Below are 144179 nucleotides of genomic sequence, written 5' to 3'. Positions count from 1 at the left end.
TCTGTGATTCCCTCTCTCTCTGACCCTCCCCTGCTCACTCTCTCTCTCTCCTAGAAATAAATAAAACATTAAAAAAAAAAAAAGAAAGCAAACTACTTGGCTGTTTCCCAATCCTATTTATTTAGAAACTCTAGGAGGAGCCTAGCAACTTCTATTTAACAAACAGGTGATTCTAATAAACATCCAAGTTGAAAACAGAAGGCAGAAGGCTATAAGGAGTTTTAAAGAGGCTGGGGCGGTGTTAGGGGAGTGGCCTTCATGTAGTTAAAGAGGGATCATGGATATAAGGATACAAAGCTTCTCAGTATAGGGCTACAAGCAATGGGTTAAAAAAAATAGACTGCTCTGGTACATGTAACTTTTAAGCAATTTTTAAGTTTTCACAAACAGCAGCAGGTCTATCCCTGATTAGAAGAGTCTCCCTTCTCTCAAAGCATTCAGAGGTGTTAAGATTACACTCTGGGAAAATCTATGAATAAAGCAATACAAGAAGAAGTTCTAAAAATAAAGCTACAAGATTTAAAAAACAACAAAATTAAGCCTTAAAAAGAAGCTTCAGCATACCACTGGTATAGAAAGAGAAGTTTATAGTTAATTTATTATCATTAATTTTTTAATATCTCAAAGCTATTACCTTTAAAAACTATCCTACTGATGGTTCATAGAGTAGATAATGGATTTTCATTTCCCAGTGTTTTATTTCATGTTCAGAAAAGAGCAGCAATTTGGCTTAGACTTTCGTAAGATTCCATATATTATTATATGAGATTATATTTATTATTTAAAAGAGATAAATCACTACCATCATCCAGAACTGGTACTGGATCAAAGATTAAAGTTAGGGTGTTATTTCCTCCTTGGTTTTGTAATGAAAACAACCACCTTTTGACAGTAATGATTCTGTTTTAGGATACAGATGAATGAACTAATATTAATGAAAATCCAGCCTACCAGTATGTAGCAGTGACTGCACACTATGCACCTGGAATTGTCCTGAGTACATCACATACACTGTCGTATTTAACACACATACCAACTTTTTTGAAATTAAGCATTGTTATCTGTATTTTATAGAGGAAGCAACTGTGCTTAGGAAGGATCAATCACATGCCCAAGGTCACAGAGCTCCCAAGTGATGGAGCCAGAATACAAACTCAGTGGTCTCCAGAGTCAGTGTTCTCCACCGGTCAAGTATAATTTTTAGTATAATCCTAAATTCTAGGAATTTGGAGGGCAGAAAGAATGTATGGTCCAGTGCAAATAATACTTATGACCAGTTAGGGCTTCTAGAAATACTCAAGAGAACCAAGCAACCACTTATTGAATGTTTAATCCATGTCAGGTACTGAATTAACGAATGTACAACTATTTCACTGAATTCTTACAACAACCAGAGAAAGTAGTTACCAGTACTGCCCTGATTTTCCATATGGGCAATTATGGTTCAAGGACTTAAGTAATAAGCCCATCTTCTTAATAAAGAATTAATTGCTCACATATTTAAATGGAAATGAAGTAAAAGAAGCACATATAGCATGGAAAAAATCACTCAGTAAATGAAGCTTCACTACCTTTATGTTTCTAGGGATAAGAATGGTGTTAGTGATAATTTATCCATTCTTTTTTATCTATTTTCTTGCTTGCTCTAGATGGCAGATATGCAAGAGGTTAGATATTTGCGTGTAGTATGCAGTCATGAAACAAAACTAAATCTACTGTCCTCTCCACATCTTTAGACACATCAAACTCCAGCTCTGTGCATCAAAGAGAGTGGCCTTCACACATATCCACTTGGAATAGTAACAATGAATTACCTTAAAAATAAGACATACCCAGGGGACCTAGGTGGCTCAGTTGGTTAAGGGTCCCACTCTTGATTTCAGCTCAGATCATGATCTCAAAGTTCATGGGTTTGAGCCCTGCACTGGGCTCTGCACTGACAGTGTGGAGCCTGCATGGGATTCTCTCCCCCCTTCCCTCTCTGCCCTTCTCCCACTTATTCTCTCTCTCTCAAAATAAATAAATTTTAAAAAAATGATATGAGACATATCCAACACCCGATGGCATGCCATGTTGATCCACCCAAAGAACCTTGTGCTAAGGATGTAGGTGGCCAACATCTTGCAGATAGAGTTAGCAACATTGAACACTTTTTCCCAAGACTGCAAAATTTCATCCAGTTGGGAGTTCAATGGAAGATGATTTAGTGTTGTAGCATCATGGGGAAAGCTGTTTCAGGGATCAGAATCTCTGCACTTTCATTTTGTCTCCACCACAAACCACCTATGTGATCATGGTTAAGGTGCTTAACTCCACTAAGTTTCAGTTTTCATATTGAGGAAATGAGATACTCATTCTCCAATTTTTCTGTGCAGGGTAAGGGCTGTCAAAGTATTTTGTAGAAATATAAAGCCCCTTCACAGGTGTAAGATGGCGTTACTATTTTATGAAACTCTTTGCCTGGCTAAAATTTGGCTACTAACCTATCAACCTCACTAAACCAAGTTAGTTTACCTACAGACTAATTTAAAAGAGGAAGAGGGACTGTTTAAACATGATAGTCATCAGCTATACCAAAGATATCTGTGGAACTGTTTGCTCAGTTGTTGTGATGGTTAAGAGGGATTCATTTCCATTGGTCTTACTTCCCTATAAGTTTAACAAATCTAAGATTTGATCTTAGATTTGATCTAAGCAGATCAGTGAAAGTCAGCATGAAATAGCCTGAGAAACCTTTCCATGAAAGCAAAAAGGATCATCACCAAACCACCATGTCACTAAACAGGACAGAGATACTCTCAGCAGCTCAAAGACAGGCTCACTATATTTTGCCAAGGATACCTTTGGGTTCCTATTTAGATTTCAAGGTGCCGACTTAATCTTCCTTGCATGCCTACATGACAGAATAGAATCTGGCTTCTATGTAGATTAGTTGGGACAGCAGTGAAAGGGGATAGTGAGAAGGACATTTTTATGGAAGGAGAAGAAAAAGGAGATTCCATCTCCAGTGACACGTGGAGAGATGAATCAAAGATAGTATGCAGCACTATTGACTATTTTTACACTCTTAGTGGGAGGATTCAACCTAGAGACGCAAGGGCAAAGAGGTAAGAATTAAGAAAACAATTTCTTTGGTGTTTTTATGTTTATCTTGGACCCTGGTTTCCCCTGAAGGTATCTGAAAGATTAAAATGGCTTTGTGATGTGACACCATCATGCTGCTTTTCCTATTATAGTTCTTCTCTTAAAATATTTTGTAGGTCAATACAAATGGGTAAAGCCAAAACAAAGATTAGGAGTGTATATTTTCCTTGGGCCCATACTTGGAAAGGGATATTTCTCCTTTCAAGTCACTAGTTGTGGGGCTGTGAAGCTGACTGATTTATTGCTTGAACTCCAGCTCTAATTCAATTTACTTACAGGACACCAAAAACAGAGGTTGTGGAGGTTGCTTAGCTCATGATCATTGGCTGGGAAGGAAACTGAAGCTTCTCAGACATAAAACATACCTACTTTGCTCTGATAAAACATACCTATACTCCATCACTAGCAACCATGTTGAAATATGCTACACTGGACCAACTGCCATCATATACAGACCTCTCTAGTAGTGTCTAGTTGTCAGAAACCCACTGATTAAACATTTAAAGACTGGTTTTGGCAAAACATGCCAGGAATTCCTTCAGGGTAACGAAAACCAACTTCTGTATCAACAAACACAGATTGTGAGATCCTTCATGTGCAGAGGAGTTGGCTCTGACCCGTAGGTTCTAGGACAATTTTTCTAAGATGGCTCTTCCATCATTGCAGTTGATTTTCACTGACTCATCCAGACTCTTTCCTAGCCCCCTTATGAAATGATTGGCTGAGGTCAGAGATACCATCTTACCTTTATTATTTCAACCCAGACACAGGACCACAGTGGCTCTGAACCTAAGGGTCACTCTCATTGCCCAAGCCCCTCCACAGAGACCTATAGGTAAGAGAACTTGAATGGAATTCTTGTTACAGAATTTGGCAGTTACCAGTCTTCATGTATAACTACTCTTCCAGAGTTCACACTGATTTTCAATTAAAGAATTATTAATTTGACTTCAAAGTAAAAGGAAGAATGCAGGTAGGTATTCCTTCCACTGATACCCACAGTCTCATTCTTTGCACCTAATAGATATTTCATGAATTGTTTTTCCACCATGACAGCTTTATTGTTTCTATTATGTAAACAATGTTTATACATATTTAACACTGTCATACATTCAAAAATATTAAGAATTAAAATTTCATCAGCCTGGGATAACCATTATTAATAATCTACTAGCCATTCTTTCCATGGAATTCTCTATGTACACACACAGAAGCTTATGGAAAAGGAATCACATTGCACATACTCCTTTTGTCATGGATGTGGCTACCTTCAATTTTGTAATAGCCTTATTTATTAATTTCTCTCCTTCCCTCATACCCAATGTTAATAAAATTTTATGTATTTTTTCAGTTATATCATCATATACCAGCTTAGATAGCATGAATGAGGTTTCAGTTGCTCAATCAATACCTGAAGGGTTAAAAATGGAAAAACAAACACATAAACAAACAAATGAGTGAAAGAATAGGCTATTCTCTTAATTAGCTGGTATAATTTCCAAGTGGTTGCAATATAGCACATCTTTAAATTCCAGTGGGGGTAGGAGAATCTAGCTTGAACATGTCTGGATAGAGCAATAAGTTTAAGCTCCTGAGTAAAGAATAGGCACCTGGCTGCTGTCCTAACTACAAAGACATTACCAATCTATTCTCCAACTCAAGTTCAAAACCACTTACTAACCACCAATGTGCAAAGCACTGCACCATCCTTCGTAGGATAAACTAAGGAAGTAAAGGTGGGATGATTGTCTTCCAGTAGGAAGCTGGAGAGACGATGTGCAGGTCCCCTTCTTTCTGGCAAGCTACCTGAACTTGGATTTTGGTGTCCACATCCATGAAATGAGGATAATACCTACATATTGTAGTATTGTTGTTATGATTTAAAAACTCGAGGAATTTTGAAAGAAATTCATGGGAAAATGAAGATTCAAGGCAGGCCATGTAGGTTCCAGGAAAAGGGAAATGGTATATACAGAAGCTGGAATGGACTGGGGATATTGAGGATGCAGCACAAGCCTGCATGGTTCGTTTGGACGTCAGTTAGAAGACACACAGGGAGATGAGGGGACAGGTAGGAAACAGTAAGGCTTACAAGCACAGGGGAAAATGGTCAATGGCTCAATTTTCTTAAAGGGCCAAGCACAAGTAGGAAAATACATTTTTGCCTTTTCAGCACATGCCAATGTCTAGATCAAGGCCATCCAAATGAGTGACTCAAAAGCAACCTGCCTATCAAGTAAATGGAAAAAGAAAAAACCTAGTCCACAGAATGGGCGCAAATCCAAGTTTCTAAGACTTATAGGAAAAATTCTGATCGGAAAATTTCCATCTCAAATTGTGCTGAGGAGGCCTAGGGACTGAGTAAGCATGTTGGCAGCAGAGACACAGGATGATAACCAGACTGCTTTTGCATTCTGTTTTTTACATCACAGCGTACAGAGTTCTTTAGGTTCTGTGGAGACCTCAGCAAGTCTTTGATCTCTGACCCTGAAGAGGGTCAGAGAACCTATAGGGAAATGCAGCTCATTCACACATGGAACTGCACCAAAAACCTTTTCCCTACAACCTATCAAGATGTAGCTTGGATTTTCAAAGCATAGTATGTTAGTTTCATCCAGGGCTAATCCTACAGAACTGGGATGGGATTAGATAGTGGTCACTGCAAGAGACATCAGTTGGAAGCACTGAACTGGCCCAGTCTTTTCTGTTGGCTCAGGGTTTCAGGACAGCTCTTTACCCCACCCCCACCCCCCCTTTTTTTAATTAGCACCAGTGATGAATTCCTGGAAGCATGCTCACATGAATCTGTGTTGCCCTAATCAATACTCTCTCACCCCGTTCCACCTGTCCTAGCTTCCCAGGCAGAAGAGAAAGGAGATAAGAGGTAGACTTGAATATTACAATCCCAAATTATTATTGAAACTTGATGTTTCTAGATGATGCTGGAGTATTCAGTCCTCTGAGGAAGCAACTGGATATCGTACTGACCATCACAAATCTTCATCCATTTAAGTGACCATCCGTCCACCACAACACCCAGCCATCCAGCCATCTATCCTTTAAATTGTATCCACCTCTTAGGTCACAACGTATGTATCATTTTTTTTAAACTTCATAAAAATTTTAAATTAAAAAAATGTCTCAAAGAACTTAATATTCTCACTTCACTACCTCAAGATACTCACAGGGAGAAAAATGCCCAAATTCCAAACAAAATGGATTGAGACTTCAAATTAACTCCTACCTATAACCCCCAGTGACTGCTGAAATGCAGACAGTTTGTATACTTTGACAAGGGACTAAAATCACTCACTAAAAATCAAATCCCACTGGTAGTTTCTAAGATTTATACTTTTCAATTCCATCAAATCACACACCCAACTTTTGGAGGAAAACTAGAGATGTCTCCAAGTCTTAAGCCACTGATAGGTAAAGTTTAGTTTCTTCATATTTACCTGGGTCCAAATTGTACTCAACCACACAGAGTATTAAAAGGGAAAAAAGGTAGCACAGCTTTCAGAAATGTCAAATTTGAACCCCAGGAGAGGCCAGCTCATTAAACAACCATGCTAGTTGTCATAGTGGGTCACTCATTCTTTGAAGTCACCTACTCATCAGTTTGAGGAAAATTAACATTTCTGGGTCACCAGGTTCCATATACTTATCTACAACTGATGCCCTGGAACCATGAATGTCATTTTATTTAATATAGGTGGGCAACTAAATCCCAGGGAACGAGCTACTCACCCATGTATTTAATGGCAGTGGCTGAGAGTTGAGTTTGCCTCCCCTCTCAGAATGGGGAAAAGTATTTGGGCTTTGGGGAAGGACAAGGGCAAAGGAGGAAATTAAAGTTCAATGGTTTTACCTTTATGAATTTATTTCTAATCTTCACCTGTATAAACTCCCTCTGAAAATCTGTGACAATGTGAGGGAGAGGCCAAATATAGACCAAAACACTGTGGGAGAGGGTCACAGCAACTGCAAAGGTCTTCCTTGGTACAAATTTTGTAGAAAGCAATTTATTAATATTATCTAGAAACTTAAATGAGTTTCTTGATATGAACAATTATTGGTACCACTTAACCCAGCAGTCTTGACTTTAGAAACTTGTCCTAAGAAAATAACTAGAGGTGATGTAGATTCATGCAATTACTTATCACACAATTATTACAGCAAAATATTGGAAATAATCTAAACTTTCAGCATTAGGTAAATGGTAGAATTATGTTTGAACTATAGGATGTTACAAAGAATGCTCATAGTATTATTGGAACCAAAGCAAAGCAACAGATATGATACCACTTTACATATAATCCCAGTGTTCATCCATCCCTGTCTCTTCTCGTCTCTTCTCTTCTCTCTCTCTCTCTCTCTCTCTCTCACACACACACACACACGCACAGCCTGGAAGAAAATACACTGAAAATATTTGTAATGGTTATGTCTGGGGCTAGAGGTAAATTCAATTTTCTTTTTTACACTTTTCTTTACAGTTTAAGTTTTTATCAGTGAGCATCGATTTTGTTCCCATAGCCTCTTTAATTTTTCTGCATAGTATTTAATTAGATTTATACTCATATTCTTATGTTTGTGTTTATTTCATGGGCATCTTCCCAATAGAATGCAAGTTCTATGAGGGCAGGGTCTCAGTTTTGTTTTTTATTGTTTTCCTATTTTTAGCATGGTACCTAGTATATAATAAGTATTTTTATTGTTTAATGTTTATTTTTGAGAGAGAGAGACAGAGTAGGGGAAGGGCAGAGAGAGGGAGACACAGAATCTAAAACAGGCTCCAGGCTTTGAGCTGTCAGCACAGAGTCTGACACAGGGCTCGAACTCAAGAACTGCGAGATCATGATCTGAGCTGAAGTCAGATGCTTAACCGACCGGTCACCCAGGCACTTCAATAGTAATTTTTTTTTTTTTAAGTGACTACAGCCTGAATACTTGGGGAATACCACTAAAAGAGGTGTGGTTATGTGCAGGGATCCGAATGGGCTATCAGTCTGTTACATGTCTAGCCTCTAGCTCATGTGCTCAAACAACATGCCATTTTCCTCGCATACTTTTGCCTCCTAATGTCATGCAAGACCTCCTCCTCCATGAAGACAGCCTTTGCCACTCCTCATCACCTGTCAGAATCCCAAGTCCCTGCTTTGACCAAAGCTATTCCTCTCCAGGAAAGCTTCTGTCTAGCACTTACTGCCACCACTGACTTGGAAGACCAACAGTTTTTTTAATTTCTCACGAGTTCCAAATATTTTTTAAGAACGATGTGTCAGCAAACTACCAGGCATGTAAATCGAGTTTTGCTACAATAAAGCCATGTCCACAAGCAGCAATGGCAGAGTTGAGTAGCTGAGACATAGACTGTACGGTTGGCCAAACTTAAAAATGCTTCCTACCTGGCTCTTTATAGGGAAGTTTATGAACTCCTATTCTACAGTATCTATATACTTGTGCAAAGTGGAGATGATGCCAAATTATTATCCTATTAGGTGGTTATTATAACCTAACACCTATGTATGTCTGAGAGTTTTGTAAAAAACGATTCTTTAAAAAAGTTTTTTTTAATGTTTATTTTTGAGAGAAAGAAAGAGACAGAGTATGAGTGGAGGAGGGGCAGAGAGAGAGAGGGAGACACAGAATCTGAAGCGGGCTCCAGGCTCTGAGCTGTCAGCACAGAGCCCCATGTGGGGTTAGAACCCATAAACTGTGAGATCATGACCTGAGCTGAAATCAGACGCTTAACTGACTGAGCCACCCAGGGCCCCATAAAAAAAGATTATTGTAATGTCCCTCTATGTGTTCTTAAGAACATACATTTTTGTGTCAGACACACCTTCACTTTAAGTCCCAAGTTTGCTGACTGACCCTGGGGAGATCACACAATATTGTAAGCCTCAGTTTCATTATCAGTAAAATAGGAGCCCATCCCTGTATTTCCTTAATAAACCTCTAAGGAGTGGTATCTGCAAGGCTCTGTACTAGGAAATGGATATTGGACAATGGTGAAAAAGAGGTTTGTTGTGAGGATTAAACGATCTAGACACACACATATGCACATATCTGTATCATATATATACACATCAATATAGTGCACAACATATGCATACATGCATACTATGTAGTACATCACATAGAACATATTTAGTGTACTTAACTCAATTCCTGGTATACCGGAAGCACTCAGTCTATGGTGGCTCTTCTTCCTCACCATAACTGCAACAGAGGCTCTTTTAACAGACTTCTAAGAAGCCGACTCACTGGATGAAAAAGACCTTCAGCTGACTCTGTAAAACGGGCCTCTATACTCTATACTCACATGCTCTATACACACAGCTAAGTTAGCAGGCTAATCTCTGGGACACAGGCACACTCCTGCTTCTTCTGGCTGAGATACATGTTTACTGCAAGTCAGTTGTTTGTTCCCATATCTCTTGATGCCAGTTACAGTTGTTATTTAATCAAATATCATGGAAGGTGATGGAAAGAACAGGGTGCGAAGGAAGAAAAGGATTATTTCATATGTAAACTAAGTCAGATGATTTCAAAAGATTACAGAATTGTCACATTAAATATGGGAGAGAAATGGGATGGGGGCAATCATAAAACTCTAGAAGGATCTGTGGTAAGAATGCTTCTTAGGTGTGTATATTGTCATTCAACCTCAAGGAAACCAAACTCAGACATGATCTTTGCCATTTGGGGTGTGGTGTGTACAAGAAAAATATAAGCGCCAGTCAGCAGACTCATATTCAAAGATGAAGTCTTGAATCTTTAATAGATTCTTTATCAAAATTAGGCAATGCAATTTAAAACAGCATTAACATTTTTTTTCAGCATTATTTTTTCCAACTGATCATCAACCATTGGTCCCAAGTGCATGGAGTAAGAGAGGGATTCATTTGTATTTAATTCTGCATATAAATAATAGCATGCTAGCAAGGGACATGTTGCTTCAATCCCTGCCATATTTTATAAATAAAAGAAATAATCATAGGCAGAGTGACCCACCCAGCGTCACAGAACCAGTACTGCTGGAAGTGATTCCAGACCCATGTGGGGTCTGATTCTACCCCCTCAGCCACCTGGTGTAACCGAGAGGCAAACACAGCACAGACTCCTGAAGCCTGGCTTACAGGGAGAAGCATGTTTGGAGAAGGGCAGAGTATCATCTGCCAAAGAGATGGAAAGATGCTTGACAATAAGAACTTTTATTTCACCATATTCACCAGCACAACCAGCCACAGCAGCTGGCAATAAATACAGCAAGTCCCTTTTGTTTGATGTGATGACTTTCCTTTCCTATACCAGTGGAAGAGATGGAAGCCTTCCTGATTCTGGAAAGAACAGGTTCACATAGGGCTCATAATCCCTCCATGGAGTGTACAACAGCAGGGAAGACATTTTATTGTGCCTGTCAGATCACGTCAACGAAAGCCCAGCCTCACCGACTGGCACTCACTCTTTACTGTCAGTGCGGCAAGATGAGCAGCACCCTGCTCACCAGATGGTTATTTGTTCCACCAGCCACCTTTGCTGCATCCCTGATTCGCTCCAGCCCAGGACAGTCTCCAGCATTCATGCTGCAAGGCAGCTCCTGCCAACAACTTTGCCAAATGGCTCCTCTCAAAGTCATGGGCTGCCCAGACAGACTGGCTTCTCCATCTGCAGCCGCTTTTGGCAAAGAGATGCTTCCCTTTCTGGCTCCACCTCTTGGCTGCACCAGAGACTTCTTGCCAGAAGGATGATCTGACCCATCAGTTCCTACAGCCAAGCCTGGAGTTCTGGATCCATTTAAGCCCAATCCTCTATCCCCCACACCGTCGAGCACGATGTCTCAATAGATCCAAGATATCTAAATGACGTGGTGCATCAATACAGACAAAATGCATCACATAAACTCAGAGCCACAAAAATCTATGGGGAGCATGCCACCTCACCCCTATCTTCAGCCTCATTTTAGGAGATTAGGAAACTGAAGCCCACAAATTATGTAACTAATTATGACAGCAGGACCGGGAATAACACCCAGGTCTCCTGATGTGCATTCTATGTCACCGCATACAATGCTTCTAATGTTCCCTCTGTTTATTTTCAAAATATTGATAATTTTTGGATCCAGTGTATTCATGGATTCAAAATAGTATTTCTTTAAAAGAATGAATGATCTTTTCCCTGTGTCAATATCACGACTTCTGTGCCCAGAGGCACTTGGGTGGCTCAGTCAGTTGAGCGTCCAACTCTTGATTTCAGCTCAGGTCAAGATCTCATGGTTGTGAGATCAAGTCCCGCCTCGGGCTCCACACCAAGCATGGAGCTTCTTGAGATTCTCTCTCTCCCTCTCTCTGGCTCATACTCTCTCAAAATAAACATAAAAATTTCAAAAATTTTAACAGGTATGTCCACATACTACAACAGACCCAACAGTGACTTCTATTCTGTCACTTACTAGTGAGTGACCTTGGACAAATAATAATCTCATTCTGCTTCAACTCTTTAAAGGGGTCTCAGGAGAGTTACTAACCTATGGAGTTCTGAGTATTAAACAAGAAAAGTACTTCGAAACTCCAACTTCGCTCCTGGCACCTAGCAAGCCATCCACAACTGCCACCAATCAACCTTATTCTTTATTAACACTCAAATTCAAAGCCGTTAAAGAATATTCAGTGCTGTGCACATGTAAGTAGATATGCCAGCTATTCCCAGTTTCTATGTTAAGAAATTCAAGCTCACAAGGTTACATGGCTTATCCAAAGTTTATTAGAGAAGAAGTGAAGACCAGAGATTCCTTCTTTGCTTCTTCTTTGCTCAGAAAGATGAACCAACATTTTGGCTTTCAAGATGGTTAAGTCAGGAAGATTCAAAGAAAACCTTTGACAACAAGAGTATACAGGTAGAGAGAAACAGAGAGAGAGGTAAATAGACAGTCACCACAGCATAGTATGTAATATGAAAAAGCAGAAATAACTTTCCATCCATCCATAAGAGAACTACTAAATAAACTATGATGCAGCCATTAAGAAGAACAAGGCCAGTGTAGGTGTCCTGGCATGAAAGATCTTTCAGATAGATCTCTGAGTGGGAGAATGAACAAAGTGTAAACAAGAGTATGCATTCAGTTATGCAAACAAACAATCCCTCCCCCAATGTATCTGTGTACATGTATACTTAAATATACAAAAATACATACGAAGGAGATCGTGGGGAAGTACACTTGGCTACTGACAGTGCTAACTCTGGGCAGGGAAGGAGGATGGGTGTGGGGATAGAGAGTGATTCATGCTTTGCTTTGTCTACTTTTTTTTTAAGTTTTTTTTAAGTCTATTGTTTTATTTTGAGGGAGCGAGCACACGCACGTGCACATGGGGGAGGGACTGAGAGAGAGGAAAAAAGAATCTCAAGCAGGCTCTGCGCTGACAGTGCCCCAATGTGGGGCTCGAATGCACAAACAGGGAGATCATGACCTGAGCCGAAACCAAGAGCCAGATGCTTGACCAACTGAGACACCCAGGTGCCCCTTCAAGATTAAAAAAAAAAAAAAAAAAATTTAGGTCATCTCGACACTCAACGTGGGGCTCAAACTTACAGTCCCCCAAGATCAAGAGTCACATGCCCTCCCCACTGAGCCAGCCAGGTGCCCCTGCTTTGTGTAATGCTTGAATCCTTTCAAGTAAGAAGGCAGTTATGTATCATTTGCCTGATTAATATAAAGACACAGAAGAGAATGTCAATGATAGCAATACCAGTGTTGTGAAACAACCAACCTTGTAACTTGGGTGTCCCTGGCCCCAGCCTGACTTCTGCAAAGTTACAGGAGCAATGCTACTCTCCTTGAGTTTCTTATCTTCTCCTCTTAGGTACAACACCTTCTGGTGATATTTTGTACTTAAGGACCCAAGTTTTGTCTTTCAGACCACCTAGGAGTGCTCTGCATCTCACTGCCAATATATTCTCCAGAGGAGCCATTTACAGCCTGTCCACCCTCTGCGGCTTTATGTGTCTGCTGAGGGTCAGAGAGATGAGCTCCCTACATTAAGTGGAGGAGGTTTCCTGCTATTCTGTGACTACTTCAGCTTCATTACTGAATGGATTCCCAGCAGTGGAATCAGAAATGCATGTGCAGGAGGAGGCTGCCAATCCCCTAGCATCAAGCTCAGCACAGGTAAGGTACTCTTTGGTATACACCTTCTAGAAGAATCATTTCTTGGCTTAAAATCCTGCCCTCTGGGGTTCCTCTGGACCCTTAGATACCATGCACTGTTTTGCCCCTTACCCACAGAGGCTCCTTCATTTCTCTACATTTGCTGTAAGCAATCAGGTCTTTCTTCTGAGGCAAAGAACTGAGAGTCTGACTTTCCTCTCTGCACACCTATCCCTTTCTGTTACCATGATCCCTTCTCCAACATGAGTACGAATTAGTTTTCTGTGGATTTCACACATGCAGATCCTACCATCATCACACCCCACTCTTTCCACAGTAGACTTGCAGTATAAGAATTTAAGGGCTTCTGGGTTATTTAAGGCAAAATTCCTAGAGTCCTCGTAAAAACATTCTGCTTCCAATGTGATAGTTCTGTCAGATTTGATCTGTTCTATTGTTGTTGTTGTTTTTAATTTTTTATGCTTTTATTTTTATTTTTGAGAGAGAGAGATAGACAGAGTGCAAGTGGGAGAGGGGAAGAGAGACAAGGAGACACAGAATCCAAAGCAAACTCCAGGCTCCATGCTGTGAGCACAGAGCCTGATGTGGAGCTCAAACCCACAAACTGCAAGATCATGGCCAGAGCTGAGGTTGAACGCTCAACCTCTGAGTGAGCCACCCAGGCACCCCAGATGTGGTCTGTTCCGATTTCTGGCCCGATTCTGGAGTTCCATTGGAAAGACAAAAGGCGGCAAAAATTGGTGGTAAAGAGAAGTTTGGTGAAAGCAATCTCATTAATAGAGGATGAGGCAAATGGCACGGGTGAGCCTCTCTGGCCAAAAAGGTCTCAGACACCACTACATTTATATGTACTATATCTATCTACATCTATCTATTCCTTTTGCTGCCTCAGCCAACTATAGTAATTGCTACCAGTTCTAGAGAATTGCCATCAGTTCTGGAGAATTCCAACTACAAGAAGTGCCACCAGTTCCAGAAGGCCCAGTGGAGCTATCCCAGCACAGCCTGGGAACTGCATTACTAACATCCTACACTAGAGGTGAGGGACATGGACAAGGGTATTAAAATAATTATTGAGCACAATTTGCTCAATTCCATAAATATCTTCCTTCTTTCTTTACAGAGTAGAATACACCCAGAAGGGAATATCAGCTAAGAGCTCTGACACAGGGCGGATAAGTTCAACCTCCTCAGGACACTGGAGAAGGCCTAGACATGTCCACTGCCCTTCTAGAAAAAGATGGGACAAGTCAATCCAGCAGCAGTGAACGTTTACCATGAGGATATATGCAAAACAAGGAATATAACCTGCATTTCTCTCCCTAAAATCCTGACCCCAGGCAGCAGGGGCAGGCAAAGAGCACATGCCTCAAGTCCAGGAAATCATGGCAGTCAATCTGGTTCTACCACTTACAAGTATGCGACCTTACACCAAGTTTCTTCCCAAGGCTCAAAATCCCTTATTCTGAAAAATGAGGCTAATGCAACACTTTTATCATGGCTGTTCAAAGAGATTAAATGAGTCAACAGATGAGAAAACACCTAGGAAAATGCCTGGATAGACAGCACTTCAGAAACCTCAGTTCTCCCCCTTAGCTAAGGGCTGAAATCAAACGCTTAGTTTCTTCATAAATGCAAATGCCAGAGTCTAGGAATGTCAGTCTACAGCTGTGCTCTTTTCATTGAGCCTTACCAATATTTTGACAGGACTGGCCTAATATTATTCACCCTAGGTTCATTGGCATGTTTCTGACCAGCCCTCATAAAGGGCTTGAGATTGCCCCTGGGGACCTGGATGCTAATAATGAATACTTGCTAGTGATTTTCAATGCACTCTGGTTATTATGTCTGGTAGCAGAACATTTCCCATCCCCAGAAAGGTCATTTACAATAGTATAAGGCAGCTTCTTTCCACTCTCCATTTAAGATTTTTCTGAGAATAACCGAGAACTCAAACATTCGTCCATATACATTGGAAATACTGTTCTTATCTGGCATTTGCATACAAATATCAAAACAACTTAAGGAACTACAAGGCAGCTTTCCATCCATTGTAGGACATCCCCTTTTATTTTTCTAGGACCTTCCCAGCTCCTTCGTATCAAAAGCCATTTTGATGTACCTTCCCAGTTTTATTCACCTTAGCTTCCCTCTTCAGCATGTGTGAAGTGGGGGTGGGGTGGGGGAAGCAGGGACTTGACTTTCTTTGTATGGGGCTCCTCCAGAGCTGTAACATTTCAGAGATCACACAGATCTCATTCAAGTTTGGAGACCCTCTAAACTCAACTCACCGGAGACTGGACTCTCCTTGGGCCACCACATTGTTAAGAAATAACCACAGAGTGTTAATCTGAGTAATTTCAGTATGTGGTTAATTATGTTTACACCAAGGCATTCCATTTTAAGGGCTTTTTCATTGGAATTTATACCAAGCCAAAAGAAGTATCTTCACTGGGTCAAATTCTGCCCTGGAGTGCTCTTCTGCTAGGCATCTCATCTACTCATATGGTTTTAAATACTTTCAATATGCTGTAGACATCCCAATTATACATCATCCAGATCTTTCTTCTGAGCTTTAGACCCAGATACCCAATGGCTTGAGAGTATCACTGTGAGGCTAAATGTCTCACACTAATCAATTCCCAAAGTCTTTTTTTCCAGTGCCAGTAAAAAGGCCCATTATGCATCTATTCTCCTGGCAAAGTCCTAAGAGTTGTCCTTGACACTCATCCCCATTTACTTCTCTATCTCTACCCAGTCACACCAAGTAAGATCTATCCATTCTTCTTCTACAGTGTATCAAAGGCATCTAATTCTCTCCATCTCTGTTGCTGCCACTATCTTAGAGTATAGCTGTGGTATCCTAATTATTTCCCTTTTACCCCTATTCATTTCCTACCCAGCCCTCTGACCCCACCCTGCATAGCAGTTAGAAGGAGCTTAGAAAAAACAAACCTGATCATATTTCCCCCCTGATCAAAATCCTTTAATGGCTTTCGATCCATCTTTGGATAAAGTCCAGACTCCTTATGGTCAAGGCTCAACATGATCTGGTCTCTGAATGCCTCTCCGGTCCCTCTGTTGTCACATTTTATTATGAAAATTTTTCACACAGACGGCAAAATGGAAAAAAATGTTTACAGTGACTACCCACTGACAGGCCACCTCAGTTTCACCATGAACATTTCACACTTGTTTTGGGTCTCTCCTGGTTGTGGTACATTCCAAAGTAAGCTGCGGGCTGTGGTCTCATTTTCATCACCGCTTCCTCTTATTCCCTATATTCTAGCCACAGGCAGCTTAATAGTCTTTGAATCAGTCAGACCATTTCCTATCTCTGGGCTTTGTGCCTATTGTCTCTTGTACCTGAAATGTCTTTGGCTCTTGTCAATTCCTGACTTATTCTTTAGTTCTCAACTTAAAACTTTCTCTGAGGAGCTGCCCCTGGTCCCCCAAACTAAATTAGATCCATCTTCCTGCCATATATATGATCTCAAGGTATCTTGTGCTTTTTCTATCACTTATCACAATTGGTATCTATATATTTATTTGCAAAATTATTTAATGTCTACCTCCTGTACCAGACTAATGTCATGTCTGTATTGGACCATGCTGGATCACTTCCACAGAAAGTCAACGAGTATTTATTGAATCAATTAAAGGCAGAATAAATGAATACTTATATAATAATCATAATTTAAAAAATACACGGACTAAGTAAATTTGTTTTTTTTTTTAAAGAGGTTTTTAAGAGCCTCTTGAAGAAGATGGAACTTACTAGCTGCCAGAACATAACCAGCAGTATATTAAAACAAATTATTAAATGACAAGATCCAGGGCTGGCACTTGAGCTGAGGAGAGACTGGTGGGTTTTAGTGACTTCTCTACCATTTTCACTAGCCGTTCCCCTCAAAATCATCCCAAATCAACACACAATCCAAGGAAAAAGTGTGTTTGCTATGCAAATGTAGCTAACATACTTGAGAGCATTTACCAAGGTGTAGCTTTGTTTTACACATGGTATTGAGCGCTTTTCCTGTATTCCATTTTTTTCCTGTGGCATAGGTTCTATTGCTGTTCCCATTTTACAGGTAAGGAAACTGAGAACAGAGTCATTTTAAAGCATGTTCTTTGACTTCCTCTTCTAATCAGGTTGCCATTCCTGTAAACTCACCTATAAGAAAAATTTATTCTGCCTGTGGCCCCATTTAAGAGTAGGAAAATTCATGTAGAAAACTCTCAAACTGCTCTAATGGAGAGAGGGTTTTAGTCAGTTCTAACAAGTCTGAGAAGAAAGAAAGAAGTCCACATATAAATTAGAGAGATTTGAGAGATGAAACCTTGGTTAGGAAACCCAGAGTTCTGTATCTGAAAAAACAAAACAAAACAAAAACAAAAAAACAGTAAAAACACCGTGTTGCTTTATTTTTGTAGTCATTCCAAACTCACTTTTCCTCATATATAATCCTACATACACACTTTCAAATGATCCCTGCCACGAATTTTACGCCAGATGGGAATACAATTTACATACAAAGATAAAACCATTGTGGTCTTCTCATAACAGGAGTTAATGGCTGAAGGAAAGAAAATGAGGCAGTGCAGAATTTCCTCATGGAGGCGCATGCGCTTAAAAAGGGTCTTCAATTTGAAGACAAGCTTTCCCCTCCTCTGTGTGACCCTCACAAATTAGTACCATCTGTGGGCCTCAGTTGCCCAGTTTCCTTATTTGAAAATGTTAATAGCATCCACTTAACAAGACTTGGAGATACTGAAATGCTCTATTTAAAAAGCTCAGCAAGGGTGCTGAAAATAGAAGATGCTCAAAGATGGTAACTTTAAAAAGGGGAAAAAGATAAAGATTGGGGAGGGTGGTAACTTTGATGCACAGAATAAAAGAGTCATAGGAAATATCTTTAATAAATACACATGATGCATTCTCTTTCTTCCCCATGGGAGGGGGAGTCGAGGAGGAAAGAGAGGGAGGGAGGGAGGTAGTGGGGAGAGAGAGAAAATAAGAGGGGAGAGCTTCGGTAAAAGTGTCCTTTAGCATTTGCATTGCTCTTAGCTGGCGGAACTTGCCTGCAGCTACCACTTACAATGCAAATTGAGTTTAGAGTCCTTCACACTAACTACACAGCAAAAAACCTTTCAGCTTTAAATAGAATACTGCAGTGTGGAATGATCTGAGCAAAGCAAAGAAAAATTCGGAGATAAATGTGAAGGAGATTTTGGAGGAAAAAAAAAGGACACAAAACCCTGACATACCTGACTAGGTAGGAAAATTCTGAAATATTAAAGAAGACAAAAAGAAAAGCAAGGTCTATACAAGGACCCCAAAACTAAGGTCAAATTATAGAGAAAGCGGATTTAAGTTCATAAAGGAGGAAGGAACTTTGGGGGCAAGCCCTCAACCAACAGGATTTTAACAAAGACTATTTTGATCTGGTGATCTTTCCCGGTGTACTTAGTACTTCTAAGGTATTCATCAGAAGGGAGGACGGACTGTCCCCCCTTCTGGCCAGCACCACTGCATGAATGGTCCCTAAAATGAATAGATGAAGACCACAGAGAACTTCCCGCTCTACCCAACTTCTGCTATTTACATTTTCCAAGTTCCATTTTTTTTTTCCTTCCCAGACTTTCACTAAGGTCAGGTCCAGAAACCTGAAGGCTTATTGTGAAATAAAGGTTTTGTTTAGTTTTCAGTGTTGTGTGTGTATGCCAGAGAATTTTCTGAAAGACTGATTTAGAAAGATTTTAAAGAGCTGTTCGCTATAAACTCATGTCTCAGTTTTGACTATATGAACCCAGATATTTTAACCAGAATCAGAGTTTACAAAAATGCCATAAAATAGGAACAGAGATCAAGGAACAGCCAGGGCCCTGAAAGCACTAAGGAAATCCATTTTTAACTTATTTCTTCATCACAGAGATAACAGCTCTATATACATGGCCCCAATTTGCCCATCTTCCCAGCTCAGTAAGTTTCCTGTGATGGCACCTGGAGGCATAATACAACACAGAAGGAAACACGAAGACAGCTCTCTTTCTTTGTTGTCACAATCAGAGAGGAGCATGCCCCGAAAACCCAAAGGACCCAAGGCCAATTTATGTCTTGGGTGACATGATCGGAACCACAGCTCATTATAATCTACCAGGTAAATGAGTCAGTGACAAAGCACTTAAGACTAAGAACATCTTATACCACCTTGTCATCCTGCAATAAAAAGAATCAGCAAGTATGGTGGTTGTATGGGGGAGGGACAGGCTGAACATCTTAAAAGCCATCTCTAAGCTCCTGAACGCCACAGAGCTCAAACAAGTCTGCTTAATCTGTCTAGCACCATGGACATATTAGGCTGGATGTTTGCCAATAATGATGATGAATGAAGAATCTATTTTCAATAGCACTGGGCATTCTTTTTCATTTAAAACTTATGGGGGTGTTTATGCAAGATGCCACCTTTGCCCCCAAACTGTGTGTCTCTTTATTTCTTTCAGAGTTTGAACTCCTTTACTACCCCATCCCCATCACGATTTTCCTAGGACCACTGATTTGATTAAGTATTCCGGAAAATTTAGTATCCAAGAATAACAAGAATTAACATACCTTGCTACATTTTCCTCAAGCCCTCACACACATTTTCTCACGTGGATATTACAAGTGATAATGCAACGCTTTCTATGAGAGGTTAAGGAAAGGGCCTACAGGTAGAAAATGAAAGCAAAGATGCAAAAGTTTTGGCGTTTGGATTTAAAAAATGCCTCTACTCTATTCACACACAAAAGGCAGAATGAGATTCCACCTGCTGACTTTCCCTGCCTGCCTGCTAACGTCAGACCAAGCTGGGGCTGGGGGGTGGGGGGAGACGACAATTTCACCTCTTGGCAAAGCTCAGCTTACTGAACCCTCTCGCTTTCTGCTGGCTGTTGATTCAGCAGAAACTACTGCTGCAGAATTCATAATGGTGATTTTAAAGGCCGCACTGATCGCCTTGCTCGCCCCACGTGTCAGACTCGGTTCGCTCGCTGCTGGAACGCGGTCTCCCCAGCTACATTTTTATTTCTTGCTAACGCACTTCCAAGGGGAGAGGGACTCGCCCCTTTGCAAAAGGCCTTTTGGGCTTCTGATTGTCTGAGCAGGTAACCTGGCCGGAGAGACAGACGGGCAGGAAATGAAACCATGCCCTCCCTGCAGCCACGGAGAGACACAACATCATTCCGCTCAGGGAGGGGAGGACCTACGATCCTCCTAGGCCCCTTCCTCATCTCCCCCGCAAGACTCCGGCAGACACCTCGGGGGAGGGGTCATCTGCCTTCAGCGGGTCGTCTTTCCAGTCGGGAGCCCCACCCTGAACAGCCTAATCCCCGAGGGCCATTTTAACTCCCGTGGGCGCCGGGTCCACCTGCTGCTGAGCGCCGGGCTCGCCTCGCGGAGCCCGGATGGATGTGGGGCGCACCGGCCGCCGCCCCCGCGGGCCGAGCCCCCGCCCCAGCCCCGGGCCCGGAAGAGTCTCCGCCGCTCGGCGCCCAGCTGCCCGCCGAGCTCAGCGATCCGCAACTTGCGCCCGGCCCCAGCGGCGGAATGCAGCGGGGCTGGCGTTACCTTCGGTCGCATAGCTGTGGTCGCGCAGGAAACTGTTGTTGATTTTGCGGGTATCAATGTCCTCCTCCATTGACAGCAGGCTTACTTGCGTGGGAACCAGAAGCCGGCAGACAAGTATCCATGATCCCTCCCCGCAGCCAGTCTCACAGGAGAGGGGGGCAGGGGAGCCGGTGGGACTGCACCATGGTCCGAGCCTGAGGAGGAGACGGGGAGGCGGAGAGAAAAAAAATAAAAACGCGGCAATGGAGCTGTCACCTCCTCCACTCGGGATCTCCGAGGCTGCGGCGGCTCCTCCCGCGGTGCGCTCACTCCAGCTCCAATTCCCAGCGAGGATGCTGCGCCCGGCTCCGCTGCCGCCGGGTGCCAAGATGCGCCGTGCCCCGAGGGGTCCGGGCCCGCCCGCCGCCCGGGAGGCGCTCACAAGCGGGGCTGGGGAGATGCCCAACAGGTTCCCCACGTTGGCAGCCGCTCCAAAATGCAAAAAAGGTCCCTCCTCCCCCTGGCAGAGCGGGCGGCCGCGACAAAATGGTGCCTTTCTGGACCCGAGCTGCAGCGGCGAGATGGCAGGGGCCGGATTCGGGCTGGCCCAGCGCGGAGCGGGGTGCCGATCCCACGGGAGGGCGGCTCCAGCCGGCGGGGGTGAGGACGGCGGCGGGGAGCTGGGCAGGGCGCTGCGGCCGGCGCCAGCGCACTCACCCTCACACCCACACGCGCGCACTCGCAGCCGCTGCCGCTGCTGCAGGAGGAGGCTGGAGGCGGCTGGTGCATTAAAGGCGAGGCTCCTCCCAACCGCGTCAGCAGCCCCAGGACTCTTCCCCAGCAGCGCTGGTGGCCGAGGCAGAGGCTGCGGCTGCTCTCTGCTGCAGTGGGGCGCACGCAGCCGCGAGCCGGCACCTGGGCAGCAAAGCAGCGCGCAGGCAGGTTCACGTGAAAGTCGTAGACGCGCTCTGGCAACCGCCCTCCTCCCGCGCCGCGCAGCCCAGGCCGGCGTTTTCTCGCGCCCCCGGAGTCCCCAGCTCGCGACCGTGCTCTGGACACCTGCGCTGCAGGACCGCAAGGAGAAGTAGGTCCCTCCCGGGGAGGCAGGGAGACCACGTCCAGATCCCTTTCTGCACACCCCGGTGCGAGGTCTGCGGTCCCTCAATCAAGTTAAAGGGCGAGGCCTGGGGTTGGAAACCTCCGCGAGGATAGAACGGGAAGAAGGGCTGCCATGGCTTCATTGAAGCCTCCTGTGCTAGGAATAGACAGCGGGGCAGGGGCCAGAACTTTTCTGCGACCACATACGACTTCCCCATTCCAAGCAGAGGCAACACCCCCTTCTAACTGAGGGCGTCTGTGCCTACACAGGCAGAGGGAAGCAGAGGGCTGGAGTTCCGAAGCGAGTCAACGCAGTCAATCTGGAAAAGTCCACCTTCCCGAGCTCTGGGCACTTCGTTTTGGACAGAATGCTGCAGGCCCGGCCATAGGTCTTGCTTGTGAAGAAGACACGACCCTGCAGGAACCGCTCACATTTGCTCCCCACATGGAAGGTGCCTTGGAGCCTGTGCCCACAGAGAGCCACCGCTACCCTGAGGGGATTTCGAAGATCCAATTAATACAAAAAAGAGGCCTGCCTTCCTGCTTCTCCTAGGAGGAACGTGCAGAACCCCCCCCCCCACGTTTCCGCAAATTACAAAATCTGTATTTGAAAGAAAATTTGACCACTATTATGAAACCAGTAAAAATCACTTATGAAGCTACCCAACTCACTAAAAAAACCAAACTGGAAAAGAAATTTGCCCAGTTTCCTCTCATGGAAGGTATTTGTTTCAGTGGGTGCCACGGCAGGGAGAGACATCAGCAAACGTCTTGCTCAGTTAAACTCCACAAGTTGGGCTCGATGAGCCCAGAGGGACCTGTGAGTTAATTATATACATACAATGCTTCGGCTCACACAATTGAGGAAGTATTTGAAGTTCAAAAAAATGGGAAAACAAGTTTTTAACTGAGGTTGGGAATTGCCATTAGATTTCCACGGAGGGCCGATGCTTCCCGCAGAAGGAAAATGGCACCGTCCCCATCTCCAGAAAGCGAGATGAAGAAGAGCATAGAAATATCCTTTGATGTAATTTTTAAGGGAAGTTCAGCCTACGATAGATTTCATTTTATTCTCGTCTGGTGGTTAAGCCTCGCATACTTGTTTGACTATCTGTTCAAATTTCACAAATGAAATTCCGATAACAAATTTAACCCCCTTCAGCCTCGCCTCATGGCTGGTTCCTCCACATGACGAACTGTATCCATCACCCAGGCTCCAATGGTCGGCTCATCTGCAGTTACACAGTTCAGCTTCTCTTGCTGATCAGCATTATAGGGAAGGGGGGGGGGGCGGCAGAGTTCCTCTTAAGAGTGGGAAGAAGATGGTTTGCCTTCTGTTGAAATGACTTTAAGCTGTGACAGGAGATCTTGGGACAGTATTTGGAAGTTCTCCCCTTATCTTCCTGGAATGTGGGCCTGATTGGAACAGAGCTGCATGATGAACTGGGTAGGCCCAGACTCACTGGCCAGGCTGTGCTTGAGGAATGTTCCACTCTAACCAATGGGAGAAATATCCCCTCCATAGATTACGCTTCTGGGTTTCCTAAATGTTCCCTTTCATGCATAGGGCAAAATACCTCCTCCATTTATTCAACGATCCTGCCAAAACAGATAGATCTCCGTGGATTAAGTTGATTCCAAGAGTTCAACTTTGTGGACGACTCTTTTCTACCATAAACAATGGGGACTAGTGCCTGGTCCAAAACCAAGAAAAATAAGGCTGTTGCTTTGTGCTTGAACACAATGACATGTGGTAAAGGAAGTAAGGGTAAGGGTAGGGGAATCCTGCAATCCTGTGGTGGTAAGAGGACTATATAGACCATTTCTCAGAAGACCTGTTGAACTTTCTATTCCTCCAACACATCAAATTCTTTCCACAGGCTTTTGAAATCTGCACATGCCATTCCTAAGCTCCTTCCTCTTGTTCTTGGCATTCTCCAAGATGTCAACTGAACTGTTTCTACTTCACTGAAGCATTATGTGACCAAACCCCAGTGTCTTCCTCTGGTATTTTCTGTCTCTGCATCTTTTGGGGGGTTGGGGCTTCCTCAAGGCTTACCACATTCTGTAATAGTTGTTTCATTATTATTATCAACTGTTCCTAATGTATCTCCTATATTAAATGTTTGGTGCTTAGTCGGTGCTCAATTATATCTGCTGAATGGATGTAAATAAGTATGTCTTCAATGCATTACTAACTGGACTTTTCCAGTTTAACAAATACTTGTAATATTTGGGTTTTATAGCTCAATCCTCATTAAAATTCTTGCAAAACCAAAACAGAAATGAAACCAGAAGCAAAACAACACTCAACTGTTGTGAGACAGTAATTTTCTACTTTGTAAGTTCTAGTCCAACGGAAATAATTGTCCTACTCATTCCTGCGTGTGTACGGACGAAAACTATCTACTGAGCATTTAATATATGCCAAGAATTGTTCTAGGTGCCGGGTATAAAGTTAAAAAAAATAGTCCCTTTCTTCACAGAACTGAAATTCTGTCATCTGATTTTAATAATATGAGCTTTCTTAGAGATACAACAAATGTGTTTTCAGTCAACAGACTATAGCATAATGTTAAGTGCCAAGGCTCTGCTATCAAGCAAAGCTAATTTTCTGGCACTTATCATTGTGTCCTTGAGTAAGTTACCAGATTCCCCTAACGTATTTTTTTAAACCTCTAAATTAGGGAGAAAAATAGTATCAGCCTCATGGAGTTATTGTGAGGATTTAATGATTTAATGAGATCGTGTAGTGAATGAGCTTGGAAAGAATATACTGCTATAATATCTACGATCATCCCACCAACACTAAGGGACAACTAGAAAAGCACCTGCTACGTCAGCCACTGGGACAGGACTGGATCAGCAATATCCATGCATAAACTATATAGTTAGTCTGCTGTGATGGAACTTAGCATCTAATTTACAATTTATGGAAAAGGAGTCATAAGCTGCCAAAGGGGCAGCAGAAGACACTTTGAAAGACAGACTGAATTCAGGCTTGTACTTTACACACACAAAAGCACAATTACAAATACACAGGCTCCTTAAATTCTACAATTTAAGGAGAATTGTATGAATATGCATGAGGACATAGAGACACATTCTTTTCTTTCTCACCCTTGCCATGGTCCCCCTCCCCCAACACCGTCATATGCCCTCACTTCAGTTAGGTTAGTGCTGCCTTACACCGAAACCTTTCAGGTCATCCTGTCCAATTAACACAATAAATATCTACAATTTTATTAAAACCTCTGACCTAAGCCAGCCTGGAGAGCTTTAACAGAGACCCTAGGTGTCAGGCAGTCCTGGTCTATCCCAGGTCAGGCATTTATAAATTTCATGACCTTTGGCAAGTAATTTAACATGTCTGTGCCTCTGTATTTGCAAAAGAGAAGACAATAATAGAAACCCCTTCACAGGCTTGCTGAGTGGCTTTAGACATGGCCCAACTGCTTAGCTCTGAGATGCGACTTCTCCCTCCTTGTAGTTCCTGGGGGTCTCCATCAGCACAGAATTGGAGAGATACACTACAAGTGGATCATTTAAGTGAACAAAACTGACTTAGAGACCTGAGTTTTACTACCTAGCAATCTGTCCTAATGAGCAACTAGAAACAGGATATATGAAATTTTACCATCTTGCAAAAAGCCCTCAATAAGCCACAAAGTCCTGTGGAATTAGGATCACCCCATATACGTGCAGACCTAATCACGTTTCTCTGTGGTGGAATCATACGAAATCCCTCTCCAGGATCACTAAGCACCGAGTGTACAACTGTCTGTCTGAGGTGATTTCTATGTTGATTGTCCAGTGGGCAACCTCTTGAGCTTCTAGCGAGGTTTATGATTCTTTTTGTACATGCTACTGCATGTAATACGCCACACAAGGGAACCTTTGATATGCCATTTAACCTAAGAAAAGAAAGCAAAACCTTTTGCTCTAAAAAGGTATTACATCTAGATTCTGGATACTTAATGGATTTCACAGAGTAAAACGTTCCTTCAATTATCCAGGTAATTTATGCAAATAAACAGTATGCTGGAACCACTAACATACTGGCTATTGAGAGCTGAACGGGCCGATTACACACATCTATTTCCAGCTCCGCTGTGAGGGGCATCATGCTGGTAGTTTAAAATCTGAACTCTGCCATGGTGGGATATGTATATTGTGGAAAAAATTTTAAAAATCCTATATAAATCGGGGCTTTGGGTTTCCTTGTTTGTTTGCTTTGAGACCTGATTGCTAAATATTTACCAGCACACCAGAAGCAACACAGTACTTGCTGATATATCTTCCGGCCCATCCCTGTCATCTACACAAAGTTCCTTCCAATTCTCAATGCTAAATTTCCCAGTCTGTGTCAAATTCCAGAGCATCCCACCACACAGCCAAACTTGAGCCATAATGCTAAATGTCTCTTAAAATCCTACCTTTACCATGAAGCTTTCCCATATCCATCAGAGGACCGAAGCCTTTGAGTGATCCTTCCCAGGCTGGATATGCAATTGGAAGAGACTGCCCCTATAAAGGACCTGACCACAAGAGCAATGTCAGGTGCACGCCCATTCTCGATGAATCATCCTTTTCTACTGTTCAGGCTCCACTGTCTCCTTACTTTGGGCCTGGATTTGCCTAAATGCAAAACAAAAACATCCATTCTGCCTGATCTCATTTATAACTCTTCAACATGTCTCATTAGGATATTAACACAATGGGAGAAGAAGAACAAAACTCCAAGGGCGCATATCTGAGAGCCCAAGACCTAATATCTTCTTGTACCTTTTCTCATTCAATGATTTTAGAGTTAAATTTAGGCTGTCTTACTCAAGATTGTTTTAATTCACATAATTTGTTAGGTATACGTGAGGATTTACAAAACAAGTTCAGCAATACTCAAAGGTTATTGTCTAGTTCCTGATTACTTTTCTCAAAAGAAAATTTCATATAATTCAAACAAGAATATATATCGGAAAATATCTTTCAAATTTCATTAATATGCATCAGCAGTAACATTTTACAGAATTTATCCTAAGAAAATAATCACAGATGTGGGCAAAAATTTAGCCATAAGGTTATTGCTCAGAGCATTGTTTCTGGTCATGAAAAACTGGAAACAACCTAAATGTCCAAAAATAGCATTGGCTAGCAAATTACGGTGGGTATATATAATGGAAAAGTATTGAGCCATTGATAAAATATTAATAGCTCACCCTTGTTGAGCGTATATTATGTACTAGGTACTGTGCAAGGGGTTTTACTAGCATCATCTCATTTAATTCTAACAGCAGCCCTTATAAGTACTATTATTATTCTCACTTCAAGGAGGCTAATAGAGATAAGATACCCAAAATCAAACAAATTGGGGCCTGGCACTCTGTGTGTGTGTGTGTGTGTGTGTGTGTGTGTGTGTGGGGGGGGGGGGGGGGGGGGGGGGTTGAGGTCACTCTTTTCTGAAAAATTCTTTTAAATGTTTTATTTATTTTTGAGACAGAAAGAGACAGCATGAACAGGGAAGGGGCAGAGAGAGAGGTGGACACAGAATCTGAAGCAGGCTCCAGGCTCTGAGCTGTCAGCACAGAGCCTGACACAGGGCTTGAACCCATGAACTCTGAGATCATGACCCGAGCTAAAACTGGACACTCAACTGACCGAGCCACCCAGGCACCCTGAGGTCACTCTTTTTTGAAAATGATTTTGATTTGTCTCTCTTATGAATGAATATCCTCTGAGTTGAAAATCACTTACTACTGTGTTGATGAAGGAATGGCAAGAGTGGAACCTTCACACACTGCTTGTGGGATTGTATAATGGTGGAGCCACGAATGGTTTGACAGTTCTTCAGATTGTTAAACAGCACATATGACCCAGCGACTTCACTTCTAGGTATATGCGCAACAGAATTGAAAACACTTATTCACACCAAAACCTGCTCATGAATATTCATGATGCAGCATTATTCAGGATAGCCCCAAAGTGGAAACAGCCCAAATGTTCATCAGCTAATAAGTGGATAAAATATAACATATCCAGGTGATGGATTATAATTCAGCTATAAAAAGTAATGAAGTACTGATAATGTGCTACAATATGGATCAGCCCTGAAAACATACGAAGTAACTAAAGACTATATATGGTATGATTCTGTTTATGAGAAATATTTGGGATGGGCAAATCCATAGAGACAGAAGGTAGATTAGGTGCCAGGGACTAGATAGGGAAATGGGAGTAAATCCAGACTTGGGGTCTCTTTCTGGGGTGATGAAAAAGTTCTAAATTAGATAAGGGAAACAGTTGCATAACTGAATACACTAAAACCACTGACTTGCATACTTTAAAAAATTTTTTAATGTTTTATTTATTTTTGAGAGAGAGAGAGAGAGACAGTATGAGCAGGGGAGGGTCAGAGAGAGAGGGAGACACAGAATCCAAAGACAGGCTCCAGGCTCTGAGCTAGCTGTCTGCCCAGAGCCAGATGTGGGGCTCAAACCCATGAACCATGAGATCATGACCTGAGCTGAAGTCAGACGCTTAACCGACTGAGCCACCCAGGTGCCCCATGACTTGCATACTTTAAAAAAGTGAATTGTTACAGTATAGTATCTCAAAATGCTGTTATTAAAGATTTAAAAATCTAGCTATCATAAGCCAGTGTTGCTTTTTGGAGTATGATATATCTTTCAGGCTAATAATAGTACAGAAAAAACTTAAAGGTATGTAATGACAAGGATAGATGTTTATGTTATGTTGTTTAAAAAGTCAAAAAACAATGTACTGAGTTTCCCCTTTCCTGGTGAAAAAAAATGTGTGAAAAAAATATGTGTATGTCAAAATCAATACATAAAAATACTGTGAAGTGGTAATGTGTGGTTATCTTTGTTCATATTTTTGTCAAAGAAAATTTAGGACATGTATTATTTTCAGAATAAGAAAATTTTTAAAGTTTTTTTTAATGTTAAGAAATACTTTTCCAGGGGCGCCTGGGTGGCTCAGTCGGTTAAGCGTCCCACTTTGGCTCAGCTCATGGTCTTATGGTTTGTGAGTTTGAGCCCTGTGTCGGGCTCTGTGCTGACAGCTCAGAGCCTGGAGCCTGTTTTGGATTCTGTGTCTCCCTCTCTCTCTGACCGTTCCCTGCTCACGCTGTCTCTCTCAGAAATAAATTTTGATAAAAACATTTTAAAAAATGAAAAAAAAAAACCTTTTTCAGATGAAATCTTGTATTGAAAGGTCAAAAATCATTTTCTGTATATGAGGAAATTGGGACATGGATATAAATGTATATGCTCCCAAATGCACAAAACTACTCTGTCCAGTAGAAATGTAATGCAGGCTACATACGTAAGTGTAGAATTTTTCAGTTACTACATTAGCAAGTGAAAAGAAGCAGGTGAAAAAATTTTAATAATATTTTTTTAATGTTTTAACAAGTGTTGGAAAAAAGATATTTTCTTTAATATATCAAAACTATTATGATTTCCACATATAATCAATATGAAATTATTAATAATCTATTTTTACTCTGTTTTCCATCTCAAGTCTTTGAAATCTAGTATGTATTTTACATATACAGTGCCTCTCAGAACTGGCCATATTTCTAGGGCTCAGTGACACCACATGCCTAGTGGCTACAGCAAAGGTATAGATAAACTTTTCCAAAAAGGTTATTCTATTCACAAAATGAGTTTTATTGTATTTTTTCAATGAGAAATTTTCATCTACTAAGGACTTGAATAAGACTATCATGCTAAATCAAACTAAGCAACATTAATACAAGGAACCTCACATCTATATTTAAAGTAATAAAACTGAATATGAAAAAAATATAGACACATGCACATATACATATATATATTAAATACAGTAGTACAGTTGAACTCAATCTGCATTTTTCCTTAAAACTAGTCAGCTACCTTAATAGAGGAAAAAAAGAACCAGATTCTAAAAGTGGGGAAATGACACCATATAATAACATATAATAGATAGAAAGGGGTAACTCAGCCACTGTCTCAGTGGTTCTTATAGGCCAACTGTTTAGTTCGAGCGTATGGCCTCAATTCCAGCCAAACTCTGCATGTCATGGCCAAAAAAAAAAAAAAAGGATTCCCATAGCTGGGTACCTGAGCTCTGTCATGACCACTAAAGGTGGAGAAATTTACAGATACAGAGATAGGAATCTGGTTGAGAATGATTTGTTCTTTAGACTGGATTAGAGAATGGAATTCTGTGCTCATATGATCAGTGGATTAATTTCTGAAGATTTACTCAATGAGATACACCATTACCTCTAACACACATAAACAGTTTTGTGTGTGCTGCTGAGCGCTTCTTCTTTCCCAACACTAATTTCTCTCCTAATTTCCTGGTACCACTCTCCGCCCTCCTGCTACCTCAGGTCAGGTTCCTTCTCTGGTGCATTTGCTGGCCCCTCCTCACTGTCTAATGTCTACACGTACACATACCCTAGACTTCCAAGTTCTTGGATTCCTCTATCCGCAATCTGACCCTGGGGGACCTCATCCAGGCTCATGGCTTGCCCCTCACGGGATGACAAGACCCCACACTTGGATTTTGAACACCAATCTCTTTTCTGATCTCTAGACTAGTATCACTCACAGCTGACCTGGTATTTCAATGGCCATACCCCCACCCCACGTGCTTCCCCTTCCTGTTACTTAGTTCCTTTCTCACTCCCCACATTCTTCCATCAGCAAATCCTGCCTGCCCTTGCTTCAAAATACATCCAGAACCCAGCCACTTCTCACCACATCTGCTGCTGCTACTGAGCGCCAACTACCATCTCTTATCACCATGACTGTTTCAAGACTTTGAGGACAGTGCTGAGTGAGCCTGGGATTCCTCCTTCGCCCCCTACAGAATGGTTTCTATGCAGCAGGCAGAATGGTCCTTTTAAATGCAAATCACTTTATGTCACTTTTCTGCTCAAAGCCCTTTTTTGGCTTCCTACACATTCAGAGTAAGACTTTCTTAAAATGCTGGAAAGATTTGGCCCCAGCTATAGTCTGTTCTTATTCTCCACCCCCACCCCACCTTCGTCCCGCCCCTGCTTCTTACCTGAAGCACTACCAACTCTTGCTTCCAGTCCCTTCCCTATACCACCCAGCCTCCCAGGTAGGCACAGTGGCATCCTTACTGTTTGCCACACACACCAGGAAGAGCACTCCCATCCCAGGACCTCCACAGACAGCAGCAGAGCAAAGAGCTTCACCTAATTCTGGTATCTGCTCCAGTACCATTTTCCTGAGTTACATTCTTGGACCATATAAAATAAAATAGAACTTCTCCTTCCCAGCACTCTCTATCTATATTGCTGCCTGACTGTACAGACGTATTTGGCTTTGGTTATTATGTCGATGGAGCCTAACTTCCGGGGAAACAGGAATGGTTTTGTTCCTTTTCTGTGTCTGGCACCTAGGACAGTGCCTGACACAGACTGGTTAATCTAATGTACGTTTTGAAAGAATGAAAGTCAATGTGTGTTTGTTTAGTAATGAAGATCTATTGGGAGGGAAGTGTAATGAACAATAAATCTAGGATGCTTATGTAGTAAAAAATTTGGCCTGGTCCAAAGAGAGGCCTGGCTCTTGCCCTAGGCTTCTGGGTAGTAATGTATGTCAGACCTGTTGGCTATGTCTTGTTTTTTAGGGAGGGGGCTGCCACATTCAACAGTTTCACCAGGAGGTGAGGGGAACTGGTCACACCAGAACGACCTTGTGATTTAGAGGGAAGGATTAGGGTCACGAGCTATCAATTGACCTCGTGATCGAGTTCAACCATATGAGCAATCAATCGATTATACGTATGTAATGGAACTGCAATAAAAATTCTGGACACCAGGCTTAGTTAAGCTTCCCTGGTTAGCAATACTCTACACGTGTTGTCAGACATCAGTGGAGAGAGGTTAATGTGTCCTGAGGACAATCTCCAAGTTTAGAACCCTCCCTGACTCCGCCCTATGCATCTCTTCCTTTGGTCACTTGTAACCTATACCCTTACCCTGTAATAAACTGCAGCCATAAATATAATGGCTTTCTGTGAATTCTGTAAGTCCTAGCCATTTACTAAAACTAAAGGTAGTTTTGGAAACACCTCCTACCCCCAATTTGCAGTTGATTATGGAAGTGAGGACAGTCTTGGGAACTCTGTCCTTAAACTTTTTAGTTTGGCTCACTCTAGGTAATGCTAAACACATACCCAGTAAGTCTCCCATTAAAAGGTGGCTTACAGATCATTAGGTCTAGCCTCACATTTTGCTGAAGAGAAAACTAAAGCCTAGTGAAAAGAACAGACTTGCCCGAATCACCCAGCGACAAACAGAGAGCATGGACCCTGGTGTCCTGCTCATCAATCCACAATGACTCTCCTCAACCTTTGTTTTGGGGGACATAGCACTTTTTGCTAAGAGGCTAAACAGCAAGTTATTGGAAATTAAGTTGGCTTCACTCCCAAGAACTTTGAGGTCAGTATCAAGGGGAGAAATTACCATTACTCTCCTTCAAAAGTTATGGGGGCCAGCCCCGAACAAAACTAAATAAGAGAGCTCCATATTCTTTTTCATCCTCATGATCTCCATTTTTCTGCCCTGAGGTGGGCCAAGCAGGGCTGTAGGTAGGGGTGCATCAATCCTCCTGACCCTCAGCTCCAGAAGTCTGGGAAGGAAGTCTTTACGTTCAGGTAGAATCAGCACAAATCACCCTTTCCCTAAACTGCTACATTCTGCCATTTTCTCCTTCTTTAGAAAAAACTTGTAAGTACAGGCGTTTTTGGAAACTATAGGACATATCACATGATAAACTTAGCTCATCCTGTGGGAAAACATTTTGATAAGTTCAAAGTGCTATGCGGACAAGGTTAATACTCTAGTTGTTACCATACTAGTAAGATAAGACAGAGAAGCCAAATTCATAAGCCAGGTGGACCTTGAATTTATAAGCAAGTCTGTATATATTTTAAAGCTCAATAAATATTTATGGAATAAATATAGAGCAAAAATAATTATATTAAACATGCTTCAAATAGAGACCCCTGCAATTTCCATTTGGCATGTGACAGGGCTATAAGGTGAACAAAGTATGATTCAAAGTTTATGAATTTGTATCTGAAAAGTAGAATAGGCTCTGAGTAATGACTTTAACATTGTAGGGTCACAGATCCTTTTTGAGAATTTGATGAAGATTTGTACTCTCTTCCCAGAAAAAAAAAAAAAAACCATTGTTTAGATGACTTTTTGCTTTCAAATGCTGACTCATTTTGTCTCTTTCATTTGCAGGACCATGAAGGGGTAAAAAAAAAGAGGGCCTATAAACAGAACCAATAATTANATCTGAAAAGTAGAATAGGCTCTGAGTAATGACTTTAACATTGTAGGGTCACAGATCCTTTTTGAGAATTTGATGAAGATTTGTACTCTCTTCCCAAAAAAAAAAAAAAAAACCATGGTTTAGATGACTTTTTGCTTTCAAATGCTGACTCATTTTGTCTCTTTCATGCACAGGAAAAGGAAGGGAAAAAAAAAAAAAACTACTTGGGACCAAAGTAAGGTCCAAAATTAAATGCAAGTTTAGAATCACAGTGCCATCACCTCTCATGCATATTTTTATATGGAGAATAATAATGGCCCTCACATATATAGCACTTAATAGTAATGCTGTAAGGCCAGATATGAGACTCCTTTCTAAAACAGGTCAGGTAAGTGCAAGAGGCAAATAGTCAAAATGACTTTTGAGAAATAAACTGCTTCAGTTCAAGTCTAGGCTCTGATATTTCCTAGCAGTAAAACTCGGGCAACTTACTTAATCACTCTGTGCTTCAAATTTTACTTACAAAATACTGATAATAACAGTATCTACTTCATAAGGTTGTTGTCAATATTAAATGGGTTAATATATATACAATATTTTAAATAAGCCAGAACACATAATACACACCAATCAGCGTTAGCTGCTGGTATGAGGCACAGCCTACTGCCATGAATACGTTCTCTGTTGTTGTCCATGTGGACGCCAGATTTATTCACGGTTCCAGTTCTCATCCCTGAATTGTTTTGGCAGTTCTGCTTTATTTCCCCTGACCCCATACCTTTCTTAGGCAAACTCAGAACCATGGTTTCATTACCAGGGAGTATAAAGCTCTCTCTGTCAGTGGGCTCATCATGGAGACATATGTTCATTCGTCATCATACATTTACAACCTGCCTGCTGTGTGCTTAGCACCAGCCTTCTTTATCTATCTATCATCTATCTATTTATCTATCTATTTTTGAGAGAGAGAGAAAGAGAGAGAGAGAGAGAGAGCATCCCAGGCAGGCTCCCCGCTCTGAACCGAGCCTGATGCAGGGCTCCATGTGGGACTCAATGCCACAGCCCTGGGATCATGACCTGATCTGAAATCAAGAGTTGATTGCTGGATAGTAACTGACTGAGCCACCCAGGGGCCCCTAGCACCAGCCTTCTTAGGCTGTGCTAAGGAATTCACAAATTAATTGCAGAGGTAAATGCTGAAATTCATGTGCAAATAAGAGACTAATCAAATGTTGACCTGCAAGACTCGTAACTGTTGTTACAACACTTCTAAGTGTTGACAGTATAAGAATTTAGAGACATCCAGCTGAGTGAGAACAGCCCCCAAAGGTAAAATAGACAATTCAAACACTTAATGGAGGTCTGAAGCAGGACTAGCTAGATAAAATGTGGGGCCCAAGCCAAAATTAAAACATGGGGTCCTTTGTTCAAAAAGTATTAGGAATTTCAAGAGTGACAGCAGAGCACTAATCCAAGCATGGGCGCGTCACATGCCCTTGGGGCCTGCCCTGCCCTGAAGGATGGTAGCAACTCCCAAAAAGATTCTCGCCTGCAACAGATTGGCACTTCCTGTGTGCCGTGTGTGTTTCTGCTTCTGTGTTTTTTTTTTCTTTCTTGTATTTGTCCTCCTAACTAAAAAGTTTTTGCTGATTTTTCAACCTATGCAAATCTTACATATCCTTCAAACTGTAGCTCAAGTCTTTGCTTAGAAGACACATGATGGGATGCAGAGGGCCCTGGGGTTGGAATGAGAAGGGATGAGGCAGGATCTGCCTTTCACCAGCTCTGGAACTGTGGCCAAGTCTCTTTGCTGATACTCACTTGGGGAAACTGACTTTAAAAGTCTCTCAGAGGATGATGGGGAGATCAAAAGGCATCACAAATACAAAAGAAGTTTGGAATAAGAATTGCTCATATTGAGCTTCATAATTTTTTTTTTGATAAAGGCCTCCCTAGCTTCTACAAACAGGTGGGGCTTGTTCTAAGTGGACACACACACACACACACACACACAACTGTGCAAACACATGCATGTCCCTTCCATTGCTGCCTCCTATTTGACATGTATGAATTTTCAATTTTATTTTTTCACTTAACTTCTTAAGGTCATCAAGCCTTCAGACTTCACCCCTTCCAATCCATCCTCCTCACTAAGTGAGCATGATCTTTGTAACTCATAGATCTGGTTCTCTCATTGTTCTAAACCCCTGTATCATTCTCCGTTGCCTAGAGCAGAGTTTCCAAAATCCAATGGTGCCCAACCGTCAGTGTCTTTTGAGGTGTTTATCAGTATTCTGGGAAAAGAGGTATGGAATTTGAGAAAAAGTAAAATCACACTGTATCTCTCTATTGTAGGTGTACAATGTACGTTGAAAATCTCTGAGAAGTCCTGAATTAAAAAGGTTAATTTAACTTTGTTTAAACCAGAATTTTCTATATTAATTGAAGCAAGTTAACATTCTATGAGACTTATATTCTGTAGAAAACTTTTGGCCAATGCTGTCCTGTAGGATGACACACCAACTCTTCAGCTTTGTTTATGGAGCCTCCATAATCCCTAAATTTCTAGCTCATTTATTGCCATCCCCTTCACAAGTTCTAAGCTCCAGCAGCAGTGAGCCACTTCCAGTTTCTTGAAGGACTTTCAACCCTGTGCCTGCTGTGCTCTCTGCCAAGAACGTTGTCCACCACTCATCCCTCCAATTATGCTCTGGTGCTCTGTTACTCAACAGAGCCCAGCTCGATTGACCTGTAATGTCTTTTCTGACACTCTTGGTAACCACATTGTCTCCTAATTTCAGTGGTTAACTGCTTCTCTGAAACTTTGAACATAAAAATAACTGCTGATATTTATTGAACATCTTTATGGTAGGGATTGAGTTCTTAGTATAGTGTAGGCAACCCTATTAAGATAATCAAAATGATGCCTACTTTACAGATAAAGAAATACAAGGATTATGAAAATCACTTATTTTTCTGTGTTTTTTATCTTTAGAATGGTACCACTGTCCACCCAGTTGCCCAAACCAGAATCCCAAAAGACATTTTTAACACCTTTCCCTTACATCTAATCAGATGACAATTCCTATAAATTCCAGCTCCCTAAAATCTATCTCCATCTATTCATTCCTATAAATTCCAGCAGCCATAAAATCTATCTCCATCTATTCATTCATATTACCACTAGTTTATCTTGGGCCATTATTATCTCTCAGCAATTCCTGCAATAGCTTCCTAGCAAATCTATGTTCCATGTTGATACAATTACAATCATTCTAAAGTACAGATCTGATTATGCCAACTGCCCTGCTTAAAGTCTTTGAATTGCTTCTTGTAACTCTTAGGGGAGAAAATCCAGGACTCTTAACACAGCTTAAAAGATCCTGTAAGGGAATACCTGGGTGGCTCAGTTGGTTGAGCATCTGACTCTTTAATTTTAGTTCTGGTCATGATCCCAAAGTTGTGGGATCAGGCCCTGCATTGGCTCTGTGCTGAGTATGGAGCCTGCTTAAGAGTCTCTCTCTGTCCCTCTTCCCTGCTCTCTCTTTCTCTTTCTCTCAAACAAAAAAAAGACCCTTTAAGGACTGGTTACTGCCTACTTCCTCACCTTCATTTCATCCATCAAGATCTCACAATCTACTATGTAAGCTCCAATGAGCATGTCAAGATTTCCCTGGCCTTGCCAAGCAGTCTTTCACCTCTGGACCTTCGTACACAGTTTTTCTTCTTGAATTACCCTCCTTCTCATCCATATCCTGTACTCCACAAGCTTCCTAAATACAGACAGAGGTTCATGCTCTTCCTCTGTGACCTTATAGCACCTGGGAATCTTTTCCTGTGAGATCTTGGTTCCAGGGCTATGGATTTACTGTTGTACCTATACCTAATGCAGGACCTTCAACAGAATAATGACATATAATCATTTGTTTAATGCCAGAATGAATCAAAGAATAAATAAATGGATGAATAAGAGCAAAACCAAAAGGGCAGCCTGGAGTCTTAAAAAAGAAGGAGTTCAGACAGTTTTATTGAGCTATTTGCTTGCCTTTGTCTTCTTTGTCAAAATTCACTGTCCTGTCCATTCCCCACAAGCACCTTTCCACTCCAGCTGCAAGGCCTTTGTATCTGCCTAGAATGTTCTTTTCTTTTTCACCCACAGTTAATGCCTCCTTATCCTTCACATTTCAGTTTAGTTCTCCTTTCAGCAGGGAAGAGTTCTTGCCAAGGAATACCAAGTCAGCCCCTCTACTATGTCGTCCTCAAGGCATTGTATATCTTTCCTTCAAGCTCCTCACTGCACTGTAATTCTACATCTAAGTCTATGCCTGCTCATTCAGTAACCACTTCTTTCAGGGCACCGTAAACTCTGTGGGAGAATCACGTCTGCCTTTTATTTACCATTGGATTTCCAATACCTAATACAGTGCCTGACACACAAAATAAAGTTTGTTAAATGGATTCATGAATTAAAAACTCAGTGTCTCATCAGCAGTTTGTTGGTTCATTTCAGTACTATGTATAGAGTAGGGCTTGAAAGGAAATGGTTGTCTATTAAATGAAAGACTAGAGCTGATTTTCTTTCCCTAGTTTATAAGTAGTTGTTAACAAGTATGCTTGAAGTGAATAAATTCATTCTTAGAAATATAGCAACATTTGGCTATGTCCATACCACCTTGTAATATGTTTATATGTTTAGAGCTTCCCTTGAAACAAGTATGAATGTTGTCAGAAGAGTCTGATCTCTGCTGGATCCAGGACTGTCCGTTGTTAGGCAAATAAGGAACCACAAGCTGATCTCCACCACAGGAAAGGACAACAGCTCTGACTCACAGATTTCACAATGTGCACATAATTGGGAGACGTCAAAACCTGTCATGTCATAGATTAGCCTGATTCTCCAGTAAGTAATTATTAAAATGGCAAAACAAATAATCCTGAGGAGTCATTACTGTTTGTCAATTCACTGAGAATAAATAGTACTGACTAGGTGGTGACCTGGCTCAGTTTTCTAATACATTCAGGACTAAGCAAAATGAAATGAACCTAAACAAAGGCAGAGGGCCTGAAAGAGACATTAAAGAAACCTACATCTATGGCCTGTGGAGTTTCCCAACCTTGGATATGTTTACAAAGTGCCTTCTCCCCAAATTTTAAAGAAGATAGTAAGCAATTGCTTTATAAAAGTTGTTTTCCTCATGATCAAATCAACTGCCATTTGACGGGTGCTTACCAACTGTCAGGCATTGTGCTTTGTGTACACATTATTTTCTCTCTCATGTCCACCCCACAAGGGAAGTTTCAGTAGTACCATTTAGTACTGATGCAGCTGAGACTTGGAGATGTTAAGTTAGAGCAAGTAGAATGGATCAGATCTGGGATTTGAACCCCGTTTTACATGACTCTTAACCAACTACTCCATAATGTGTCCATTTACATTTTCCAATGGAAATCTCTGCTTAAGCTCTATTCCACTAAGAACACACTTAATATTTGTCAAAAAACCAAAAAGCTATAATCCCTATAGTTTCATGAAGAGAACATGTAAACCATTATCAGGATGAGTTTTCTCTCAAAAAATGTGTTTGATTCAAAGTGTCCTGTGATGGTGACAGTTTATGAAACTATAAAGAAATCCTTGGACTTCTTATTGTTGAAAAACATATTAAAGTCCTTTCCTGTATTTTTGGTGATTCACTTTTCTATTACTCAGAACATTATATAGCTATCCGTTGAGTACTAAAATATTCCAAGATTTAAAGGCATAAGGGGGATTTAGAAATCAAAATAAATTCTGTGATTGGGGAAAAGTGGAGGTTCAAACTCCCAAACAAAGCTTTGTACTTTAATACAAAATTGCAGAATATAGAAGTAGACCAAATGAGAGAAGATGACTTTGTCTTTTTCCTTTAAGTTTATTTATTTATTTTGAGAGAGAGAGAGAGAGAGAGAGCAAGAAGAGGAGGGGCAGAAAGAGAAGGAGAAAGAGAATCCCAAGCAGGCTCCCTGTTCTCAGAACAAAGCCTGACACAGGGCTTGAACTCACAAACCATGAGATCATGACCTGAGCTGAAACCTAGAGTTATACGCTTAAGCGACTAAGCCACCCAGGCTCCCCTGGCTTTGTCTTTTAAGAAGATCATGGTTTTCCTTGAGTTAGGAAAAGTGGGAAAAGAAAGTAAGGGTAATAGTGAACTGAATATGCATTTATTATCTCTTTTTCTCACGATCTCTTCTAAATGACAGTAAAGGAACAAAATGTAGGTGACCCCACAACAGTGAAGAAACTATAGAGTCAGGGGCATTAGGAGGACGATGGGTTTCATGTTTCTGGGAGAAGAAAAGTAGATAGAAGGATAATGACATTGAAGGGGAGAGGTGACTGGGCCAACCAGAGCACTCCTCTACCTTGCAGAAAGCTGGAGAGGTTCAGGATGTAGACAAACCAAAAATGACATGAAGATCAGGACTGAAAAATAGAGGGAATGTTAAAATAGAATCCAGAGAAAAATCAATTCACCTGCCCTTCATCCCCACTGCATAACTCTTCTCCCTACTTCACCCTGGGAGGATAAAACAGAAGGTTCTTCCCTTTGAAAAAAATTGAAATGATTTGGGGTAGACAAAGGTGGTGGGTTCGGGAGTTGGTTGTCCAAAGTGAAAGGGTCTTTATTCTGGCATTTAGACATTCCCAAATGCAAGTTCATTCCCCTGCCTGCTCACTCTGCTATGAAAGCAGCCAGTGATAAATTCTATTCATGTTCATTCAGCTGTTCTATTGATTCATTCTCACATATGGCTAGGCAATATAAGATCATCTAGATAATTGAGAAAAATGTACAATGTAAAAAAAAATCAAGAAACACATAAAAATAGATACTGGTGGACACAGATATATTATTAGGAACATAAATGCTAATTAGCACATGCAGAAACACTAAAAAAGAGAATAAATGAACAAATCAAGAAGAAGATGCTATAAGAAAGGAACACATAGAGAATAAGAAACATGGAATGAAAAAAAAATGGCTAATTTGTCTTTAAAGCATTGGAAGGTTAAAAGCCAAAGAATAGAAATAGAAAGCCCAGAAATAAACCCATGCATATATGTTCAACTAATTTATGACTAAGGTGCCAAGAATACATGATGGGGAAAATAGTCTTTTCAATAAATGGTGTTGGAAAAACTGAGCAGCAACATCCACACTTGATCTTAGCCAAAAGGCCGAGAAACGATGAGCAGCAACATCCAAAAGAATAAAACTGGATCCTTATCTTACACCACACACAAAAATCAACTTATAATGGATCAAAGATTTAAACATAAGACCTGAAATTATAAAACTCTTAGAAGGAAACATAAGGGAAAGGTCTTTAACACTGATCTTGACAATGATTTTTTTGATACAACACAAAAGCACAAAAATAACTAAGTGGGATTGTGTCAAACTAAAAAGTTTCTCCATAGCAAAATGATTTTGTCATTTTTTAAATGTTTATTTTTGAGAGAGAGAGAGACAAAGTGCAAGCAAGGGAGAGGTAGAGGTAAAGAGACACAGAATATGAAGCAAGCTACAAGCTCTGAGCTGTTAGCACAGAGCCTGATGCGGGGCTTATACTCACAAACTGCAAGATCATGACCTGAGTGAAACTCAGACACAACCAACTGAACCACACAGGTGCTCCTCTACATAGCAAAATAAACAAAATGAAAACGGAACCTATGGAATGAAAGAATATTTTCATACAATATATCTGATAAGGGGTTTATATCTAAAGTATATAAGGAACTCCTATAACTCATTAGCAAATGACAAATAGCTCAGTTAAAACTGAGCAAAGAACCTGAATAAACATTTTTCAAAAAAAGACATACAAATGTCCAACAGGTATATCAAAAGGTGCTCAACATTGCTAATCAACAGGAAGATGAAAATCAAAAGCAAGATGAGATTACACCTCACACCTGTTAGGATGGCTATTATTTAAAAAGTCAACCAACAACAAGTGTTTATGGGGATGTGGAGAAAAGGGAGCCCCTCTGCACTGTGGGGGGAAATGTAAAACTCATAGAGCCGTGATAGAAAACAGTATGAAGTTTCCTCAAAAAATTAAAACTAGAACTGCCATATGACCTAACAATTCTACTTCTGAGTGGAATACAAAAAATAAATAAATGATCACTATCTCTAAGGTGTATGTGTGTTCTACGTTCATTGCAGCATTATTCACCATGGCCAAGATATGGAAACAACATAGCATCTGTTGATGGATAAATGAATAAAGAAAATATAGTATTTTTACATGTATCTATATATACAAGGGAATATTACTTAGCCTTTAAAAAAAGAAAATTTGCAACAATATGGATAAGTCTGGAGAACATTATTGTAATTGAAATAAGCCAGACATAGATCGATAAATACTGCATAATCTCATACTAGGAATCTAAAACAAACAAAATAACAAAAATAGAAACATAAAGCTCATAGTAATAAAGAAGAGTGGTTACCCAACACTGGGGGGAGGGGTGGGAGAACAGGAGAGTTATTGATCAAAGAGTAAAACCTTTCAGTTATAAGATAAAGATGTTTGGGGCACATGGGTGGCTCTGTTGGTTGAGCATGTGAGTCTTGATTTTGGTTCAGGTCATGATCCCAGGATTTTGGGATCAAGCCCTGTATCAGGCCCCACATGGATCATGGAGATTGCTTGAAATTCTGTCTCCCTCTGCCCCTCTCCCCTGTTGAGTGCCCTGTTTCTCTCTCTTTAAAAAAAAATTAGAAAATGTATCGGGTGCCTGGGTGGCTCAGTCGGTTGGGCATCTGACTTCGGCTCAGGTCATGATCTCACAGTTCATGGGTTCGAGCCCCGCGTCTGGCTCTGTGCGGAAAGCAAGCTCAGAGCCTAGAGCCTGCTTCAGATTCTGTATCTCCCTCTCTCTCTCTCTGACCTTCCCTTGCTCGCGCACTCTCTCTCTCTCTCAGAAAAAAATAAAACATTAAAAAAATTTTAAAAACTAGAAAATTAAAAAAAAAAGATGAATAGGGGTGCCTGGGTGGCTTAGTCGGTTAAGCGTCCGACTTTCGCTTGGGTCATGATCTCACGGTTCGTGGGTTCGAGCCCCGCATCGGGCTCTGTGCTGACTGCCAGCTCAGAGCCTGGAGCCTGTTTCAGTCTGTGACTCCCTCTCTCTCTGACCCTCCCCTGCTCACGCTGTCTCTCTCTCTCTCTCCTAGAAATAAATAAAACATTAAAAAAAAATTTAAAAAAAAGATGAATATGTTCTGGAGCAAGGAGTAGGTGGCTATACCATTAGGTGACTGTAGTTAACAATTATGTACTGTATATAAGAAATTTGCTAACAATATAGATCCTAAGTGTTCTTACCACACACACACAAAGTATATGAGATAATGGATATATTAATTAGTCTGATAATTAATTGGATTGTAGTAATCATTTCACAATGTATACTTATATAAAAACATTAGTTTGTATACCTTAAAAACATACAACTTTTATTTGCCAGTAAATAAAATAAGCTAGGGGAGAGGAAGTAGAACAAAAGATAAAGGAAATATTAGAGATAATGAAGTCAGGAAATTATTCTAGGAAGCCCAACCAGTCAGCTGATAGAAGTATCAGAAGCTTCTTTTCTGATTAGGAAATCAAAAAGAAAGAAATTATTTTAAAAAATACTTGAAAAGAATTTCTCTCAATCGAAAAACAGGACTCTTTAAGGACCTGTTGGGTATCTATATTGATTATTATTTTAAGACCAACTGCATGATTTTCTTGAATTTTCAGAACACCAAGGATAAACAAAGGATTCTAAAAGTTTCCTGGAAGAAAACAGAGGCCAAATATATTGCCATGACATTTCCTTCCTTCCTTCCTTCCTTCCTTCCTTGTTTTCTGTTTTTTCTTTCTTTCTTTTCTTTCTGTCTTTTCCTTCCTTCCTTCCTTCCTTCCTTCCTTCCTTCCTTCCTTCCTTCCTTCCTTCCTTTTCTTTCTTTTGAGTAATACTACACCCAATGTGAGGCTTGAATTCAGGCACCCATCAAGATTCTTTTAAGCATTATTTTCGTAATTCCCAGAAGATATCTGCTAGTACATCAAACCAATGAACAAAAGGGCAAGTCAGAAAAATATACCAGATGACTACTCTTTTTTCTAGAATACGGATAGCACCAGGTCTTTGAGTAAAGACAAAGTAGCTTACAGGGTGAAGAGGCTGCAGTGTGGAAGCAGGAAGGGCCATCCTTTACTGGGACTTCAGGTCAGGGGAAGGCTGTGGCCTCTTGTTAAAAAGCATCCTTGTTGCTACCTTGGCAACTTTCAAAGATTCTTTTTTAACTGACAACATGGGTAAATACAACTGAAGAGATTTCACAGATTGAGGTACACACAATTTTGAAGTCAAATATGACAAAGAAGCTCCCATTAAAGATCGCAGGCTTAGTGCTGTTAAAATATCAAACGTATTCAAACTGAAGCACAGACCTCCCCTACATTTTAATGCTCACTCTCACTCTATCTTTTGAATCCCATTTATTCACTCATGAAACAAATATGCATTATATCTGAGGACCTTCCCTAGGCACTATGCCAGCTATGATGAATGCAATAGAAAGTCTCTGTCGTCATGAAATGCTGTCTGTGAAGATAATGAAGAGGATTTGGTGAGAGAAAAGAATGCAAAGGGGAGGGAGACTCACTTGGATGGAATGATCAGGGAAGGGCTCTCAAGCGGGTAACATTTCAGCAGATTCAACAGATCCAACTAGGTGAAGGGGTGGTGTGATGGGTGGTGCAGTACAAAACAGGGAATGGTAGTGTGAATACCCTAAGGTAGGAAACAGCTTGGGGGCAGGGGGTGGGGGGGAGAAACTCAAGGATCTGATATATTGGACCAAAGTAATGGAAAGGGAGGATGTCCCAAGAGACTGGAAGGGTAACTAGAACAATTAACACATTGGGCCTGTAGGCTATTGTAGGAAATTAGAATAAAATCCAAAGTGTGGTGAACCCTCTGAAGAGCTTAAAGCACATTTGGGGGGCACCTGTGTAGCTCAGTAGGTTAAGCATCTGACTCTTGATTTGGGCAGAGGTCATGATCTCAAGAGACCGTTGTAGGGCTCTGTGCTAAGTGTGGAGCCTGCTTGGGAATCTCTCTCCTCTATTCTCTCTTCTCTCTCTCTCTCTCTCTCTCTCTCCCCCTTTCTTGCTGTTCATGCTAGTACATGTGTTCTCTATCTTTCAAAAATAAACATTAAAAAAAGCACAGCAAGGACATGAACTCATCATGTATGGTCTTGTGTTTTATCTACGTAAGGATTTCATCATGTGCATTTTTCACAGGCATCTCAAAACCAAAACCAACAGACATCATCTTCCTTGCCCCAAAGACTTCTTCACCTCTTTCCATGCCTCCCTTCACCCTCCAGTCCTTTCAAATATTTTCTGAGAATGAACTTTGTCAAAATACAAACTGGGTCCCTATACTAGCCAAATGGCATAATATCACTAACTTAACACTTTCAGTTTCCTCACACCAACATCCAGTCAGCAACTACGTCCTATTAACAAACTAAATCCTGTTGCAAAATGTCTCTCTAATTCTGCCTAGGTTTGGCATTTGTTACTGATTATTTAATATTAGTAATAATAGCTATAGCACTATTGCTACTACAACAACTACTACACGTACTTTTTTTTTAAGTAGCTCCACACCCAATGTGGGTCTTAAACTCAAGACCCTGAGATTGAGAGTCACACACTCTGCCAACTGAGCCAGCCAGCCACCCCTATTATAAGTTCTTCTAACAGTGATTTCTCTGGAGTAGGCTTTGTTCTATGCATTTTATATAAATTAACACATTTATTTTTCACCAAATCCTAAGAAGTCTAGATCCACTGCCTCGTTATGGTGTTCTTACAAGCTGGCATTACTCTTTTTAAGCCATCCTACTCATTTTATTGACAGACTAATTTCCTCCCCACAAAGTGCTGATCAAGCTGAAGGGCATCACTGGTCTCTCAATTCTTTAAGAATACGTCTCAATTCCTTAACTTGACTAGTGCCCTCTCATGGTTTGGCTCTAATCTACACTTTCCAATTCATAACCCACTTCTCTATACATAATAGATTTTTGCTATACTGGATTCAATATATTTGTAATTATCCTAACACAGCAATTCTCAGATTGTAATTGTTTGCCATTTTACTCTCATTTTCTCATGAGTGTACAGTGGAGTTTTCCAGAGGCTACATGATGTGTGATACAACAACAGACCAAATGCAGAAGCATACAGGAGAACACAGTAGTCTTCGAGTAAGCCAGACATTAAAGAGATTTACAAAAAAATATGATGTAATGCTATTCTTCTTACTAATATTTTGTTTTGAAAAAATATATTAATTTTTTGTAAAAGTATCCTGTGGATATTAAGACACAATGGATTTATTGTTATTTTAAAATGAATTAACAAATATTTCTAAAATCTGTTTTAATTTCTAATAAACTAAATATAAGAAGATAGTTACATAAACTAAAACTCTTTGGGGTCCTTAATAATTTTTAAGGTTGTAAAGGGGTCCTCGAATAGCTTGAGAACCACAGTTTGAATGGTTAGGAATATATACTTTAAAATCAGATTGGCTTGGAGGTACTAAAAACTTATTGATCTCGGGAAAGTTAAGGTTATATCAGAATCCTGAGTTTCTTCAATAGCAAAATGAGAATAATTATCAACGTTATAGGCTAATAGGACCAAAATACCTGAGCCATAATTGGCACATGTAAACCTACAGCAAGTGGGAGATTCTGCCATTATATGATCAACATAACAATCGTTTTTTTTTTAATTTTTTAAACATTTATTTATTTTTTTGAGACAGAGCACAAGCTGGGGAGGGGCAGAGAGAGAGGGAGACACAGAATCTGAAACAGGTTCCAGGCTGTGAGCTAGCTGTCAGCACAGAGCCCGATGCGGGGCTTGAACCCACAGACGGCAAGATCATGACCTGAGCCGAAGGAGGACGCTTAACTGACTGAGCCACCCAGGCGCCCCATAACAATCATTTTTATTGTCATTTCCCGAGTGTGCTCTAGCCTTCCAGCTTCCGAATTATTAGTGACCTTATATCTGCAGGGACTGCCTTCTTAGCGATTTTTTTTACCTACTGAGAGCCAACAGAGATAATATTTTGTAGAATTAGGTGACTCTCTTCACTCCTCCTCGGACCCATCATTCAGGCAGACCTATCATTCAGGCAGTAGAGATAGCTTCCCTCTTCTGTACATGCAATTCTGAACCAAAGAAGGCCGAACCAAAAAGACCAAAGTGTTATATTCTTTGTTTCTTCGTTTCTAACTACACTTTTATAACTTAGAGCAAGGATATTAATCTTAGAGTCTGGAGCCTGGGAGGGGAATAAAAAGGACTTTTGAAGATCAAAAGCTTGGCTTTAAATACTAAGCACCAAGGCCTGGCAGACTGAAAGCTTGGTATTTATTCTATGAGGAAGAAAAAAAAGGGAAGAATACAAACGGATTGCATAAGAGCATTATTATGAAAGGAAACCAAAGTCTGACCAAGTGGCAGGAAGCATGAAGATCAGATGGACAAGTCTACAGATTGGATGTCCTCTGAATTTCTGATAAGGCTCATTAAACTCAGTCCTGAGATGGGGAGATGAATGATAGAAATTACAGATTATGGGAAATCTCACAGACAGCATGGGCGGGGTTGGGGAGGGCTGGTACCTCAAGATCTAAAGTATAGCCCAGAGGTTACAAAGTTCTTGGAGATGAAGAATCCTACTGTCTGACCAATGTGGGGCCTCAGTGACAGCTGTGACAATTGTTCAGGTAGACTGCTGAATATATCTGGTTGGAATCCCATAATCCCAGCGTCAGGAGAAAGAGAATGTTAGACGTGTTCCTATAATTCCCATAGATCAAGACAAAAGCAGAAATAGTCAAGAATATGCTGGTAGACCCAAAGTTGCCAGGAGCCAAATGAGTGTGTGGACATTGGACTAGAGGTCACTGCAGGACCACATTCAACAGTAGCAGATAATAACGTCAACAGCAGGAAACAGAAAAAAGTCACACCCAAGCCAGGACTGGGAGAAAATATAAACTAAACATACTTGATAAAGAACTCGTATCCAGCTTATTTTAAATAACTCTTACAACTCAGTGATAAAAAGACAGCCTGATAAAAATGGGGGCAAAATAGTTGAAGATACTTAACCAAAGAAAAAGTACAGATGGCTAATAAGCACATGAAAATATGTTCAATATTATTAGTCATTAGCAAAATGAAAATTAAAGCCATACTGAGAAGTACTGCATACCTACTAAAAGTGCTAAGACTAACTCTCTCCAGTGTTGGTGAGGATGTGGAGAAACGGGCAATCTCATACAGTAATGGTGGGATTGCAAAATTGCACCCCTGGAAAATATTTGGTAGTTTCCTATAAACACACACCAGTCATTTGATTCATAGATATTTATTCAGGGGAAATAAAAACATATGTCCACACAAATATTTGTATTTGAATGTTCATAGCAGCTTTTATTTATAATAGCCAAAAATTGGAGCAACCCAAATGTCTACAAACTGGTGAATGCTTAGTACTTCTACACAATGTAATACTATTCAACAACTAAAAAGAACTAACCACTGATCAGTGTAACCCAGATACATCTCAAAATCTTGTGGTAATTGAAAGAATCCAGAAACAAAAGGCTATATGCTGCATGATTCCTTTAATATGATATTCTACAAAGACAAAACTATAGTGACAAATGATAGATCATCAGGTCCTAGTGCCAGATGGTGGGAAGAGGACGTTGATTTCAAAAAAGCAGAACTTTTTGAGGTAATAGAAATATTTTCTGTGCCATCCAATATGGTAGTCCTACCCACACATGACTATGGAGCACCTGACATATGGTTCTTAGGACCAAAGGACTGGATTTTTCGCTACTTAGAATTTAAATTAAATTAAATATAAATACAATTAAAAATTACAATGGAAAACTTTTACGTATGTTAGGAGAAAATTGGGTCTTTTTACATATTTTTTCTACCGTGAACTTTATAAAATCTAAATACAAATCATGTGTTTTTGATGCAAATTTTGTGTCTGAATTGTGATATCCTGTAAGGGTAAAATACACAATGAATTTCAAAGAATTAATGTGAAAAAAGATATAAAATACCTTGATATATTTTTATATTGATTACATATCAAAATAATTATACTTGGATATATTAAGTTAAAATATATTATTAACAATTTAATTCACCATTTCTTCTATTTTTTTTTAAATGTGGCCACTGGAAAATTTTAAATTAAATTATGTGGGTTATATTATATTTCCACTGGATAGCACTATCTTATATAACAATCATAGTAATGGTTATAAGACTGTATGCCCTTGTCAAAACTTATTGAACTGTACGTTTAACTAGCAAATTTTATAATATGTCAGTTATACCCCATTCAACAGATTAAAATAAAAAAGATAAACAATACCATCAGGAAGACGGGTCAAGATGAGTTACCTCCGGAGAGGGTAGAAATGAATTACTCTTGTGGGGTGGAGGGTACAAAATGAGTTTACACTTGGGGTAGAGGATACAATGGGTAACAACTGGGAAGGACTTGCTTTATGCCTTGTGGGGATAAGATAAGTACCATCTGGAGTGAGGACAAGATGAGTTATAGCTGGAAGGCAGCACTACAGGGATAGAGGTCCATATGGAATACCAGAAAAAGTAAATGTGCTTAGCTGATTCTCATGAGGATGTCACAGAGATGCCATTCTGATAGGGAAAGGGGAAAGTACAGGATGGTTGGGTGATTGTGAAATGGGATGCTTAGATCTTTAGTTATCTGTTTAAATATGAAAGTTGCTGCGTTACCATGAACTGGTGAGTACATCTTCTGACATCAGCAGAAGCAGAGGTCAAAACCAATAAAGCTGCATTTTTGCCCCAGTGAGTTGATGGGCTATTGTGACTATACATTTTAAGCCATGAATATGCCCAAAAGTCAAGTGCTTTTTATACATTTCCATATTTTGTCTTCTAAAATCAAATGATATGATCGCCAAAAGCATGGTACCCAAAGTGACATAAGGTACCTCAGGCACCATACAGGTGCTGGGGCAGATTTTAAATTTTTGAAGGAAATACACCTGGCAGATGCCATGCAAACTGTTAGGGTGAAGTAGATCACAGTTTCAACATTAGACTGTGTGACAGATCATATTTTGGCAAAGCTTAGTTTTTAGTCATTGCGATTTCGAACTAATTATGGTTCAAAAATTAACATGGAGAAGAAAATCTGGTTCCAAGATTCAAGAAATTGTTTAGTGCTCAATGGGTATTTTTTATTTCTGAAAAATTAAATTATTTTTCTCTTTATATCTATTTTTCCAAAATTCCACTAAATTATTTGGATGCAAATTTGTATTAAGTTACTTTGAACTTAATAAAGAAACCATTAGATACCTCTTTTGCCTAGGAAGCAGAGACTGAGACATTGAGGTCTCTGGGACGTGAGCAAGTTTCGAGATCTCTGCTCTTCAAGGTTCATTATTATTGTCTCCACGTTGTAGTAGAAGAAACTGATAACCTGAGTATAGAGGAATTTCCCCAAGGGCAAATACTAGTAGGTACCAGACTTAGGATTTAATTCCATGCTCCCCTCAACATAAAAATTCATGCTTGTGACCTCCTAGGTCTGCTTTATGATCCCCTTCAGTACAGCTCCTGAGACAGACACCCAAGAAAAGGCAGATGGTCCATGGAGAAGTAATAGTGGGACACGAGAGTTCCCTCGGGGGTGAGAGAGGGCAGTGGGAGGTCACAAAAAGAATCAGGGTCAGTGACCCCAGCTGTTTCTAACCAGCAACTATTCCCGCAATTGAAATTTACACTGAGAGATTAAGTGACTTACTTGGGGTCCCATGAGGACCTCATCCATCCTCCTAGAGTATGATATCCCACTCCTATGAAAACCTGAGGAAGAGGGAGTAACTTAGTATTAAGTCAAGCAGCTCTTGAGTTCAGTTCATTAGCTGCTTGGGTGTTCCTGGCTTTTTATTCTAACCTCAATATACATACTGTGACCCTTTTCTTATCCTGATGGTCTGGGAGCATTTTCCTCACAATTACGCATGTATTACTATCCTCTTAAGAGGTCAGTAAAACCTTTCATTTGAAAAGCTGATTTATTTGCATCCATAATCTTCCTGTTAGTTAGACAATCTGCATAATACCCTTGCAAGAAATATTTTTAACTAGCCTTTCCAAAATATGGAAGGAAGCCTCCTTAATAATAGAAGGCATTAACTATCTTAAACAGGAACCCATTTGCAGATTAAATTTGCCAAAAGGTCAGCTTGCAGCTGCCACTGTGTGGCATACCCCACGTGTCCCCTGTGTCACATACTGTGACATATCTCAAGAAGAGTCAGGGTCTTTTCCAGTCTGCTGATTCTCTGTTTCAATTAGAATAGATTTAAGAGTCCCCAAGCTTTGGTTTCTAGGTGGCCTTGCACAATATTATTAATAATTCAATCATACCTGTGCTGATAACAGAATGCATTTATACCATCCCACAAAAAAGCCCAAACAGATTAAGGACTACCCTATGGCTAATTTCTTTAGCAGTTTCCTATCTGGTTGACATCCATTTATCTAATTGCAGCTAGAAGATTTAATTTTCATTTTGTTGGCTTAGAATTAATGAGAAAACCTGTTTACTTTTTAAATATTTGACTCATTCTTTTTCATCTCCTGAATAATATTGAGATAGTCCATTCCATGGGGTGAGTACTATATTTTATCAGTTTTCATTCTCTGAATTCATTTCAGCTGAGTCTAGCTATTTACACTTTGAAGCCCAACATGAAATTTAATCTTTCATTGCAAAGAATTTCATTTTTTATGGGAGGCCAACAATGAGGCAGGCAGCAGAGTATTCATTTGGATATTCAGAAAATTTTAGAGAAAGAAAACATTTTAAGAGCTCTCCTTCCCTAAGTTCGAAACCTGCTTTGATTATTTATGAACTTCCAAGTAACACGAGATGGTTTACTTAACCCAGATTTGAGACAAGTGAGGTGCCTAGCATGCAAAGTGTGTGGTGTTCACTCTCAGGGCTGTGGCACCATCAGTGAGTGAGTACCTCCTGCCTTAACTTCTGCGCTGTAGGCTCGAGGCTTGCTTCCTTCCAGTCCTGGCTCTGATCTCAGCATCCCTTGCTTGTATCTGACAACATGAGCTGATACTAGCAACATTTCTCATGGTGGTGTAGTGGGGATGAAATGAAATAATTCACACAGAGCCCTTAATATATTGGCTGGCACATAGTAAGTGTCTATAAATGTCCAATGATGTTACTATGAATAGCATGTTATTGTGATGGACTGAATTGTCCCCTGCCCCCATTCATATGTTGAAGCCTTAACTCCCAATGTGATGGGATTTGGAGGTGGGGCTTTTGAGAGCTCATCGGGATTAGATGAGGTCATGAGAAAGGGATCCTCATGATTTTAGCATCATTATGGGATGATGAGAACTTATGCAGCGAAAGAGAGAATTTTTGCACGCTGGTGGGAACGCAAACTGGTGCAGTCACTCTGGAAAATAGTATGGAGGTTCCTCAGAAAATTCAAAATAGAACTATCCTATGACCCAGCAATTGCACTGCTAGGTATTTATCGAAAGGATACAGGAGTACTGATTCGAAGGGGCATATGCACCCCAATGTTTATAACAGCATTATTGTCAATAGCTGAAGTATGGAAGCAGTCCAAATGTCCAACAGCTGATGAATGGATAAAGAAGATATGTATGTATATGTATACGTACATGTGTGTATATATATATATATATATATACATACACACACACACACACACACACACACAATGGAATATTACTCCATGATCATAAAGAATGAAATCTTGTCATTTGCAGCAATGTGGATGGAACTTGAGTGTATTATGCTAAGTGAAACAAGTCAGAGAAAGACAAATATCATATGATTTCACTCATGTGTGGAATTTAAGGAGCAAAATAGATGAGCATAAGGTAAGGAAAGCACTTGTTGGGATGAGCACTGGGTGTCATATGTAAGTGAGGAATCACTAAATTCTATTCCTGAAATCATTATTACACTCTATGCTAACTAAATTGGATTTAAATAAATAAAAAAAGAACATATGAGGATGGAGATGTATGGAAACTTTAAAACCTAAAGCATGACAATTTCAGTCTACAATGAGTTTATTAAATAGAAGTAGACAATTTTATAATTAGCCCCATAATTCAGACTCTGATAGAATTTAAAAATTATTAGCTAAATGAATGTTTCAACAAACATATCTCTAATGATTTTTAGCTTCTGTCTGTCAATGCCTTGTGCTTGTTGATACAAGACATATCCACAAGTTTCGTATTTGCTTTATGAGAGAAATAAAAATAAGTCACGGAAAAAAATATGAGGAGAGCTTGTTCTATCTCTATCTACCATTTGAGGACACAGCAAGAAGGTAGCGGTATGCAAGCCAGGAAGGGGGTTCCCACCCAAACCTGATCACTACAGCACCCTTATCTTGAGGACTTTTAGTCTCCAGAACTGTGAGAAATAAATTTCTATTGTTTAAGCCACCCAGTCTATGGTATTTTATTCTGGCAGCTTATGCAGTCTAAAACAGTTATGTTGTATTGTGCAATTTGATTGTGCTACCCTTTGCTTTTTAGTGGCTTCTTAGGCTCTTCTTAGAATAATCTAGAAAATCATTAACATGTCCCTAAAACCCAGAACAGTTAGGACTCCACGTATCAAGGTATGTCTAATGCTCCTTCTGAAAATCTCTGCATGCCAATCACTCTGGCATTTTGGGTTCTTGAATGCACCATATTTTATCTCCCTCTGTCTGCTACCTGACCTTTGCTTAGGCTTTTCCTAGTCTAAAAATGCTTCAGCATCCTTTCCACACAGTTAACCCCTTCATCCTTCATATTACACTCCATCATTTCTTAGGGCTCAATGCAGATCTGTCAGACATTTTCTTGGTTTTAATAATAAATCACAGTTGGTCCTTATGCATTTATTTCTCTGATTACCATCTCTCTCTCTCCCACTAGAGGTTACGCTCTAAGACGTCAGGAATTCTTTCTGTTTTGATTGGTCATTTACCCTCAGCACAGTAACTTGTAATCAACGGGTATACCGTAAATAATTGTTTAGTGATTGGTATAAAAATAATTTGCCTCTGCTCCATCTTTGATAAGGCTATCCTCAGCCAGGCACAGGGCATGCACCGCCTCACATGGGAGACCAGTGTCTTTTGTATTAATAGTTCTAAAAGGTTCTGGGACCAATTATGGTGTAGAGGAGTGGTTTCTCCATACAATGCAATGCTTGGACACCAGCTGGTTTTGCTAAATTCGACTCAATTCTGACACTATCTACCCTATACATTTTATGTTCCCTCCTTACATTGGATTAATGTGCTAGAGCAGCTCAAAGAACTCCAAGAAACATCTTCCTTAGTAGATTACCAGCTTATTATGAAAGGATATAATTTAGGAATAGCCAGATGAAAGAAGGCATGGGACAAGGGTGCAGAGCTCCCACGCCCTCTCTGAGGGCAACGCTTCATGTGTTCACTAACCAGGAAGCTCCCCAAACCCTGTCTTTTGGATTTTTTTATGGAAGCTTAATTACATAGGCATCATTGATTAAATAATTGGCTGCTGGTGATTGAAGTAAACCTTCAGTCCCTCTCCCCTCCCTGGAGGTTGAGCTGGAACTAAAAGTTCCAACCCACTGGTCACATGTTTGGCTCCACTGGCAACAGCCTGATCCTCCTGTGTTTTCTAAAAGTCACCTCATTACATAACAAAAGACACTAATGGCTCTCACTGCTTAGGAAACCCCAAGGGTTTGGGGAACTCAGTGCCAAAAATAGGGATAAACACCAAATATACCTATTTCTCAATGTAAGTCACAAAATTACAAGTTCTTTTTGCTTATTTTCCAATTAGTGAGCCCAGAGGATTCCTCTTTCTATATGGCCAGACTTAGTTCCTGTTTTCTTCCATAAGCAGTCACCTTCTTTGCATGTTTACTAGTTCACTACTATTTGTCGAGGATTTAGAACAGTAAGTTCAGCTGGGTATATGCAGTGAATTCAGGCACACTGTCTGCACTGAGAGTGCTCTCAGCATAGTGTGGTGGGAGGCAAATCACTGCACAAAGCTCTGATTTAAGTACATGTATCATCAGTTTCCTAGGAGAGGTGTAAGAACCCTAAGGAGAATGCTCTTCGCATTTGAGGAACCAGGGTCACTTCCTGCATGAGGTGACTCTGAGCACTAACACCTGACGAATGAGTAGGAGCTATAAAATGAAAAGTAGAGGGGAGAAAAATCAATATTCTCACTGACTGAGAGCAAGAATAGAGAAAGATGCTGAGGCGTTCTGCACATTTGCCAAAAAGGGGACCTGGTCCACAATCTTCTGTTTTTTCAACATTCACTTGTTCATTCATTCATTCACTTACTCATTCTCATTCATAACAAGCACTTACTAAGCCCATGATATGTGCTAAGTATTACCTTGGTATGGAGATGTCGTAGGAAAAAAGACAGATAAGTCCCATGCTCTTCGGGAGACTGCATACTGTTATTTTAAAATCCTATCTGTGCCTACGGAACTTTCATTTAACGTGCAGGAAATGTTATTGAAAATACCATGTGTTTAGTCCAGTAGGCAAATCCCTGCCTAATGCTTCATTTCAGCCATTGAAATGTAGTTGTCGTATAGAGACTGTCTGTTCATGAAGGTAACATGTTTTGGAGGTAAGCCTGAGTTTATATTTAGCTGGAAGTGTCTATTTGCTACGAGATGAGAAGCACAAAGAGCAGACAAGTACTTAACACAAAAACCAGGCTAAACAAATACTTGTTCTTGTTATCATCGCTTAGGCTGATGGGAGAATGCAGAGGGAAAGAAGGAGAGTTTTGGAAAAGAGGTTCTTCACATGTAACTGGCCTGGAAGAATAAGGCCTGTGTTTGAGAAAAGGCAGGGAGGATCCCTGAGGCTATTACCTCCTATCACTACTATGACTGGTCATTTTAGACCAAACTTTCAAACTAGCCCTACCCAAGGGAAAGTATTCAAGGAAGTTCTCTGCTTAGTAATAATGGAAAGAAATAGAGGACAACACGGATTTCCAGGATTTCCAAAAATTCTCTTTGCATACTAGGCCTCCTTTTTTATATCCTGAATTTCAATGATTTTTCTAAATCTGTCACATTAAAACAATTCCTTCAGCCTCCCAATCTCCCAGTTACCATTACCCATATGGTCCCTATAGGACATAGTTCTTGAGTTATATGATTATCTGTCTTGAAAACATGAGACTAAATTGAGACATGGAGAATTTGAGGAACTTGACCGTAATCTCAAATAAATACAATAAATATATTTTGGTTACCACTCATTCCTCAATGAATTTAAACTATAAGGAGATATCCTTAAAAGCAATGGGACTATTTAATCCCAATTTACCTCCTGTGTTCTACTGCAATGGAGCCAGTTCATGCCCTGCACTTGCATTTATGTGGTCTTTGGTAGGATTTTCAGCTGGGACTAACCCAACTCCAAATCTATGGGTTATAAAGAACCAGCAGAGAAAATGACATATGGTGGAGAGCAGGTGGCTTTAAGAGACAATATTAGCTATGTATATATGAAATCACAACAAGTATAAATATTTAATTTCTAATGTTTGAAAGAGAAAAGAGGGTTTCTGTGAAAGTGGACTTTAATGCATATGTAAATTAATTATAATTCATGACATTCCTCACACAAATCATTATTTCAGAAAATGATGCAATCATTTCAAATCAATATTGACATTTTGGATGTAACAATACTTTTAAGGATTTGTTGAGGTATAGTTTCTCTTTTCCCTAAAGAGGGCTTTCTATCATAAGCAAGAAAGCTAGATGAAATGCAAAAACACCACATGGTTTTCATTTGTCAAGCCTGTGTAACCTGAGTTCATAGACCATCCATGGGGACCGTTGGGAAACAATGGTTAGGTTGGTGGCAGTTTACACAACTGTACTACTGGCCTGCATCCTGGTACCTCATTACAACGTATATAAAGGTCACACCCAAAAGTTAATGGTCTGTATGTTTTCCTGGGCACATTTCTTATCTGTGGTGACCTCCATTTTCAGGGTGTGTTCATAACTATCTCCAAATTTGATTTCATGGCACAACCCGCTTAACAAAGTACTCCAAATGTGGGAACTAATTAGAGATCCAAAGGAAGTAATGTAGCTGTTGCTGTTGCAAAAATATATTGCTGGCCAGGTTGGCCCTAAGTGAAGAATGAAACATCAGTGGATGGGGACACTGGGAAAGAATAAAGGTCATGGGCTGGTGAATAAACATCATAGGAATGGGTTTTATGACAAAGCCATCTCCTTTGGCTACGTGACGATCAGGAAGCATATTTGGTAGCCCAAATGGGAGCTCCAAAGAGCCCAATTAGGACTTGGCCCATCTTGTGTGGTATAGTTTGGGGTCCAGGGTCTTCAAGTCCCCCCTCTAGCTCAAAAGTATCTCCCTGGCTAGCCCACCACTCGCTGCATTAGAAATGACATTGGCTTCCACAAAAGCCATTCTCATCTGGACGTTCCACTCAAAATGCATGCATTCTGGAGCTAAAAGCCAAGGTGTTACTTTTCTTTTTCCATTTTACTTTTCCTCCAAATCTACTGTATCAGAAAATCCAGCAAATGTATTTTCTACATAGCTCTCAAATATGCTCTTGTCTATATTCCCCACTACCCCTTCAGTCTAAGGCACCGTCACTATCCCCTTCTCAATGGGCCTCCTGCTTCCACTTTTGTCCCTTGAAATCTATACTCTGCAAGTAGCTAGAGGGAAGAAAAAATTTTAACAGTTATGAATTAGATCATGCCATTCTTCTGCTTAAAATCCTCCAATGTCTTCCCTTGAGCTCAGAATAAATTCCAAATTGCTTATCCTGGCATTCAACTGAAAACATTCTTCCCACAGCCCTTTGCAGACCTAGCTCTCTCTCATTCATGTACCTTTTCCCTCTCGCATCCCATCAATCGAAAGAAGTTATCCTCTCTATACACCTACGCGCGCACGCGCGCGCGCGCACACACACACACACACACACAGCGCATATCCTCTCCACTGTCAGGACTTCTTCATAAGTTCAGTTTCTGTGAAATGGTAGCCCTAGATATTAAGGCTATATCATCAAGCTGCTGTACCTTTACCCAAGTTTGGCTGTTGCATCTAGGTGCAAACTTAGAGAAGGAATATGCTCTAACCATTACATTTCCTTAACTAGTGATTCATAGATTAACTGCCCTTTGTTCCCTGACAGGGTACAATTGTGTTTGGTTCATATATTATTATATATTTGGAGTCATTGTACCCAAACTCAACTTCTATTAACTCCTTCCCCTCTATTGCAATTCTTAATGCTTGCCTCCTCTTTGTTAATGTTTAAAAATTAAACAAATGTTTAAATAAATGTTAAAAAAAAAAAAAAAAACATAGGGAACCTCCATCTCCTTTCACTGCATCTTTCTTTCCTCATCCCTTTTTGCAATGCAACTATCTTAAGAAAACTTACACCTTATTATCCTAAAAGCTTCTTGTCTTTCCAGGGATGATAGCGAAGTCATTTATAAAAAGTGGACTTGTAAAACATATGACTTTCACTTTGAGGCCAGCTATGACTCCCACTGAAACCTCCTTGAAGACAGTGCATTAGTATAACATCTCTAAAGGAAATCAGTAATTTTATTCACTTTGAAGTGATTTATACAACATCTGTCCCATAGTTGGTATGCAAATATTTGTTATAAACACCATGTTATCCACAACTAAAAAAGGCAAAGTATTAACATTTTAAAATGATATTTGAGTTATTTAAATTCTTTCAACCCAGAAGAATAAAAAAGGAAATTCTAACCAGATGTTACCTTTTTTTTTTTTTATCACTCAAGGAACATTCTATCTCTCTGAGGGTATAGTATGATCTCATCATATACATAGTTAATCAAATGATTATAAGTATACATACTTAGTAGAGACTGACAGAGTAAAAAAAAGTCATTCCTCTCCATCTTTCTATGTCCTGGTTGCTGTTGTCACCCCATAACCGAACATAATATCTGGCATTTGATTGGCATCTAAGCTATATAGATTAAATGAATCAAGGCACACAGCTAGGAGGTGATAGAGCCAGGATTCTATGTCAGATTTGTCTGATGACAAGCCTATCTCCCAGAGCAAACCTATATTGACTATATCCTTCATTTGTCAGAGTAACCGTGATGTTTTTTCCTGGTGCTATTCTTTGAGGTGTATGCTCTCCTGACTGCTTTTACCTGTGTTGGTGTTTTTCTCACCAAGTGTCTGTAGGTGGGGTCATTCCTTGTGCAACATTTCTCAGAGCCAAGAAAACAAGTATCCCCGCTCACTGGTGTCCATCAATTATTCTGTGTGCAATTAAGAAATACAATTTGCAGATAAGAATCCTTATTTATAGAAAGGTTCGAAGTTACTCCCAAGGACACCCTGTTAATGGCAGAGTTAGTTTCAGAACCTAACTGACGTGGTCTCTTTACATTCTCTTCTGAACAAAGAGAGAGAGCTACAAATAAATGATCTGTCTCCTAGCTGCTGGTCCATATTCTCCCTAACGCCACAGTGACTACCAACTTCGACCATTTAATCCTTCAGCCCAATCTTACTGTACACCCTAGATGTAGCCATACCAGACGACAAGGAAAGCGAACAGTCCAATGAATGGAGGAATGTTAAGTGCTTCTTTCCTCAGCCTTTGCTGAGCCCTGCCATTATATTTGCTACCTGAGGATGCAAAGTATTTATTTAATAGCCAAGTGCCAGGCAGTCTGATGTCTCCCTCCGCCAAGACAAAAGTTAATCATTTCATGTCATTTTGCCACCTACCTGTGCTTTTCACAGGGGCTTTCAGACTGTGAGCCTGAGAACGCTGCCCCACCCTCCTGCCTTTTCTCGAAAACATATCATCTGGCCCACCTGCATTTTTGTATGTAGGCCTCGGCAAAGAAACCATTATGAAATTGACAGAACTGCCAGAAAGTAGGATGACTTCACCGCATGTGAATTCACTGAGGAGGTGGCAGGCAGAGGCGTGGAGAGAGAGGAGGAAGAATATACATGAAGAGAAATTTGCCTTTGGGCTTCCCACCTCTTTCTGCGTGGTGTCAAGAATGTTCCATAGGCCTTTCAGAATTAACGTGTTTGCTCCTAACGAACTACCCTGAGTCTCTTTCTGTGGAGCAGTGAGACTTTGGTCTGTTATCTGAAGTTGGTAAATGCTAAGAGTAATGAAGAACTCACAGACGAGAACAACAGCACGTACCTTCTACTGAGTGGGGATGAGGCGCTAACACTATGCTAAGCCTGTGTACACAGTATTTTATTCAATCCTTACAATTCTGCCCCACGTCAGTCCCATAGAGACCCTTCAAGGACTCCCCATTGCCTTTTGGACAAAGTCCAAGTAAATTAACAGAGTTTATGAGACCCTCTAAGACGCCATCAACCTGTGCAACTCTCAACTTCATCTTGTGCACTTGGCACCTCCCTTGAATATTTTGGTTCTATCTGTACCCGAATGCTTTTGGTTCTTCTTATGTTTTGTGCTCTCTCTTGCCTACAGGCTTTTAAGTACATTCCCCTGAGAATACGTTTCTTCTACCCTTCACCTGGTGAATTCGAACTTTCCCTCAAAATTTCACTCCCTTTTTCCTAGGGAGATTTGTCTCCAATTCCACCTAGACTACGTCGGCTTCTCTGTTGGCTGCTTCCATGATTCATTCTACTTCCTCTTCTGTAACTCAATACCTGCAGTGACTAGTTAGATATGTACCTTTGGTAGTAGATTTAACCTTTGTGAAGGCTGGCAGGCATTGTGCCTTCTTATCAAAGTTGTTTCCCTAAGCATGGAACTAATTGCCTGTCATATGAGTAGACTCTGAATAAATGAATGGAAATCAATTACATACAAAATATATATTTGAGTTTTTCCATTGCAGAGAGGAGGAAACAGATTAAGAGGGGATGAATAATTTGCCCAAAGATATACACTTAGCCAATGGTGAAGCTAAGCTTTGGACCCAAGACTGATGCTCAAACCCAAGTTCACAATCACTCCACAGCACTGCCTTCTCAAAATTTCCTCCAACTCTCACAGGAAAAATAAAGACAATTACTATAGAGCGTTCATCTTACAGAAAAATTGAGTATAGAAAGCTGCTGGGGTTCTGGAAGGTGATCTTCCTCTCATCTGCTTTAAAGGTACCTGAGGGAGGCTGAGTGATCCCGAGTCTTTCTGTACCTGGGGCACAATGGAGTGCTTTCCCCAAATATGGCTTCCATCTCTCCACTATAGGTGGTAGTGGATAACAGGCAACCCATAGCTATAACTTTTAGATCTTCCCACAGATCTACATGAAAAAAGGGAAAGTGAGTTTCTCACATTCTGGGAGAGGTTGCCCAGGCAACAAAGACAGAGCCAGAGCAACAGACCACCCAGTAGAGACATGATGCAGTAATCTCCACATTCTCCCATAACTTCCGTGGGGTGGTAACCAATTACTGTCATACATCTTTTCAGTGAGGCATCACGGAGAGATTCACCTGGCCCAAATGGACACAGTTTACAGAGGTCCCCATGGACAGCTAACCAGTATCTCCAGAACTTGCTATGTGGTCAGATAAAAAGCCCTGTGTTTAATTTCTAGATTATGCCAGAATAAGAGCTCTAAAGCTGAAAACAGTTCAGTAGTGCCATGAAAATGGCCACTGAATTAAATATTAATTTTCAGAATTAAGTTAGTTCACTTTGTATATAATGGCAACCCCTCACATAGCTCGGCCACTTAACAGCTATGTGATTTTTGATACATTAATCAAGATGTTGTTCATCTATAAAATGGGCTTATACATATAATTACCAATGGTGTGTGTGTGTTTGTTTGTATGAAGAGCCAGTGAGAAAATGCATGTAAAGCACTTAACATAACATATGGCGCATAATGGGCACTTAATAAATGAAAGCTATATTAATTATTAGCATACATTTGAGCTACTGAAAAGGGTACTGGACAGAGATAAGCAGACTATTCCTTTGAGCTTATCTGCTAGTGTAAGTTTAGTGCCAAAGCAAATTGGCATCATGGCTACCCCTGTAATAACCAGGGATGTGGGCTATAAACCCCTTGTGGCACAGGCTGTCTTCACTGCGCGCTATAAAGCCCTTGCCAAGCCTAATACAGTGTGAGGCACACAGTGTGTGCTCAAGAAATGCTTGTTGAAGCTGTCAACAATGGGATGTTCAGGCAGTTCAAAGCACCGCAGGAGTGGATCTTTAAAGGAAACTGTACCCTCCTAGGAGTCATTAAATGAGTTCTTCAGGGAGGGCAGTAACAACACGCCACCTGATTGCTTTGTTCAGAAGTACTTTCCGACTGAGTTACTCTAGAAGAGATGCTGTTTTTTGCTACATGACTGCAGGACTTCCAGTCCCGACTAGGAAATGGCTTTTCAGGATGGCTTGCTGGCACATTCGTGTAGGGAGGGGAGAGAAACACAGAGCAAGATGAAACTTCTACCAATCTGCTCCCAGCCTCTGGCACGCTGTTGTGTCCTATTAAGCTCGTGTGTGTGTGTGTGTGTGTGTGTGTGTGTGTGTGTGTGTGTTGTGCATGGTGGGGGAGTGAATACATCAGCATTGCCCACGTGCCTCTGAAAATCAGGTCCAAATCTCATTCAATTCTATTAGAAAATCATTCTTACAGCATTACATAGGTTCTCTGAAAGTATTTTATCCTTTAAACACCAAAACCTCTTTGGGTAGAACTAAAATGGAAAATGTATAAAGGAGCACTTCTCTAAATGAAACCATTTCTGGCTAACCAGACCAAATTAGCCTTTTACAGGGTGCAGAGTACAATACAGTGGTTCCAGTCTTTGTTCTTGAGTAAAAAATTCAAGAGCAGAAATTCATTCCAGAACGAATAATCTCCAAATGCAAATTTTGCAAATCCGAGTTTTTGCTATTTTAGAAAACAAACCACATGACATAGTAATTAATAAAAGATATCATGTCTTATTAATGTTCATAGAGTAATTACGAAAATCGCAAATCCATCTGCTAAGTAGTCAGCAAACAAGACAAATGACTGAGCTCCGTTAAACAGATTACCAGCAGCCTATGAGCGTATAATCTAATAGACCCATTCTGAGCCATGAATACAGCAGCTACTCCTTTTGCCCTGTGGACAGGCCACAACAATTCCATCTCCCACACAAGGCAAGACAGAGCAATGGAGACATCCGGCAAGTCGCCCTCTCCAGAGAGAATGTTCTCTTAAGCAAGTGTCAATGTTACTCATGTAGCTTGCTCTTGCAGCCCTTTGTACTGACACTTAAGATTTGGTTTCTTAAAAAGACATAAGAGAAAAGACCCAAAAGATGTCACCTAAAGTTAAACACAAGCCCAGGAATTTCTGCATGTAAAATGCCCATCAGGGAGGCTTCTCCCCTCCCCACACAGAAAAGTTCCATTTTCCTGTAACTTCTGTCATTTCATCTCTATTCCTCTTCCAACATTCAGCACCTGGACATATTTCACTGCTCCTCTCTGTGACAGGCATCTGAAGAACAGAAGCCACGTCTTACTACCCTATGGTGACAATAACTACCACTACGTCTAGTTGTGATTAAGATAACTACCATTTCTTGTGACTATAAACGTGCCAGTCACTGGGGGCGAGTGCTTCATTTTCTTAAGTTTATTCTCTGTCTCAAGTTATCCACAACTTGAGGTAGGTGCATCTTCTCCTTATACATGAGGCAGCTGAGAGCCACAGAGACTGAGGGACAGATCTGGGATTCATTTCTAGGTCTGAGAGACTCCGAGGCCTGTGTTCTGAGACACCATGCTATACTTTACACATCCCATGCAGCACCTAGGTCAAGCACACAGCAGGTATTGATAAATGTCAGTGGAATCAGTGAATATTTTAACATCAATTCACTCCCTCATCCCCTTGGTAGTTGAGGTTCAATCCCTATGGTTTCTGCTTTCCTATACATTTTTCCCAGATGTGCATGGGGTTCAGGGTTATTATTTCTACTGGCTATCCAAGAGTGTCAAGAAAAGCTTCCATTACCTTTTTTTTACAACAGAACATAAACATCTTTCCAGGACTCTACCTCTGAGTTCAGGGGCTGCAGGATGATGTTCACAATTGGGCACATTTGATGGCTTTTCATTTGTATTGGTGTTACTCACATGTTGGACTATAAGCTAGATGGTAGGAGGGAGCCCAGTGCTCCCCACACCTCTTCCCTGCTCCCTTCAACATCCTGGCTCTACAGTCACCTGGTGTGGAGTTCAGGGCCTGGTGGTCACCAGGGAATAGTGGCCTTCTGATGCCTTCACACTCTCAGCACATAGCGTTCTCTCTCCATCTGGTAACTGCTTCTACCGTGCAGCCCACTGAGCTCTAGAGGAGAATCCTGATTGCTTTAAGCCAAGCAGCACATCCCACTGGCCTTTTCACAGTGGTTAACTCAAGCCAGAAGATGTGGTTCAGGCCAGCAATAAAGGAGGAGATGTCTTCTGGGGGCTTCTGGGAAAAATGCTTTCTGGCTCAGCGAGCTTTAAGGAAAGCGATTCTCTCTCTCCTTGCTGGACATTTACACAGAAAAAGAAAGATCAAGAAGGTATGAGAAATCATTCTGAAACTCTGAAGAAATCCAACGTTAGGGTTAAACAAGCTACCACAGAAGACCAAGGAGGAAAAGGAAAGTAAAATGTTGGATGATAAAACTGAGCCGCTTAAGCCTTGCTCCAAAGCTTGGACTATTTCTGCATTTTTCAGCTACACAAGAGTCTAAGTTCCCTTTTTCAATTAAGCAAGTTTTGAGCTAGATTGTCTCTGACTTGAAATCAAAAGATTTATAATATTCATTGGTGACAACTTGTTTCCATGCTCATCATCATTCACTTTTTTTTTTTTTTTTTTTCAGAACAGCAACTATGACAAGGGTCTGAAGGACCAGAGGGGACCATCGCTTATCATAAAGTGTAAGCAGGCAAAATTTACCTGTCAGAGCCTGAGTAGAGGTGGCCTGCCTGATTTAGGGCCATGATCTCACAGAGTGCTCTCCAGTGTGTCTGACTAGTGAACTGCATCGCAGTCAATTATGTGTGTGGTAGTCATAAAGCCTAATTATGAAGACACGATGAGATCATTGCACAAGTGAACCACGAGGTAACGGCTACCCTAACAAGTTCATCAGCTCTCTCCAGCACGATCCCACACAGACCCTTCCTTCATGGCTTTTCTGTATACTACATGTTGTCAGGCGAATTGATGAATATCAGCTACGTAGAATGATGTTCTTCTCTGAGACCGCCTTGCTGCCTTTGCTGACAATGCCAGCTGCCCTTGAAATCCACAGAGTCAGCACAAATAAGGGAATTACAGGATTTAATGCAAAAAAATCTGTAGCAAAGTGTAGTCAGAGCTGCTCACATGGATATGATATGAGTGCTTGGATCCCATTTTGTGGACTTTTAATTGTGAAGGGTTGAGTTCTTCCCAAATTCTGGAGACTCGGAATTCAAGGATGGTAAAGGAAAAGACAACAGGGAGGGAGAGATCAGAACAGAAGGTATTATATTTCCAGAGGATGTTTACAGAAAGAGCAGGAACCTGGGATGCGGTAGCCTCCAACCTGTAATGAGGGATAGTTTCATGGGTAAGCAACTTGTGCAGTCACAGAGCCCTGTGCTCAGAAGGACCACTTGTTTTTCTTCAAAGGTGGCAGCCACCATCGTGAAATCCCTAATACTTTTTGAACAGGGACCTTGCGTTTCATTTTGACTTCAGTCCACAAATTAAGCAGACCGTCCTGTTTGTTCTAGATCTTCAGTTCCCTGTTTACCAAAATCACATGACAGCAAAAAGAGAAATTTTACCAAAGACCTGCCTTAGATTTCCTATATGTCTCCTGTCCTTTTTGACTGTCTGCTCCTCTTTGGCCACCTTCTTTGTGATGAGCAAATATTTTAGTGTGACACTGTCATTCTTCTGTGGATTTATTATATTTTTTTTGAGTTATTTTCTTCGTGGCCACTCTAGGGATTGCAACATGCATTTTAACTTATCATAGCCTTCCTCAGATGAATAGTAATTTGAAAATTTAGAAACGTTGCCCTAATATAATACCAGTATCTCTTGCCTTTGTGCTATTATTGTCATATATATTCAATCTACAGATTATAAATATAACCCCAGAGTATTAATATTATTATTTCATACAGTCTTAGGTCTTTTAAAGAAGCTGGGGAAAGATGAGAAAAGGTGTATTAAAGGAATCTTTTATACCAACCTACATATTTATTATTTGCAGTGGTCTGCATTTCTTCCTGTAGATTGTGTTGCTTTTTGCTGTCTTTTCCAGACGAACTTCTTTCCTTTGGTATATCTCATAAGATAGATTTGTTAGCAGCAGATTTGCTCAGTTTTTTTTGTTTTGTTTTGTTTTGTTTTGTTTTGTTTTAAATCTGGAGATGCCTTTATTTTGCCTTCATTTTTGAGGAATAGTACTGGTAGACAGCGAATTCCCATTTGACCATTACTTTCCTTTCTGCATTCTGAATACATCCTTCTCCTGCCTTCTGGCCTACATGGTTTTAGATGCAAAGCCAGCATCTAATTGGATCATCGTTTGCCTGTAGATGATGAGTTGTTTTTCTCTTGCTGCTTTCAAAATCTTCTCTTTGGCTTAGGCTTTTCACAGTTTGACTATGATGTGTCAAGGTGTGGATCTATTTATATTTATCCTGCTTTGGTTTCTTTGAACTTTCTGCATGTATAGATTAATGCCTTTTAAAAATCAAATTAGGGAAGTTTGGGGCTGCTATTTTTTGAAATAATTTTTCTGTCCCTTTCTTTTCTCTCCGTGCAGGACTCCCCTTATATGGATGTTGTTATGCTTGATCTTATCTCACTAGGTTTCAGAGGCTCTGTTCATTTTTGTCTTTATCCGTCAGATTAGATAATTTCTACCAATTTATAGTTCACTGATTTTTCCTTCTGCATGCTCAAACCTGCTGATGAGCCCCTTTAGTGACATTTTCTTTCTTTTTTACAGCTATTATACTTCTCAGCTATAGAATTTCTACTTGGTACTTTTAATAATCTTATATCCTTATTAAGAATCTCTGTTTGTTGATCTATTGTTACAGTTTCCTTTAATTCTTTAAATAAAATTTCCTTTAGTTCTTTGAACATATTTGTAATAGTCACTTTGAAGCCTTCCTTTGTCTGCTAATAGCTGATAACGCAGAGACGGTTTCTATTCATTGCTTCTTTTGCCTGAGTGTGGGTCACACTTTCTTGTTTTTTGGCACATCTCTTAACTTTTTTCTTAAAAAAAATGGGACATTCTAGTTAATATATTACAGCTACTCTGATTCTGGTATTATTTCCCCCTTGGAGGTTGTTGTTGCTACTGCTTTGTTTAATAACTTGCCTGGGCTATATCTGTGTCCCCTGAGTCACTAGTGTCTCTGCTAACATGCTGTGGTTTTAAAAATACATCCTTCTTTTTTAAACCTGGATTGCTAGAGGTTGCTCCTGCATCTGGGCAGCTCAGTGGTCAACTAATGGTTGCACGTCAACCATGCTCTAACACACTGAACAAGTAAAGCTTCCATTTATTGCTGCTGGGATAAGTTTGTGGGTAGGAGAACACATTTAAAATCCAGGCTGTTTTTAAGCCTCTTGGATTTTAATTTCTTCTGGGCCCTTTTGAGTCTCTCATGCTCATGCACTCAGACTCAGGATTAATCAGAAGTACATGAAGGGATTGTGCTCTCTTCAGTCTTCATTATGCACATATATAGCCTCAGACAGGAATACGCTGTCTTTGACCACAAATGTGGTTCTTCCCAACTGTCCACCTACAATACAATCATTTCTACTCATACCTTTGTTGAGTGTTTGCATTGCCCACCTGTCCAAATTGGCTGAGTCTCCTCAACCCTGGCAGAGAGGCTGCTGTTCATCATGGCTTTCCTACCTTGGCAGGACCTAGAAGTTGGGGTGAGGTGGATGGAGAAGGCTCAGGCTATAAGGTTAGAGCTTCCCACTCTTCCTACAGGAAAGTTCAGCCGTTTTTGAAGCACAAGCACTTCTCAGATTATTTTGTGCCTTTGGTTGACTTCCAAAGAACTACTTGGTTGCATATGTTAGTTTTTCCATTACTGTGGGTGCATTTGGGGGTGGATTTGCCCCACTTTTCATAGAGCCATAGCTAAAAGTTCCACTCTGCCTGGGGTTTTGACTTTCTCAGTTTGTCCCCTGAGTCCACAAATTATGTTCGTCATCTTGCTTATTACAGAACTTCTTTCACTCTATTCTTTTTTCATGGATCACCTTTCACATACTTAAGTCCAATATATGCTAATGGATCAAGAGCATTAAATTATTCTTACACACATCAGGTAATTTCAGCAACAAGTTCTATACCAATATTGCTATAAACCAAATTGACTCGCAGTAAGTTGAAAGCATTCAGTGAACTCTCCAAACATCAGGTGCCACTTACTCTTAGTCACATGGCCTTTCCTCACAGCAAAAAAAAAATGGTCAAAATCCAATGCTGCCCTGCCTGCTGTCACTCAGCACTCCATAACTGTAACAGATAACACTAATCACTAATTTCTTTCACATCAAGACATGGTCCCAGAATCTTCTTCAGACAGAACTCAAGGCAGCCATTATGTGATTCAGGAGATGAGACCTCTTAGACATGCCTTCTTCAAGTCCCCGAAGCTGAAGTTTATCTTTCTTCCTATTGCCTACTCTGTTTTCACCCACCAGTCAAGGCTTTGGGTTTGGTTCCCTGAGAAACATGTCCCTTTTTATCTGGGCTTCAGCCTCAGCTCTGGTTCAGTTTTTCCGCTGTATTTAGTCCTGTGCTGATTTCCTCCATTCTCATGATTTTAAACCCCATCCATTTATTGACCTCTCTCAAATCTCTCACCCAGACTTCCAACTCTCTCTATATCATCTCCACTGGGAAGTCTTTTTTATTAATGTTTATTTTTGAGAAAAATAGAGACAGAGCATGAGCGGGAGGGGCAGAGGCAGAGAGAGATGGCAACACAGAATCCGAAGCAGGCTCCAGGCTCTGAGCTGTCAGCACAGAGCCCAATGTGGGGCTTGAACTCATGAACCCTGGGATCATGACCTGATCTGAAGTCAGACGCTCAACCGACTGAGCCACCCAGGTGGCCCTCCGTTGGGAAGTCTTAAGGACATCTCCAAGTGACCATGCCAAAAACTGAACCCCTAATTTCCCACCTAGAATCTCTTCTACCCCTATAAGCTTTTCTCATCTTCACTGATGTTAAATTCACTCTCTCAGATCCTTAGACCAAAAAAAAGTTAGAGTCATCCTCAATTCTTCTCATTCTCTCTCATACTATGAGGAAATCCTGTTTGCTGTACTTTCAAAATAAATCAGAACCTGATGCCTTCTTACCACGGTCACTGCCTCCATTCTAGTGTAAGCCACAACATCTCTCATGGTAGTATTACAACTGATTTCACTACTTTTAACTTTGCTTTTTTATATTCTATACTCAGAGTGTTCCCTGATCCCTGCTATTCTATCCTTAACATAGTGGCCACAGAATCCTCTTTAAAAGTATGGCTGACTGTGCCACTTCCCTGATCAAAACATTGCAGTTACCTCCCATCTCACTTAGGATAAAAGCCAAAGGCTCTTCTTTTTTGTGCTTATGAATATAATTTATTGTCAAATTGACTTCCAAACAACTCCCAGTGCTCGCCCCAACAAGTGCCCTCCTCATTGCCCATCACCCATTTTCCTCTCTCCCCTGCACCGCCCCCCCCATCAACCCTCAGTTTGTTCTCTGTATTTAAGAGTCTCTTATGGTTTGCCTCCCTTCCTTTCCGTAACTATTTTCCCCCTTCCTTCCCCCATGGTCTTCTGTTAAGTTTCTCAAGATCCACATATCAGTGAAAACATATGATATCTGTTCTTCCCTGACTGACTTATTTCACTGAGCATAATACTTTTGGGTTTTCAATGACTCACCTCACATGGTCTGTCCTGCAACCCCCTTAATCTACCAATCTCATTTTTCACTATACTTCTTACTCCTTTCCAGGCCTGGTGGTCTGATGCTTCTTGAAAACACAAAGCCAGGTTTCTAGATAACTTCCATTGGCAAATTCCTTTTCCTGAAATACTCTTTCCTCAGATATCCATGTGGCTAATTCTCTCACTCCCTTCAAAGTGTTGCTCAAACACCACCTTTTCAATACAGCCCACCTTGACCACCCTATTTCAAATCGCACATTTAACCTTTCCATCTGCCTCTCCTTCACTGCAATTCCTTCTGCCTCTTCTTTAACCCCGTCTCATCCTTTTCAATATTCTCCTTTCTCCCCCAGAGAATATCACCTTCCACGGTAGGACACAATTTACTTATTTATTGTCCTTATGACTTATTATCTATCTTCCCCCTCTCTAGAATGTTGTAACTCAAAAAGGGCAGAGATTTTTGGTTTATTTTTTCACTGACATCTCATAGTCCCTAGAAAAGTGAGTGGTGCATAATAGGTATTCAAAAAACATTTGTTGAATGAATATTTGAATCAGAGGTGGATCTATGGTTCTGATATCTAAGTAGGTATTTTTGAAGACACAGACTGAATGTGAGAACAATTGCCAAAGAAACTTCAGGGGTAGCAGAGTTCAAAGAAATGTCAAGAAAATCTTCATGAAAAAGAGGAGTCAGTAGTTAAAAGAAAAATTGAATGGGATATTATATCCTTATCTTGACAAGTCCTGGGGGTATATTAGCATATTAAAGGTTCTGAGAAGTCCTTAAGGCAAGAAATTGACTCAACTTTATTTTTCTCTGGCTTTTTTCAGGATTATTTTTTTTTTAATCTTTGATTTCCTGCAGATTAAAAATTATATGATTAGGTAAAGTGGTTTGGGGGACACATTTATCCTTGTTATTCTCCAGGCTTCTTAGATCTATGGTTTGGAGTCTAACATTAATTTAGGGAATTTCTCAATCATTATTGTTTCAAATATTTCTTCTGTTCCATTCTCTTTCTTCTAGTATTCCCATTATGTGTGTGTTGCATCTTTTGTAGTTAACTGAGATATTCTGTTCAATTTTTTTTTTCTTTTTCAGTCTTGTTTTCTTTGCTTTCCAGTTTCAAGGATTCTACTGCTATACCCTTTAGTTCAGAGATCTTTCCTCAGCCATGTCCAGTCTACTAATGAGCCCATCAAAGGCATTCTTCATTTATGTCATGGTGTTTTTTTCTGTCTAGCATTTCTTTTTTCTTTTTCTAGCATTTCTTTTTGGTTCTCTCTTAGGATTTCCATGTCTCTGCTTATGCTGTCCATCTGTTCATGCATGTAGTCTACTTAATCCACAAGAGCCCTGAGCATGTTGATGATAGTTGTTTTAAATTCCCAGTTTGATAATTGCAACATTCTTTCCATATCTGGTTCTTTTCTTTAAAAATTAAAATTTTAATGTTTTTATTTATTCCTGAGAGAGAGAGAGAGAGAGAGGCAGCGTGAGCAGGGGAGTTTTTATTTATTTCAGAGAGAGAGAGAGCTACAGAATCTGAAGCAGGCTCCAGGCTCTGAACTAGTTGTCAGCACAGAGCCCGACACGGGGCTCGAACACACAAACTATGAGATCATGACCTGAGCCGAAGTCAGACGCTTAACCAACTGAGGGTGCCTTAACCCAGGCACTCCATTCCATATCTGGTTCTGATGCTTATTCAGTCTCTTTAAATTGTGGTGTTTGTTTGTTTTTGCATTTAATATGCCTTGTAATTTTTTCTTGGTAGCTGGGCATGATAAATTGGGTAAAAGGAACTGCTAAAAATAGGCCTTTAGTAATGTGATAAAAAGATTTGAGGGGAAGGGAAGTGTTCGGCAGTCCCAAGATTAAGTCTTCATCTATTAGTGAGCCTATGCCTCCGGCCTGTGAATTTCACAAGTGTTTCTCAGTTTTTTTCTTATCTCTTAGGATGGACACGATAGCTAGGGTGGGCTAAAGCTGACTCTTACCCTCCTTTCATGTGGAAGAGTTGAGCTGACTAGAATTGGGGCTTTCCCTTTCCCCAGGCAGGTCAATTAAGCTCTGACAAAACCCCAGGGCATTGCAGTTTGGTTACCTTCTTAACCAGGCAGGTCTTGCTGAGAACAAAGTGCTCTGGCTTATTTCAAAATGGCTCTCTTCCCCTCCCTCGCTGCAAGAACAAGGGGATTTTTCTCTGATATTTACTGTGAGAACCTAGTTGACCTCTCAGAGGTAAATTTCATAAATTGTACTCCCTCCCCTCCATGACTGGGTCCCCTCGGACTTTTTAACTCTCAGACATGTCCACACTGAGCCTCCAGCCATTCGTCATTAGGGCTCAGGTTTTTCTACCTTGGCACTGGCTCCTCGAACTGCTTCCACTTGTGAGTCTCTGCTCCAGTAAGCCAACCTCCCGATATCCACCTCTGTCTCCAATTCTGGGGGGCAGCCGTTTGTCTGGTACCCTTCCTTATTTTACAAATCCAAGAAGAGTTGTTAACTTTTCAGTACATTTAGCTTTTCACTTACTGTTGGGATGGAATGGCAATGTCTAAGCTCCTTATATGTGGAACTGGAAACTAGAAATCTTGTTCTTGGTTTTTTTTTTTTTTTTTTAGATGCAATGTAAAGCTTTAAAAAAGATATATATTAAAGAAATAAGAAAAATGAGTAGCAGTTGTGAGCATGAGCTCTGGAGACAGACTGCCTGGGTTTCTATCTTAACTCTGCATTTATAAGAGTTATTTTGTAGCTTAAGCCTTAGCTCTAGAAGAGCTGTAAAATAAAAATGGGCGCTATATCATAGTTTGAGGTGAGGATTAAATAAAATAACATATGTAAATAGTGTCTAGTACATAATAAGCACTGCCACATTTTTAAAATTTAAACAATTATTTGAATGCCTATGATCCTCCATTCTAGATGTCAGAGATGCAGAAGTGGAAATTGGAACCCCCTCATAGAGCTGATGTTCTACAGGCAGAAGATCAACTAGAAACATGTGAACTAATAAGTGAACATTTTCTGATAGTAACAGTGGTTTGAAGGAAACCAATCAGACTTAGGTGATAGAGGGGAAAGGAGGGCAGCTTCAGATTGAGTAGTCCAAAAACATTTTTCAGACAGAGGGACACTTGTACTGAGAGCTGACCGGTGAGGAAGCAGCCAAGCAAAGATCTTTCTGGAAAAAGAGCATCACAGCAGGGGAACATCAAAAGCACAGGTGTGATGGTTGAAGTAAGTTTGGCTTGATCAGGCTGCTCATGAGGAGTACAGGAGAGAAACAGCATCTGTATTGCTTTAAATAACACCAACACCTCTGGGCCTTTATTCAGAGGATGAGCTCTCAATTTATAATTTCATTTTTGGAGAGGGAAAGGAGCATGGTTTTAGAGGGATTCTAGCGATGATCCAGGGGTCTGGAGAAGAAGGGAGTCACAATCATCAGAGTCCTGGGATTCAGGGGGGAAGTGACCAGCCTGTTTTGAATAGGTTTTTTAGGTTGGGGTGGTGATCTCTGCTCTCCAGTACCCTACCCCCAACACACACACAAAGGCCAGAGGGGTTAAGGTGGGTGTGAATGAACAACTCAGAGGATAAAGAGATATAAGCTAAAAGCTCAGAAGAGATCTATACTTGGATCTTAATGATATTGTGCTTTCCCCTGCCCCCAAGTGCTTTCTCATTCTTGCTGAAGCCTGTAGTCATTTCTCTCAGTTGACATGTTAGTCTAAAAATTCTCTTTTCTGTACTCTTTCTCCACCTCCCTCCTTTTGGAGGGCAGAGACAAATCTCTTGGGTATAACTAAACATCCAGAAAAATGCTCAGCAAATACCGCACGTTATTACTTTAACTTGTAAAAACCCAATTATTTACCCTACCATAATTAAGTCCTTTTCCAGACATAAAACTCCCCACATGCTGAGTGAATATAAATTTTCATTGGTGTTCATTTGACCTTGCCAAACTAGCCTGAAAAGTGTGTCCCCTTTTGCCAAAAAAAAATTTTTTAGTGTTCTTCTCAATAACTAGAGTTGAAAGGGGAAAGTGATACCTCTGTAACTCAAACCAGATCCTTCTGTAGTAATACCTTGGCAAGTGACAATGTGATGAAATTGTTTTATGCGTGCATGCTTTTGTTCTCTATCTTAATGTTTTTGAATGCAGAACCAACCTGTTTATTATTCTGCTGCTGCACAATGGGAAAGGGAGGTAAGAGGATTGCTGCTCTCCCAGGAGCTGCAAACAAAGTTTCTTAACAAGAATGCCTGCTCCTCACAGCATCCATGGAAATGTCCAGAAATAGTACCCACTCTCAACAATCTCTGTTTTCTAAATGGGAAGCATTTTCTGGATGAATCTAAGCCCAGTCAAGGGTACCCTATGGCACCAGTTCAAACATTTAGGGAGTGTTTGCCCATAGGGATTTATTCAGATGCCATCTTCCTTTTTTCTCAAATTCTTGGCTTTGGAGGCATTTCATGGTTCTTAGCAACTCTGGCAGAGGGTAAATAAGAGGTGCAGGGGAGGACACGCAGGCCACCTTTATCTCCTCATTAGCAGGTATGGGAAAGGCTTAGGTGGGTGGTACAAAGGACTGAAATCGTGAAATTCAAGAATTCTCTATAGGTTTTCATTAGTCCCACCGTGGCTAGCTGTTTCATGAATAACAGAGAGTGACTCTAAAGGAGTTGACTCACTGCTTGCACGTGAGTGTGCACATCTTTGTGTGAGTTTTGTCTTTGTAGCGTGGGTGGGGATGGATTAATTTAAATTCTCTTTCCCAACCTCCAGTCACTGCTCCAGGTCTGGTCATTAGCAACAATGTGGTTTATTTGCAAACGCCCCTCCCTATGCATGGAGAGAGTTCCAAACTCTTTGGATCCTACTTAGTATGTCCCCAGTTTGGACTCAATTGTCTAGACTCTAGAGACTCAAGATTCTCCAGTTCAAATCCTTTTCTGCTCTAGAGCTCATCAAGTTATCAGCAGCCCCTCAGAAAACTGAGTTTTCTGTGTTGGTTTTAAGAGATCAATCGAATTACCGAAGATATCAAATCTACGGACAACAGATGCCATGAAGAGACTGAAGGGTCTAGTGGTCCAGGTGGCTAAGCCCTTTTCCCCCCTGCTGAGAGCTTCTTTATGCACATCACATTTGTGATTATGATAAGCAAGGTCACAGAGCAGTGAGAAAATGTAAGCTAATCGCTTGGTGCATGTCAAGAGATACAGCATGCTGAAGCCTCCCAAGAGAACCTTGAGAAGGAGAGCAGGTAGAGAAAGCTATATCCATCAGAGATATTACAGGTGTGGAGGTGTGAGGGAGGCCTTGAGAATCTGGAGGGACAGCTCAGACAACAATGTTTCTTTACCTGCAACGGCATTAGGCTCGCTAAAATGTCCATGTGGGAATTACAGTGTATGCTGTTTTAATTAAAGCAAATTGTATTCTACCTTGGAATTGTAACTAATTCTGTGTGCACTTTGAAAAATTCAGATTTAAAAAAAATCCTTTCAATCAGCAGCTGAGATTTCGAATAAAAGAGGTTGGAAAATAATCCCATGTGTTTCCAATTGGATGAATTGTTTGCTTGTAAAGTTATTTCCTAAGATTTTTTTTCAATTAACATATTAGATCCTTGTGGAGTACTTTGGATAAATGCCCAAGTTGCTCTCTGGTTAAGTAGAATAGCACAGAGTCTGTGTTCTGGGAACCCAATCCTCTGATTAGTGAGCAGGTCAAACCTCACCTTAATTATTTCTTCTAAAAATCAGAAGGCTTTTTATGATTATTTGAGAAGGTTGCTTTTTCTCTTCCTTCTCTGTCAGATAAGCATTTTGGCTATGCTGCTTAATTTTTGAGGATAAACAAAAGGAAAAAAACCCCACTATCAATCACACTTGTGATGCTATTAATTACCATTTTGTTTTGTTCTGAAATTTCCACTTCAGGCAGATTTTCAAGCATCCAGACAGAAGCAAAATGAAACACACGTATGCTATGAGCATACGGCTTATTGCCACAAACAGAACCTATGAGAAACCGGAGGAGGTAATCTTTAACAAGTGAAGGAAAGTAAAAAGTGTGTGTGTGTGTGTGTGTGCGCGTGCGCATGTACGTTCGCACAGGTGTCTGTGTGTGTGTAGAAGGTGAATGGGGGAGACTCTGGTCTCTATTTCGTCCAAGTTGAAATAGAAAGAAATCAAAGGAAAGAACAAATGTTTAAGTGAAAGATGTTAATGTGAACCAGGCTGCTAATTGGTAATGTCTATAAAGAGGCAGGGCTAGCCTAGATACACAATTATGAGGAGGGTGGGATTTGCCTTCAGTGTGGAAAAATAGATGGGACATTGTCGCTCTCCCATTGCAATGCATTCCTACTCTACCAGTGGCTGTTGATTCATTCATGCGTCCATCCATTCCATCACTCTGTCCTAAATGTCTACCAGTTACCAGGCACTGAAGATACAACAGTAAAAACCAGAGCAACTGACCCCCAGTCCCTTGTGCTACTTACAGTCCCAGTGAAGGATGGGCTTACACCAGACACGGCCATGCCGAATGAGCCATGCTAACATGAGGGGTGGCCAGGTAGTTCTGGGAGCACTTGGTGGGGCTGTCCAACAGCATCTGGGGATGGCGGTGAGCTGTCAGGAAGTGAATTTTCTGGGGAAGTGGCATTTTAGCTGAGGCCCAAAAGCATAAGCCAGAGAGCAAAAAGGAATGGCAAAGAGGAAGGAAAACATTGTGAGAGTTAGTATGTTGGAGGAACTAAAAAGAAGTTTGTGTGTCTTAAGTGAGAAGTTTGGTAGAAAACATGGCTGGGGGAGTGGGCAAATCTTAGAACCATGTTGATTTGAGACCTGACTTCTGAGGTCTGCACAGGCTTAGAATCAGATGTTGCTGAGTTTCATTCGCAGTTCTGATCTCTCCCAGACACCTGGGCAAGGCACTTCACTTGGAAGCCTCATTTTCCTTATCTATAGAATGGAAATCTACCTACTTCATAGGATTGCTTGAAAAATTCCATGACTGGACATGAATCCAGATGGCAGATCCGAGTAGTCAATTAATGTGAGCTCTGGCTATTCCTTCTCTAATGGTCAAATACAACAGCATTTCCATATGGAACAATATCTAAGAACACAAATTTTAAAGCCATCATTTTAGGCATTAGCCAGGGTAGATGTGTTGACACCGTGAGGTGGTGTAACTTCCTGAAGTGTCTCAGTCACATATTCCATATGGAAGTTTGGTCATATCTCTAGTTCTAAGACAATGAAGATTTCCCAGCAGTGGAGTCACTTGATAAAATATCATTTTGGCCAGCCTTTCCATCTGCTAGTACATTGTCCTGATCATTCATGTTGTTTAATAAGATCCTTAAAGTACTATCACGTCCCGCTCTGAGGGGACACAGGAAGTAAATGAAATAAATAGCCATACGCAAGGGTTACTAATACATGAGATACCGTGTTTTTGTTAGCAAGAAAAAAAAAAAAACTCAACCCCTAAACAATTATTCTGAATATGTATTTTTTTTTTAAAGAATGGTTTAGGGGTGCCTGGGTGGCTCAGTCAGTTAAGTGTCTGGGCTTCAGCTCAGGTCACGATCTCATAGTTAGTGAGTTTGAGCCCAACATTGGGCTCCATACTGACAGCTTGGAGCCTGGAGCCTGCTTGGGATTCTCTCTCTCTGCTACTACCCCCCATCTCAAAGTAAACAAGTAAACAAAAAAATTAACAAAAGAGAACAGTGTGTTGAGATCTTGCAGTTCTTTTGATTGCTTTTCATATCACTAGGCTCAAACTAACAAGACTTTTCTCAGTAGACGGACCATGCACAAAGCAGAAAAGCTCTCCTGAGCCAAAAAGAGAAGTCTGTTGCCTAATTTCTTTTAGCCCCTATGCCTGGGGGCTTAGTTTTTCTGAATGAGCGCTTTAACACATCTGTACGGAAAATCTGTTCTGTACCAGGTAACTGGGATCACAGACATGAAGGACACACTTTATACTCTCCGGGAGGGCATTGGTCTGCTGGGGGAGACAGAGAACCAGTAAGTTAGGTTTTTTTTTTTTCCAGTGTTTTCCAATGGCCAGCACCCATGCTAAGTGCTATATATGTTTTATTAGAGTGGATTCTCTAAAAACAGCCCTTTGAACAAGGCCATGTTACGTTCAATTTGCAGATAAGAAAATTGAGATTTAACAGTTACTTGCCCAAGGATGGCTAGGAAACCCGTGGCTGAGCTGGGAGGAGCTGGGCAGTCTGACCCCTGAGTCCCGCTGGGAATGCTCCCACATACCTTCTGGCATATGAATAGGTTACTACAATGTGTGGTTTTGCATGTACTATGTACTGTGGAAGCAATACTGACAGAAGTTAGGGAGAGAGGAAGGGAGAGCCCGAACCAGGGCCACTTTCCAAAGGAGGTGGTAGTCTTTGAAATGAGATTTAAGGGCTGAGGAGGATGTGTCCAGGTGAAACGCTGGAGGCAAGGAGTCACTCTTTGAGCTAAGGGAGCAGCATTTATACTTTCCAGGAGAGAAAGGCTTCAAGGAAATGTAGGAAGCTCAGAGGAGCACTTGGTTATCCGTGTCAACAAAGGAAACATGTGCGACAGATGATCTAAGATTAATGTCTATTTGGCTTCTGTATAGATAATGTTTTTATTTATTTATATCCTGCCTCACTCCACAAAGGTTCTGAGGTAAAATTCATTACACGATTTTTATGCAGTGACCTTCCTAATTAAGTTTTTCTCAGCACTGTCATATTCGTCTTTGTATTCCCCGAGCCATATGCACAGCAACGTGAATAAAAGTTGAATTGAATTTACATACTTTGAGCACAATGTAAGTAGTTAGCAAGGGCAACTGGTACCAGAAGCTTGGTGGGAGGCGAGGAAAGAGGGGCCAAAAGTTAAAATTGCTTAGACTGAATACAGTATTTTACTCAGTCGAAGATGCCAGTGATCAGAGGGCATGCTGCTACTCCGTGTGCTACTAGGAAAGAAGAAAACACTGCCAATTAAATTGAAACACAATGTTGAGTCACTATCTATTGCAAGATGCAATCTGTTTTCAGATATGCTAAAATATGAAAAGCCACGTGTCTTTAAAGAGATGATATATGGTGATGATACTATCCCCTCACCAAATAGTCAGAAATTCTAAAAATCAATGGTACTCTGAGCATGAGAGAAAATGAACACCCTTACGCCATTTTCAATGCCAACTTGTCTAACCATCCAAACCCTAAAGATTCTGGAAATGCTTTGACTTAACAATTGTACCACCAGGAACTGAACCTAAGGAAATAAACATAAAAGTTTTTAAGGGTGTAATCACAGAATTATATATAGTCATAAAACATAAAGAAGAAATACCCTAAAATGTTCATTACATATATATATGTATACATATAAGTAAACATATATAATGTTATACATATCATTACGTAATATAATATATAAGGTATAATATGTGATATGTGATTAATGTAATGTGATAGCTATATAAGTTTACAGTTATATAATAGATTAAAATGATGACAGAGAAATATTTATTTAAATGGAAAAACATTTTATAATAAATTAAGTTTTACAACTCAGGTGATAAAATATGTGCTATAAGACAAAATTACTGCTGTGAAAGAAAAATACATTTCCATCTTCTACTTACATAGGAATAAAGTCTGGAATGGCATATATCAAAGTATTAACAGGGGTTTTCTGGATAAAGGATGTTAGTTGATCTTTTTCTTTTCTCTGTGTTTTAATTTTTTAAAAATTGGAAACCCAGACACTAGTTAGACATAGACTTTTACATAGACCACATGAATGTGGGTAACGGAAAACCAACTAACTTGATATAGAAACGCTCTTTTCTATGGGGTGGGCTCCTGAATCTTTCCTGTTTCCTAAATGTGCCTGGCTGGGCTGGTTCCAACTGAGACTCTGTTTAAAAGATTTGGAATGGGCTGGGGCACCTGGGTGGCTCAATCGGTTAAGTGTCTGACTTTGGCTCAGGTTGTGATCTTGCGGTTCTAGAGTTCGAGCCCTGCATCAGGCTCTTGTGCTGACAGCTGGGAGCCTGAAGCTTGCACTTGATTCTGTGTGTGTGTCTCTCTCTGTCCCTCCCTTGCTCATGTTCTGTGTCTCTCTCACAAAAATAAATAAACATTAAAAAAAAAAAAAGATCTGGAAAAGGCTGTTTGATTCCCAACTGGAAATACAACTTCACCACCTGGAGTTTACCACAAAAGCTCATACCTAAAATGAGAAAATAAATACTGCAGTCCACAAGTATGCAAGGGTCTGGGGAATGCCGATTGTCTGGTGTCATCGTACTCTGAGCAAAGTATAAGATCCTGAGCTCAGGCAAGACAAGTTCCAGGTTCTACAACTGAGAGGGAGGGTGATGATCAGAAGTCATGGTTAGCCTTCAATTTTTATCCTGGCTAAAATGGAAAACCTCCAGATCCGTTTCTAAGCACCACACCTGCTACAAATCCACAGGGTTTGGTTTCTGTTTTGTTTTTGGCAAGTCATTTGTAATTCTTCACAGCTGAAGTCATATTCTGACAGGTAAAGCCTTGGTGGTCTAAACTCCACTTCAGGGATGAAGTGCAGCAACGGACTGTATCTATATAGTGAACTGGTCTGCCCAAAGTTCACAGGAGACATGGTTTTTGAATAGCCAGCCATACAGTTCCTGCTTGAATAGATAAGGCTGTAGACTGAATGCATTCTGCTGGTATTTTTTACCCCAATTTCATGAATTACCTTTTAATACATTTTTAATATAGCTTTATATTTATTTACAGCTTGCCTTAAAAAATAAGCTTTTCTTTACATTTTTCAAGGATTATATATCTAACTTTTCCTTAATAAAAAGTTTAGTTAAGATAAAGATTTAATTTTGCAATCAATTTTTATCTACTTGTTAATAGACATGGGCTCGTCATTTCATTTTTCACCTTTGACATTTTGATCCATTTGTTTTCTACCTGTCCATTATCTATTATCTGTCTTTCTTGTATTTACTTATTTATTTATTTTTAATTTTTTAACAATTATTTTTGAAAGAGAGAGAGAGAGACAGAGTGTGAGTGGGGAAGGGGCAGAGAGAGAGACATACACAGAATCTGAAGCAGACTCCAGGGTCTGAGCTGTCAGCACAGAGCAGGACGCGAGGCTTGAAATCACAAGCCTTGAGATCATGACCTGAGCCAAAGTCGGCCGCTTAACCACCTGAGCCACCCAGGGGCCCCTATCTTTCTTTTATACGATATTGGACAGTTATAACGTAAAAGAATAAAACAAAGATTTCAAGTGACACAGAAGCCTAGGTAAAAGCAGGGAAGGATATAGTATTTGGGGAATGTTTGGGTATTACAGCAGGCATTTGCTGTTTTTCTTTCTTACACTATGTTATTCTTCTAGATAAGAGCACCCTGACTTCTTTTCTACCTTAACTTAATCTTTACCCCTTTGATTATCTTTTTTTTTCCTTTAGTTTATTTATTTATTTTGAGGGTGGAGAGGGGTGGAGAGAGAGGGAAAGAGAATCCCAAGTGGGCTCCACACCATTAGGGCAAAGCCTGATGTGGGGCTTGAACTCACGAACCTCAAGAACATGACCTGAGCCGAAGTCAAGAGTGAGACCCTCAGCCGACAGAGCCATTCAGGTACCCTTCCACCCTTCCTCGTCTTAACAGGGTTGCCAGTGCTACTATCTTGCTCTCCAGGCAGCAGGTCTATGCCTGACGAAGCATAGTGCCCCACCCACTTGGTCAGGATAATGGGGTATTCAGGGATGGGGGCCTAATCCAAAACCAACAATCACAGAGAACTTCTCTGAAATTATTTATGTATGGACACAGAAAAAGGAGAGCTTTTTCTCTTCTTTTTCATCTTGGATTATGAGCCATGGGAACGCATGTCTGGAGCTACCCCTTCCTTGTGATCATGTAGGAGAAACACATTAGCAGGAGAGAAAATGAGGCCACCACTCAAGGAGAATCAGAGCTAAAAAGGAGTACAGTGATGAACAGACACATTTAATGATGAGTCCCTAGAGGCAATATGCTTCCCCCACCCCTAATTTTCCAAAAAAAATCCCTTTCCTTTTTTTAGTATAAGCTTTTTGGAGTTGGGTTTCTGCCATTTGAAACTGCCCAAGTTCTTGACCAATCCTTGGTCTTTTGGTTACCTCCCAAATCACCCTAGGCACATACACACATTGTTTATGCACATAGAAATGCCTGTGCTCAACTGAGTTCTCTATCATAAGAGTATCCAAACAGTTATAATTTGATTAAAGTGCAGTTAGTCTAAAAAGAATATGGATGACTTGAGTCCCTTTGCTATATTTTCCCTAAATTGTAGCCTTAACATAGAATTGTGCCTTGTCTTTGGTTCCTCTGTCCTTGTATTCAGACTCTAGTCCTGAACTGGCACATTCACCCACTCCTGATGTAATTTGATCCTCTAGTTCACCCTGCCAAAGACCCTGCCAAAAGCACGTTCAGAAGCTATACGTTTCCTGGAATCGCGTCTTCTTGGTTCTCAAGATTATAAAAGACCACTTAGAAGGAAAATGATTATGAGGCTAAAGAAGGTACATTAAGATTTTAACAGAAATCCAGGCCGACTTTGGAAGGCAGCTGGAAAACAGGACCCTCCTCCTCCCACCTTCTCTCCTCCCAAACAAATGCCATATGTCTGTTCACAAAGCATTCTGGCTCACCGCTATGTGGTTGACCTTCGGTACTGAAAAGATGCCAAAAACACTTGGGACCTAGTTTTCCTCTCAGCTCATTGGTACAGTCATATTTAATATGGTTGAGGAAAAAATGAAAACTGTGATAAGCAGGATGGTAATTCTTCAAAGCAGTGCTTCAGTGAGATATATCTCTAGATGTTTCACTGTATTTATGATGGCTTACAGAAGAAGGAGCCTTTTGGGCCTGCGAAAATAATGCTTCTGGTACCTGGGGGTGCACTCAGATCACTTCAGCGGTTGTGCCATCTGTATAACATCAGAGAAGCAGGACATATTTACTTCTTTTTTCTAAGTACCATGAATTAACTCACAGGTCAGTATATTGGATGCGGGATTGATAACAGTGTAGTGTATTATTCCACGCGTGGCAAGGTAGATGATATGTCTTCCTAAATTAAAATGACTTTTGTGTTGGTTTTCTAGGGCTGCTGGAGCAAAGTACCACGAACTGGGTGGCTTGAAACAATAGAAGCTGATGGTCTCATAGTTCTGGAGGCTACATGCTTGCAGTCAAGGTGCTGCAAGGACCGTACTCCCTCTGACACCTGTAAGGAAGGATTTTTTCCTTGCTTCTTCTAACATCTGGTGTTTGCCAACAAGTCTTGCCATTCCTCGGCTTGGAGATGCATCACTCTGATCTCTGCCTCCATCGTCACATGGCCCTCCTCTTACTCTGTGCCCTTCCTCTTCTTCTAAGGACACCAGTCATACCAGATTAGGCCCTACTCTAATTCAGTATGAAATCATTTTAATGTGATTACATCCTATTTCCAAATGAGGTCAGATTTTGAGGTACTGCTGGTTAAGATTTCAACATATCTTTTAGGGGGACATAATTCAATACATAAAGCTCTACTGTTGCTCCTGATTTATATACTAATGCATGCTTCTCATAAAAACAGTAAAATTATTAAGAAACATCTTAAGAAGAAATTAAAAATCTACATTTCTACCACCAAAAATAACCATGTTAAAAATGTGGTGAACATCTTTTCAAATATTTCTCATAGCAATCAAATGGTTTCTTTTTTTTATTATCAGAAGTAGGTCAAGTTTATGGACAGAGGCAGTTAAAGAGTCTATAGTTTCATGGAAATTATAATAAGTGATACAGTGGTATACCTCTTCTTTCCTTTTTTCTTCATTCTTTCTTTCCTCCTTTCCTCCATTCCCTTCCCTTCTTTCTTTCTTTTCTTTTTTTCTTCTCTGCTTTTTTAAGATTCTATTTATAATCAGTCTCTACATCCAACATGTGACCTGAACTCACAACCCTGAGATTAAGAGTCATACACTCCTCTGACTAAGCCAGCCAGGTGCCCCTCCCTCTTTTTTTTTTTTTTTTAATTCCACTTAAACAACTATCTTTTTAGGAAAAATGCCTGTGGATAAGGTATCTCAATAGAATGAAAATATACATTTTTATTCATATTACCAAGTTATTCATGCAGTAAAGGTTTATTTACTTCTATCAGTAATGCATGAGAGTTCTAGCTTCTTCCTCTGATTATAATTATTGAAATATATAGGCTTAAATTTTTAAATTCATGATTATTTAAAACTATACTCCCCTTAATGAAATTCTAAACCATTGTTCTCCTTTATTCTTAGGAAATAAACATAAATCCATTTTTATCTAGTTCTTTTGTAATTTGATTTTTTAATTTTTAAAACCTGGACCCATCCAGAATTGTGTGTGTGTGTGTGTGTGCGTGTGTGTGTGTGTGTGTGTGGTGTGTGAACCTGCAATCCAAAGGTTTTGATAGAATTGAGTTTCATTTCCTTGTCTTGAGTTTTAACTCACTCTAAAAATTATATGGTTTTGGAACATAAAATCAGTGTGTTTCCTGTTTCCTTTCCAAGGGATCAGATTTACTTAATAAAAGACCCGGTACTAATTCACAGAAAAATGCATTTGCAAGGAGGAATCAGGGACATAATGTTGAACACATAGTCAATAAGCAGTACTTGTGGCCTCAATACCACAGTTAATTGAATTTCCCAGCATTCTTGCCATAACTACTCCCCTTCTCTCCCACTCAAAATAGCCTGTGAGATTGTGAGAATAAATGAAATTACAGGGTTAATATTTAATCCATTCTAATTTGTTTTCTTTAAATTGCAATATTGGCAGACGTGAGTCTTTTAAATTTTCACTAGTTCGGATTACTTACAAATCATCTCCCCAAGCCTTTATAAGAGACTTGAGTTTAAGTCCCCTGGTTCAGAGAGGCAATGGAAGTTTTGGAAGGCAAAAAAGCTAAATCACAGAGGGAAGTATGCTTCTCCCCAGAGAAAACTGGTACAAGCCCATATGAGGAGTTTCAGTCAAGCTTACCGAAACAGTATCTTCCGATAAAATGAAGACGACATCCCTCAGTATCTCTTTTTCTGGACCCTCACATGGATTCGCTATTCAAGAACATTTGTTCTCCAAATACACCATCTTCACACTGGTCTTTTCCTCTTAACTTTCCATTAGGTTGTTAGGTAATTTTGTCTGTTCTCTGTCTTTTCAACATGTATTCAAGAAGAGGTAGCCTCAATATCTTGTCTCAGGTGGATGGCATTTCATGTCAGTGACTTGCTATTCAGCACAGAGATCAGCCTCCTCATCCTTATCTCTTTAAATGAGTAAATGAATACAAATTAAAGTTTTAATCTTTAGACTGTAACATCAATAGTATTTTCACTACAAGTAGTTTCATAATGGTCTCATTACTGTTCCTAAGTGCAACACATTGAGACGTTTAAATTGTTGATTGCTACTACATATATTCTTTGAGAACAGGTATCCAGGTAACCATGGCAATGCTGTCTCCAGGCAGGATGGGAGTGGGGTGGGAAACTATTTCATTAATTGAAGGGAAGGGACTGAAAAGGTATTTTCAAGCTGTGGATCAGAGAGAAAGAGAGAGAGATGGGGAGAGAGAAGTAGGTTCCACAATCCTATTTTCTTTTCATTATCAAATTATGCAACCCAGGCAAACTTCAAATTATGTGAAAGGTTTAAAGAAATCATAAGATTAAATAAAGCAGCATTCTTAGCCCTTCCACATTATTACAGTGATTGACCTGTACTAGATCTTATTTGGTTGGGTTCTTACATAGTCTGATTGAAACTTGATATATCTACTGAGAAAGCAGAATTGTGTCCTGTGTTTTAAGGCTAAAAAATGGAAGAATATTCACATAAGCAAGAAGGCTGTGTAGGCGGTCTAAGAGCTCTATTTATTTCAAGCTGATGGCACCCGGAAAAGCTGATATTATCAGTAAAATTTTATTTTCAACCTTCCTTCCCTGCTTCCACCCCCACCCTTGATAGTCAACATTTAAAAACTATATATACAAATGTAATATATATATTATTAAAAAGATATACCATATAAGAGCTATATAAAGGGTATTTATTATATTTAAAGAGTATTATATACATTTATATAATCAAACGTAAACAAAAGAGAGCATCTGGAGGGATATGGAGAAAAAAACACAAACGTCTGATAAGGCTTCTCAGAGAAGCCTAATATTTTGCTTTCATTTAAAAGGTACTGCAAATTGGTGATCAGATCAACTTCTGTTATTTAGCCAAATGTGTCCCTTGTGTAACTTGCTGCTTCGACTATCTGACAGACATGTTCTAACGGACAACTGAGGATTTGTAGAAACCCAATTACCCAGATAGACATCCTGGCTTCTAATATATGTTGGCCACAGTTTGTAGCATTTCTTTTCAAGTTAGGCCAACATATGGGACCTTAGTGACCCATGTTGAATCTCTCCAACTCCTGATGAATGTCTCTTTGGTGCTTTCTGTGTGCTGCATCATCTAATTATTCAGGAGGAAAAATAGCCAGAAAACATTAGACGCAACTATTACCAACAGGGAAATGAGGACTTGACTATATTCTAAGAATCCATTCCTCAAAAGCTAAATCCACATTTCATCCATCACTGGGGAAGGCAATGCAGGAAATTTTATTTACAGAATTGTAGAAAGCAACCTAACTGGGTGGGTAATTATTAACCAAATGAATTTCATTTTAAAACAAACATTTCTCCTCTGCCAAACAGATTTCTATCGTGGACAGCAGTGAATTCCCCCAGAATTAGGCCACAATTCAAGGTCTGAATTATAAGAGCTGCTTGGGTCTGTCCAAGTCCAATGTACGGATTACCTTGATCCCCACCGCAACCCAGAGGCTTTCAGTTACCAGGAGCTGAGTTGTGTTTCTGTACTAGTTGCTACTGCTGTTCAATGGCTGTGTTTCCAGGGCACACTCACTAGGAGAGCCAAGGGGAAATGGCAATGGCAATTTGTTTTCCTCAAAGCTTATAGGACAGTAGGGACAGGCATTTTCAGCCCTGTCATCATTGATAATACGATATTATATTAGGTACACATGAGTCTGATATTTGAAAGCAGAAAATCATCATGCACGGCAAGCTAATCTGAGAAAAAATATTGCTGATAGAATGGAAGAAGAACCATTGTTTCCAAGAATAAGCTGAGGGCTAGAAATGGAGGTAACACATACCTGTGTCAGGTCTTTTGGAGAACAAAGTGTTACTATGGATCCCTGCCTCATGGCCCGTGTGACATAAGCTGCTGGTGAAAATATTGGGATTACGCAGTGGCCACAGGTGACCAGAAGGCTGAGTGGAATTTCCTACATTTGGGTTGTTAATTCTAATGCTAAATTTAGTGTGAATTCTAATGTTACTGTTTGAGCCAATCCAGTTTTTACTCCTATGGATTCTATGAAATCACTCATCTAAAACCTTTTTACCCTTGTGCTCCATTCCCCAAACTGTAGCTACTTAAACAATGCCTTACACAAAAGGGCCTACAATTAGCCAGTAGCTAGTATAGTCCAACTCCCCCCCCCCCCCCCCCCCCCCCCCCGTGCAAACTTAAGCATTCCACTTGCAGGCAGTACCAGATGCAGAGAGACAAGGTCCTTTTTTGTTTGTTTGTTTCCTCCAGTGTGGCTCTGTTTTGTTTTTTTTTGTTGTTTTTTTTTCACTTGGAGCCTAATGGAACACCAGCAAGAACTTGCATGCTAAGTGATACTTGAATTCATGGTTATCTGTTCTTCCCTTCTGAGTTCTGGGGTGTAAGTGAGAGCATCTCACTGAAGTTGTCCCTTCAAACGACACTGTAATCAATGGTGTTACTTCTCTGAGTCCCCAAGTCTGCTGCTTAGTCTCGGCTCTTTGGAAGACTGAGTCAATTAGCATAAGTTAGAACTGTAAAGCAGCGAGTATTTTTATTATCTGAAATCACACTAGAACTGCTGGGCCAAGAGATTACAATTTGTCACTGAACGTGGATGTATAGGAGAAGTGTATGTAGAATATGTAAAACCTTTTCTATTCTGATCTGCATTGCAAATAGAGATGCTAACCAGAGGTCTCGAGGAAATAACATAAATAAAACATGGCTTCACCACTGCAAATGCTCAGTTCATTCCAGAGGAGGCCAAGGCTACAGAAGGATTGTTTCCATCTAAACAATTCCTGTCTCAGGAACTTCCCTTCAAGAAAGTGGCTGCCAAAAGGATGGAGATTATGTAGGTGGGGAGGAGGTGGTCTAATTAGGCAGATTTGGCAAATACTCAGCAGAGAGAGCCTGAGAGGCTTTCTCTGGAAATCCAAAAAATTGTTTGTAATCCTGTATCTTGTTCCATGGTGAACATCCTCGTAACTGAAGGGGAAACAGAAGCCTGCTTTTCAACTCAGTCTGAGCTCAAAAGAAGAAAACAGAAGTCTCTGCATGGCCAGTGACAAACAAAGCTCACTGCCTGGGGTTGGGAAAGAAACTCCATGATGGGATGCAAAAAAGCCTTGATCAGCTTGCAGGTGACATTCAGGGACTCTCAAAAACTGAACTTCTACTCTAGTGGGTATTTGTTATGTTTCCACTCAGCATTGAGTTCCTCTTCTTATGACCATGATACCCCAATTCTCCTTTGGGGTCTATGTCTTCTCTGCTCATATGCTCTGTGACTACTGCATGACTTCCAAAGGAGAAGTATGTGACTAAGGCCAAATAAATTGTGCTTTCCACTCTCTGGTGATTGGGTTAAGGATCGCAGGGACCAGCTTATGACTCAAATCTGATCAATCAGGGTCAGTGCAATTTATGTCTGTGGGTTTTCTCAAACTGTTGGAAAACTGGACTCCCTGAGTTGCCGAGTTCAGTACTTTGAGCCAGAGATGATTATGTTTTGGAGCCGCAGCCAGAGAATGGAGCTAAAAGCCAGAAGCCAAGTTGAGAGATGATAAGAAAATCACTAGATGCTTAAGCACATGGTTTGAAGTCTTATACCCTTGTACTCAAGGCCAGTCCTATTTCTGGCTCTGTTTAATGAGACAAGACAGTCTCTTGTTGCTGAAGTCAGTTTGAATCAGACTTTCTGTAAGAGTTCTAATGGCTATGCACACTTTTCTTGTTTTATCTGCCAATAGTGCCCTTTCTCATCTCACCATCTACCACTGCCTTCTCTGGAGCCATCATAAATACACCCAGCCTGTCCATATACACTCTTGTTTCGCCCTCCCTTTGGCCACATTCTAGTAATGGTCTTTCATGGTTCAGCCCAAGTCTCCTCTGTGAAATCTTCATTATTATGCTTCCCTTACTCATCTCAAGGCAAAAATGAAAAGTTCTTCAGTTTTTATTGAGTTTTATTTTTACAAACGTTTCCCCTTCCTCTATAGAACTCTAATACATCAGAGACTATGTTTTGACACTGTCCATCTCTCCCACGAGGCTGTGAGCTCCTTAGGATCAGGGACCGTGCTTTATACATCATTCAGAGGTAAGAAGCACCATTAGGCTCAGAAGCTGTGCCTGGATTCAGACTGTGTTCAGACACTGCTTCCATTATCTCCTATGGTGTGTGACTTAAGTGTATTACCTACCCTCTCTGTGCCTCACTTCACCTGTAAAATTAGGACCAATAGTAATACCTATATCTCAGGTTGCTATGAGGATGAAATGAATTAATCTATCATGGCAACTTTTCAATAAATTCTAGCTATTATTATTCTGTTTCTAGTGTCTAATAGTACTTGGCATAAAATAGGTACTCAAAAAAAACTGACTGTAAGAAGAAGGCTTACACTATGTAGAAAAGAAAGGGTAAAAAATCATTCTATCCTTATAACTTTATTTTCTTAAATCCATTCATCCCTGTAAGAAATTAAAGAAAATTAAAGAAAAGGTTTTGAGATTTGATCATATTGTTCATTTGATGCAAAAACATCTATTGAGAGAATTCTGCTAGGCTCTGGGAATCCAAATTGATTAACATATCATCCTTGCTTTTAAGGAGCTCATGCCTTAGTAGATGAATACAAAAGGTAAATACGTCATTATAATTGAATGAATGTGTAATAAGAGAAGTATGTACATATGCCATGGGGACAGAGAGGGATGTGTCTTACAGCGGCTGAACATAAGAAGTGTCCAAAAAGTTTACTGAAGACACAGTATCTCAGGCCTTATCCCTGAGACTTTTGAAATGCGGGTTATGGATCTCCATTTGTAATCGATCTCCACGGGTGAATCCTGGGATAGAAGACAGGATGGTCATCTTTGCTTGGCTAGGTTTGGAAGGCTGCATGGTAGAGGTGATGCACTTACTGGATTCTCACAGATGACTAGAGCTTGATAATCTTTGACACAATCAGGACGACGGTGCTCAGAGAACAGCTTTCCTGGTGCTGCTGTCAGAGACAGACATCAGAACCTGACAGTTGTTCCACTGATCCTTGGGTGTGTGATAATTTTTTTTTTTACTTTGAATATAGTGGTCCGAACCTGGCTATACAGTAAATAAGTCAACTAGAAAGTCTTTGAAAAATAGAGATATTTGGGACCCATCCCTAGTTCAGACTGAATTGGTCTGCAGTGATGCCAAGCATTGGTACTTTTTAAAAGCTCCAGGTGGTGATACATGTGTGGTTAAAGAATTGCCGGTTAGGCAGCCCACAGTGTCCCTAGGAGGGCTCTCAGCATCAGGGATGTGTGTACTCAGGCATGTACCTCACAGTCTTGTACCTCACAGACGCCAAGAGAGAGCAGGCTTCTTGCTTGAAGGTATGTCAAAAGGGTGATCAAAGTTATGATATATTTCATAGGTTTACAATTAACCGATTAATGCTTTTAGTGCAATCAGGTTACTACACAGGTGTGCCATGTACCAGGTAACTAACAGGTACATAACACATATTTTATTCTCAAGGTCCAGATGTTTAGGTCATATGGGATGCAAAACTAAGAGTATGGCTGCTGTCATTTGTCATTCCTGGCACTCTGGTTCTATGATAGCATACAATCTCATGTAGCCTATAAGGTCGATCATTTAAATTTGAGATTCTTCATGATTGTGAGGCCCAAGCAAATGGCCCTCTATCTGGGGTCTCCACTTACCAGCCTGGCAGTCCTTCAAATTTATTCTTGGAGATAAACTACAGATTTAGATAACATATTTTTTAAAGTTTATTTATTTTGAGAGAAAGAGAGAGAGAATGAATGAGTGGAGGAGGGACAAAAAAGAAAGAAGAGAATGAGAATCCCAAGCTGGTAGCTCTGGTAGCACAGAGCCTGACACAGGGCTCGACCTCATGAACCATGAGATCATGATCTGAGCTGAAATCAAGACTCATGCTTACCTGACTGAGCCACCTGGGCGCTACTAAATAACACACTATTTCTGAGTGTGGGACTCTGGAGTCTTTATTTTCTTAAAGCTCTGTGGTGACTTAATACAGCTGGTCTATCCCAGTGTTTTAGAATCACTGAAATTTGTCACCTTTAGCATTTTCTAATTCTGAAGTTCTACAGATAAAACTCTGCCTACCTGAACAATCTGAAAATATTTTCACGGTCTTCATTATCTTCCCACAGGAGGAAGAGATTAACTCTGTCTTCATTTACTGCCCTTTAGATTTTACTTTTTGGCCTTCTTTGGGTGGAAACATCTTTTGTAATAAACATTTGTCATTATGAACCAGGTAAACAATACCATAAAGTGCTTGCAGTGACTTTTTCTTGCATCCATTCACTCATTCATTTGACTGGTAACATCATCCTCCAACATTGTCTATGATCTTAGTGAAACTGTCATTTAGGAAGCTCTGTCTGTGATCCAAGCTAAGATAATCAGGTTTTCTCTCTTAAGACTTTGGACCTTGAGCTGAGCAATGCAAGGACAAGAAAAAAACAAGGTTAGGGCCGATTCATTCTGAATAGCTTCCAGATGACAGAAATATCTAGACACCCTGAGCTGCCCTGATTCCTGCCCTTTCTCAGCCAGACTTTCCATTTGTCGAGCTACCCAGGTTCTGCCAAAAATGTCCTATTTTGCTAAAGCTAGCCAGAGTTGGTTTCCCTTGCTTGCAAACGAAGAGCTCTATAAGGTACAATGTTATAAGTAGTCTGCGTTACCTGGAGTGGTAGTAAATTATGGCCAGGGTGGGAGGAGTGTGAGTGAATGAGATTATGTGACTAACCTTGGCTGTTACACGGGTGACTCACATTATTTAGAAAATGGCCAGCCGGAATTGTTATTCACTTGGACACAATGATAGTAAGTGAATGGGAACCAGCAGATAATGAATAAAAGGGATGGGGGACTATAACCATAGTAAGTTTGGGGGCACAGACACAAAGATTTAAAAATAGTCATACCTGATTTTAACAGGTAAAATGTATTTTTTAAAAATCCACACCATTTAAAAGCCCTTGTTTCACAAGCCAAAAGCCAAATGACTGATACCAAATCATATGCCTTACCACTGATCTATTTGGAATTGTAACTTAGAAAATAGAATGAGAAATGCTCATGAATCCACATCTGAATAAAATTACTAATTATGATTAAATCTGCAGTATGGCTTCTGATAAAGTATCTACTTCCTTTATTAAACTGACCTATAGCTGTTACATTAAAAATATATACACATACACTTACCATTGCTATTTGCAATTTATAATAGGTCTGAAAGACAATACTCTAAGTGATTTGCAAAAATGTTACCAAGGCTTCCTAGTATAAAGTATACAGTTTTATCCTCTAGGAAACAATGGAAACAGCCAGCTGTCAGCATGGAGTTTAACTGGGTTGCCACATATGATCATGCAAACAAGAATTTTACTTTGAACTGAGAGGAACTTCCCATCATTTAGTTGGGGAGAGGCAAAAATGAGTTCAAAAGTGTTTTCTGAACTGGTCAAATACTTGTCATATAAATAATGAAATGAAATACAGTGATCCAAAACTGAATTTGATGAATTGACAGAAAGAAATGAACCCCACTAGTGAAGAAGTGAATATGGTATGATGGCCACCATTCATGGAGCACTTAGCCTGTGTTCAACTTTGCAGTGAGCCCATTTATTTTACAATAATCTTATGAGTTAGTTACTACTCCCATTTAACTCTTAAAAAGAGACTTAAAAGACAACAGTTACCGCAAGCAACAACAGCATGCAGTGACAAAGTTCTATGTAAGAATGCACATATCTAAAAATAAATGCGGATATTTTAAGAAGACTTTCAAAGCCAGAAAACAGATAGATGTGTTATAAGAGAATTCAAGAAACTGTTAAATAGCATCAACCAGTAATAATGGACTAGTTATTATATATGTTATGTATAATATGTATATTATATATACACACGCATATATATATATATAACATATATACATACACATATATAACAGACTCCATTATTTCTAAATTGGAGTATGAGTGCTCTACTGATTGCTATCTGAGTTCAATCAGGGTATGTGTATATGTGTAATTTTCTTTTCCCTATAAATACCATGCTATATAAGCATGTCTTAAAGATGAAAAGAAAACATATTTTAGTTTTACCAAGAGAGACTTTTTTTCAACTTAGGGAGCATGGAGTCAAATTCTCTCCACCTCTGAACTCCTCACTCCTTCTAGAGGCATTTTCTTGGTATTAACTCTCTAGGACCCCTTGAGCATATTAGGACCCTCTAGTAAAGTACTGCCCTGCTAATGTGGAATAATCAGTGTTGAAATGATGCCTGGGCCAGTTTTTGAGATGGTAGATCATCTGTACCTCTGGAAAATTTACAAATTAAAGAGAATCCATAGCTGCAGGAAAATACATGCACCAAATGCGTACCCTTGCACACATGTTGAGGGTATGGTCGTGATGGAATTACTGAGCATTTCCTTTACTCACTCAACTCTTGCCCAAGGAGACCCATTTTCTGATCAGTGAAATAAACCAAGTACATTTCCACAGTGCAGTGGTTCCCAAACTTCACTATTACAAAAAGAATAGAGAGCATTTCTTCACTTGCTTACTATATACCAAGACCAGGATAAATATCTTATCTCCCAATAGCCCTGCCAAATAGTTATCATTTCCCTCTTTCAGTGATGAGGCAACAGACCCAGTCAGGTTGGACTATTTAGCTGTTAATACACCTGGAGAGAGACAAACCACAACTGAAACCTACCCAGTCTTCACCAAGAGCTCATACTTTTACTCATTAAGCTAAAATATAATGTACTAGGGTTGAAGCCTAGGAACAGAAATAATTACTACCCCCCAGGTGATTCTAATGCATCCAGCTCAACGTGGGTCCAAAAATCCACTGGTTAAGTCTTTAATGTGAACATAAATCACACGGGGATCTTATTAAATAGCAGATACCTATTCAGTAGGTCTGCATTTGAGCCCAAGTGTCTGCATGTCTAACAAGTACCAGGTGACACTAATGCTACTGGTCCTGAGGTCATATTTTGAACAGCAAGTCACTAGAGCAAAGCACTCAGTTATAGAATGCTTTAAACTGTCTCCTAATAAAATCCTAAGTTCTTTGTTTCCAGATAAATGTAAGCACCTTACCTATAAGTATCTTACAAAGTATCTCCAATGCATAGTACTGTTAGATCTGTGGAAATAAAGTCATGCAATGAATGCCTGTTGAATAATTCTTGAGAGAAATAGTCTCTTTGAAAACAACTCGAGATGAACTGGATCAAAAGAGCCTGCTCTGAGTGCAGGTGCTCTGATTTATCTCTACACGGGCGAGGTGATGGGTTCTGTCCCTGTATCTGGTCACATGACAGATTATAACTGACAAGAGTCAAACTTCTCAGGAGTCCTGGGAAAATGGGCTCTAAAGAGGCATACACAAAGTCATTAGATCTCAGTATAAAGACAAATGGCATGTGTTCTTCAGGATTTACAAAAAGATTTTAATGAACTTGAATTAAAGCAGTTCCATCACACTATAGTTCTATATGCTTGTTGCTCACAACTATTCCTATTTATTATTACAAGGTCAGTGTACAGTTCTGTATCCTGGACAATCAAATCCCATGAATGGAAAACCTCTGCCTGAATTCTTGACTTGCACTCTTCGTTCTCCTATCTGATCCACAACTATGCGGAGCTGTCATCACACAAAACTAATGGCTCTGGTCACTCCCCAAAGAGCTTGCTCATGATTTTATCAACCTGCATTTGACCAAACATTAGTCTTTTGATCTTGGGAAGAAAAATATGTCCAACTGAGCCAGCCAGTTTTTAAAATAACCCAGGATATTGTCATCATGCTTCTTTTAAAAATTTAATAACTACTTCAAATTCAGAGTGCCCTCCATTCCTTTCATTAACTCCCTCAATGCCAAACATACACTAGTTCAAAGACTTGAGAGTTAACTTCTTTCAAAAAAGCAATACAGACACACCTTATAATTTCCAATACATTTTGGGACTCAAAAATATTTCTTACTGGGAAGGCATGCATAGCCAAGGCATTCTTCAAGTGGAACTCAATGCTTGATATCTCACTGACTGCCGTTAAACATGTGTCTTGCTCTCTAGAGAAGTGAGCTTCAAAATGTAGAGGACTTAAGCTGCTCCACGTAAGTCTTATTTAGAAATGCAGCTTTTGAGATTCTGTGCGCAGCAATTCTGACTCAGGAAATGAGGAGTCAGGCCCACGAATCTCCACTTTCATAAACCTCTGAGGTGGCCATGTTACAGACTCTCAGAGTTTAGAACAGGAGCCAGTCATGCAAACAAATAATTGCAATCCAGCACAATGAATTCAATGCTAGGAGTGTGTACCATGCACGATGCTAGCAGAGAAGAAGGGCAGTGTAAGACTTTTCCTTAGTCCATAGGGATTAAGTTTAGGGATGGTTTCCTCAAAGAGTGTGTTTAACTTAAGTTTTGGAGAGAGAAGTTCATCAGATTCTGGTTGATGGGATATAGGCAAATAAAAACATCTTCTGAGGCATGATTAATGAAGATAAAATTAGGAAGAAATGGAAGAAGGGAGAGGTAGCTAGGACATAACATTATGTAAGTTATATCTAAGTTATATGCTATTAAACCTTGGGGGCACCAATCACATTACAGTCATAACAATTTTGTATATTTATTGCAATAATTTCTTTCATATGGCAGCAAAATTTCTTGAAGAAAGGGTACCTGTTTCTAATTTATGCCAAGACCAGTGGGCTGGTGGTGGCGTTAGAGAAGAGGAAATGCAAGACCAAATTCTTTCTTCCCTAGTTGTCATTTCAAAGACATACTTACTACTTGACAAGGAAATAGGAAATCCTGTAGGGAAGGCTACAATTATATCCCACTGAGTTGACTGAATGTCAAAGTCTATACACTTGCTCAAAACTTAAAGGGATCATTGGGACGGGAAAAAGGATCAAATAACTGGAGAAGTGGGAAAAGTTGACCTGGGAAACAATCATCGTATGTCATATTTACTGTTTTTCTTTCTCCAAATGTTGGTGCCAAGACATTAATCAAATAACCAATATCCAGAACCCCTCAGATAAGATACCAAGCAGCTGTAGCCACAGATCTACTAAGGGCTTCACCATTTCAAACTCCAGACACCATCTATGAAGAGCACACCTTTCAATTCCCATGAGAACCCTCAGGATGCACTGTCTCTAGCCCTTCTGTGTCTTTACCAGCCCTCCACTCAGCTGAACTGAGTCTTCATATTTGTTCCAAATACCTCAATCCTAGAGAGATGTTTGCAATTCCTTTTTGAAGGGAATATCCCATACTTGATCTGTCTACATGAACACTCTCTTCAGGTATGACATATTTTCCTTCTAAGGAGAGATGAGGAAACTATAGGGGCAGTGTCGGCCATCTTCTATAACCAACCTTATGATTTGTCATAACTCTTAAAAATTACATTTACTTATCACTTTCCATGCTCTCATCAATCTTTATATCATGATTTTCACTTAATCCTCACAAGAATTTCCTGATCTATTTATTAAAGAGAACACCATTTACTTTATTTTTAAAGTTTATGTATTTGTTTATTTGGAGGTGGGGAAGAGAGAGAACAGGGGAGGGGCGGAGACTGAGAGGGAGAGAGAGAATCCCAAACAGTCTCCATGCTGTCAGTACACAGCTTGACAAGGGCCTATATCTTATAACCGTGAGCTCATGACCTGAGCCAATATCAAGAGTTAGATACTCAACTGACTGAGCCACCCAGGCGCCCCAAGAGAACACCATAAAGACAAGAGAATACCAGGGTTCAGAAAGGTTGAGTAACGTATCCTGAATCACATGGTTAATAAATAACAGAGCCAGGATACAACCTCAGCATCGTCCACCTCCAAAGGCCATAGTCTTAATCAGTACATAACTGTCTCTAACCCTCTGCTTCAGATAATGAGCTTTACCATCATAGTATTTAACCTATTGTGAAATATGTTCTTTCTATGTCCTAGCTTGTCTAAATCTCACAGCAACCTTCCGCAGTGGGTTCAATCACCCGTAGTTCAGAGATGAGAAAACTAAGGCACAGAAAAATTAAACTATATACCCAAGATTGTCCAGCTAGTAAGCAGTTGGTTGTGGGATCCAAATCATTGAAAATAGTTGTTGAGATGTTCTTTAAAACTACTCCCAGTTCAGTATTATGTTCTTACATAGCAGTCTTAATGCTACCAAATGCAACATTTTCAAGGTGTTTTAACAAATATATAGAAAAATACACTAATTCAGGTTCATGTTTTAGTCCAAAGGGAGAGTGCAGTAGAAACCTAGAAATTCTAAGTCTAAGGTCTTTGTCGTCAGAGGCAGTCACTGAAAAGTAAATAGAATTTTGTAATAAATGCTCAGAACCTGTCTGCCAAGCATGATTTGTTGGCATTAATTTCTTCATCCAATTGTTCAATGATTAACATATATTTACTCAGTCCCTGATGTTTCTGGGACTGGGGAATTAAAGTGGATTGAGACGTGATCCTGACTTCAAGAAGCCCACAGTTTGGTGGAGGAGACTCGGAAGGAAGGGAGTGATTATAGTACAGAGTGTCAAGTACTACAATAGATTAGGAACTTCACAAAGACAGGATCTCTGCCTTAATCTGCTTTATCTCCACCCCATACTGAGCCAACTGCCTGGCAGAGAGCAAGAACATGAAATATTTATTAATGCATGTGTGAAAGAACAGATGTAGCAAGGTGATGCTGAGGCTATGGGCGTGGGGTAGGGGCTAAGTCAGGGTTGGGGCAGAGAGGACAAAGGAAAGGCTTCTGGACTCCTGAAGGTGGTGTTTGAGCTGGGTATCAAAAGGTGAAGAATTAGCAGGAGTGAGCCAGGAAAGGGAAAAGGTTGGAGACACAGGGATTGGGGGAACTAAAAAAAGAACAAGGGCATTGAGAGTGAGTGGTGATGCTGACACAAGTCTGTAAAAGGCTTTCTAGGTTGGATTGGGGACACACAGAAATGTGAACCAGTTGACATAATGAGGAAGAACAAGGAAGATTAGAGCAGAGAACGGTGGCAACAATGAGAAACAGACCTTAAGAGGTCAATAGGAGGAGCCAGATCATGTTCTCCAGGCTAAGGATTTCCAACCTGACTCCAAAAACCATGGTGGAGCCATTGATAGGTTTTAAGTAGGGAAATGTCATCATCAATTTTAGTTGATTATAAAATTTTAAGCTCTCTTCCCTTACCCTCCAAAGGGATGACATTGTTAGATAATACTATAGATAGTTGTGTCTGAACTTAATGAGTACAGTCATCCTACCTCCAGCTCAGTTCTCAACCTACCTCTGAGGTTCTTCCTTAGGTTCTCTCGGTGCTACTTAAAGTAGCCACAATAATCCCAAGCCCTTCCCCCCCCCCCCTTTTTTCCTTCAAAGGGCATTCCATCCATCAGATACTATCTCATTCTATACCTTTAAAAGCTACTGGGAGAAAAGACAGGCACAGGCTCTTTTATTATTTTTTTAATTTTTTAAAAATTTATTTGAGAGAGAGAGAGAGTGTGTGTCTGCTGAGGAGAGAGGCGGGGGGTGGGGAGAGAGAGAGAGAGAGAGAGAATCTCAAGCAGGCTCCATGCTCATTGTGGAGCCTGATGCAGGGTTCTAAGCCACAGCCCTGGGATCACAACCTGAGTCAAAATCAAGAGTCTGACGCTCAACTGACTGAGCCACCCAGGTGCCCTCAGGCACATGCTGTTTTAAACGAAAGCCACCCAGAATCTGAGCAGACAGATGAGAGATGCATGGTAATTAGAATGGAAAGCCACCAGACCTAAATGGAAATGGACCAAGTAGCACAGACAAATCTAAACAAATTAGACTCAGAGCTCAGGTCAGCATCTTTCAAGCATGGCATCAGTTCTAAATCCCAGGTGACAGGCTTCCACATGTTTGTAGAGGATATGTAGTAACTTTCCCAAGCTAGTAAAATGACAGGTTTTATTTCCACCACATTGAAGCTGCAAGCCCTTTCTCATCATGCGTGTACTGCCCCCCCTCCCCATACTTTCTCCCATAGTTTATCCTATTTTCTGCCTTATTTGCTGTTTTCTGATTATAAAAGCAATTTGTCCTCAGTGTAAGATTTCCAACAATATGGAAAAATAACTAAGTGAAAATCATTCTTCAAGTCCTCACCTGCCCAACCAGAGTAAACCAGGCATAAAATTTGGGAGCAACTCTTGCCTTAGCTTTTGTCCTCGTATGTACATAATGCTATTGTTCTTGTTGTCTTTTAGAGGAATACTAGTTGTATCATTTGCCTTTTTTCTATTTAACTTACTGTGAATATGTATTTACATCATGATTTCGAAAGCCTGGATTTATCTGGATACACCCTAACTCTATCAATCTTCTCTTCAGACATACTTGGATTATTCACAATAACTAAAAAAAGCTTACAGAGAGAGAAGCCTATGGTAAGCATCCCTAGAGCTCAATATTCTTGTGTTTCTATGCTTATTTACTTAAAATAAAATTAAAGAAGGAAGCCTGGGTAGCCCAGTTTGTCAAGCGTTCACTTCCACCCAGGTCGCGATCTCATGGTTTGTGAGTTCCAGCCCCACATGGGGCTCTGTACTGACAGCTTAGAGCCTGGAGCCTGCTTCAGATTCTGTGTCTCTCTCTCTTTCTGCCTCTCCCATGCACATGCACTTACACATGCTATCTCTCTCTCAAAAATAAACATTAAATTTTTTAAATAAAATTCAAGAAATGGGATTGCAGAGCCGAATGGTGAGCACATTTAAAACATGGGCTATGCATTGCTGTTTTTGCCCTCTAGAAAGGTGGTTATCTATATAGTCTCACCCCCCCCCAAAAAAATGTCTGTTTTGCTCCATCTAATGTGGTGAAAATTAGCATCACATTGTTATTTTAATTATTTCATTACTTGTAAGCTCGAATGCCTTTCATATGATTATTAGGCATTTATTCTTTTTGTAAATTGCAAGTTCATGTCCTTTATCCATGTTTCTGTTTGCTGATGCTTTTTATATATTAAGGGTACTAAGAGTATTTAAATATAAAGAGTATTTGTATATATTAAGACTATATATTAAGAGTGTGTAAGGGCACCTGGGTGGCTCAGTCGGTTGAGGGTCTGGCTTTAGCTCAGACCATGATCTCATGGTTCATGGGTTCGAACCCCACTTTGGGCTCTGTGCTGACAGCTAGCTCAGAGCCTGGAGGCTGCTTTGGGTTCTGTGTCTCCCCCTTTCTCTGACCCTCCCTCGTTCATGCTGTCTCTGTCTCTCTCTCCCTCAAAAATAAATAAAACATTAAAAAAAACAAACAAGAGTGTGTGGAAAACCCACTTTACAGACAGAAAAATTACAATTTGGTCCAGTCACCTGCAGAGAGCTTCCAACCTAAACTCTGCCTCATATCAGTACTAGACGGTTAAGCCTTAATAATCCATGGCCAAAAAGACCTTAGTACCCCACAGAAGAGCGCTTTTCAAAAGAAATGAATCACAAATCAAAGGGATTTTTTTTTTATGGTGGCCCAGTTAGTACAATAATCTGTGGTCTGTGACTCGCTTTTGCTTTGGCAGATTCTGGTCCTTGCCCATGTGTGTTCCTAGAGAACCAAACGAATTATGGACTCACCATCTAAGGTAATTTAGAGAGAAGTTTCGTAAAAGCTTATTCAGCGAGTCAAAAGCTTACTCAGCTAGTCTGGGATTTATCTGTTCCAACAGCCAGCTGTAAACTTCAAAGAGAAGGAAAGGGTCAATAATCCCACCTGTCACTTCCTGTTTCAGGTCTGTGTTTACTCTGGCTCCATACTGGCATGGTGATGTTCTTCCTTACACGCATGCGTTCAGAGCCCTAGAAGCACTCAAAATGTGAGGAGCTTTAAGACTGTCTTCCTATGGATCAGTCCAGGGTTTTGCTCAGGCCAATCCTTCTCTGTTCCCTTGTTTTCACATGGCTTTTTCTTTTTTCAGGAAAAGGAAGAAGGATCTAACAAAGTTTATGTCTGCGTGTGTGCGTGTGCGCACGTGCACACGCGCACACACACACACGCAGAGATTTAAGGATAAAAAACTTAAAGCAAAAGTCTTAGAAGCCAATATCAACTGAAGACCCAATCAGAGATACCATTTCAGTATGACAACCATAACCTCACTTGATTCTGATCACCCTCATTCCACAGATGATAAGGAACTTGCTGGAAGCCACAGAACTAAATAGCGGCAGAGGTGGAAGTGGAACTCAGGTGTCTATGACTCCACACCCATTCCTGTGAGGCCATAATACCTGGTGAATCACCATACCTCCTTCCTCTTGTTTCATAGGTGAGTGAACCAAAGTCCAGTGGACTAAGCCGCTGGCCTAAGGCACGTAGCCTTTCTTGGCAGAGCTGAGTGGACAGCACAGGCCCCTGTCTGGAAGGCCACAGCTGGTGTCCTTCACGGTACTGACTCATCTTTCAGACGATGATGCAATTTAATGAGAAAACATTATTCAAGGTGTACAAACTGGATCGGGGCCATTATTCAAGAACACGTTTTATAAAGTGAACTAAACCCTATGCTCTTTGCTTAACCCCCTGTTTAGGGTATTTCCCTGGGGCCTCTCTAACACTTCTGTGTGGTGGTTGTCATCTGATGTCAGTTACCTGCAAATCAAAATGAACTGAAGCAATCGTTGCCTAAGAGTTACCATCGTCAATGAGGATTTGTGGGGTTACACCTTGGGCTGGGGTCACTTGGGGAATTTCCTGTAAAAACACCTCCCAGGCATTCTCTCTGCAGAATTCCTCCTCTAAGCACCATGGGGAGTGAGCCATCTGGGGGGCTGAGGTGTTCCCTCCCCTCCTATGCTGTGTGCTCTCTGACTCACCACTCACGGGCTCCTATCTCTTCTGCCAGCTTAGTTCTCTACCCACACTTGGATTTTCTTCTCCTTTTACTGTGCAGAACGCTCAAATAGGCACATTTTGTTACTCGGGCATCTTCTTGGAGTCTCACTTTGCTCCCTGAGTGATTTGAGTACTTATTTTGGACGAATAGGGCATCCTCCATGTTTTTCTCCATCTTTTCCCATAGGCACTATTATTATCCCAATTTTCACAGAATGTAATTATCCCCGTTTTAAGGGGTCTGGAGGTCAGAGTCGCTGCTAACACACTGCACACTTTGAATTTAAACCCATGTTTATCTGACTCCCCCAATTCTGACTGTAATGACCCACTCACTCCCTAAAAAGAACACTTAAATTATCTTGACCTTTTCACATCTCATCTAGAAGGTTTCACAAAGGTGTCTCTCTACTCTGTATAATCTCCCTTTCCTGAGGCTGGATTTCCTCTGAGGACACTTGATGTTTCCCAGGTAGGCGACCCTCCAAATGCAGCCATGAAGCTAGATGGACGCTGTGACTCAAAGAGGTTCTGTTTTGTCCATAGCTCAGTGAAGCAGTTCCTGAATGTGTTCCTGAAATGTTTATTCTATGAGATACTCTTAAACGCGGGGTTCCATGACCAAACACTTTGGGAAACTGAGATAACAAATTAAGTCATTGTTTTCCCAGTTTTGGCCTACTGACCATTTTTGTGTGAGCTGTTAGTAAAAATATTTTGAAGTCAAATAATTTTGGCAAACTGGAAATATTCTGGTTCCCTCTTGGAGATTCACAGTAAATATGAGTACATTAAAGGTTCTGACAAGTCCTGTTCCGATGTGTTGAATTTTGTTTGATTTGATGCTTCTCAGAGTTATTTGACCTCAGGGCCTTCTTTGAATTTATAGCAGCAGCCCATAAGGGCCCACTCTGGACAGGCCTCTGGTTTGAATTCTGGTCTCCTATACTCGGAAAGGAGTTGGTGGTGTTGGTGAGGGATCCCCTTCTGAGAATCTAGGTCTGATCTTGCTATCAGCTGATTGGTTGATGGTGAGTAAGTCACTCTTCTCTGGGCTTCAGTCTTCCCATCTGTAAAATGAAGGAGTTGCACCAGGCTGTCTGTAACTTCTCTTCCAGTTTAAGTCTCCCATCACCTGAACATGTGGATTTGGTGGGGCCACGACAAACTGTCATGATAAACTGCATTTGTAGCTCCTTAATCTCCCTCAGTCACCCACAGACAAAACAGTAATAATCTTCTTCCAAGCTGTAGAAATTTTAAACATATAAATATTAATTTGCCCCCATCTGCTAGTAAAATATTCTCTGGAATTGCATTACCATTTACTGTTTCAGAACTGTGAAGCTATCTTCGATCAGCCAGTTTCTAGAATCATGGGAAAGCCCCTGAAACCTCCAGGGTGCTTCCAGTGAACCGCCGTGAGACCTCAGGCAGGAAATTTACTTCTCTGACTTTTACATTCTTCATCCACAAAAGGAAAATAATGATTGTTTGTCCTTGATTCTTTAAAGACATCTTGTGAGCACTGTCAGTCATAGTAAAAACAAACAAACAAACAAACAAAAAACACCCAAAACCCAAAAAACAAAACAGAACTCCTCTGTCCTCTGGCTATATACCTGCGATTGCCTAAAGTCCACAGAAGTGTTTCTGGTCTCTCTCTCCTTCAGTTCTCAACTGCTCCTAGAGCTAGGTAGGTGCTTGCTACAACATAAATACTCCCTTCTTAGTACTAATACTAGTATTATATGGGTGAGATTATGATACCTTAATCTGGAAGACAGTTTACTCTGTTTCAGTGCACGTATCTTAGTAAAAATCCTTCTTAAAATACAGAGGATCACAGTGATGGTAATAGCTGGACTTTGACATCAGACAAGACTAGATTTGAACTCAGCACTGTTATGTACCAGCTGTGCATTCCTAGGCAAGCTGCTACCCTCTGATCCTCAGATTCTTCATCTATAAAGTGGGAGCAGTATGAGTCACTGCCAAACTAGTTGCAAGAATTTAACGTAGTAATTTTTGTAAAGCTCTTGGTACATTCCCGGGGCACTTGTGTGCTCAGTATATCGGTTAAAAACATTATCTGTTAGTTTCAGACACACAATGAAAGGTGATCCAGAAAGAAAACCATGGCTGTGCAAAGGTAAGGAATCCTGCTCAGCCATCAGAAAAGATAACTGTAATTAGTGGTCCTTGCAAACGTTCATTAGGAGGCCTGCAATATTCAAGCTGGCCAGAGGCCCTCTTTAATTAACGCTTCATTGTTCATTATTGAACACTGCCACCTGGTGGATGGACAGGCCACATGCAGGCAGGGAAATCAGGGTCGTTAAGTCAGGTTCCCTGGCCACAGGAGGAAGAGGTTGTTCTGTCCACCTGGTCCACACGGGTGTCAGCATTTTGCTTTGGAGCTAGGCCCATGGAGAGATCTGCTGATTCCTGTATGTGGACTTCCCTTCACCTTCATGCAGTTGTCAAAATGACACAAAGGCTTGAAAACTGTGTTCTTTTCATTGACCGATCACATGACCTGAGCCGCAGAGAAGCCTCCTCTGACAAAGTGACCTGAAGTGGGGCCCTCCTCCATCGCTCTAACCCAATCACCTCATTCTTCTCTGCAGAGAGCAATCACTATCTAAAAACATATACAAGCATTTTTTCTGTTTCTCACTCCTTTCTCTCCTCGACTGGAATGGAAGCAAACTCTCTGAGTGCAAGGGCCCAGAAGCGGTATTCCTTTATGCACTCATCACAACAAACACAGGCCTGTATATAGTAGGTGCTCAAAAAAGGTGTTGCCTATAGAATAAAAAATAGCAATAATAAGGCTAATAATCACAGCATTAATGCTCACGGATCCTTCATTTGCCAGGCATAGAGCAATGCTCTATACAGATATCATCTCATTTATTCTTCACAATCACCTTGCTGATGGGGTGTCACCATCCACGGAGCACCAGAAATTCCTAGGACCTAGGGTCCCTGGGTTGCTCAATCAGTTAAACGTCCAACTTCGGCTCAGGTCATGATCTCATGACTCTTGAGTTCAAGCTCCACATCAGGCTCTGTGCTGACAGCTCACAGACTAGAGCCTGCTTTAGATGCTGTGTCTCCCTCTCTCTCTGCCCCCTGGCTGCTCCCTGCTCTCTCTCTCTCTCTCAAAAATAAATAACCATTTAGGGGTGCCTGGGTGGCTTAGTCGGTTAAGCGTCCGACCTTCACTTAGGTCATGATCTCGCGGTTCGTGGGTTCGAGCCCCGCGTCGGGCTCTGTGCTGACTGCCAGCTCAGAGCCTGGAGCCTATTTCAGAGTCTGTATCTCCCTCTCTCTCTGACCCTCCCCTGCTCATGCTGTCTCTCTCTCTCTCCTAGAAATAAATAAAAATATTTTAAAAATATATAAAAAAAAATAAATGACCATTAAATTTTTTTTTCAAAAAAGAAATTTCTAGGACCTAGAAGTGATATTCCCAGGTCAATAATCACAGCAGCTCTGGGGCGCCTGGGTGGCTTAGTCGGTTAAGCGTCCGACTTTCGCTTAGGTCATGATCTTGCGGTTCGTGGGTTCGAGCCCCGTGTCGGGCTCTGTGCTGACTGCTAGCTCAGAGCCTGGAGCCTGTTTCAGTCTGTGATTCCCTCTCTCTCTGACCCTCCCCTGCTCACGCTGTCTCTCTCTCTCTCCTAGAAATAAATAAAACATTAAAAAAAAAATAATCACAGCAGCTCTTTGCCCAGCAATATAATGCCAAATTTTATGTAAGCCTCTATCTTTTGTAGTCCATATTAGAGATTCACCCATTTTACAGATTTGAAAGCTGACTCTCGTAGAAATGAAACTGCTTCCCTAGAACTATTTCAGCTCCTATGTAAAACCCAGTTCTGGTCTAATTCTAAAAGTCCTGCTCTTTTCACTACAACACAATGCCTTCTATGTGATACATGGATAAAAAGGGCTTCCTGAATTCTGGCCTGGAAACCCAGACCTGAGTGTTGGCTAAGCATATGAAGCAAACGCTGCTCCCAAGCTGCACTGCAAGTTGGACTTTTCTGTAGCCAGGTCTTTATTGGTCCACAGATGTCTCCCGCATCTCCGCTCCAAAGAAAATAACTAGCTGAGATTTACTGAGATTTTACTATATGCCAGCAAGATTCAGTGATCTTAGTTAATTCTTACAGCAACCCTGTAAAAGAGGTGACCGATCAATCGATCAATAGATAGATATACAGACAGATAATTATTTTCATTTTACAAATGAGGAAACTGAGGCACAGAGAGGTTAAGTATTTTCCCCATGGTTACCTCGGTTGTAAGCCAAAGCCCTGACTTAACCCCATGCAGTCTGCCTCTAGGATACAGTCCTCAGCACAGGCGGACCCTCCAGGAGGCTCATCCTGCTGCAATTCCTCTGCCCTAGAAAACCTCAGGGCATCTCGCTTGGTACAGCACTTCCTGCAGCGTCTCAGCTCAGAAACTGCAGAAGTTGGAACAAGACAGGAACATCAGGGCACCCTGTGGCTCCCCTAGCCTTCCTGCTTGCAGACCTGGCCCACGGTTCCTCTTCAATTAGTTTCCATCTGTAGGAGCAGCAATTCCCTAGGGGTACACGGGCCAAAAAGAGAGACCGACTCAGCCAAAATCCAAAAATATCTTCACTGCAGTAAGCAAACTAGTGATGGAGAGAAGGAAAATTTCTCCTTCAGGCCTTGGACGTTTCTCAAAGACAGCCCACTCGGCTTACATAAGTGGCATTCACCACTGAAGAATGCAACCAAGGCCCCACGAATCTAGGCCAACCTTGCCAATTATGTGTTAATGAAGAGTTATTCAGGGGCCACCCACAGGCAGTTTGGGAAACTCGACTCTGTGCTTATTGAATTGTCTTGTCCTGGCTCACCAGACCTAAGCAAAGAGGTTCCAGGTAACCCCCCAAGGGTGGTGCCAAAGTTCATACACTGGTTTTCCTTCAGACAGCTTGCACCCTTCCTTGAACCCTTCTTCCTAAGCAACAGGCAGTGATGGGGTTCAGGGGAATTCTAGGCTCATTCATTCATCCATTCACTCATGTCTTCATATATTTACATAGTTTCAATAAGCATCTCTTAACCACCACCTTTGTTTCAGGTCAGCGCCAGGTACTGGGAACGTCAAAGTCAGTTAGATACAGCGGTGAGCCTAGACAGTCAGCAAAACGACAAATCAAGCCCTGGTTTATGGCATTTGACTCTTTTATACTCTTTTATGTGTAAATATGCCCATCGTGGCCAATGTCAAGCTACCAGTGTCTGGTCACTGAACAGGAGTTGGGAAGAAATGCACAATGTAGAGGGTATGGGAACTCCAGAGCAAAGAGTAACATGTAGTCATTAGGAAGGGATGAGTTTTAGTATTCATTATTTTCATTTTAAACATAATGTACTTCATTGTAAGCTTATAAAATTTAACTTTGGATAATGGCCATGTTTACCAACCAGTTTGCAACAATCTTGCACATTTAACAGTTGGCTCTTGGAAGCTGGTACTCATCAGCTCCAGCATACCACAGCTTAGACAGTCTCATAAAGTAAGAAGTTGACAGGTGAGTTGGGGGGAAAACTAAGAAAGAGTCTGAGCTCCTTCGTGAGACGTACAAGGTACTGTGGGAGCATCCGGGAGACAGATCCAGCCAAGAGCTGGGTTTGGGGAATGCTTTCTGAGGCACAGGCACCTCAGACTGGAAGGAAAGTAAGTGTTAGCTATCCAAAGGGTGGAAAGTAGGTTACAGATGGGGAAAGAAGCCTGGGCAAAGGTCTTGAGGGAGGGAAGCCAGACTGTAGACTTTTAGAAAATGCAGTATTTCATTATGGATAGAATCATCAAATGTCCATGGGAAGACAGTGGCATAAAATAAGACGGGGGAATAGGGGAGAGCAGACAGAATATAGAAACTCTGTTCAAGATTTCTCTAAGGTTGGTGGGTACTCACTGGTAGCTTGTATACCCAAGGATACCCTGATTAAATTCTCGTCAGGAAGATCATTCATGTACCCTGCAGTACGTGAAAGAGGTGGGATGTGGGCAAGATTGGAGGATGGTGGCACAGTCCAGGACAGAGATAAAGGATGCCTGCATGGGTAGTAATGGCAAGTGAATGGTGAAGAACACATGGAATCAAGAGTCATTTAGGAGATTCTATGTGCAGAACAAAGTGACTGTGTGTGTGCTTGCGTTTGTGTGTGCGTGTGTGTGTTGGCAGGTGGGCTGAACAAAAGAAAGCCAAGAATAATCCTGAGGTCTCCGACAAAAGCAACCCCAGAGATGACTGGGAGAAGGAGCCAGTGAAGGAAGAACAGGTAACTGGCTTGAAGGATGATAAGTTCCATTTTAGACAGGTTAACTTTATGGGATATCCAAGTGGTGATATCCAGGGGTCAGTGGACTGAGCAGTCCTGACACTCAGGACAGGCATCTGGCTGGGAAATAAATTTGGGAGCCATCAGCAAAAAGATGATGAGCAAAGCTGTGTATGCAGATGAGACTATCCAGGAGCGAGTCAGAATAACTCGAGTGGATAGGCCATGCACAGGGCTGGCAGTGTCTGTTCACTGTCCACATATCAGCTCCTTTTGTCATTACAACCACCTTACCATGTAGCTATAGCTATTATTGTGACCCCCATTTTGTGGAAGAGGACACCGCACAGTAAGAGGCAGAACCCAGATTTGAAGCTGGTCCATCTGGTACCACCACTCGTTCTCTGAACTGTAATACCAGGCTGCTTCTGTATCAAAATATACAGACAAAGAAGAGAACACTGGAAAAACAGAACCTGAGGAAATGAATATTTAAGCTGCCGGAGGAAGAACATACAAAACAAACTAACAAGCATGGGGTATAGATGTGAGAACTTGAGGCTTATCCTTTTTTTTTTTTTTTTAAGAGAGAAAGAGCAAGCACCTGTACAGCAGGGGAGGAGCAGAGGGTGCGAATATTTTTTTTTAATGCAATAAAAAAGAATGAAATCTTGCCATTTGCAAGATGGGACCAGAGAGAGGGAATATTAAGCAGGCTCCATAACCAGCACGGGGCCCAACATGGGGTTCCATTCCACAACCCTGGGATGATGACCTGAGCCAAAATCCAGAGTGGGATGCTCAACCTCAAATGACTGAGCCACCCAGATGCCACTAGGCTTGCTACTGTTAAGGTCACCCTTTAAAAAACTTTCTCACCACAAACAAGGTAATGGAGTTGCCGCCTTAAAGTTTACCGTCACACTGCATTTGCTAACACCTTTTCTGATCAGAAAAACAACACTTTATCCTTCTAGAAGATTTAGAAAATACAGAAGATACTCAATAGAAAATAAAAATCACCACTATGGGACCATCTAGAAATAGATGCTATACCTCTTTGGCACATATTCCCGTAGACTTTTTTTTTTTTTAATATTTTTATTTATTTCTAGGAGAGACAGAGAGACAGCATGAGCAGGGGAGGGTCAGAGAGAGAGGGAGTCACAGACTGAAACAGGCTCCAGGCTCTGAGCTGGCAGTCAGCTCAGAGCCCGACGCGGGGCTCGAACCCACGAACCGCGAGATCATGACCCAAGCGAAAGTCGGACGCTTAACCGACTAAGCCACCCAGGCGCCCCTCCCGTAGACTTTTTTTACTACGTGTTAAAAATACCCCAAATGGCTATTTCTTTAAAATATGTTTTTACAGTTTTATTTTGAAAGCACATTTTATGGTTTCTAGAGTGCACATTTAAAAGTCATGCATTTATTGCTTTTAAAGATGCCCATCTTAAATTCAGGATTTATCTTATAGGCAGTGGTGCTTTACAGGTAAATGGCAGCGTTTTGTTCTTAGTTATACACGAAAGAATACTACATTTTATAATCTGTGATATTTTAGCTGTGATGAAATATGGGAGATAATATAGTCACAGCTTTCGAAATTCAAAATATAGTAAAAAGTGTACAGAGAAAGATCTATTTCACTCCTGCCTACTCCAGGGCTCCAACCCAGAGACAGATGAAAATTTCTAGTTGTCTGTCTGCCCTTTAGATGTATTTTAATGTACACACAAGAAAATATTATCTATGGCCCCCTCTCTTACATACGTACTATCCCCTCCACAGTAAGGTATCTTGAACTTTTCCTTTTTAAGTAAACAATATATGTTTAAAATTTTTTTCCCCAATTGCAAATTCTCAGTTGAAGGATTTACTTATTAAGAAATCCCCTACTGAAATGCAAACTGGTACATCCACTGTGGAAAACAGAATGGACGTTCCTCAAAAAATTAAAAATAGGGGCACCTGGCTGGCTCCGTTGGCAGAGCCTGTAAGTATTAATCTCGGGATTGTGAGTTTGAGCCCCCTGTTGGGTGTAGGGATTACTAAAAATATAAACACAAATTTAAAAATAGAATTACCCTATGATCCAGGAATCACACTAGTCTGATTTTTGGTACCTAGCCAAAATTATGAAAACACTAATTCAAAGGGATCGATACACCCCTAGCTTTATTGCAGCATTATTTACAATAGCCATGAATATATATATATATATATATATATATATATACATGTAAATATATATATATGTATATATATGTGTGTGTGTATATATATATGTGTATATATATGTACAGACACACACATACACACACACAACAGAATATTATTTATTCATAAAAAAGAATGAAATCTTGCCATTTGCAGCAACATGGATGGAGCTAGAGAATATAAGGCTAAGGGAAATAAACCAGAGAAAGACCAATAATAACATATGGTTTCACCCATATGTGGAATTTAAAAAACAAAACAAATGAACAAAGGGGGGTAAAGAGACAAACCAAGAAACAGACTCTTCACTATAGAGAACAAACTGATGGTTACGGGGGGGGGGAGTGATGGGTAAAAGAGATCAAGGGGATTAAGAGCACACGTATGGTGATGAGCAGCAAGCAATGTATAAAATTGTTGAATCAGTATTTTATACATCGGGAAAAAAATAACACTGGATGTTAACTGTACTGGAATTAAAAAAGAAAAAGGAAGTCTCCTAGTGGCATACAGTGTTATTTCCAATCTTTTGCTTAAGCAATGCCATGATGAATCATCTTGTATATTTTGTATATATACCAGTATACTTATCAGGTAAATCTCTAGGGGAAAAGAAAACCCTGCTGAGTCAAAGGGTAGCTTCAGTTACTTTAACAGATATTGCCAAATTTACTTTCATAAATGTTTCAATTTACACTTCTGAGAATACAAGAAATACTGTTAACTACACTATCTCCAAACATAGTATGCTATCAAACATTTTATCTTTGCCAAATTGATTGGGAAAAACAAATCTTTAATAAATCCTTCATTTTGGAATAATTTCAGATTTTATAGAAAAGTTGCAAAGATAGCAAAACAACGTTCTGGATACCCCTCACCCAGTCTCTCCTCATGGTAACATCTGACATTAACATGATACATTTGTGAAAATGAAGAAAAGAAGATTGGTATAATCGAAGTCTAGGTTTTATGTGGATTTCCACAGTTTTTCTACGAAGGTCCCCTTTCTGTTCCAGGTTATCTAGGATTATGTTGGGTTTGTCATGTTTGTTTTCTCTCATGATTAGACCAGGGATGATGATCTTGTTTATTTAGTTACGTACCTTCGGTGAGGTTACTCCATGCTAACATGACTCTTCTTCCCTTTTCCATACTCTTTTCTTTGGATATGAATCACTAAGTCAAGTCCAAATCCAGGAGGAAAATCTTAGTGAAAGTGCAATTAGCATTTATCTTATGAATGACAACAAATGTCTTCTCTTAAGTTTAAGAACCAATTGTATTTTCTGAATATTCTGTTATCATTTTGCCCATTTTTCTGTTGAATTATCATTCCTTTTATTATCCATTTCTATAAAAAATAAGCTATTTTTCTGTACTGCAAATTAAACATTTTCACCATTTTTCTACGTTTTCCTTGTATTTTTGCATTATAGATTAAAATATGTAATGTAATAAAACTGATCAGTTTTTTCCCTTTATGATATATGGGTTTTCTTTTGTACTTTGAAATAAATGACCTGTTTCATGATGGCTTTTGGAATGTTCCATGGTTTCCTTTTTTGAAAATAAGTCTTTGGTCAACCTGGAGTTTATTTTGGAGTAAAAGTGAGCAGAATCTGATTTAATTTCTCGTTCGATGGCTATCCCATTGTCCCAACAGCCATTTATTGAAGAGTCCATTATCCACTATTTCATTTGAAGTACAGTAGATAATTCTTCAGGAAAAAAATCATAGAAGCCTCAGCGCTGTGCATTTCAAATTCCCATGTTCTTTCCATAGACACAGAGAAAAAAGAGAAACGAAATGTACAAATAAACAAAGAAAAGGGTCCTGTTGCCAGGAACTCCCCACGTAAGAGTCAAGGTAGAAAGGAATGCTGCTTGACTATATGGGCTTATGACTTGATACTGGAATTGTTCAAGACGGTATATGGGCACACTGACAAAGCAGAAAAGTGCTATAACCGACTTATATTTTAAAAAACATCTTTGACAAGGTTGTACACAGAACTGAATGAGAAATACAAGTGCCCATGTCCTTGGAGAAGATGTTCTGTCAGGGACAGTCACTGCGCTAAGGAGAACAATGGGCCTGGCTGTCTGAGTAGACCAGCTTTGCAAAGCCTATAGAACAAGGGACCCTTGTTGCCTAGAGGTCCATTCTGAACCCATCCTTAGTTACATCTGCAGACATTATCTGGAGGAAAGAGAGCAAGATGATGATTTTAAGTTTTTGAGTTATAGTGATTTTTTGTTTAGATGGATTTTTTTCTTGCCTAAAGTACCAAGCAATCGACATTAAAAACAGTAAATACTTTGTAAATCTTTTTGGAATTTGGGCAGGAGAGTATCACGTGAGCTTAAAGGTGTATAAAAGCAATAGAACATTTAAAAAGAACAAAAGGGTCAAAGTAGGCAAAAATAAAGGGTTCTGCTCTGTATTAGGTTTAGTCATGCTACTAACACACACTAACACAGTACTTAAGTATGTGTTTTCTTAACACATTCTACAGGCTTTATCGTATGCTGACTTTCCTAATCTTCACGACCAGCTAGGGGAGGATCCATTATTTTCTCACTTTCACACACTAGAAAATGGAGGCGAGGTCTCTGGGTGGCTCAGTTGGTTGGGCGTCAACTTCAGCTCAGGTCATGATCTCCTGGTTCATGAGTTTGAGCCCTGTGTTGGGCTCTGTGCAGACAGCTCAGAGCCTGGAGGCTGCTTCAGATTCTGTCTTCCTGTCTCTCTTTGCTCCTTTGCCACTTGCACTCTGTCTCTGTCACTCTCAAAAATAAACATAAGAAAAAAGAAAAGAAAGGAAAAGAGGAAAGGGAAGGGAAGGGAAGGGAAGGGAAGGGAAGGGAAGGGAAGGGAAGGGACGGGAAGGGAGGCCCAGAGAGAATGAGTAGTTAAATGTCACACAGCTTGTAAGTGGCAGAAGCAGATTTGGCTCAGGGAGTCCAGCCCTGCGGTGTGAGGTCTGAATCACTGGACTCGCTGCCTTCCTTGCAGGGCTCCACACGGACGGGCAGTTGTTACATTGATTCATTTCTTCGTTACAAGAGCTATGAGTCCATCACAGTCATCCTGTATTTTCAGGTTTGGCATAACGCCAGGCATGAATTAGATGCTGAATGCATTTTGACAGTCTAAAACATTATTATACCAGAGGTATGATTGAAGTGTGACACAGCGATCCTCAGATTGTTTAAGACAGGGAATTCTGGGGGCGCCTGGGTGGCTGAGTCGGTTAAGCGTCCGACTTCGGCTCAGGTCATGATCTCACGGTTTGTGGGTTAGAGCCCCGCCTTGGGCTCTGTGCTGACAGCTCAGAGCTTGGAGCCTGCTTCAGATTCTGTGTCTCCCTCTCTCTCTGACCCTCCCCTTCTCATGTGGCCTCTCTCTCAGAAATAAAGAAAACATTAAAAAATATAAAATAAAAGACAGGGAATTCTGGTTTGTTCATTTTCAGGTTTTACAAGGATCCCATGGTAGATGGCCTCTAAGAGGACCCCCAAGTCCCCCCACCCTGGTATTCATGCCCTTCTGTATTCTCCTCCCCTGGAATGTGAGATGGACTCAGTAACACACTTTCAACAAATACAGTATGATGAGATGACACTTTAGAGCATCGTTAGAAAAGACTGAGCCTTCCATTCCGGGCACTCTGTCTGCCTCTCTGTGGGGTCTCTCCCTGCCCTTTGGCCCTCCTCCCGGGGAAGCAGGCTACCACACAGTGCAGCAGCCCTGCAAAGACGCCTGTGTGGGTTCTCTTGGAAGCAGCTCCGAGGCCAGCCAATAACTTTGTGAATGAACTTGGAAACGGATCCTCTAGTCCCAGGGGAGCTTCAAAGCGAAACAACTCTGGCGTGTAGTTTGACTGTAACTGCATGAGACGCACAGAGCCAGAGAAACCGGGGTACCCCTCTGCCCCCTCATCAACACCATCCCACCTTCCCACCCCCTGTGAAACAAAATGCATAGGGGTTAAGAAAGAAATGGAGTGGACAGAAGTGACATTTTAAAATGTTCTTGTATTTCTCTTCACATAGGCTCCTCCAGTGGTATGTTGCATCTCAGATAATAATCTTCTCTTTCTCTTTCTCTTTGCTCAGGCCAAGAAAAAAAAAAAAAAACTTTGGAGCCATCCTTGAGTCCCCTCATTCCTTCACACGTCGTATCTAACCCATCAGCAAATTCTGTTAGATCCACCCTTAAAACCCAGTCAGAATGTAACGACTTCTCACCCCTCCACTGGTGCTGTCTGGGGCCTGGCTCCCATGATTTTATCATTGGGTTCTGCCAGCAGTGGCCTACCTGATCTTCCTGTATTGACCCTTAACTCTCTAGAGTCTATGCTCTAGACAAAACACCTAAGAGACGCCGCGATCCTATTAAAACATTAGTCGGTGAACATCACTCTCCAACTCAAAAACCATCCAAAGGTTTCCATTTAACTTAGAAGAAGAGCTAATGTCCTTAGGAATGGCTTCATGTCCTACTTCTCTCCTTTTTGGTCACCTCATTCTAGTAACACTGGTCTGCTTGCTCTTCCTCCGTATAATAGGCCACGTACGCTCCTACCTCAGGGCCTTTGAACTCTCTGTTTCTTCCACCCGAAACAATTTTCTTCCAGGTAACTGCACCTTCTTAGAATGGTTTGCTCATATGTGTCACTCTGGTCTTCCCTGATTCCTCTATCTAGAATCGCAACCCTTCTCAATTCTCCCCATCCACCTGGTCTTGCTTTCTTTTTCTCCACAGCATTTGCCACTGATAAAACTCTACGTGATGCTGTTATTTATTATGTTTATGTTTTTGTTTCCTCTCACCAGAACATAAGCTCTAAGAGAGCAGGAAATTTCACCTATTTTGTTTATGGCTGTACCTTTACTGCCTAGAGTGGTACACACCACGTGGTAAGTGCTCAATCAATAAATCTTCAGTGAATCAATATATTAACCTTGCATCTTCTCACTTTGAAATATGTATATCAACATCCAAAGTCAACAGTATATATAATGTTTATGTTGTTACGTGTTCTACAGCACAGCTTTGTGGTTTTCTTGTCCTCCAACATCCATAAAACAGAATTGTATCCTTTTATTCGAAAAACTGAGGTAGACATGTATCTACTGTTATGGAGAGATATCTACAGTATATTTTTTGCAAAAAAAAAAAAAAAGAAATTCAGAACATGTGCTATATGATTCCATTAGGATAAAAATTAAAAGGTACTCATGTATCTGTATTTCCTCACCCCTCCGCACCAACTCCCTCACTGGAGTTAAAGATATCTTGAAGATAGGGTGAAAGGAGGATACCTTGGTAATGGAGAGAATGAGCCAGAAATCCTTTGATTACAAAACGGCAGAGAGAGCATGCAAAGAGAAGGGCAATTTTGGCAGGAAAAATGCCAAATGTCTAATGCTCTGATGAGTTCTCTAACCTTTGCTTCCTTTACACCTTTCCTCACCTCCCTGATATAGTCCCATCCAGAAGGGAACCCAGATGTTAGTTCGGTTCTCTAGGGACACACATAGGCAAGGACCAGAATCCGCCAAAGCAAAAGCGAGTCACAGACCACAGATTATTGTACTAACTGGGCCACCATAGAAAATCCCTTTGGTTTGTGATTCATTTCTTTTGAAAAGCACTCTTCTGTGGGGTACTAAGGTCTTTTTGGCCATGGATTATTAAGGCTTAACCATCTAGTACTGATATGAGGCAGAGTTTAGGTCGGAAGCTCTCTGCAGGTGACTGGACCAAATTGTAATTTTCTGTCTGTAAAATGGGTTTTCAACATACTCTTAATATATAGTCTTAATATACAAAAATACTCTAAATATTTAAGTACTCTTACTACTCTTAATATATAAAATGCATCACCAAACAGAAATACGAGTAAAGAACATGAACCTGCAATTTATAAAAAGAATAAATGACTAAAAATCATATGAAAAGGCGTTCAAGTTTACAACCCCACCCCCTCCCCCAGAGATTAAGGTTAGGAACAGAGGTAGAGGAAGAAGACAACAGTGAGAGAAAGGTTGAAGGGAGAGAATGGAGGCTCCCATGTCTGAGCTAAGAGTGAGCTGAACTCAACTCCCTGTGGACTCCCGTGGGATGGGAAAGACTTGTATATGAAACAAAAATTTTATCTGTTGTTTCGTTATTGATTCTCATTTTACAGTACTTTGGTCTCTAGAACACTGATTATTGTGATGCTTTATCACATTGGATTTGAGGCTAATTCGTAGTCAATTTTTGTGAAGGCTTATAAATGCCTGAAAGGAACTGCCTTCTCTGATTTGTAAGCACAGGATTTTATACACATACATGTTTGTTAAGTGACACTAGTTAATTGTATTAATCAAATATTCTATATGCTTACTAGCTTTAGCGTTTTTGTTTGACCCTGCAACTTCTGGGAGAGGTATATTTCTACCTTTCTTTTCATATGGATACTCTAAGAAACAGTGGAACTGGGGGCTGATGGGGGTGGGGGAGGGGGAAGGGGGGTAATGGGCATGGGGGAGGGCACTTGTGGGGATGAGCACTGGGTGTTATATGGAAACCAACTTGACAATAAACTATTTAAGAAAAAAAATCAAGAACTTTCTAAATATTAATAAAAGAAACAATGATTCTTGAAACGACTAAAAAAACATTCATATCTAGAAAGAACCCTGTGCTGTGTCAGAACATTTAAATTACTATATTTCTTACTCATTTTTCTCATTTATTGCATGGCTTCTTCTCTAGAACTTGAACCTCCCTAAGGAGTATTTTGCCTGTTTTGTTGTCTGTGGTATGCTTTTGCCCCCAGCACTGTGCCTGACACATAGTATACATCTATAAATATTTGTTCAAGTAATTAATCTAGTCATCCCTTTCCTTCAGTCTGGGTTCAATTTTGTTCTTCCTGAAGTTCATATTTCAGTTTTTCTTTTAAGGTGAATCTTAAGCAGTAAATTTTCTGAGTCCTTAAGATCAGAAGTTTCTATTTTTTTTTTATTTAAATTCCAGTTAGTTAACATACAGTGTAATGTTAGTTTCAGATGTACAATATAGTGATTCAACACTTCCATACATGACTCAGTTTTCAGCAGGACAGGTGCACTCCTTAATTCCCATCACCTATTTCACTCATCCCCCCACCCACCTCCCTTCTGGTAGCCCTCAGTTTATTCTCCATAGTCAAGAGTCTGTTTCTTGGTTTGTCTTTCTCTTTTTATTCCTTTGCTTGTTTGGTCTGTTTCCTAAATTCCACATATGAGTGAAATCATATGATATTTATCTTTCTCTGACTGACTTATTTTGCTTAGAATAGTACTCTGTAGCTCCATCCAGGTTGTTGCAAATGGCAAGATGTTATTCTTTTTTAGGGCTGAATAATATTCCATTGTATGTATATATACCACATCTTCTTTATCCATTTGTCAGCTGAAGGACACTTAGGTTGTTTCCATAATTTGGCTACTATAAATAATACTGCTATAAACACTTGGATATATGTATATCTTTGAATTAGTATTTTTGTATTCTTTGGGTAAATACTTTGAGTAGTGCAATTGGTGGATGGTAGGGTAGTTCTATTTTTAATTTTTGAGGAACCTCCATACTATTTGCCACAGTGCTTGTACCACTTTGTCTTCTTACCAACAGTGTAAGAGGGTTACCCTTACTCCACATCTTCATCAACAACTGATGTTTCTCATAATGTTATTTTAGCCATTCTGACAGGTATGAGGTGATATCTCATTATAGTTTTGATTTGCATTTCCCTGATGATAAGTGATATTGAGCATCTTTTCATTTGTCTGCTGGCCATCTGGATATAGTCTTTGGAAGCACGTCTATTCACATCCAGAAGCTTCTATTCTGTCCTTATTCTTCAATGAGGGTTTAGCTGGATAAAGTCCTCTATGTTGATAATTATTTTTTTTAAATATTTTTATTTATTTCTAGGAGAGAGAGAGACAGCGTGAGCAGGGGAGGGTCAGAGAGAGAGGGAGTCACAGACTCTGAAATAGGCCCCAGGCTCTGAGCTGGCAGTCAGCACAGAGCCCGACGCGGGGCTCGAACCCACGAACCGCGAGATCGTGGCCTAAGCGAAAGTCGGACGCTTAACCGACTAAGCCACCCAGGCGCCCCTATGCTGATAATTATTTAATTTTTCTTCAATGGTTTGAGTCAATTTTCCTACTAATTGTTTCCTGACCCTCAAAGTTGTTATTGAGAATTCAGCTTTCTGTCAATCTTTGATGTAAACATTCTCTCTTTTTTCTGGGAATTTTTTTATTTAATTCCTTTATTTTGAGATAATTATAAATTTGCAAGCAGTTGTAGGCAATGACAGAGAGCCCTTGTGCCTTTTATCCAGTTTATTGTAAGATTATGGTACAACATCACAACCAGGATGATACTGACATTGACATGGTAAAGACACCGAACATTCTCATCACCCCCAAGGATCTCTCACGTCCTTTTAGGTTTTGTTGTTTTTTTTTTTTTTGCTTTTTCATGTTACCCTTTTCTAGGCATCTCTACACTTCCCTCCCTCTTAAGCCCCATCCCAACCCGTGACAACCATAGTCTGCTCTTCAAATCTATACTTTTGTTATTTCAAGAATGCTATAGAAATGGAATGGAGAGATTAAATATATAAACTGAGATAATGAATATCCAAACTAACAATGACAACAGAACTCTGACCTATGAACTCTGCAGGATCTAACCTGGAAAGCCAAACCATAACCTCTGCATCAATTGGCCCACAATGCTTGAGTCCGTGACTCAAACTTTCTCTATTTTTTACCCGTACTTCCAATTTAGGACCAACCAGAGAAAACTAGGTATGCTCCCCAAACCAGCCACATATGATACCTTGCTTCTAATTAGCTCTTATATTTTTTATTTTTTCTGCTGCTTGCTTTGGGCTTATTTTGTTCTTCTTTTTCTAAGTTCTTGAGGTAGGAGCTTGGTTTATTGATTTGAGAATCTTCTTTTTTTTCCTAATGTAGGAATTCAGTACTACAAGTCTTCTTCTCAGCTTTAGTCACATCCCATAAATTTTGATATACCGTATTTTATTTTCATTCAGTTCAATATATATTGTATATTTCCCTTGAGACTTCCTCTTTGACCCCGGATTATTTAGAATTTTGTTGTTTGGTTTCTAAGTGTTTGGAAAGCTTCCTATTAGCTTTCTGCTAATGATTTCTAGTTTGATTCCACTGTAGTCAGATAACATCCTCCATATGACACTAATTCTTTTAAATTTGATGCAGTTTGATTTATGGTATAAGATATGGTCTATCTCCCATGAACACTTAAAAAGAATGTTTGCTGCAGCGCCTGGGTGGCTTAGTCGGTTGGGTGTCCAACTTTCGCTGAGGTAATGATCTCGTGGTTCGTGGGTTCGAGCCCCGCGTCGGGCTCTATGCTGACAGCCAGCTCAGAGCCTGGAGCCTGTTTCAGTCTGTGACTCCCTCTCTCTCTGACCCTCCACTGCTCACGCTGTCTCTCTCTCTCTCTCTCTCTCTCTCCTAGAAATAAATAAAACATTAAAAAAAAAAAGAATGTTTGCTGTACTGTTGTTGGCTGTCATGTTCCACAAACATCAATTAGACACTATTGGCTGATGGTGTTTCTGGATTCTTCCATATCCTTGTTATCTCTGTCTCGTTGTTCTATCAAATTGCGAAAAAAGTGGTGTTGAAGGCTCTAACTGTAACTGCGGATTTGTCTATTTCTCCTTTCAATTACATCAGTTCTGCTTAATATATATGGTTTGTATGCATTTGAGATTGCTATGTCCTTTGATTACATGATTCTTTTATCATTATATAATGCCCCGTCTGTCTCTTCTAATCTTCTTCACTTTGAAGTCCACTTTATCTGATGTTAATTAGAGCCAGTCCTTCTTCCTTCTGATTGCTTGGATGATATATGTTTTCCATCCTTTCACCTTCAACTTGCCTATACTGTTATATTTGAAGTGAGTTTCTTTTCTTTTTTTAAGAATACTAGACACTTACTCTTTGTTGCTACAAAATTTGGGCTTGAAAAACATAACTGGAAACCTAACTTATTATTCAAAGTTATTTATGGTAAAAGTTCATTAATTACAGTTGGGGGTAATTTCAAAATTATATATTTCAAAAGATTTAAGTTTAAATACACTTTTTAAAAAAATTTTTTTAATGTTTTATTTATTTCTAGGAGAGAGAGAGAGAGAGAGACAGCGTGAGCAGGGGAGGGTCAGAGAGAGAGGGAGTCAGGCTCCAGCCTCTGAGCCGGCAGCCAGCACAGAGCCTGACACGGGGCTCGAACCCACAAACCGCGAGACCATGACCTAAGCGAAAGTCGGACGCTTAACCGACTAAGCCACCCAGGCGCCCCTAAGTTTACATATACTTTTGAAAGCTGTATTTTGATTTTACTACTTCTTGTACTACCAACTCAAATGTTTTCACGTAAAATGCCTACTTAAAAAGATACCAATTTGCTGGAACAGACATCTCTTTGTATTTGAGGTTCTCAAATGTGCACATGGATACACACCTTCATGATGATACAGGTAACTTTCAAACAACTCAATTACACATCTGAATTGGTAGGAAACCAATAATGGTGGTTATAATTAATTTTCATTAAAAGTTCCAGAAAAAGAAATATGGAAACAAATGACTGGGGAGTTTAAAGCCTCCTTAATATCCTTAAAGGGTTATCACCTTTTTGTGTTTGTCAGTGTGTCTGTAGATATTCAAGGAGTATTTTTATGTAAGGAAACCCATGATACCTATTTTATTTACTACATAAAACATTTAAGTAGTATATAACTTAACTTCCCATTAACAATGGGGAAGCCATTAAAGCTGAACATATGATTTTACCATAATTTAGAGACTTTGAGCTAAGGCGATTTTAGGAGTGTGTTTGTTTCTTTCACGTTTCTAGAAACAATAGTTTTTATAAATCTAGTCAAGCACTATGGGTTTATTTAGAATGTAAAATTCAGTGATGACTAATTTCTCATCATTAGCTCCTCTAAGTTTTCGTGGCCTACAGATTGTCAAAAGAGCATGTATCCTGTTTGGGATCTGCTCAGTCTTCTGAATTAGAAGGTAGATGTGTGCCTTTTTTACAAATACATGACATCTTAAGTCATTATTTATTTGAGGACCTTTTCAACCGTGCCTTCTTTCTCATCTATTTCTGAGACTCCAATGACACAGATGTCAGATCTTTTGTTATATTTCCACAGGTTCCTGTGGGTCTGTTCATTTCTTTTTTCAGGCTAATTTCTTTCTGTCGTTCAGACAGTGTAATTTCTTCTAGTTAGCTGATACTTTCCTTTTTTTTCCTCCATTTTGCTTTTTAGTCCACTCTTTGGGGGTTTTGTTTTTGTTTTTAATTTTGTTTATTATATTCTTCAGTTCTAAAATTTCCATTTGGTTCTTTTTTAATATATATTTTTCTTTGCTGAAACTTTCGATATTTCTATGTGTTTCAAGTGTGTTTATAATTGCTGTTGAAGCATTTTTAAGATCACTTCTTTAAAATCTTTGTCAGATAATTCTAACATTTATGTCATTTCAGCATGGGCATTTATTGTCCTCTCATTCAATCTGGGATCTTTCTTGCTATTTGTATGAGTGATTTTCAGTTGAAATCCAGACATTTAGGTGGTTTATTATGAGCCTCTGAGATTAAATTATGCCTGTCTCCTTTAGGACACCGCTCCAGAAAAGAAAGGGGGAGAGGTGCAGACTTATAACTGTCTTTTGCAGATTAGAGTCCATGTTTCTCATTTGCCTCCATTAATACCTGAGAGGGATGACTCTTCATTACTACTGGGAAGGAGTGGTAGTGTGAAGAGGAGGTTCTGACTCCTTGGTAGCCCTCCAGTGATACTTCTATGAGTGAAAGGGACAGTTCTGTGGTACTGTTTCCCTTCCATGACACCTGATGTATGTTGTGGTGGGAGGGGTGGGAGAGGGAGGTGGCCTTTGATTCTGCTGGTGGTGGTGAAGTTCTGACTCTCCACTAGGTATCCTATGACACCCCTAGTAGGGAAGAGGAAGGGTGCCTCATCACTGCCAGGTGGCGGTAGAGTCCCAGGCACCTCATGTGGTCTCTACTGTGCCGGCAGTGCAGGGAGCCTCATTAGCACCTGGCTGGATGAAATGTCGTGGGTTTCTGCTTGGCCTTCTGTGATCTCACCTCATTGGGGATGTTGAGATACTTCATTACACACTCTTGCGGGGAGAAGTCTAGTCTCCCTACTTGGCCTCTGGTGGCATGTATACTATGACAGACAATATGCTACTCTGAAGCAAGTCCAAGACAAGGTGTGGCAGCCATGTCTCCAGTGAACTCTAATTCTCTGTTCTTATGATGGCTAATCTACTAAGGATCATACAGAGTACGGGACTAAGAATGTGAATATAACTCTGTAAATTGCTACTGTGTGATCTTGAGCAGTACGTTCTAAAAATCTGGCAGCAACGTGGAGTCGGACTGGAGACTGGAGGCAGGGAGGCCCAAGTGCACGGGAATGACCAGAGATGCAGAGGGTCCTGTGTGCCAAAAGTTGGAAGATTCTTAACTTTGGGCACCCCTTCCATGCCTTCTCTAAGTTCCCTCTCTACTTGTGAGAGACGCAGGAGAAGGAGCAAGAAGAAATTTCTAGTCATTGCCCTTTCTTTCTCTAGAAGTTTCTACGCTACATAACAAATTATACAAATATACATACAAATATAGCAGCCTAAAGCCACACCCACTCATTATTTTAGGATCTCCAGTGGGGTCTGAAGTCCAGGTGTAGATGGGCTGCTTAGGTCCCACCAGGCTGAAATCAAGACATCAGCTGCATGTGATCTCAGCTGGAACTCAGGGTCCTCTTCCAATTTCATTCAGTTAGTTGGGAGAACTCAGTGCTGGGTCTTATAGCACTGAGGTTTCTGCTTTCTTGCAGCCATGAGCTCCTGGAGGCCTCCCCCAGGCTCTTGTCCTGTGCTCCCATAAGCAGTTCTCAACATGGCGGTTTCTTTCCCTCTTTGAGGCCTGTGGGACAAACCTTTCTTGCCAGTCCAGCTAGGATCAAGTTGTATGTAACACAAAGGAACCACGGGTATAACTATCCCATCACATTCCCAAGTCCTGTTCATATAAGACAAGGGGACTAGACAGGGCGTGTATACCACGGGGGTGGGAATCCTGGGGGCCATGTGGAATCCTGATCACTCTACCCATTATTCTCTTTTCCTCTCCTTTGCTCCTACTCTCTGCACTCATGTGGGACCTATCTCTATGTAGTTCCTACCTCTAGGAGGCCTACGATGTAAATAAAAGTGTCTAATTTACTGCCAAAAAAAAGCTGGTCTCTAAGCCTCAGCTTTCTCATTGGCAAAATGGGGTCAATAACGACAACTGCATAGGACTGCTTGGAGGCTCCACACTGGTGGTAAGTGTCAACCTCTCAGCTCATAGCAGGGGTAACGACAGTTGCTATCATCATCATCATTAATGCCATCATATCCAGTGTCACATTAGCCAGGAATATCCAACATAGTTTTGCATGAATGTGAGTCACATATAAACCAAATTCTGATTCCCTAATGTGAGAACACTGGAATGGTTTGTAGCCATTCTCTGTGGATCCAGAGCTGCTATTTAAGCCAGAAGGCAGGAACAGGCCCCAGAGCTATTGTGTGACCTACAGAAAACTACCTCTCATTAAAGCACGGTGTTTTCCCTCTAGGTGTGAACCCATTCGGGAATAACTAAGCAGATTTGGGGTTTTGGGGTCAAGACAGGCAGTCAGAAAATCTCTTCCAGCCATTTGGCTCTTACTCTGCCACATCCCAGCTAGGTCAGATGGGCATATGACAGAGCAGTGGTCCATTTCAACAACTCAGTACAACTCAGGCAAACTTTTCATGAACCGTATATCATTGGAGCCGAGCAACAATCTGGTAAGGTAGTGAAGACAATTTATAGGGCAGAGGGGAAAAGGGTGAAGGCTCAGAGAGGTAATAACTTGCCTAATTGAGCAAATAAGCAGCTAAGTCAGGAGGGGACTCAGTCATTCAACAGGTATTTCGTGAGTACTGTCTTAGTTTGGGTTCCCCTAGAACTCAATCCTGAGCCAAGGATCTGACTGTGAGTGGTTTCTTTGGGAGGTGATTTCAGGAAACATTGATAAGGGAGCAGGGAAGTCAGAAGGAGAGGGAAGGTAGCCAATGATGCATTTTTAAGCAATTCAGTGCTGGGGGCCTTTGGGGCTAAATCCCGCTGTCGGATATTTACCTCAGAGTTATTCCACCTGAGAGAAAAGAGAGCTACTACAGTATCCACCCATCAACCTCAATAGTCCTTCGTTGGTGCTGCTCTTGGAAGCGTTAATTCCCTGGCATCTGTGACTCTGTCTACTGGACTTGGACTTCAGGCACTGATGGTGGGCGGGCAGGTCGGCGTGCAGGCAGGCATGGTAATGGTGAGTGGTAAGTCCACGCACAGGGCATTTCCTTCAAGATGTTATATACCCAGCATGGAGCCAACTGCAAGAGATGCCGTGCGATCACAGTAGACAAAATTCTTGCTCTTGTGGATTTTATTACTTAGAGGGAAAGATCAACAAGGTAAATAGGTAATTATAACGCAAAGTGATAACGGCTGTGGTAACAGAAGTACACTATGCTTGGGAACATATAGGAGGGTTCCTCACCCCAATATTGGGAGGACCAGGGGAGACTTCTCTGTAGGCAGTGGTATCTCCAATTTAAGTCACCGCTGTCTTGCCTCTGAGGTTTCCAAATTTCTGTTCCCTCTGTACAGAATACTCTGCCTTCCGTCTTTAGCTGCCTGTCTCCTACACATTCTTCATATTTCCACTTACATGTCACCTCTTCAGAGAGGCTTTTCTGAATCTCCACAGTAGGTTTTATTTCCCATCAATATGCTTCCCTAGTAATCAGGATTTATATTAACAATAAACAGGAAAAGTACATTCCTTTCTCATTATTGTATCCTCAGTACTTGCTCTAGTTTCTAACACACGGTAATAGTCAATCATTACCTGTTGAATGAAGGAATAGGTGATCTGTCTCTAGAAAAAGCCACACTCTCTGCTGAGAGTAAATACTTTAATTGGGGACGTAACAAGTGACAAGTTCTACCTTCTGAGAACTAATTCACTAAGGCCAAATGTGTAGGTTGAATTCAGAGATGATGTGGGCACTTCCCAGTTCAATGAAGCACACAGTGATACACTGCCAAAAAGTGGGAAGGAAATAAAGATTGCTTTTGATATCCATCTACCTGCTTTCCCAAAAGTTCAACCCCACACACGTTTCCTGAGTAGCTACTACATGCCAGGGAGTATCTTCTGGGGACTCAGAGGAAAATGCTATGCAGTATCTATTCTAGTGAGCAAGACTGTGAGCTCCAGAAGACAGGACAGAGAAAACACACTCAAGATGACAGAAAAAGGCCAGAATGAGGGAGACGTTAGGGATCATGAGTGAAGCACACAATGGGCAGGGGCACAGGAGGGCAAGATTTTCCCTTCTGGACTTTCTACTGGAGGCGGGAATGAATCATCACTGTTGGATGGATCTAACTGTCCAACATTCACAAAGTCAGCAGTATATATTGTGCAATATGTCATGTTTTAATTTATTCTGAGGTAAGGTTCAAATCTCAACTCTCTTATCATGATAAATGAAAATGACAAGAATTTGGTCAGTGTTCATGCAGGAGTCATCAGAATCTGGAAGCAGGATAAACAACCGTGCTTACCTTTGGTTCTATTTTAGTACTAAGGAGAGTAGGATACGTGTATGCATGTGCTCATAAACAGGTCTTCATTTGGCTAGAGTTAAGGTAGGCCTATGATAGATTCATAAATAAAAATGCTACAAGGTTGGGGCACCTAGGTGGTTCAGTCAGTTGAGTGTTCAACTTCAGCACAGATCACGATCTCAGAATTCGTGGGTTTGAGCCCTGTTTCACGCTCTGTGCTGACAACTCAGAGCCCGGAGCCTGCTTCAGAATGTGTATCTCCCTCTCTCTCTACCCTTCCTCTACTCATGCTTTGTCTTTCTCAGTCTCTCAAAAATAAATAAATATTTTTAAAATGTTTTTTAAAAAATGCTACCAGATCTTCAACGATAGGGAGAAATCAGATCTCACTGGTAGATCCGGAGAGACTTCACAGAGGAGAGCTTGACCTTGACCTTAAATGACTGGGAAAATTCTGAGTGTAAGAGGAAACAGTTGTAGAGGGTAGCTTAAGTAAAAACAGTGTGTGGAAGTGGTTCAGGGACTTCTAAGTCACGTGGTATAGCTGGCACACAGTTTGCATGGAAGGGAATCTAAGGACATAAAAGTGAAAAGGCAAGTTGAGTTGAGGGAAGGGGGCAAGTTGAGTGTCATACTGAGACGATGGGACTGTTGCCTGCTGGTGCTAGGCAGTTACAGAAGACTCCCAGATTTCAGAAGCATGCTATGATTTCAGAGAACCCTGCCGGCTTTATGGAAGACTGATTTCCAGCAAAGCAGAAAGAATCTGAAGGCTGTAGTGACAGAGGGGCCTGGCCTTCTGCAGCAGGAGAGGTAATGGAAAGGAGGAGACTGATGGGAAGATACGGTGACCCCATGGGAACATAGAAAAACAAGTTCAAGGCAACTCTGAGGTTTCCAGTTTGGGGCCATGTTGAGAGTGTCATTACAGAAAGGGCACTCAGGAAGCGGGGTACTCATGCTCCATCCAGTCCCATTGGCTCCTCCCCTCACTCTATGCCCCACAAGCCCTCAAGCCCCTAGACCATCCTGGATTCCCCCCACCTCCCAATATCCCCCTTCTTAGGGAGCCTGGCCTCAGGACTTTGGGAAAAATAACCTCTTTGAACTTGCATTTCTACTTTGAAAATCAGAAATCTGAAACAGGATGGCATCCACCTCTAAAGTTCTACTTTTTTTTTTGGATTTGCGTCTTCTGCTGGGGCCAAGTACACTCAGTTATGTTTTCAGGGCATCCTCATCTTCCCACTAGAAGACACAGTGCCTCAAAGGAATGAAGCAATAATGGTGGACTGTAAGCAGAAGCCACAGAGGCAGGTCTGGAAAGGAAGGGGTACTCTTCTGATCCTGAAATCCTTTCCTATAGCTACCCCTGGACTCTGGCTCTTGTTGAGAATGCTAGTGTCTTCCACCAGCAACGATAGATAACTTAGCACAGATGAGGACATCAAACTTGACCACGAGGAAAACACACAATAGTTCTCTGGGTGGGACCTCAGGCATAAGACTGAGTCAACAACAGACACTGGCCCCACATATGTGGCCTTTCCCCAGTGCCTTACCAGCCCTGACAACTCCATTTCCAGCACCTTTCTGAATGAAAATGGGCTTCTCAGTCTGTGCACCCTGGACTGGCAGCATGACCATTATCTAGAAACTCATTAGAAATGTAAATTCTCAGGCTCCACCCCAGATACTCCAGGGTGAGCCCAATAACCCCCATTTTGACAAGCTCTATAGGAGATTCTGGGGCATGCTAACATTTGAGAGCCAATGAATTAGAAGATGGAAGAAAAAACGGCATTGCTACTCTTAAATAATGCATGAATATATTCATTATTTTGAGCTGAAGGCAGACCCAATAATATAATGTAGTACAAATTTTAGAATGGATGGAATTTATTATTTTGTGTGTGTGTGAATAAAGTAGCTACTTTAGTGAAACCTAGCAACATCTCTATGGACAAAGGAAGAAATTACCCGTGAGGCTTAGGTCTTAAAAATTCAGGTAATTAAGGCAAATAAGTGCTGGGGTTTTATTTGTATCATCTAAATGTGTGGGGGTTTATACCCCCTCTTTTTTTTTAAGCTATGTAACCTTTGATATAAATGAAATCTAAACTGAAACCCCAAATGTAAAACAGATAATTGGGTTGTACTCTAGGGAAATGGGAAAGAAGTCCGATCTCCACCTCACGCTCTCTCCCCCTGCCTCCCTCCTCGTCCCTCCTCACTCGCCCCGTCCCCCTCCAGTGGCCCACAGGGCTCCAGGCAAGGCCCATTACTGCAGAAAATAGCTTTAATTCCCTCTTCCCATTGCATACCCGATGCAAAGGCTTCAGGGAAATTCTATCATATTCCTGGGACAGGCAGTTTAATTAATACAAAAAGGAAATTTGTTTTTGTTGTGACTGTGTTTTTCCCTGAAGACCAAAGAAAAGGAGAAGGGAGGGGCCTTCACCCGGGAGGGGCCCTTTCAAAGGCAAGGTGAGCACAATGAAGAGGCAGGTGTTTCATTCATCTTCGCAGCCCAGAGACCAAGCCACCTGCCCAGGAATGTGCTCACAGTAAACACCCTTAATTGAACCCGACAATCTGAGAAGCCTATTAAATTGCCAGCCCAGGAAGTAGGAGTGACTCAGTGTCTATGTCTGTCACCGTGTTTTGCTAGAGCAGATGCAGTTGAATATGCCTGCTTCGTTTCTCCAAAGCTTTTTCCTGAAGAGAAAAGCCTTTTCTCTTCAGGAAAAAAGCCCACCTATATTTGCATGTATATGTGCGCGCAGCCTTCTAGAAAAACGGAAACCTGACTGTGCCAGCTGTTCATTCCTTTTAGACTTTGTGTGAGTCAAGTTCCCTTTGGAAAACAGTGTTACAGACATGTTGATCTAGAAGGGGTTTTAGATACCTTCTACTACAGTGGTTTTTGAATGATTTTTCTTTTAGGAACAAATCTTTTTCTTCAAAATAAATGTTACTCAGAAATAGATAAAAAGGCAGTTCATTGCACCTGCCCCTACAGCCTTCCCTCTTTCTCCTCATCTGACCCTAAGGGATGCAGCAAAGCCTAGTTTGAAAAACACTGACACAAAAAGACTGAGCTCAAGAAGTAGAAGTCCTTTTCAAAGGAAACAGTGCTAGACAGAGAGCCTGGATTTAAGATGAAGCTCTTGTCCTGAGAGTTTTCCTGAGAGCTTGTCCTGAGAGCAATCCATATGTAAATATCCATAGCCATTCCTTTGGCTGTGCCATAATTTCTAGGCACTCATTTATTCTTTTTCTTTCTTCCTTTTTTTCTTTTTTAGCAGCTATTTATTAAACACCTGCTGTGTTCCAAGCACTAGCTAGCTTCTATAGATTCAATGGTAAGCAAAATATGTGGCCCCTGTCTTTACAGATTCTACTGCAGGATAAATGTACTCATTAAGTGGCCACACAAATGTAAAATTGCAACTGTTATTTATGTTATGAAGGAGAAGTGGAAGCTGCCATAGGGATTTATAACTGGTTTTCCCAGGTGAATTTCAACTCTCTTCTCAATTTCTTTGTTCTTTTGAGAAACACGTGATTTTAAAAATTTATAACAAGAGGATTTTATCTCCTCAGAGAGGTCAGGGAAGTTTTCCCCAAGATGTAAAATTATAACAGAAATCTAAGTGTTTCGTGGCTAAGAAGGGAAAGAAGGGATGGAAGAGCATTCCTGGCAGAGGGAACAGCGTGTGCTAAGGATATGAAGCAAGAGTGTAACAAACTAGAAGGCAAGAGTAAGTGAAGCAGAGAGCCAGGGGAGAGATGGGCTAGCTGAGACTACCCAGGACTATAATGGGCATGTTAAGAAGCCTGTCTCATGCTAAAAGGAATAGAAAGTCATGGAGATTTTTTTAAAGTAGGGGAGGGCGCAACTTATATATTGTCAGTCATTGTGTCTCAAAATGATTTTCATGTCAGTTGAGGAAGACCCAAGGACAGACGCAAAGTATAGTTTGGAGGCAAAAGTTGATCAATGACAAGCTGATCCTGAATATGGTAGTCAGAATGGAGATGTGGGTAAATTTAAGAGCTATGTGGGCATTAACGTGGACAGGATTTGAAGTGGAGGAGATACGGAAGTGGAGATACAGAGCGGAAAGCATCATGCCTAGTTTATACACTGTGGACTATGACAAGTGATTATTTCCGTGAGACCGCCTGTGGCTCCTGCCACATTGGCCAATGAGTTCTCCACCCTGGATGCACATTACAATCACCTAAGATTTTTTAAATATTTACTTATTTCTGAAGGAGAGAGCGAGTGGGGGTAGGTCAGAGAGAGAGGGAGACAGAGAATCCAAAACAGGCTCCAGGGTCTGAGCTGTCAGCACAGAGGCCAACATGGGGCTCAAACCCATGAATGGTCAGATCATGACCTGAGCCAAAATTGGATGCCCAACTGACTGAGCCACCCAGGTACCCCTCACCTAAAAGTTTTGTTTATTTTTAAGTACTGGCTTTCAAATACTATTTCCAGAGATCCTAGTTTACTTGGCTGGGGCGAGGTCTGGGCCGTGGTGCTTTTCCCAATCTCCTGGGGGTGATTCTAGAATGCCACCATGGTTGAAAACTCACCAAGGTTGAAAACCATTGCTCCAAACAATCCCCCAGGGAATCTTATGCAATTTCTTCCCTATTTAATTACACCTCACCATAAAGAGAGCATGCCGTGATCTTCAGCGGCAAATTGATTTGCCTCTGAGAAAGAAACAGATTCCCAGGAAATCCTGGCAAATGAGGCATAAGGCAGATTAGGAAGTAGCCAAACACACCCTGTCAAGGGAAGGGGGAGCAGTGCAGTAGATAAGAAAGGACCTCAAACTCACAGATAAGTCACAAACTCTGCCTCTAATAAGCAACTTTCTCATCTGTCAATGAAAGTATTGGACAGACCAGAGGTTCTCAAACTCCAACTCACTTCAGTGTCACTTAGGGGCCTGATTCAAACACAGATTGTAGAGTCCCACCCTCAGAGCATTAGATGGAGTAGGTCTGGGCTGGGGCCTGAAAATCCGAATTACTGAACACCTCCCAGGTGATGCTGATGCTGTTCCAGACACCAAGGCTGGGATGAAGGTGCCATTAGCAGAGAGAGGGAACCCAAGGTAGATCCAGTCTTTAACAAAGAGATCCTGTCTTTATTTAAATTTTGATATTTAATTCATCATAAATATTAATTTTGATTTAAAAACCACATTAAAATATTATTTATTTGAATACTGAGGTTTTTGGTGCCCTCTACATTTTGCACCCATAAAAGCAGCCCTCATTCACTTGATTCTGATCCCAACTGGCCAAGGACCACATAGAAGATCTGGATAAATTCTAAGGACGCTTCAAGCTCTAACATATCATCAGCCAAGAAGGAGGGACCCTGAAGCCAAGCTGTTGGTGTTAAGGCGGTGTAAATGTGCTCTTCCACGGACAAGCTGCATAGCCTTGGGGAAGTTGCTAAACCTCTCTGGGCCTCTGTTTTTCTTATCTACAATGTCCTAACAGTAAGATCACACAGGTCTGTGGTAACTGAGATAACACATATAAAGTACACCACTAACCGTGTGGGCTGACTGCAGTGAGCAGTCACGGTCATTAGCAAATGTCTCTTGGTTTTGAAGCTCCTTTCTCATTAGGGTTACCCCGACTTCTTTGAGACTTGGAAGGAACCTTTTTTCCCCCAATGCTTCATATTGCTTATCCAGTCATACAGCTTGTTTCTCATGATTCTCCAATTTGTCCCACGTGAATTGGCATCTCTTCGATCCCAAAGAGACCATCTTTAAGGTTACCATAATGCCATGCAGCATCGGGTACAAGTCTTTAAAAAAAGCAAGACAAACTTGTGGATTGATACACTCACTATTTCTTGAACATCTATGAAATAATTAGCCAGTGCCTCCCACAGAGTTCAGGAATCCTCTCGTTTATTTTGTGGAATTCACATATTTGTGTCAAGGGAAGAATGACAGTCACTGACTCCTGACAGGTAAGTCATAGTTTCTGCAAATGGGAATAACTGTTTGTCAAGTTTTGCAATAAATGAGTGTTCCCAATTTGTAGGGTTTTTGTTTTGTTTTGTTTTGTTTTGTTTTGTTTTTGTTTTTTTTTGGCAGGGCTCTAGTTTCTTTAGAGAGCCAGGTGAAATGAATGGGGAGATTTATAGGGGAGGAAACCCAGGCCCCTCATTCAGAGGTCTCCATGCTAGAGTCTACTATTTTTCCAGCCTCAGGCTTGCCATTGCTCACTACCTGTCCTCACCAAATGGGACTTTGTGCTGCTTGTGAACTTACCATACAAAGTCACTCCCTGCACTGCTCAGGCTGTTTATCCACCTGGAATGGCCATCTCTGCTTCTATCAAAATCATGATCATCCAATGAAGTGGAAGGCTCAAGTGTCACCTCTGCAGACTCTTGCACAACCTCCCATGCTTCCTGTTGCTGTGGTAGTTCCAGTCAGCCTCTGTCAGAGCACAGCTCGGAAGCCCAGGTCTTCCATCTGGCAAACCATCCTCAATAAGCTTTTTATTCTCCATAGAAGACACTCAAGTCTAATTTTTGCTGGGTTGGCTGTCAAAGCAACTTCAGCTGACAAGCTTGAATCTGCTAGCTTATACTCAGAGAATTGAGCTTTAATTTTTTTTTTTTTTCGCTGTTCCATTCTCATCAAAAGCATGGTAAGTGATATTCATGAGTTGGGTCAACAAACGGATGCATCCTTAGATCAGGCTGCTTGGTCCTCTCTACTGATCACCCTTTAATGTGTAACCTACTTGAACTAAGAAGTTTTATAAGAATGATGCCTATTAAAGCCATTGCTATATTACTGTCAGAAAGTTCTTCAAGAAATCCTGCACTGTGCCTTTATTACCCACTGGATAAACTGTTTCCATGATTGAGGACCAAAAAAAAAAAAAAAAAATGTACTTCTTCTAAGTAACTGCTGGGCTTTCCTCTTGTTGACAGCAGTGAATTCTGCCCTGTTTTCTCTTTTACCCTGGCTGGAGAACATTCTGAGTAAACATTTGTAGGAGCGCTGATAACACAGCCTCCATCTTTGGCCCTCCATCTTGTCCATGCCTACGTAATGACCTCCCTTGGGGCTACGTGTTCCAGGCCTTGAAGAGGTTAATGCAAGCCCTGAATGGGAGGAGAGAAGGTTTGTCCTGATCTTTCCTAAAGAAAGGGCACAGAGGGCCCAGTTTGGGTAACTAGTACAGATGACTGCTGCACAGAGGGCCCCACCTCAGGTAACTATCCTGTCACCTCACCACCATGCCCCTCACTCTCTAACAGCTGAGGATGAAGGTCCTGGAAGGCGTGGAGAGAAGGGATGGAGAACAGCTGTTCAGTGTCCCTGATCTCATCCATTTGCTCCTATCACCAAGTTACCTCATTTACAACTCTATAAATGGTATGGAGGGGCTTGATGGATGTTTTGGTATTACGTGTCTTTCCAGTCTGGAGGACGTATTACTGATGCGCCTCCACTTTCTGACAGCCTTCTGTAGAATGTTTTGGTGTGCATTTTTTACACTGATCCTATTCCTGGCTTCATATTATTTTCCTCAATTTATTTTTAGTCTTACTTCCATTTATTTAGTATTTTCCTTTATTAGTTATTCATTCCTGTAAGACACTTCAAATCTTTTTATTAAAAAGGTAGTAGGTGGCTTCTTAAATGGTTACGATTTCCTTAAAAGCAGATAATATGTCTTATTTGTTTTGTATTTCCAAAACTAAACCTAGACCATGACAAATCTGTATGTGTTTTCCAAAGGAAAAGAAGGAAGAATAATAGGATGAAGGAGAAATTACAGTTGTTGGTAGGGGTATCTACATCTTACTCATACATCTAGACAAATACTAAAAAACCCCAAGAAATATTTTAGGACAATGGAAACCACACCAAATATTTTAAAATATCTGAAAACCTAGAGATACTGTTTTACATGCTTCTAACTGATTTTTAATATTGGACAAATAATTTAGTTTACATTCAGATATTTGGCATATGTAGACACACCCACCAACTTAACAACTACTCCAAGTGCGAAATTAGTATTAAGACAATTATACTTTAACTTTTGGAATCTTGTTTATATACTTCTTTCAGCTCACGATATGGGTACTGGGGATAACTCAATGCATTTTCTGGTACTCAGTATAGCCATTCTAATACAGAAATGTTTTGAGTAAAAAATGACAAGAGAAAACACTTTGTAAAGTTAGAAGTCTTAATCAAAACCAATATGATACGTATTTATTCAAAAGCACACACTTATCAGGGGCATTCATTTATCTGTCAGAAGGAAATTCTAATTTTGTGGTCTAACATAAAAGGGCTGTAAATGCAGTGTATATAAAGCTACATATACTGACACAAACCAGCGCTATATAAAACCAAGTAACAGTCACTGCTGAGGACATGTTCTATGTGGCGTCAACCCAGACTCCTCTCTTTCTCACACACTCCACATCGAGCTAGTCAGCTCGTCTGATTGCCACCAACCGACCCCAGAGCTGGACAGAGCCACCATCCTCCATAATAACCATGAGAGCTCCCAAATAAAGCCTTGCTACTGCCCTTGTCCCTGTTCACATATACCCCACACAGAACCCAAGTTGTCCTTGAGAAATGTGTCAGACCATGGTGCTCCTCTGAGCAAAACCCTCAGTGGCTTCCCATTTCGCTCAGAGAAAAGGTGAAATTTTCTGCAGTGCCTCTCCTCTGCAACCTCACAGGATACTTTTCCAGTACCGCCCCTTCCCCAGCCTATCCCAGCCACTTGTCCTCTTTTTTGTACTTTAAATATGAGAGGCACGCTGGGGCGCCTGGGTGGCTCAGTCAGTTAAGCATCCGACTTCAGCTCAGGTCATGATCTCCCAGTTCATGGGTTCAAGCCCCGCGTCGGGCTCCAGGCTCTGTGCTGACAGCCAGCTCAGAGCCTGGAGCCTGTTTCAGATTCTGTATCTCCCTCTCTCTCAGACCCTCCGCTGCTCACGCTGTCTCTCTCTCTCTCTCTCTCGGAAATAAATAAAAAAAACATTAAAAAAATAAAATAAATATGAGAGGCATACTTATGGCCTTTCGTGTTGTTGTCAGTGTCTTGAATGCTCTTACCCAACATCTCCACATGGCTCATTTTCTTTTTTTTTTTTTTAATATATATATTTTTTTTATTTATTTCTAGGAGAGAGAGAGAGACAGTGTGAGCAGGGGAGGGTCAGAGAGAGAGGGAGTCACAGACTGAAACAGGCTCCAGGCTCCGAGCTGGCAGTCAGCACAGAGCCCGACGCGGGGCTCGAACCCACGAACTGTGAGATCATGACCTAAGTGAAAGTCGGACGCTTAACCGACTAAGCCACCCAGGCGCCCCCACATGGCTCATTTTCTTACCTACGTTATGTTTTTGTTCATGTCACCCTCTCAATAAGACCTTTACGTACTATTTAAACTATGAAGGCTTTCCCATCCCTACACAGGAGATTTCTATATTTTCCCTTGCTTAGTTTTTGTCTATAACAATGATCACTTTCTAACTCTCAACCAATCTCGCTCTCTCTCTCCCTCTGTATATATTTAACAATAAAATAACCAATTCATATGTATGAATTACATGCTTAAGAACTGTGTGTGTGTGTGTGTGTGTGTATAAATTATTTGTTTCATCCAACTAGAAGAACTCTATGAAAACAGAAATTGTTGGCTGTTTTACTCAGAGACTGCCTCAGTACATAAAACAGTGTCTTTATACTTAATGCTGGCTGAATGAATGAACCTTCCCAGACCCTCCTTTTTCCAATCAATTTGACAAACCTCGATGGTATTAATTTCTTAGGTCACTGCCCTATTCTAAATTCTCATTGGTTTTCTATGTCTCTAGAAGGAAGCTCACATTGCTCAAAAAGAAGAGTGGCTTTCTACCCACATTTCAATTTATATTCTCACTACTCCTTTTTGTGCTTCATCCAAACTCATCTCCCTTGCTTATCATTGTGTCCCATGCTACACACTTTACCACCTCTGTGACTATATTTAACTATTCCCTCTGTCTGGAATGTCCTTCCCTTGTCTCTTGGAAGATCCAAATTTTAATCATATTTTAATGCCTAGATCAAATGCCATCTCCTCTACAGAGCTTCTCCGGTCCCTCCAGCAGGAAGCCATCTGTCTCCCATTTTTCTGAGGCGTACTCCTAGCTAACTCTCTCATAACACATCACTATATTGTAGAGAGCATTGCATAAGGTTGCGAATTTTGAATCTCAGGGTATAACCTTGAGCATGTTCTTTAGTGCTCTAAACCTTAGTTCTCTCATCATAAGACAAGAACGACAGTAGCTTACTTACATTAGAATTATAAGCAAAACAAGATAATGGGTGTAAATCTGATTTTCTCATTATCATCACCAACATCATCATTTCTTCCTTGGAATATAGTTGTACTATTTTTCCTGCTGAACTGTAAGCTTCCTGAAAAATGGAATAAATGTCTAATTCACCTCTACACATACCCTAGTACTCAGTAAATATTTGTTGAGTAAATTTGAGAATCAAGACCGTGACTTTGTCTTCTGAGTTAAAGTAAAGATTTTTGCTAAAAAATAGCAATTTTTGCACTCATATTCTGTCAAGTAAATCCACTCCTATCTGACTTTTAGTTCCCAGCTATTGTTTGCATAGAATTTGAAGCTCACTAGCATTTGGTTTTCTTATTGTATTTCTCAGGGTACATAAAGAATTCATCAGTTAAGAAAATACCAATCTAAATCTTTCTGAAAGAAGCCCAAGGAAATGTAAGGTCAGGAAAGAATGTTCAAGAGCAAAAATAAAGTTCAACAAGATGTGGTCCCTGCTACAGAAGAGACAGTCACATACACAGATACCCTGTGGAGTCAACACTCAGTAAGAGACAGAAAAGAAGCAGGCGTAGAGTGCTATGAGCAGTCAGGGGGAACACCTTCAGTCCCTTTGCACTGTTTGAAGTATTTCCTAGAGGAGATGATGCCTGAGCTAAACTATACGGATGAATAAAAATTAGTCAAAGGAAGGTAAGTGAAATGCCAGCCAGAAAACAAGGCACAAACGAAGCTAAGAAGACCTGAAATAATATGATCTATGCTGGATTCCATAGGCATTTTAGCATGATTATAGCTTCTGTTCCAGGGCAAGGAATAGAAAAACAGAAAGGTAGAGAGTATTGTAAGCTAAGTCATAGAATACCCTAAGCACCATGCTCTGAATCTTTATTTTGTAGGTGAAGATGAAATTGGAAGGGCTTTCAACAGGAAGGGGACATGGTAGGTTTCTCTGGCTCTAGGTAGAGGCCAGACATGAGGAACATAAGAACCAAAGCAGAAACAAAACAAACTAAAACCAAAACAGGGAAGTAGTACAATAGAAATCAGTTGGTGATTGGTACATAAACTGGATGGGAGGAAGGAGGAACTTGGGTTTTGGTTTAGCTGAGTGAGCAGAAGGTGATGCCAATCACTGACATGGGACACTGAGAAGAAAGAGCAGAACAGTGTCTGGACATGTGGAAAGAAGATGATGATTCAGTCTTAGCTACTCTGGAACATCAGCACTTGGAGTCTTAACCTTAGGGAAGAGAAATGAGCTGGAGATAATGTTTTAGTATCATCAGAAACTAGAGTGGTTAAACCATTTACTCAAGGATAGAGTTCAAGTAGTTCTGTTCACTGAATTGTGGTGAACACGCCATGGAAAGCAGAGGAGAACCCCACAGAGGAAGCCTGATAGAGAAAGAGCAGGGTAGAGCCAAATGAAAATAAATTTGTAGACACTAAGGGAGTAGAGAATGTTGGGAAGGAGGGAATAATCAGCAGTGTCAAATACAGCTGCAGTGTAAAATAAGTGTTTCTTAGATTTGGCAAAGGCATTTCACATTAGACTTGGATCAAGAAGAAGAGCAAGAAAGGGTTAAGCTTGATGCTTGGAAAAGATGATGTAATGGTAACGGATGACAGTGAGAGAGGAGAAGCATCCAACATTTCTGTTGCTTATCTATTCCATCAAGGGCAATGATCTTCGAAATGCAAAGGTAGAACCAATGGCTTTAAGAGAGAGAATTAAAGCCCAAGCTATATTAGAATATAGTGAAGACAGGATAGTGTTGCTTTACAGATAAGGAATTCTTCCAGGCCTAGATGAGTTATATTCTAGGACACACACGCACGCACATGCACACATGCACACACATGCTCTAAAGTATGGTTTTAGAACTTCTGTCCGAAAACGTTAAGTATCATAGATAAAAACATCAAGGATGCTAAAAGACTGAGAGCTAACCAAAAAAAGGAGCTCAGAAAACTTGTGTTCAAATATATGAAGTACTACCGTATATAATGAGAAAGAGCAGATTTATTTTGTGACTCCAAAAGACAGAACTCAAATCAAAGTCTAGAAGGTGTAGAAGTATAGATTTCAGCTAATTATATAGAAAGGCTTTTCATGTCTCACACATGACATGAGCCAGTTTGAAAGGCAGCATTTTCCTGGCCTAGAAATGATTGAGCAGAGGTTGATGGCCATCTGTCAAGAGGGAGAGTCGGACTCAGTGTAGTGAGGCCAACCCCTGGTGCTTATGCCCTTACCCACCTGTAAGAGACATCATTTAGTGGAAACACCACTTTTTCCTAGTGAGCTCAGAAAATCAAATAAATTATATTTGTCATCCCTGTATTATACTACCTCTAAGTTTCCTTCTGAATAGAAAATCCCATGTATACAGTACCTGTAGTTTCTGCAGTGAATGTTGAAGTGACAGTTATAAGCAAACAGCTCAGTTAACTGAAGTATTTGGGACTTATAGTATGAGTGTTGCTATTGTATTAGACTTCATTTCCCAAGAGAACCAAGGTTGTGGGGGTGAACTGGGCAGTGTTCCATGCTGACTTCAGACTACCAGATTTATACCCAAATATTTAATGTTGTTCTCCTGGTGCCAGACACAATGGTAGGTACAGCCATTGCAAAGAAAATGTGTCAAGACAGGCACTATGCGCACTTAGAACAGAAGGTGATGATCTTATTAAAAGACTTTTTGCCATCTCCCTGTTGGCCAGTTAAAATGAATGAGAATGATGAAAGGCATTAGCATTGAGTTCTTGCTTTGCATAGTTCAGCCTACAAATCAAATACTGCTCTCTGTTTAGTACTGACGGACCGTAATTCAGAGAGAAAGGTTCAGAGAGGTCAGTATTTATGATTACCCAAAGTGTTTCATTTGCAAGAATTATAAATGGAAAATCTGGCACATAGTGAGAAACGGAGATCTTCTGATACATAAATTTGCCTCGTTGGTTTTTATGTATTTCTTAAACTGTGCACTGCTGCTTTCAATATTGTTTTGGAACAGATTGACCATAAATATTTAAATAACTGCTGTTCAACAATCAAAGCTACTCACAACAGTAGCTGTTTGAAGACACGAATGTGATCTGCGGAGGTCAAGAAAAGCAAGTTAAATGCAAAAGATTCAAAGTAATTCTTGGTACCTGGTACTGCTCCAGCAACCCAAACAAGGGAAAGTTCATGGGGTGATACTTCCAATATGTTAGGTATTATAAATATTTTTGGAATGAGATGTGTGCATAATGGTATCTATCACTAACATGTGGGGTGGGGGGCACACTTGGGTGGCTCAGTTGGTTGAGTGTCCGACTTCGGCTCAGGTCATGATCTCACAGTTCCTGAGTTCAAGCCCCGTGTCAGGCACTGTGCTGACAGCTAGCTAAAAGCCTGGAGCCTGCTTCAGATATTGTGTTCCCTCTCTCTCTGACCCTCCCCTGCTCACTCACTCTCTCTCTCTCTCTCTCTCTCAAAAATAAATTTTAAAAAACATTAAAAAATTTTTTCACTAACATGGGGATGGGAGAGAAGAAAGATTTTAAGCTTTCCCAATGAGAAAAATGATAAGAGTCACAAAATCATAGTGAAGTCAGATCTAATGCTAGCTGCATAGTTTTATTTTGCTTTTTTAGTTTATCCTTCAGTTTGAAAGGAGATATGCCAAAAATACAGAGGGCTTTAAATCCTGGGTCTACCACCAAAATACAGTGAAGCAGCCCTTGTCTTAACAACTAGTCTAAGAAACATCCTCCTTATGTGACTGGAATACCTAGTCTTTCCATTGTACATGTAAGAGATGCTGGACACTTAACCATGGTTTTTAAAATGTCCTTGAGAAGCCTTCTTCGCCCTCCTAGGCCAGGTCCAGTGACCCTATACGACAGTAATGGGAGTGCTCTGCTCACACTTTCCTTCAGGGAAAACATGCCATGAGCAGCGTCGTTAGCCGAATCCTCCAGCTGCCACACCTTCAGGACCCACCAGGGCACCTATACTGAGGTCATGCTCTCCCTGGGCTGCTCCCAACCAAGGACTGAGTGGATCATGGGTACTGGATCTGTCCATTCCACACCTGAGGACTCCTCTAGGATTCAACCTTTGCTCAGGAGCTTTCCTTTAATCCGGCCAAGGCTTTTTCAGAGCTGTGTTATGTTCTTTCCACTCAACCTCCCCCTTTCCTTTTACAGGGGTCAGACTTCCACCACTGCCTGCAACTCTCCCCACTCCTGTTTTCTCCCTGCTCTTTCTTCTATAAGCAAGTCTCCTTATAAATCTCTTAACATTAAAAACTGTTTTTAAATTTTTTAAAATGTTTATTTCTTTTTGAGAGGGAGACAGAGTGTGAGTGGGGGAGAGATAAAGAGAGAAGAAGACACAGAATCCGAAGCAGGATCCAGGCTCTGAGCTGTCAGCACAGAGCCGGACGTGGGGCTTGAACTCAGAAACTGCGAGATCATGACCTGAGCTGAAGTTGGATGCTCAACCGAGCCACCCAGGTGCCTCACATTACAAAAATTTTTTAATGGTTTTTTATTTCTAAGAGAGAGAGAGAGAGAGAGAGAGAGAATATAAGTAGGGGAAGGGCAGAGAGAGAGGGAGACACAGAATCTGAGGCAGGCTCCAGTGTCTGAGCTGTCAGCACAGAGTCCAATGTGAGCTCGAACTCATCAACTGGGAGATCATGACCTGAGCCAAAGTCAGATGCTTAACTAATTGAGCCACTGAGGTACCTCGATCTCTTAATATTTTATTTTATTTATTAACAAGTTTTTTTTTTTAATGCTTGTTATTTACTTTTTGAGAGAGAGAGAGAGAGAAAGACAGAGTGCAAGCAGGGGAGGGGTAGAGAGAGAGGAAGACACAGAACCCCAAGCAGGCTCCAGACTCTTAGCTGTCAACACAAAGACTGATGTAGGGCCCAAACCCACAAACTGAGATCATGAGCTGAGTCAAAGTCAGGCACTTAACCAACTGAACTGCCCACGTACCCCTATGCCTTACATTCAACCTTGGCATTTGCTTTCTGGAGGGCACAAATTGACATACCCAGTTAGATACTCTCAAAGTACCTTGTGCCTTTTCCTCAAAGCTCACAAATTTTGCGATTACACACTTATTTGTATATTTACTTGATAAGTGGTTCTCCTCCCATCAGACTTTTGATCTCTTCTGGGATTAAGAAATCTTTCTATTTCATTTCTTAGAATCTGTCAAACAACCTAGAAAATCACAAGTTATTTATGAATATTTATTGAGTGAATAAATGAATAAAAAAGAGTGATGGTACCACATCATGAAAAATTTGGGGGTTGTATTAAAGAGGATGGAACAAAGTAGTCACAATCAACTCTGGCAAAAGACTGAAACCTGGAGGGGTAGAAAGATAGAAGGAAAACTGAAAATAAGTCAACCTTACTTGTACATTTACTTAATTATACCTTCTGCTTAGGGGGTTTTGATAGGGATTGAGAGAAGGTGTACTGAATATTATAATGATCTCAGACTCTGATTCTCAGAACCTGGTATTAATACATTTGTTTTAATTCTTAATTCCTAATGAGTACAGTACTGATGGGATAGTCATGCTAGACTGATACCTTGTCAGCATTAGTCATATCCTAGAAGTTCAGACATGTCTGTACATTACTGAAATGGAAGAAATCTTCCAAATCAAACCAAGCAAGCTCCCATGAAAACTGAGAGCTTAGGGAAGTGTTTTAGGAGAAAGGCTATACAACCAAAAGTTTCTAGGGTATTGTGTTATTCTGTGTGACACAGTGTCATTAATTCTTAGGGTCACTGCAAAAGTTGTGGGCTCCTTGATGCCATACAGAACTGGTAGTGTATGTGACCAGAGAAGGAGGTAAAAAAGTAATTTCTGACTTCTGTTTCTGGGCATGATGGGGCAAACGGTACAAGACTAGCTCTTCTACTATAAGCACTAAAAAACTAGACAGAATTTGAAGGGGGGGGGGGGACTATCTTCAGATTAAAAAAAAAAAATAACTACTACAGAATTGTAATCCCTTAGAGAAAGAAAACAAACATACAAAGCCTTTCAGTCTGGAGGCACTTGATGGACCCCGGGGTAAGAAAGGGGCAGCCAAGCAAATCACGACTTTCTTCCTGTGCTGAGGAGACAGAGCATTTCTGGGAGTCTAAGCCAGCTGTAATTTGGAGTCAGGGTGTTAAAGAGCAGAAAGCAGAGGAAAGGTTCAATATGTGTATAAGGGAAGTCTTCTTGAATCTCAGACTATATACTAAGAGATACATGTACAGTGTGAAACTCAACAAGCCTGGAAAAGAATGACCAGTAAGTGTAAAATATTGGGAAGGTAAAAATTGACAACCTATAAGAACTACCATGTGATCGATCATGACCAAATGTAAGGTTGGTTTAAAAGTTAATCTAGCAAATCTATCATATTAAAGAAATAGAAGAGAAAAATTATATGGTCATCTCAATATATACATTCAATCAATTCAACATCTAGTCTTGACAACAGCATTCAGAATTAAAGAAAATTTCTCAATGAAATAAAGGCCATATATAAAAACCTACAATTAATACATACTTAATAGTAAAATATTGAATTTTTTTCTAAGATTAGGAACCAGGAAGGATATATACTCTCAGCACTTATATTCAACATTGTGTTAGAGATCAATAAAGGAAGAAAAGAAATAAGAAACAAAGATTTCAAAGAAAAAATAAAACTTGTCTTTTTTTCCAGATAATAACTGCATGGTAGAATAGCTTAAGAAACCCAGAAAAAAGTACTAAAACTAGTAAGTGAATTTAGGTAATTCTTGCAATTCAAGATCAAAATACAAACTTTAATTTTATTTCTAAAAGCTAGAAAAATTAGAATATGAGTTTTAAAATGCCATTTACAATTGAAGTAAAAATATTTGGAGAAAAATTTAAGAATGGAGAAATATCGTATTCATGGGTCAGAAGACTCAATAGTATCAGATGTTGATTTTTTTCAAATTGATGTATAAACTCACTATAATCCCAATCAAAAGCCCAGTAGACTTCACTATGGAAATTAACTAGTTGATTCTCTCATTCTTTCTTGTAGAAATGCAAAAGACCTAGAGGAGTGAAACTATTTTGAAAAAAAAAAAAAAAACAAAGTTGAAGAACTAACACTACCCAATTTAGACCGATTAAAAGGGGTATTGATAAATTTTTCTTGATCAAAATTAAGAACTTCTGCTCTCTAAAAGATCCTGTTAAGGGGATACAAAGATGAG

The 144179-nt window shown here is 40.6% G+C and overlaps 1 protein-coding gene and 1 long non-coding RNA gene across 2 annotated transcripts in view; one reads left to right on the top strand and one right to left on the bottom strand.

Annotated features, from left to right (window-relative positions):
- LOC120221673 overlaps window positions 1-30531 on the bottom strand; it is a 188072-nt gene extending 157541 nt beyond the window's left edge. The window contains exons 1-3 of the mRNA XM_039219193.1: window positions 30464-30531; window positions 22268-22492; window positions 20925-22063 (exon numbers count right to left, since the gene is read on the bottom strand). Of these exons, the coding sequence (XP_039075124.1) occupies window positions 20925-22063; window positions 22268-22492; window positions 30464-30531 (1432 nt within the window). The remainder of the gene's footprint in view (window positions 1-20924; window positions 22064-22267; window positions 22493-30463) is intronic.
- A 34262-nt stretch (window positions 30532-64793) lies between these two features.
- LOC120221679 lies at window positions 64794-101778 on the top strand. Its single transcript, XR_005525870.1, has 5 exons — window positions 64794-65250; window positions 75605-75704; window positions 82866-82989; window positions 100827-100889; window positions 101432-101778. It is a non-coding gene; the product is annotated as an uncharacterized LOC120221679 (long non-coding RNA).
- Window positions 101779-144179: the final 42401 nt, after the last annotated feature.

Source organism: Hyaena hyaena, unplaced genomic scaffold, assembly GCF_003009895.1.
Source record: "Hyaena hyaena isolate Hyena2069 unplaced genomic scaffold, ASM300989v1 scaffold_797, whole genome shotgun sequence".
Lineage (NCBI taxonomy): Eukaryota > Metazoa > Chordata > Mammalia > Carnivora > Hyaenidae > Hyaena > Hyaena hyaena.
The sequence above is the reverse complement of the archived record's forward strand: the minus strand, read 5'-3'. Positions and strand labels throughout refer to the sequence as shown.